General features: G+C 41.4%; 4 protein-coding genes across 13 annotated transcripts; 2 read left to right on the plus strand and 2 right to left on the minus strand.

The window, feature by feature from the left end:
* Positions 1-4939: 4939 nt before the first annotated feature.
* ASH2L (ASH2 like, histone lysine methyltransferase complex subunit) lies at positions 4940-33817 on the plus strand. Of its 10 annotated transcripts, XM_032837917.1 has the most exons (18): positions 4940-5161; positions 5824-5890; positions 5995-6149; positions 9911-9999; positions 10269-10363; positions 14148-14243; positions 14876-14971; positions 16346-16421; positions 17144-17161; positions 18627-18720; positions 19470-19687; positions 26092-26259; positions 26502-26695; positions 30965-31057; positions 32307-32405; positions 33159-33218; positions 33313-33424; positions 33527-33817. In XM_032837917.1, exons 1-17 carry the CDS (start codon positions 4974-4976, stop codon positions 33418-33420), a joined length of 1914 nt encoding a protein of 637 aa, XP_032693808.1. In that variant the 5' UTR covers positions 4940-4973; the 3' UTR covers positions 33421-33424; positions 33527-33817. The 10 variants fall into 10 exon arrangements, with proteins under 10 accessions (XP_032693808.1, XP_032693806.1, XP_032693809.1 ...); XM_032837915.1 differs by lacking the exon at positions 33527-33817 and having other exon boundaries at positions 33313-33514; XM_032837918.1 differs by lacking the exon at positions 33527-33817 and having other exon boundaries at positions 5998-6149; positions 33313-33514.
* A 4615-nt stretch (positions 33818-38432) lies between these two features.
* STAR (steroidogenic acute regulatory protein) lies at positions 38433-43406 on the minus strand. Its single transcript, XM_032838000.1, has 7 exons — positions 43289-43406; positions 42051-42164; positions 41626-41753; positions 40217-40375; positions 39888-40072; positions 39207-39300; positions 38433-38725 (listed from the first exon to the last, which is right to left on the minus strand). The coding sequence occupies exons 1-7, from the start codon at positions 43350-43352 to the stop codon at positions 38612-38614; spliced, it is 858 nt and encodes a 285-aa protein (XP_032693891.1). The 5' UTR covers positions 43353-43406; the 3' UTR covers positions 38433-38611.
* Positions 43407-55258: 11852 nt separating this feature from the next.
* On the minus strand, positions 55259-66015 carry LSM1 (LSM1 homolog, mRNA degradation associated). The gene is made up of 4 exons (XM_032838057.1): positions 65605-66015; positions 60961-61029; positions 59514-59629; positions 55259-55778 (listed from the first exon to the last, which is right to left on the minus strand). The coding sequence occupies exons 1-4, from the start codon at positions 65648-65650 to the stop codon at positions 55608-55610; spliced, it is 402 nt and encodes a 133-aa protein (XP_032693948.1). The 5' UTR covers positions 65651-66015; the 3' UTR covers positions 55259-55607.
* A 109-nt stretch (positions 66016-66124) lies between these two features.
* Positions 66125-91568, plus strand: BAG4 (BAG cochaperone 4). Its single transcript, XM_032838001.1, has 5 exons — positions 66125-66448; positions 83171-83278; positions 88344-88598; positions 89154-89408; positions 90145-91568. The coding sequence occupies exons 1-5, from the start codon at positions 66179-66181 to the stop codon at positions 90628-90630; spliced, it is 1374 nt and encodes a 457-aa protein (XP_032693892.1). The 5' UTR covers positions 66125-66178; the 3' UTR covers positions 90631-91568.
* The last annotated feature ends 12078 nt before the right edge of the window (positions 91569-103646 follow it).

Genomic DNA, 103646 nt, shown 5'->3' on the forward strand with positions numbered 1-103646 from the left:
CCTGTGGCTGACAGGGAGAACTTCTAAAAATGTGGCGTTTCTCCCATTTATCCATCTTAAACTTCTAACCCGGTGCTATTAGTGATTTTCGTTTACCTTTATCTTGAACAGCTGCCCAGTGTGGGGGATGCCTTGCTTTCCCGTTCTTGAAATTAGGTCTGGTTCCACCTGGGCCTTACCCATTTTTACCCACAGGTGAGCTGGCTGTGCAGTTCTCCTAAAATATTTTGTTAAGATCACTTATTTGCAGGAGAGGGAGAGTGAGTGAGTGAGCAAGCAAGCAAGAGAGAGAAAGCAAAAGCCAGGGGGAGGGCAGAGGGAGAGGGAGAAGCACACATCCCATTGAGCAGGGAGCCAGCCTGGAGCTCAATCCCAGGACCCTGAGATCATGACCTGAGGGAAAGGCAGACACTTAACTGAGCCACCCAGGCGCTCTGAATTCTTCTAAAATCTGGAAACTCAAATATTCTCTGACTTCAAACTCTCCCCATTCTAGTTCCTGCCTTCTCATCTGGACTTCTGGACGCTGGATTCCCCGTTTTCCCTGTCCTTCTGCTTTCTCCCAGGCCATGGTTAATCATCTGAACTGCTTTCTTGCTATCCTCTCTGGTTGCCTTTTCTCCTGGCCCTTCCTTTTATGTGCCTGGCAAAACTGTTTCACCTTCACTGTCCTATAGCCTAGTGTTGCTGCAGGAACTGAAAGATAGAAACTGGAACCACCATAGCTGTGTAGGCTCAGAGCTCAGGGAGGCCGTCACTATCAGCCACCTGTACTGTCTCGTGGTGTCCTGTTCCTAATTACAAGCCACATCCTTATTCCATCCTCCCAGTTTCTTCCTGTCTCAGAGGAATGGATTCTCTCCTTGCCATCAAACCGAACTTCTCCATCAGACAGCTGACTCAGTTCCTTGACCCAGTTTCTTTAGAAAGCTGCTCCATCAACCACCACTTCTCCTGTATTTTCAACCTTTGGCTCCCTAGTGATGAATAGAAGTGTGTCATTAGCTCTGTCCCCTCACCCTGCATTCCCTTCCAGCTATCATTCAATTGTTCTGTCACCTTCAGAGTCAAACATTTGTTTAGGGACTATTTCAAACCTGTTATATGATTCCCTGAGGTTATCAAATCAATCTAATGGGTCACTACTGGCATTTAAAAAAAAGCTCTAACACAGAGTGCAGATTGTTTCAGGAAACTTTTAGTTGTAAATAATATAATGTATATACTGGGTCACATTGCAAAATGTATCATGGGAATTGTGGTCAGACACTTGAGAGACCTTGTTCTAAATTGGTGGTCTGCAAAATTTTATTTGCATGAATTTATTATCGTAAGTTTAATTACCTGCAGAGGGTTTCAGGTGGATTGCAAACATTAGCATTGTTAAATAAAACTAAAAAGAAATTTCCACTGCAGTGATTTGACATCTTCCATAATCCATTCAAAAAATACACAATCAAAGGGCACCTGGCTGGCTCAGTAGGTTACGAGTCTGCCTTTGGCTCAGGTCATGATCTCAGGGTCCTGGAATTGGGCTCCACTTTGGGCTCCCTGCTCATCAGGGAGTCTGCTTCTCCCTCTGCCCCTCACCCTGGCTCATGCTATCTCTCTCGTGCTGTCTCTCAAGGTGAATACATAAAATCTTAAAAAAAAAAATTTTTTTTTAAAAGAATGAGGATGAAAATAAAAATAAACTTCAAAAAAATACGTGAACAAGTTTTGGGGCGCCTGGGTGGCTCAGTGGATTAAAGCCTCTGCCTTTGGCTCAGGTCATGATCCCAGAGTCCTGAGATTGAGCCCCACATCGGACTCTCTGCTCAGCAGGGAGTCTGCTTCCCCCATCCCCCGCCTCTGCCTCTCTTCCTACTTGTGATCTCTGTCAAACAAATAAATAAAATCTTTAAAAAAAAAAAAATGAGCAAGTTTTAATTGTTATAAATTTTACATCATCTCATTTTCTCTTTATTTTTTTAAGGCTTATTTATTTGAGAGAGCCCAAGTGGTGGAGATATATATATGTATAATAAGATAAATAAATAAAATTTTTAAAAGATTTATTTTATTTTTTAGAAGATTTTATTTATTTATTTGACAGACAGATCACAAGTAGGCAGAGAGAGAGGAGGAAGCAGGCTCCCCGCTGAGCAGAGAGCCCGATGTGGGGCTCGATCCTAGGACCCTGGGATCATGACCTGAGCCAAAGGCAGAGGCTTTAACCCACTGAGCCACCCAAGCGCCCCTAAAAAGATTTTTTTTAAAAAGATTTTATTTATTTATTTGACAGAGAGAGAGCACGCACAAGCAGGAGGAGTGGCAGGCAGAGGGAGAAGGAGAGGCAGGCTCCCTGCAGAGCAGGGGGAGCCCGAAGTGGGACTCAATCCCAGGATGTGGGACTCATGACCTGGGCTGAAGGCAGTTGCTTAACCAACTGAGCCACCCAGTGCCCTCTTTTTTTTAAAGATTTTATTTACTTATTTGACAGAGAGAGTGACACAGCACAAGGAGGGGGAGCACCAGAGACAGAAGCAGCTCCCCACTGAGCAGGGAGGCTGACGTGGGGCTTGATCCCAGGACCCCGGTATCATGACCTGAGCCGAAGGCAGATGCCAAATGGACTGAGCCACCCAAGAATTTATTTAATTCACATCCATGGATGAATATTACCATTGCTAGAATGAGACAGGTTTAGCATCAATATTATTCCTATTTTTCTTTTTTTATACATGTAAGAGCTGACAATCTTTGTTTACATAAATAAGCAGATTTCCATCTAGGATTTATTGAATCTACTGAATTCAATTCTTTGAACTCCTTCAAAGTTCTATGCCAGAGCATACTGTGATCTATCATCAATTCTTTTAATTTAAATTTTCAGTTACTTTTAGATTTAGAGAAGAATCACAAAGATAGTTCAAAGAGTTCCCCCATACAGCCTTGTTCCAGCTACCCCTAATGCTGACATCTTAAAGCATAGTATATTGATCAGAAATAAGAAATTAACATTGCTGAATACTATTAACTACAGACATTGTTGATTTCACCAGTTTCCCACTAATATACCTTTTCTGTTCCAGGATCTAATCCAGGACATCACACTGCTTTTAGTGGTCATCTCCTTGTCTCCCCCAGAGTTTCTCAGTCTTTTCTTGTCTTTCATGATGTTGACAGTTTTGGAAGTGTACTGATGAGTTAGAATGTCTCAATTTGGATTTGACTATTTCCTCTTTATTAGACTAGGATTATAGATTTTGGGGAAAGAATTCCAGAGATGAAGTCCTTCTCACTGCATCATATCAGGGGGCAAATGATTTGATTTACTAATGGGATGTTAACCTTGACCACTTAGCTAAGGTGGTGTCTGCCAGTTTCTCCATTGTAAAAATTACTATCTTCCTTTAAAATATTCTATTGTTGGGGCGCCTGGGTGGCTCAGTGGGTTAAAGCCTCTGCCTTTGTCTCAGGTCATGATCCCAGGGTCCTGGGATAGAGCCCCGTATCTTGCTCTCTGCTCCGTGGGAAGCCTGCTTCCTCCTCTCTCTCTGCCTGCCTCTCTGCCTACTTGTGATCTTTGTCTGTCAAATAAATAAATAAAATCTTAAAAAAATAATAAAATAAAATATTCTATTGTTTAGAAGCAAGTTAGACCAGCCCACACACTCAAGAGTTGGGATTCAAGCTCTACCTCCTGGAGGAAGCAGTACCACAGATTTTTAGCTGTATGTTAAAACCACCCCTATAACTATTAAATATTTTGGGGGGAAATACTTCGAGTCTGTGAAAATATTCTGTTTCTTCTTAAAGTTTCACCCACTACTTATAGCATTTATCACCAACAGTTTTTAAAATAATCTTATCAGCTGGTAACGCAATTAGGTCCTCCTTCAGTTTTGACGACAGCAAATATTTGGGAACCAATGGCGAAATCCAAGTATCTACATATTTCCAAGTGTTCTTGTGTCTGGAGTCCCATAGGTTTGTACACCTTCGGGCAGTACATCATAGATATGATTCAGGATTGGAGACAGGTATGCCTTCTTCTGTCAAGTGGGAGGAAAGAGTGTCCTTAGGCAACTTTGTAAAAATCAGGATGTACACACTGATTTCCTGAAAACGGTCCTAGCCTGAATACTTCATGATGTTAGTATTCTCGAGTTGGAAGACCACGGCGCTGAATGATTCTACTCCAGTGATTTCACCCACCAATACTGCCGTGGATTCCTCACGTTCTTACCTTTTGGTCGATACCCGTTCCTTTCTCCAAGGCCAGTCTTTCAACCAGTAAGTCCTTAAGCACCTGACTGCCTAATTTGGGCTTCATTTTCCTTCTCTTACAATATTAAGCGGCTGGCAGCTTCCAGAACACACACTGCTGCTTACCTCTACCGCCTGGATATTCCAACCACGTCCCCTTTCCGGTCCTCACCTGTACAGCGGGGGCTCTGCATTCACAGTCTAGGCTAGATGGCCAGTTGAAAACGTGCTCGAAGTGGCCGATCTCGAGGGCAGTTCAGCGAACTGCTTCTGGAGCGGGCCACTGAGTGCTAGCTAGCGGTTGCAGAAGACGTTTCCCACATTTCATGGTGAGGAATGTTTGCATACCACAACCTTCAGTTGTGGTATGCAAACTACCCAGCGCTCTCAAAGCGCCTAGTCTGCGCGGTGATTTCCAGTGCTGACTACGAAAACGCAGTGTCCAGTCCTGAAATGAAGTGAGTCCTAAAATAAATCCACTAGTACTCTCGCCTCCTACGCCTTCCCGCGGACAAGCCCAGAGCTGCCCCAAGCGATCCCAACCCCGAGACCCCGCCCGCCTCCGCCCGCCCGCCCCACCTTAAAGTGGGCCCGGAGTGCCAGTTCTTCAGACAAGCGGTGGACCCATCAAGGGCCTTTACTGTTTGAAGATTAGAAAGCCTGGCAGCAACTCACGCGAGACAGAGATAGTATTCTCGCGAGAACTCTGGGAGGCGGCAGTGATGGCGGCGGCGGGAACTGGACCCGGACCCGGAGTGGATGCAGGACCCGGCCCAGCAGCGGCCGCAAATGCGACAGCGGTGGAAGAAGGGGAGACAAAACCGGTGGTAGCGGTAGCAACTGCCCCGGCTGGAGAGGGGACATCTGTTGCTCCAGTAGCGGAACCCGGTTCTGGAGAGGCAGAAAGCGGGTAAGACATCCTGTGGCCCGAGGCAGACACAGGGCGGGAGGCCCTCCCCTCTTGGAATCCGGCGGCTCCCGAGAGCCCTCCTGCCCGCCCCCTCCGAACCTAGGCCCAGCTGCCAACGGCTCGCCCTGCCCCCTCCAGGACTGTAGTCCCGCCCGCCGCTTGGCTCGTCCCCTTGGCCCTCCCCTCTGAACTGTATCTGAAACTACGCCCCTTTCCGCACCTTTCGCGGTTTGTGAGAGTCAAGGTTCTTGTTCTCTCTCCTGCTCTTGCATCCTAACAGGGGGCTCGTAGCTCTGTCTTCTAGCAGGAACCCCTCAAATATCCCAGGGGAAAAACCACTTTGCATTGCCGGACTGGAAGAAGTAACGGTTCCTCTGAAAACAGTGGGAGAGCTGCATCCCTGCGAACCCTCCCCAGGACCAGTTCCATCCCATGTAGTTTTGTCTGTAAGGGCCGACCAGGCTTCCCTGTGCCCCATGGGCCTGCGTCTGTCTAGGCCGTGTTCTTCCTAACCCAGGGCAGCCAGGCTGAGAACAGGCTTAGTTGAAAAAGCTGTAGAAGTGTGAAGTTCAGCTGGACTTGGATCATTATCTTTGGGAATACGCGTTTTGAGGTTTGTTTCTCTTGAAAATTCTTACTTGAGTGCTTCCATTATCTCATAGGGATGCAAATTCAGTCGATGTAGGTGGTGGTTTGGAGACAGAATCCTCTAATGGGAAAGATACACTAGTAAGTATTTATTTTTGGATGTCTGCAAGGCAAAATAGGTTTTACATTTTTAAGTGAGTCAGAAATACAATTGGGTCAACTAACTTGATTTTCTGATTGCTCTGTGGACACAGGAAGGTGCTGGGGATACTTCAGAGGTGATGGATACCCAGGCGGGCTCGGTGGATGAAGAGAATGGCCGACAGCTGGGGGAGGTAGAGCTGCAGTGTGGAATATGTACAAAATGGTTCACAGCGGACACCTTTGGCATAGATACTTCGTGAGTATTTTTTGGTAATCTGTAAGAATCGCCCTGTAAAATAAATCTCAGCATGTTCAACACCCGAATCATAGTTTGTGAGCAAATATAAAAGCACATTATTTTCTATGTCTTCTAACCCCTGTTCAGTGAGTAGTAGGATTTGAATCAGAAATTGTTTTAGTAACCTGAGCGTGTTTTCTACCTGTTGAGGGCCCAGACCTAGTAGATGCAGTGATAGATATTGTCCTTGTTTTGAGTTTACAATCTGGTTAGGAGACAAAGCTGTGCAATTATGAAGCACTATATAAATATGGGACAGTGTCATTTAAATGTTGTATTGGGTATTATGGATTTTGGGGAAAGGGTTGGTGTCTATGGTAGACAAAGTCTGTGGTCAAAAATTTGAGATGACCAGTGCCTTTTCATGCTTGAGCCATTCTTTTTATCCTTTTGGCTTCTAACTCACTCTCTTTAAGTATCCGATGTTCACTCCTCAGCATACTTCCAATTTCCTCTTCTAATGAATCAAAATCTTTTATGATTGATTGAGAATAAAAGGCTTTTTGCTTTATTGTAGGGATTCAGTCAACAGCAAGTGCTCCATATTGACTTTGTCTATGGAAATAATTGTATTGCTGGCTCTCTGTTGTTCCTTATGATTCATGTTATGCAAGTAAATTTAGATTGTTTCAAGGCTGCATTATTAAGTCTGAAATTCTTCCTCAGTGGGTGGGTTTGCGAAGAAATACCATCCTTTAATAATTTATTTTATGTTTTCTAATTTAAAAAGTTATAGTGGATTTTGGAAATGCTAATGTTTAATTAACATGTGACTGGTGACCTAAGATAGAATGTTTAAAAAAGAAAAAATACTAAAGGATCTGGAGGAAAGAATTGATCTTGGTAGAAGGATCTGTAGGGAAAATATACAACATAAGCAAAGCTGGTCACTTAGACAAGACCTAAAATTGGGCCCCTTTGGCCAAGAAGAATTTACTTGGATAGACAAAGCCTAGGAAATTTGGGCGCCTGGGTGGCTTAGTGGGTTATGCCTCTGCCTTCAGCTCAGGTCATGATCTCAGGATCCTGGGATTGAGTCCTGTATTGGGCTCTCTGCTCAGCGGGGAACCTGTTTCCCCCTCTCTCTCTGCCTGCCTCTCTGCCTACTTGTGATCTCTCTCTGTGTGTCAAATAAATAAAAAACTTAAAAAAAAAAAAAAAGCCTTGGAAATTTACCAGAGAGAGAACTTGGGGTGCTCTAGGGAAGAATCAAAGCACAGTTTGGAGTTTTGGTAGGAACCAATTTGTACCTGAAATTGGAAGTTACACCTGAAGCCCAGTTAGGTGGGACAGATTATCTTTCACAGCTGAGATGGAGGAAGTGAGCTAGCAGGGTTGGAAAAAGGCAGCTGTAAACACCTGATTATATCTGAATTAAATAATGACTGCCTACATATCTCTAGTTTGAGGCTTTGCTCTCTGTAGGTGATTTTATCACAGGGGGCTGTTGAACAGAAAGGTTTCGAGAGCAAGGTAAAGGCAAGGGAACTCAATTTTACATTCACAATAACGTTTCTTAATTTCTTGAATGGTGGCAATAGACACACACTCGGGAAGCTTCTCTTTGAGCATAACTTAAGCAAGTTTCAGCTGAGTCCAAGATAAACCTGTGTTTGTTTTTAATAAACCTGCTTTTGATTTCTTCTCTTACAACTTGAACCAGTCTTGTATTTTTCGGTTACATTCTCCTTTTTAAGACTAATGTCTCCCTGTACTCTACTTCCAGTCATTGGATACAGTCACCACCACACCTCCTTCTCCAATGCATTGATTCCTCAGTTATATCCTCAGCATCCACCATTTTTCTTTTAAATGTTATTTATTTGACAGAGATCACAAGTAGGCAGAGAGGCAGGCAGAGGGCGGGGGTTGGGGGGGAAGCAGGCTCCCTGCTGAACAGAGAGCCCGATTCGGGGCTCAATCCCAGGACTCTGGGATCATGACCTGAGCCAAAGGCAGAGGCTTTAACCCACTGAGCCACTCAGGTGCCCCAGCATCCACCATTTTTTAACCCTCTCCCTCCACTGGCATCTTTCTCTCTGCCTCTAAACAGACGGTCTTCTCTTGTCCCCAAACTCTCCTTTAAGAAGATTTCATCTTTGTGATAGAAGCACCCTTAGTAATAAGAACTCCTTTCACTCCACAACCCCCCACCCCTGCTCAGTTAGTCACCAAGCTTTACCAGTTTTTTCTCTTATCAGCTTGTCCTTTCCGTTTTTATTAATTTCACCCTAGGTGAGGCCGAGGCCTTCTTTACCTTCTGCTGGAACAGACAAAAAAGCATCTTACATACATTTGCTTTTTCTAATCTCTTCCTTTGGACCCATCCTGTTATGAAACTTGGATTTTTAACCATGTCATTACCCCCTCAAGGAATTCCCATTACCCACAGAAAAAAATCCAAAAAAATCTACCTGACTCCTTGGCCTCCTTACCTTTTAAGCCTTACCTTTTTTTTTTTTTTTTTAAAACCATATCCCTGACAGATCCCCTCTCTAGGACAAATTTGTTTACAGCAATTTGCCCCTCTGCCCACTTGTTGGCCCTTTCTCATCTCTATACATAGTTCACCTAGAGAAAAGAAAACTGACTCATCTTCCCAAATCCAGTTCGTAACTTATATCCTCCAAAAATGTTTTCTAACTCTTAAATGTGAAGTTCCTCCCTGTATTCTTAAAACTCTTATAAGACTAATTATCATCTGTGGGATTTTTTTGGTGATGAGACAAGTAATGTTTTGTGACCTATGTGTTTTCCTGAATAATGATGTACATTTTAGAAAAGATTTTATATATTTATTGTAGGGAGAGAGCAGTGGGGAGGGGCTGAGGGAGAGGGTGGCGGGGGAGAGACTCTCAAGAAGATTGTGCACTCAGCGTGAAGCCCAATGCAGAGCTTGATCTCCTGACCCCCATGAGATCAGGACTTGAGCCAAAATTGAGAGTTGGACACCCAACCAGCTGAGCCACCCAGGCACCACCATTATTTGCATTTTTAATTAATCTTGTCATAATTTCTGTTTACCTTTTCCAATGGTGTTATTGGCACTTTAAGTAAATATTTAAGTGTTTAAACATAGTTTGTGTATAGACATTTATAAAGCTGTTTATATTTAAATATAATTTACATACAAATACTTAAATATAAATATATTTAAAGAGACTGCTTTGCCTTCTTCCACAACTGGCCTGACACACTCTTTTTAGGTACTCAAATTCTATAATAAACTAGCTTGGACAAGGTCCCAGAGAGAAACTTCCTGGTGCTGAATTATCTGCTATGGTAGATAATGTCTTATTAAATTTCTGTAACAGAAAAATCCAGGTAGGGACACCTGGAGTGGCTCAGTTGGTTAAGCATCTGCCTTCAGCTCAGGTCATGATCCCAGGGTCCTGGGTCCAAGCCCCATGTTGGGCTCCCTGCTCAGCGGGAAGCCTGCTTCTCCCTGGGCCTGCAGCTCCCCCTGCTTGTGCTTGTGCGTGTGCACACTCTCGATCACTCTGACAAATAAAACCTTTCTATAGAAAAAGAAAAAAATACAAGCCCTCTTTTGGCTTTGATGACCTTTTTAAGTTTTACTAGTACATTAATATATTAATGTTATTACCTTACTTTCACGGTGGGGAAAGGAGGATCCTTGTTGATTTTGTTGGTTTACTCCTCAAAAGGAAGTGTGTGTTGAGAAGTTCACTAATCTGTTTAATCTGGTTGTTCTGCAGATCCTGTCTACCTTTCATGACCAACTATAGTTTTCACTGCAATGTGTGCCATCATAGTGGGAATACCTATTTCCTCCGGAAACAAGCAAGTAAGAACAAACTATGGAGTGCGGCAAAATTGTCCTCTGGTTAGCTGCAAAAGAAAAGGGATTTGGATGTAGCAGAATCAGGAAACCTCTGCCTGGTAGCTAGTAGAAGTTCGGGTTTAGCTCCAAATATTGGCTATTGTCCATTTCAGATCAATGATGACTCTACTTTTTGCTGCTGTAATTGTTAATTTGTGGACCACCTAGTTGAATATTCTTTTGGTAATAGGGATATAATACTATAGATAACTTTTTGTTGTTGTTTTTGCTAGACTTGAAGGAAATGTGCCTTAGTGCTTTGGCCAACCTAACATGGCAGTCCCGAACACAGGATGAGCATCCGAAAACCATGTTCTCCAAAGATAAGGTAGAGAAGAAATTAATGTAATTGCAATTATGCCCAAGAATCTGGTGGAACTTCTAAATATACTTCTCAACAATAAGTACTTTCCCCACAATTTTTATGAATATATCACGGTAGATTCATTGGTTATGTGTTACTTATTTTATGTGATTTACTAACTTCTTAGTATGTGCACAGTACATCACTTGGCTTGGTGTGTCACTTGGCTTAGCTATTAGTTGGGTGAATCCTTAAATAGTTTTGGTTGGCTTTATAAGTAACAATTAATAATCAGAGCTTGAGGTGGACCTTCTCAGCAGCTCAGTTTATCTGTTTTTTAGATGGCTATTACAGATTTTGTCAGAGGGAAGGGGGTGAGTTTATTTAAATGAATTATCCTTTATTATTAAACTGCCAAAACACATGACCAAAGTCAGGAATCAAAATTAGATGATTAGCCCATCCATGAGTCTTTCCTACTGTGAGTCATGGTAAGAAAATAAGAAAATTAAGTAAATTTTAGAACAGTGGAGTTTACATTGTGCCTAGTGTACATTTATACCTACCTTTCATTTAAATCTGAAACAAAAATTTCACCAAACAGTGCTTACTCTCCGATTTTTCCCCTCTGCACTCTGTTATTTTCTATTCTAGTCCGTGCTAGTTTTGACCTACAGAATTGATTTTATAACCTACTAATTGATTGCAATCTACTGTTTGAAAGACACTGGTATGGGGTGTCTGGTGATACTAATATGGCTGAGATCAGACCTGAAAGGGATTTTCTCCTGAATAGAAGTGAGAACTTAGTCCTGTAGGCTGGAGTAGTCAGTAGACGGCCCCTTCACTTTCTTTTTATTCCTGCATTAGAGATGTGCTGTGATCAGGTTTGGTTTTTTTCTTATTTTTTCCCCCAAATTATTATTTAGGATTTTCAAACATTTAGAAAACTTCAGATAGTACAGAACATCTGTTTATTCTTTACCTAGATTTACGGGTTGTTAATACTTTATGGCATTTGCTTTATTGCCCAGTGTCTATGTTTTCTCTCTAAGCTATATGAGACTACATTGAACTCTATACCCAGTATTCTCTCATAACCACAATACAGTGATCATACTCAGAAAATTTTATGGTGATGTAATACTACCAATATATGCAGTTTTTATTTTTATATAGGTATATACTTTTATTTTTTCACTGTTATTCTTAAATCCCTCATAGTTTTTTCCTCCATCCAGGATCCAGGCATGGATCACACATTACATTTAGTTGTAATGTGTCTCTTTCTCGCTCTCTTTTTTCTTTTTTAAAGTAGGGCTGCACGCCCAACATGGGGCTGGAACTCAACAACCCTGAGATTGCATGCTCTCCCCACTGAGCCAGTCAGGTGTCCCTTAGTGTCTTTTTTGTCTTTAATCTAAAATAGTTCCCGAATTAATTTTGCTTTGTTTTTTTGGTCTGCTATGGTGTACAGTTATTTATTTATTTGCTTATTTACAAAGTTTATGTATTTATTTAAGTAGTTGCTACACCCAATGTAGGGCTCCAGTTTATGACCCTGAGATTAAGAGTTGCTCCTCCCACTGAGCCAGCCAGACGCCAAGGTCTGCTGTGACATGAAAATTTTGAGGAGCCTAGAAGGTTGTTTGGCATGATGCTTCTCAATTTGCATTTATCTGATTGTTTCCTCGTGGTTGAACTTTTTGTTTGTTTGTTTGTTTGTTTTAGAGACGGAGGGGAGGAGAGGGGCAGCGGGAGAAGGAGAGAAAGAATCTCAGGCAGACTCCACATCCAGTGCAGATCCCAGTGCCGGGCTCGATCTCACAACCCTGAGATCATGACCTAAGCCAAAATCAAGAGTCAGATGCTTAATCGACTGAGCCACCCAGGTGCCCCTCTGGTTAAACATTTTTGGCAAGAATATTATGTAGATAGTGTATATTTTTCCTTATGTCACATCAGGAGGCATAAAATATTAGTTTGTTTTATTAGAAGTAGTCCTAAATTTGATTACTTAGGTAGAGAGGAGGTATCACCAGATTTCTCCATTGTAAAGGGACATTTTCTGTTTGTAATTACTAAGCATTCTGTGTGTTGATGCAGTGAGATTGTGTTACTGTCTTGTTCAAACCCTTTCAAGCTGTGGTTTTAGCAACCACCGATTATCCTAGCCTGAATCAGGTTAATAGAGTGATCATTATGAAAAAGAATACATTTATTCATTTATTTCTTGCAGTTCTTTCTGTCCACCTTTTTTTTTTTTTAAGTATCACTGTGGATTTGTGGATTTTTATACTCTGTTATTAGATTTCTCATAAATGGTGCTCAAATTTGACCAGTGCAGCCCCATTTAGGCTGACTCCTGATACTTTGTGATATGTTCCTATCAGTTTTTGAACTCTTCCTTACTTTCTAGATTAGCAGAATATTCCAGACTTCCTTTCGACTTTCCCTGATTCAACCTGGGTTCCTTTTATTTTATTGTTTGTTTATTTTAAAGATACTATTTTTAAGTAATCTCTACACCCAACATATGGGGCTTGAATTTACAAACCCAAGCTAAAGAGCCACACACACTACCAGGCGAGCCAGCCAGGCACCCCAGTCCTGGTTTCTTTTGGTAAAGATTTGGTATTCATGGAACTGACTAGTGGAGGGTATTAGTGGTAGACTCTGACTCTGGTGGACTCCGGGAGAATGATGAGCATAGGGGAAGGTTCATGTCAGAAGAGCAAGCTCCGATATTTTTTCAGTCACACCAGCAAGAACTGGTGAGGACAACAATCAAAGCAGCAGGGATAGAAAGGAGGCCGGATTGGTGAGAAATTTCTGAAATCTGAACAGGCATTTGGTGTTGGTTTAGATGTGAAAGGCGTACACAAGAGAAGAATCCAAGATGGCTCCATGGTTTCTGGCTTGTGATTCTAGGTGATAGGTGATTCTGAGCATTAAGAGCAAGAACAGAAATCAACATGGGGTGCCTGGGTGGCTCAGTGGGTTAAGCCTCTGCCTTCAGCTCAGGTCATGATCTCAGGGTCCTAGGACTGAGTACGGCATAGGGCTCTCTGCTTGGCAGGGAGCCAGCTTCCCCTTCTCTCTCTCTCTGCCTGCCTCTCTGCCTACTTGTGATTTTTGTCAAATAAATAAATAAAATCTTTTAGAAAAAAAAAAAGGAATAGAAATCAGAGCAGATTTGCGAGGTAGGATACAAAGTTTAGAGTTTTTGTTTTGTTTTGTTTTAGAGGGTGGGAGTGAAGTGTAGAGGAAGAGACAGAGAATCTTAAGCAGCCTCCACACCCTGGAGCTGGATGCAAGGCTCCATCTCATGACCCTGAGATCATGACCTGAGCTGAAACCAAGAGTCGTCAGATAGATGCTTAACCATCTGAGCCACCCAGGCGCCTCCTGCCCCCGCCAAAGTTTAGTTTTCTTTACAAGAAGTTTGAAGTACCTGTGGGGTGTCCACATAGGGATGTCGGAAACAGGTAGGAATAGGAACTCGGGGGAGAGAATGATTTGGGAATCATTATCCAGATGGCACCCAAGAGAATGGAGTAGATCTTTCCTTCCAACTGGATTGTAAGCCCTATGTAGTTAAGGATTGTATATACTTACTGGAAATTCCTCACAATCTATGTGTTTGCATGCAATTATGTATTTATTTAATCATGAGAAGACTAAACATTGGATTTTTCTCTCAATTCTGACAAGGTCTTTGAAAAAGCTGCAGTTTTCTTTCCTTTTTTGTGAGTATTACTTTGAAAGCAACTATAGAAATCTTAATATATTCTGTTTTAAAAATTAGGATATCATACCATTTATTGATAAATACTGGGAGTGCATGACGACCAGACAGAGACCTGGGAAAATGACTTGGCCAAATAACATTGTTAAGACAATGGTGAGTAGACTAAAATGATTAGACTCGACATTTTGAAAGTCAGTGTTCTTTGAAAGAACTAAATTTGTTTTAGTCTCACTGAAATGTGATGACTAAGAAAATGAGAACAACTTAGTTTTAAATCTTGGAGACTAAGGTATCACTAATTGTAAATTTTAACAGGTTTCACACGTCACAAATTGTGTCTAAAGTGAATATCACCCTGGTTGTTTTATACATGACACTGAAACCTTTGTCCGCTGTACTTTTGCAAGTATAATTTTATATTGACATTGCAGACTATTTTTTCCTTTGCTTTAAAAACAAAAACAAATAACACTGTTCTAAACATTATTGTCCTTAGAATTAAAGAGAGCACCTGGGGAGAAGCCAACAGCAAGCTGTTAACAGTGCTTATCTCTGTGAGGTGGAGGGATAGGTGAGGATTCCGAAGGACTTTGGCTCTCATTTTTTCAAGTTTCTCTGTTTGAATTTTTGGATGGTCACGTATTAATTTTCTAATCAGAGGGAAAAGCAATACTATCATTTTGGGAGATTACACTTAGGAATTGGAGTTGCTGGTTGATCATCCATTCAGTACTACTTTGAAGAATAAAATTTTCCAGTAACACTAAAATACTGCTTCCTTTCAGAGTAAAGAAAGAGATGTATTCTTAGTAAAGGAACATCCTGATCCTGGGAGTAAGGACCCAGAAGAAGATTACCCCAAATTTGGACTTTTGGATCAGGTACTTTGTACTTCCCTTGTGATTTGGAGACCGAGAATTAGGTTCTGTTAACATTTGTCTGTTTGCCACTGCCATTAAAGGCCTCTAACATGGTGGGCTCCAAGTGAAGGGTCATTGCTGTGTGCAGAAAGAGCCCTCACCTTAAACCAGGGGAGTAGCGTTTTAGTTCTGGCTCTTCCCCTCAGTGTTACAACTTTATGCATATCCTTTTTATCTTTTTTAACGTTAATTTCCTCCCTTATAAATGGGCTGTGCCAAGTTGTTTCTAATTTTCTTTCCATCTCAAAGTTTACTCTTAAAAACATTTGTTATTATAAAGAAAAAATTTGTTGTGAATTAGAATTTGTGTTGTGTATCTAGCATAACATGAGGAAAAAGAAAATTTCCACTCTTTGTTCACTGGCAGGTAGGTCAGGAGGCCAAATCTTTCAGCTGTCCCTTAAAATGTTTGACCTGCCACCATTGAAAATTCAAGGTTTCACATAGAAATGTTACTGTACAAGGGTCCACTGCCCAGTGATGCACAGAAAGGCAAACACTGACGCCAGTTTTATAAAGAAAAAGTGTTTTATTGCAGGGTTCCAAGCAAGGAGATGGGAGAAAATTTCTCTGATCTGCCTTCTCGAAGGATGGGGGTTGGGTATATTTAACCATAAGGAGACAGGATGTCATGGGGTGGTATGTAGGTTGAATAGAATATGCTGATTGGATATAGGGACAAAAGGAGATGTCCTCCTTTCTGAGCATGAGCATTCAGGAATCAAGCCTCTTTATGGGACACGTGCTCAAAAAATGGCAGCATAAGGTTGGGGGGTTGGGGGGGTGTCCTTATAGAGGTTACTGTTGTTTACTCTTGGTCCCTTCTGCAAAGTTGCAGCAATTCCTTATTTGTTCCAGTCTTAGCTAGTCTTGACCTTGGTCAGTCACCTTCTGCAAAACGGGTTCATCAATCAATCAGGTTAGCCAGAGTTTTCTTAAGGTAAATGAGTCAAACATTTGCTAACTTACTGTGCTGGTTTTAGAAATTCAGATATCTGTCTTTTCTTCTAAAATGAGAAGATCTGATTACAGTGGGCCTGAATTCCCACAGCAGCTGAGAAAATGGGGCTTAGGCACTCCTGTGTGCCTTTGCCCCCTCCACCATACCACCCCCAATTCGTTCTTAACCACTTTGATCCTTACATTTGGCCCACCACATGTACGTTACTTGTTGATCTCTGAAGCATCCAAGTTTGGGACCATGTAAATTTCAGATGCCTTACGGTTGTCAGTTTTGATTCACATTCTTCAAGAATTTCTTGGTGTTTTTGAGCATTGCCAGTGTACGTTGATTATCTAGCCTTTCTTTATAATTGAATATATTTTTCCCTCTAGGATCTTAGTAACATTGGTCCTGCTTATGACAACCAAAAACAAAGCAGTGCTGTGTCTACAAGTGGGAATCTAAATGGTAAGTGTTTAAATGTCTTCTTGATGAAATAGTTGTAAGCTGTTGAATCCAAATATGCCTAGAATTGGGCATCCTTTGGGTTGGCTCTCAATCAGATATTTACAGAAGCTTTAAAGTCCAGTACCCAGTTTTTGGAAGCTAGCCAAAGATTCAACAAATGGTAGTGAAGAACATTTTGTCCCTTTACACCACAGTTTGGTCTTGAGTGAAATAGATTTAGCATAAAACAAGGTACAGGTTTAAGGTCAGATTTACTGTGTTCACCTTAGACTCCATGTCTGTATCCTCATCACTAACACCTACTATAGATTGAGTCGCTCTCTCCCCCTGCTCTTAATTCAGCTGCAATTTAACAGACTTCCTATGCTGGTCTTCTAATTTTTCTTGCCCTGAAACATTAGTCGCATGACAGCAATCTGTACTTATGACCTGCTATATGTGTTTTTCTATCAGTAACCCACCTAATGACTCTAATGGTCTTCAGTACTAATGGTAATCCAATGAAAGTTGGGGTAGCTGGAGGTAGCTAGCTATTCATCTAACATGTGGTGTCATGAACTTGTCCTTTGGAGTGGTAGTATCTTAAATATGTAATCGTGTCTCCTGTTACTAATATAAGATGGGTTGGAAATAGCTAAGTGTATTGTTATATTTTACACCATTTTTTCCCATTTTAATTGTTAAACTTTGACAAATACATGGTGCCACTTCTGTTCTTACAGGTGGAGCCTCTTTTGGAGGTGAATTCCTCCTCTGTCTTCTTTCAGCCTCTCAGACTTAAGTATTATGTGGTTTGGAAAATGCTTTTTGCTGAGTTGTGGTAGAAGCTAAAACTAAATTAAAATTTTAAAGCATTGTGAAAATGGTGGCAATAGCACTTGATATGAAACTGTAGTTCCAGTTGAATGTTAGCAATTAAAAGCTTATATGTTGTCATATTCTGCCTAACATGGCCAGCAGTCCCCTTAGTATTGCTTGTTTTATTCCAGGTAGATCTAAAACTTCTCTCTTAAATTAATTAAAATACAAATAACAATTAAAAATTAATAATTTCTCTAGGTAACTCAAACATGAGATAATGGATGTTGCAACAGTTTTAACATTAAACCTTCTTATGGGAAATGAGACTAATACCTGGTATGTTCATAAAAGGTAGTTCTGCATAAATCTGGTCCTGTATGTGCAGAATATGACCTGCTCTCAATGTCTTGATCCTTTTCATTGCAGCAGAACTGCTGATAATTTCCAAGCTTGCCCCAAATTAAGATTCGGTACTCTATGTAGTTGTTTCCATAAAGGTGTTTTCCTGCAGTTCAGGGACTATTCTGGCGGACAGAAAAACAAATTGAGAGGAAAGATGGAACTGGACAGAAATTTCCAAGTACCTATTTCAGAGATCACTGGGTAGCGTTCCTTTGGCTTAGTATGTAGCTAAATTATTTTTTGTGTAACATAAGTAAATTGTCGATTGATATTTGCTCTTAATTCCACAAGCTAAGGCAGTCTAAGTTAATTTTATGCATTGGCACAATCTTAAGAATTGTAAAAGTTGCCTACTAAATTTAAAGCCTTTCTACTTGTGTCATGCACACCCCAGAGTGGATACCAAGTAGCACTGGAGAGAAACACCTTTTTAGTATTTCCATTTCTGTTTTCTATGTTTTCTGTACCTTTGTCTTGTTGGATCTTCCAGTTAAGTGCTTTAGCAGAAATTGTGCCTTTATTATGTTTACGGACTGTATCATGCATAGTTCAAGCTAGTGAACATCTGCTTAGAGTGAGGATAGTCTTCGTGGATGTTCATATTGATTTGGATGGAAAAAACCTTTATCCTTGCGGTTGTTTTTTTAGATGTGGGTATTCGGAATCTGAATGAGTGAAAATGCATTTGTGTCACATCCTCAGAAAGTGTAGTTCAATAAGTCGTTGCAGTTCAATAAGAAAGGAAGGTTGAAAACGTTCTACAGTCGTTATTAGTGCTAGGTTCCTTTGAGCTTACTGCCAGAGCTCATTGTTCTGAGCAGTGAGATGCTCAGCAGACTCCTTTGGAAGCAGGGTGAAATCCATTATGCTCTCAGGAAGGAGGTCCTCCTGGGTGTGGTGTTACACAAATGCACGTCGGGAGTGTTAGTCGCCGTGGAATTTCCATATCCACGTCAAGCTTCTGTCACAACTCATTGAAAGTGATCTGCCTTGTCTTTGAAGGGGGAATTGCAGCAGGAAGCAGTGGAAAAGGAAGAGGAGCCAAGCGCAAGCAGCAGGACGGCGGGACCACAGGGACCACCAAGAAGGCCCGGAGGTGGGCAGAACACCCACTCCCACTCATCACTGCTAGACCGTTCTTTGGGGCTGGCACAGTCCATCAGTGGGCAAAGAGCAGTCCTCTTCACTAGCTCAGGTGTCTGAGATTCAAAAGCCTGTCCATTTTTCTCAAATCTTGAACACTTTGAGGGGTAAAATAATTCCGCGTGAGGAGCCCTGTTTTTCAGATTTGTGAAAACAGCCCCCGGGTCGGCAACCCAGTGGGAGTAAAGTTCTGTCAAGACATCTTGAGAAGGGTTAGGTGGAGGATAGGGAGAGTGGACCCAGTATTGAACTTAAGCACTTTTAAGTCGTCTTTGTGCCTCTCCCCTCAGGCCTCTTCTCTGTGCTTTGTTCAGTAAATCCTGGTTTTTTCTTATTTAGATTGGCAAGATAGTGCTCCCATCTCTGAGTTTTGTTTCATTAGTTTATAGTAATTAATATACTAAGGGAAATTGCCCTTGTTCCCCTTTTCCTCCCCTCTGACATACTGGCTCTGTTTCAAAGATAGTCCTATAGACTAGAGAGTAATTTGAAACCACTTTGCTAAATTTAAAAACAAATCTGTTTCATTTCCCTATTTTGCCTCCAGAGGGCAGGATCATCTACTTGAGCAATGAAAACCATTTGTGAAGTTGCATGTACTCCTGCTGAAATCTAGTAAATCAGGTGTCTTTCTTACAGATTTGAAGGCATTTGAGCTAGAGGGGGTTTTAGTTTCTTGATTTTATTTTTTCCTTTCTGCAGTGACCCTTTGTTTTCTGCTCAGCGCCTTCCCCCTCATGGCTACCCCTTGGAACACCCGTTTAACAAAGATGGCTATCGGTATATTCTAGCTGAGCCCGATCCCCATGCCCCTGACCCTGAGAAGCTTGAACTTGACTGCTGGGCAGGAAAGCCAATTCCTGGAGACCTCTACAGAGCCTGCTTGTATGAACGAGTTTTGTTAGCCCTACATGATCGAGGTATGTAAGGTGTTAATGTTCATGTTGGACCCAGGTGTTACTTTGAATACTGTCTTCAGCTTTGTCCAGTCCAGAATTAGATACACTTGTCAACATCGTTACCACACCCCCACCATCTGGTTTTAACTAGACTCAGTAGGAACACGTGACAAAGAATCTCCTTGTCTCTTCTGATAAGCTCTAAACATTTGTATAGAGATATGTGTGTGTGTGTTTAAAACTTTTTATTTTGAACTTATTTTTTGTTTTTTAAGTAAGCTCTACACCCATCGTGAGGCTCAGATTACAACCCCAAGATCAGAAGTTGCATGCTCCACCGACTAAGCCAGGCAGATGCCCCTATTTTGAACTAATTTTAAACTTAGAGTAAAAACAATAGTTTTAGCATATTCCCTCCCCAAGCTTCTAATGGTAACATCTTACACGACTGATTGTATAGTTACCAGACCAGGAAGTTAACATTGGATGATGCTATTAATGAAACAAAAGACTTGATGTACATTTCTCCAGTTCCCCCAGTAAGGCCTCTTCTCTAAGGTCGGTCGTACGTTGCATTTCATTATTTCTCCTCAGTTTCTTGCAGCCTTTAACAGTTCCTCAGTCCTTGCGTGTCTTTAATGACCAGACACTTATTTAAGTATTAATCAGGGATTCTGTTGAATATTCCTTAGTGAGTGTGTGACTTTTTCTCATGATTAGACTGATGTTATGCATATTTTGTCAGAATACCAAAGAAATGAGTCCTCATTGCATCATCTCATGGCAGTCATGATGTGGATGTCTTATGATTGATCATGTTGACCATGGTCATCTGGTTAAGGTGATTTCTGTGGCTTTCTCTGTCTTATCCTTTGTAGTTAATAAATAGCTCGAGGAAGGATGCTTTGAGCTTTGGAGATACCTTGTTTATAAAGTTTTGCTCTAATATCCTTCAGTGGATCTTTTCTTCAATGATTTTTTTTTTTTTTTAAGATTCTGTTTATTTGAGAGAGAGAGCACAAGCGATGGGGAGGGGGAGCAGAGGGAGAGGGAGAAGCAGACTCTGAGTTGAACAGGGAGCCTGACAAGGGACTCGATCCCAGGACCCCAAGATCATAACCTGAACCAAAGGCAGATGTCCAGCTGACTGAGCCCCCCAGATGCCCCTGCAACAATTATTAGTGTGTTGTGTTTGCCTGACGATTTTGTATTTCTTTCTTCCTGTCTCTACTTATTATTTAATCAATTTTTATTTATATCAGTGTGAACTCAGATATTTATTTTATTCCATTGGGATAGACTTTATCTAGTAGCTCAAATTATTCCTGCTTTGGCCATTGGGAGCTTCTTTAGGTTAGTTCCTGTGTTTTTTTGATAAGCCTCTTTTTTTTTTTTTTTTTTTTTTTGAATAATACTTCCTTTACTTTCCAACATCACAAAATGTTCCTGACTTACCTTGTCTTTTCCCTGCCCTATGCCAAATATATCAGCCACTTTCTCCAAAGAGCCCTGGTTCCTTTGATTGGAGAATGAGATTTAGAAATGAAGACCTGAGTGTTCAGTATGCTCAGTTTTAGACCCCACCCAGTGGACAGGAGGAGACCGTATGTGTAACAGCTGATACATAAATATACAGGGCTCTACTGCGTTTGCACTGACGGCTTGGATTCTAGTCAAACACTCCTGGTTTGTGCCAGCCCTCCGCCTATCCTTACTGGTCACTTCTTTCTCCAACAGTGAGAAACCTGGCTCTGACTGTCTACAGTGTTCATTTCTATTTGTTCATTTCTAGTGTGCACATAAAGTAGTTTCAGAATTGGTAACCTCTATGAGAAACATTGACTAGCTAGCTTAGAGCAGTTACGTCTGGCCCTTCGGCTTTTAGCCTTGCAGCATCCTTTTGGGTTACTGTTAGATTAATTCTCTTCTGCCCCACCTCCTTCAGGGTGATTGTGTGTCTCTTTTACAACCGTTAGGTTCATTTGTTAGTATTTTTGTGCTATTTTTAGGGTCTCCCACCTCTCGGAGAGAGAGTTTGTGTGTGTGTTTCAGGGGAGTGCATGGGTCTATGAAACATGACTGTGGTTCCAGGAGTTGTACAAAAAGGTTAACCCAGGGCGCCTGGGTGGCTCTGTTGGTTAAGCGTCTGCCTTCAGCTCATGTCATGATCCTGGGGTTCTAGGATCGAGCCCTGTGTTGGGCTCCCTGCTCAGTGGGGAGTCTGCTTGTCCCTCTCCTCTGTCACTGCTCGTGTTCTCTGACTCACTCTCTCAAATAAATGAAATTTTTAAAAATATGTATATATAACCATTATACCATTATTATTCCTAACTAAGATGAATAATAATTCCTTAATGATCTAATACCCGGTCCATACTTCTATTTCCATGGTTTAAAATATGCCTTTCAGTGGTCTCCTTGAATTAGATCTAAACAGGGCATATATTTACTGCATTTGAAAGCCCATTATTTCTTGGTTTTAATACTAAAAACTTAACACTTGTAGGGGTGCCTGCCTGGCTCAGTCGGTAGAGCCTGTGACTTTTGATCTTGAGGTTGTGAGTTCAAGTCCCGTGTTAGGTATTGAGATTACTTTAAAAAAATCAAATCAAATTAGTTTTTTGCTAACACTTATATTGATGGTGGTCATTTCAAAGTGAAGTAATGTAATCCCATGTTGTAATGTCCATTATATGTGGATTGTTTGACTTCTGATAGTGACAAGCATACTTTGAAAGTAGGGAAGGCCAAGTCAATGACTTCAGGGTTTTTAAGAAGTGAGGCTTGTCTTGTTTATATAACTATATAAATATCGTTATATATTTATATATGTGTGTATATATATATATATATATATAACTATATCTTGTTTATAACTATTATATATAATAGTTATAATTCCAGAAGGAGAAAAAAAAGTGAGAACACTGACCCATAATAGTTATTTGTTAGAATTTAATATATAAAATAGCAATGACTGCTTGCTCTCGATGCCATTTATGCTGAGCCTTACAAAAATTAATGATAAATCTGTATTGTATCTATTAAGGCTTTTACTTTGAAATAATTTCAGATGTATAAAATAATTGTGAAAATAGTAGTGAACTTTTTTTTTTTCTCCGAACCGTTTGAGAATAAGTTGCCATGATGCCCTCTCATTTTGAGAACTTGATGGTGTATTTCTTATAAGCAAGGACGTTCCCCTTATGTGTTAGTCATTTAGTGCTGCTTAGCAAATCACCATAAAACTTAGCAGTCTGAAACTTCAAATGTGCATTATCTCCCACAGATTGTGAAGGTTGGGAATCTGGGAGCACCTTAGCTATGTGAGTTGGCTCAGGAGAATTCACGCAGCTGCAGTCAAGCTCTTAGCTGGGCCTATCAACAGTGAGGACTTGACAGAGGCTGGGGGACTTACTTCCAAGATGACTTACTTGTGTTACTTTGACAGGATGCCCTCAGATCCTCACCGTGTGGGCCTCTCCATAGACCACTTATTTATCCTCATCATAGAAGCTAACTCCTCCCAATGCAAGTGATCCAAGAGAGCAGTAGAGTTCGAGTATCTTCTGTGACCCAACTTTGAAGCTGGATAGTTGCTTCAGCTTTGTTCTGTTAGGAATGAGTCACTACGTTCAGACCACACTCAGGTGGAGGGAAATTAGCCTCCACCTCTTCAAAGGAAGAATATCAAAGAGTTAGTAGATATTTTTTAAACTTTCACTTTCTTGCAGAACCAGTATATAAACGTCAAAGACAGGAAATTAACACTAATTGCTACCATCTGATGAATTTAAGATCCTATTCAGGTTTCTCCAGTTGGTGCAATAATGCCGTTGTAGCAGAGGATAGTTGAGAATCATTTGCTGCATTTAGCTGTCATATCTCCTAAGTCTTCTTCAATCTGTAACAGTTTTTCTATCTTTCTTAGACTTTGATGACCTGGAAGCTTTTGCAAATGAGAGGCCACTTGTTTTATAGAATATCCCGCAATTTGAGTTTGTCTGGCTGAAATCTCAGGATTTGATTCAGTTCTGCATCTTTGACAGAAATATCATTAAAATGATGCTATGTTCTTCATGTTGCATCCTGCCAGGTGGTGCCTGATTTTAATTTGCCTCATTACCGATGATGTCGCTTTGATCATTTGGCTAACATGGTATCTGCCAGGTTTATCCACTGAAAAGTTGCTTTTTTAACCCCGCGTGTAATTAGTAAGTGTTTTAGGAGGAGGTACATTATTTACTGTCCTATCCTGGACACTTGCCTTGCTCAGTCCCCACCTAATGGCTTTAGGGCTGAATTGCCTGGAAAGGGGTAAGGGAAGAAGTATTTGAGAAGGTAGAATTTGCCGAATACCTAAGAAAGTTCTGTTAAACAGGATGTATTTAATTTAAGGAAGTTCTCATTGTATTTGCCTGGGACAGGAGCCATTGTGGTCCATGTAACAGAAAGAGTGTGGGGCCAAGAATTTTCAGTCAGCCGTGCCACACTGAGCTCCATCTCAGAGTCTTGTCTACCTACCTACCTACCTACCTACCTGGGAAGGTACTTTGTAAATCGTAAAGACCTTTGTAAAAGCTATAGCTAATCTACATTTTGTGCTTCCTCCAATAGAACTCAGGCTTTTAGTGTCATAAACAGTTTCAAACGCTTTTTCCTCACTGACGTCTTCATTGGATCTGTGATGTTTCTACATTGATAAAATCAAACCTACATCACCTGGAAATACTCTTCTATCTTCTGTCATTTTTTTTCTTCATTTTCAAGTCATAATATCCCCTCCTGTTGATTTAGATTGTCCCCTTATCTTACATAAAGTTTACATAAAGTAAAGTTTCAAACCATACACAAAGGTGAAAAGATGAATATAATGAATCTTTGTATACTTTTTACCCAGATTTAACAGTTATCGAGTTTTTGCCGTATTTGTTTTATCTGCTTATTTTTGTGACTCTCTTTTTCTGAATTTTTAAGAAGTAAATCTCACCCTGTACACTCTAAAAAAATACGCATTTCTAAAAGATAGGGGTGTTTTCTTTCTCTCACAACCACAATGCTCTTACCACACTTAATAGATCATTCCTTGCCATCATCTGAATTCAGTCCATAATCAGATTTCCTTGATTGTGTCAGATACCTGTTTTCCTCCCCCACCAAAATGCTTATTAGTTAAAAGAAAATAGTGACTTCATAGTGGAGAAGCCAGTGAGGCACTCCGCTAGTTAGGTGATCAAAGTGTAACACAGGCATTTTGACATCTTGTGTTCCCTGATACTGTCCACTGAGAGACACAGCATTATTGACCTCACTGATATTCCTGACGAGAAAGCATAACCTGTGCTTCAGCAGGAGGATACATCAGACAGACCTAACCGAGGGGCATTCTACAAAGGAAAGTGACCAGTACTCTTCAAAATGTCATGGTCATGAAAGACTTGAACTGTCCCAGATTGGAGGAAACTAAGGACACGCGACAACCAAATGAAACGTGGGATGTTGGATTAGAGCCTGGAACAGAAAAAGGATATTATTTGGATAATTGGCTTAATTTGAAGATGATCTATAGATTACTTAATAGCATTCTATCAATGCCAATTTTCTGGTTTTGGTAATTGTGTTACAGCCATAGATGGTGTTAATATTCGGGGAAGCTGAATGGAGGACATAAGAGGAATGTATACTATTCTTTAAAATCTAAAATTGTTTCAAAATCAAATATCAAGTCTATTAAAGGATGGCTTATTCAGGGGCACCTGGCAGGCTCAGTAGGTAGAGCATGCAACTTGATTCCAGAGTTGTGAGTTCAAGCCCCACATTGGGTGGAAAACTTCATTTAAAAAGAAAAAAAAAGATGGTTTGGGGCGCCTGGGTGGCTCAGTGGGTTAAGTTTCCACCTTCAGCTCAGGTCATGATCCCAGGGTCCTGGGATCGAGCCCCACATCGGGCTCTCTGCTCAGCAGGGAGCCTGTTCTCCCCCGCCCCCCCTGCCGCCCACTCTCTGCCTACCTTTCTGCCTACTTTAGATCTATTTCTCTCTGTCAAAAAAATAAATAAAATCTTTTTTTAAAAGTTTAAAAAAAAAAAAAAGATGGTTTCTACAAATCAGGCTCCAGGCACATTATACTTGGTTTGTTATATTTTAGGGAATAGATAGCATTATTAATTTTAACCTGTTAACTTAAGTATCGTTTGATAGAAACTAAATTACCTGACCACTTTCTTCCCATTTTTTTCCTCTTGCTTTCAGCCATATCTTACATTGAGATTTTGAAACTCCTGAACTAATCCTTCAGATTCCTGACCTGTTATTTCCAGTTTTTTACTTTGTTCTACTAAAGTGTAGGAGACTCTGGTTTGGGGGGCAGTTGTCTCCAAGTGCTTCCAATAAGTTACAGACCTTTGTTTTCATCTTCACACTGCAGCTCCCCAGCTGAAGATCTCCGATGACCGGCTCACTGTGATTGGAGAGAAGGGTTACTCCATGGTCCGGGCTTCTCACGGGGTTCGGAAAGGTGCCTGGTACTTTGAAATCACAGTGGACGAGATGCCTCCAGACACTGCTGCCAGACTGGGTTGGTCCCAGCCCTTAGGTAAGTGGGAGCTGCTGTGTGGGCATCGCAGCAGGCAGAGACGGATACACCATCTGCATGAGCTTTGTGACTTTTCAGCTTGATGGATGAGGGGCATAAAATTCAATTCCTGAACGATGGGGTGGTTTGCAATTTTGTAACAAAAAACAAAAAATAAAATGAGAAGGAGTACAATTTTTTCTTCTAGCAAACCGGGGTTGATTCGCAATCTTTTGACTTCCTGTTTGTCTTTATTGGGACAGGTAACCTTCAAGCTCCCTTAGGTTATGATAAATTTAGCTATTCATGGCGGAGCAAAAAAGGAACCAAGTTCCACCAGTCAATTGGCAAACACTACTCTTCTGGCTATGGACAGGGAGACGTCCTAGGATTCTATATCAGTCTTCCGGAAGACACAGAAACAGCCAAGTCACTTCCTGATACTTATAAAGATAAGGTGAGTTTGTCCTCCTGAGAGATTCCCGGGTTTGAAGACCTGTGGCTGCCACTGAACGCTGCAGCAGTGGCCTGAGTGTTTTTTGTAATACTGACATACCATTCCCATGTTTTTCTCACATTTTGTTACAAAAATGTTTAGACAGAGTTGAAAGAGTTTTAAAGTCCGTGTCCAAATACCCATCACCTAGATTCTGCCATTGACCTGTTATTTGTTCATTCCTCTACCCACCCATCTGTCCGTCCATCTTGTTTTAATGCACTTCAGAGAATGCTAGCCATCGATATACCGCACTCCTGCCCATGTATTTCAGGATACGTGTTGTTAGCTAGAGTTCAGCCTTTATTTAGTTTTTTCTTTTGATATAAGACTTACACAAAATGATGGGGTGCCTGGGTGGCTCAGTGGGTTAAGCCGCTGCCTTCGGCTCGGGTCATGATCTCAGGGTCCTGGGATCGAGTCCCGCATCGGGCTCTCTGCTCGGCGGGGAGCCTGCTTCCCTCTCTCTCTCTCTCTCTGCCTGCCTCTCTGTCTACTTGTGATCTCTCTCTGTCAAATCAATAAATAAAAAAATCTTAAAAAAAAAAAAAAAGACTTACACAAAATGAAATGTACAAAAATAAGTGTATATTCACTGAGTTTTGAGTTTGGCCTAAAGGAGACCTTAGAATCTTACCACCCCAGGAAGTTCTCATGCTTTTTTCCAATCAGTCCCAACTCCCATCCCTATAGAGCCAACCACTGTCTTGAAATACTTATTCCCTGACATAATTTTATTCTGTTAGTTTTTTTTTTTTTTTTAAGATTTTATTTATTTATTTGACAGATCAGAAGTAGGCAGAGAGGCAGGCAGAGAGAGAGGAGGAAGCAGGCTCCCTGCCAAGCAGAGAGCCCGATATGGGACCCTGAGAACATGACCTGAGCCAAAGGCAGAGGCTTAACCCACTGAGCCACCCAGGCACCCCTATTCCATTAGTTTTGTTTGTTCTTAAACTTAAGTAAATGGAGGGGCGCCTGGGTGGCTCAGTGGTTAAGCCTCTGCCTTCAGCTCGGGTCATGGTCTCAGGGTCCTGGGATCAAGCCCTGAATCGGGCTCTCTACTCAGCAGGGAGCCTGCTTCCCTTCCTCTCTCTCTCTGCCTGCCTCTCTGCCTACTTGTGATCTCTGTCTGTCAAATAAATAAATAAAATCTTTAAAAAAAAAAAAAAAACTTAAGTAAATGGAACCATGCGCTATGTCGTCTTTTGTATCTGGCTTTTATTGTTTGACGTAATGCTTTTGAGATTCTTTAATGTTTTTGCATGTATCCATAGCTTGTTTCCTTTAATCAAGGGTAGTATTCCATTGTACGAATACACCACAGTGTGTTTATCCATTTTCCTGTTTTTTTAAAAATATTTTTAAATTCTAGTGTAAGAAACATACAGTGTTACATTTGTTTCAAGTGTATGATAGGGTTATTCAGCAATTCCTTATATTACTCGGTGTTCATCATGATAAGTGTACTTATAATCCCCTTCACATATTTTACACTTCCCCCCACCCACCTCCCCTATGGTAACTACCATTTTGTTCTCTACCATTGAGTCTGGTTTTTTGTCTTTTCTTTGTTGTGTTTCTTAAATTCCACATATGAGGGAAATCGTATGATATTTGTCTTTTTCTGACTTATTTCACTTAGCATTATGCTCTCTAGCTCCATCCATGTAAATGGCAATGGCTGAGTAATGTCCCACTGTGTATACACCATATCTTCTTTATCCATTCATTCATCTGTAGATGGAGACTTGGGTTACTTCCATAATTTGGCTATTATAAATAATGTAAATAAACATAGGGATGCATATATCTTTTTGAATTAGTGTTTTTTATTCTTTGGGTAAATGCCCAGTAATGGAATTACTAGATCAGATTATTCCATTTCCCTATGGATGGAGACTTGGGCTATTTCAAGTTTGGGGCTATTACGAATAAAGGTGATGTGAACTTCCTTGTACAAATGTTTTTCTGTTTTTGTTTTTTTAAAGATTTTATTTATTTATTTGACAGAGACACAGGGAGAGAGGAACACAAGCAGGGGGAGTGGGAGAGGGAGAAGTAGGCTTCCTGCTGAGCAGGGAGCCTGATGCAGGGCTCGATCCCAGGACCCTGGAATCATGACCTGAGCCAAAGGCAGACACTTAATGACTGAGCCACCCAGGCGCCCCTACAAATGCTTTTGTAAATGTGTTATTGTTTCTTTTGGGTCAGCACCTAGAATTGCAATCACTGTGTCATAAGGTAGTTACATATTTAGTTTTAGAAGCAATTGCTGGACTCTTTTCACTCCCAGCTACAATGTATAATTGTAGTTGCTTCACATCCTTGTCAGCATTTTTGTTGTCTGTCAGCTTAATTCTAGCCGTTTTGATGGGTGCATAGTAGGGTCCCCATGTGGTTTAAATTAGCATTTCTTTGATGACTAATGATATTCCGTAGGTTTTCATGTGCCGATTAGCCATTCATCTATTTTCTTTTGCAACATTTCTCTTCAAATCTTTCACCTTTAAAAAAAAAAAATATATATATATATATATATATATATATATATATATATATATATATCAGGTTATCCTTTTATTGAGTTATAGAGGGTTTTTTAATATATATATATTGGATTACAGTTCTTGGTTAGAAGTGGCTTTTTTTTTTTTTTAATTTTTAAGGTTTTATTTGAGAAAGAAGATAGAGAGTACAAGCTAGGGAAGAAAGGGAGAAGCAGGCTCCCTGCTCAGGTCTCAATCCCAGGACCCTGACTTGAGCCAGAAGTAGATGTTTAACCAGCTGAGCCACCCAGGCACCCCTAGAAGTGGCTTTTTAAAAAATATTTTTGGGGGCACTTGGGTGGCCCAGTTGGTTAAGCATCCAACTCTTAATCTCAGCCCAGGTCTTGATCTCAGGATTGTGAGTTCAAGCCATATATGCAGGGCGTGAAGCCTACTTAAAAAGTACATTTTTTTTCCTCCTAGTCTGTGACTAATTTATTTCTTAAAGGTGTCTTCTGATGAAATGAAATTTCTAATTTTTATGAAATCAAATTTTTCTTTTACAGTTATATTGCTTTCTATGAGTTAATAATTCTTTGCTTACCCTCCACTCAAGAAGATACTCTTCCATGTTTTCCTTTGAAAACATGGTTTAAGCTTTTGCTATTAGGTTTCTGATCCACCTTGAATTACTTTTTGTGTATGGTGTAAAGTAGGGATCAAAGTTAAATTTTTCTTCCGTACAGATGGGTGTCCAATTATTCTAGCACCCGTTTCTGAAAATTTTACCCTCATTTCTTTGGTGCCGTTTGTGAAAATCAGATGATTTTATAAGTAGAAAGTAGAGTTTATTTTGGGGCTCTCTGTTCCATTGATCTCTTTGTTCATTTTTATGCCATACCACACTGTCTTGATTATTGCAGCTTTAGAGTAAATTTTTAATTTGGGTTATTATCAGTCCTCTTGCTTCTTTTTGTTTTTGTCTGGGGTGGGTTTGTGTATGTGTGTGTGTGTGTTTAATTTTGAAGATACTAGTATATGCCTAGACTTTCTAGAAGGATATACAAGGACACTGAAACAGAGATTGCTTTTGGCAAAGGGAAACTTGAGTGTTGAGGGACATGGTTAGAGAGAGATACTCTTCATTTTACGTTCTGGTAGATCTCTTGAATTTTTTTTTTCTTATTGTGTTTAATGTATGTATGTGCTAAGAGATTCAAATTAAAAAAAAATTAATATCATCTATTTCCCTGGGAGTGAATAGTTGGGCTCTTGGGAACCGGCAGAGAATGGATGACCCAGAGACCACCTATAGGAGAAGCAGGTTGGGAGCTCGGATGAAAGGAAGTAGCCCTTGAAAAATGTTTTTATAGAATAGGAGATTTTAGGCTCAGTAAACTTATTTCTTTCACTGAGATTATTGAGGGGAAGAAACTATGAATTAGTTTTAGTTTAATGGGTATTTTTATTGTGGCGAAAGTGTGTATATGTATGTTTCCTCATAAATCTTAGTAAAGACCTTTTTTGAAATGTTTAACAACTATGTGCTATCTGGTACTTCTAAGAACAACATAGTTGTTTAAAATCTAGCAAAGCTAACCCTACATAGATTTTTAATTTCTGTTGCAGAACATAAGGACTCTGTGCTATTTGTGTGACTCTGGCTTTTTTTTTTTTAATTTCATAATGATGTAGCTGATGCTTCAATGTTCCTTTTTTTCCCCTTTCTTTCTTGGTTTTCAAGGCTTTGATAAAGTTCAAGAGTTATTTGTATTTTGAGGAAAAAGACTTTGTGGATAAAGCAGAGAAGAGCTTAAAGCAGACTCCCCATAGTGAGGTGAGTCATGGTCATAAAAATGTGAGAACTAGAAGACTTTGAAGATTGGGACCAACTTCCTAATTATAAAAGTGAGGAAAATGAGGCCCAAAAGGGCAGCAGAGTGCGCTCCCTCTCCTGCCTGCTGTGTTTATGCTCTTCCTGTGGTACCATGCTGCTGCTCTCATAGGCCTCATCAGGGTTCTTTTAGGGACAGTCTACAGAGAAAGGGGTAGAAACAGCAGCCTACTGAGGAAATCTACAAGCGATTGAGGAAGCAAGTCGGAGATATTTATTCTTCTCAGAGGAAGGATCAAGTACAGAGGGAGGAACACCGGAATAGGAGAGGATGTTGCTGTGTGACCCAGAGGCGGAGGAGCTGTCATGGTTCATTCAGGGTCCTCTAGAACTTTCCCTACTTCCTGTTCCAAGGTTGATGGAAACACGTCTGCCCAAAGTCCTAGCGTAAATAAAGGCAGGCATGACTGGACCAGCCATGGGGGACAAAAATAGGAAAAGGGCAGAAGAAAAGTTTGAATGGGAGACATTTTTCCATAAAAATGCTGCGAAACATCCTGGGATAGAAGGGAATGTAGGAGAAAATAAAGTAGGGCTCCAGTTGTCTTTAGGGAGAAAATGTAAAGGGAAACAGTTAATAGATCTAAGGATAATACAACCAGATAATCCAGCTTGGGAGACTATCACTCTTGCTGGGAAGAACAGGCAGAGAAAGTTACTTCAGAAAAAGCCTTTTCTGAAGTCCATAGACAGTGGTTGAGAGAGAATATTTAGAATAATTTCAAAAGCAAAAGGACAAAGAAAATGAGGATTCTGAAACTCAGAAGATCTGAAGAGATTTTCAAAGGAGAAATACAGAAGCGAGAGGGAAGGGGGCAAATGAATAAGCTCACAAGGGTATGGTTCCAAGGAATTGGTGGAAGACAAAATTCATTTTTATAAATACAGTGTAACGAATAATAGAGAGTCGAATAGTTTGGTATAAGTAGTAGTTTAGTATAAGTATAGGAATTCAGAAAGCAAATAAACCTGAAGACCAACTAGATTAGTGCATGTGAATATGCTCTGAAAAACCTGGAAGTCCTCTATAAGCGTAAGACACTGTTGTTGCTGCGCAAGGTACATGCTGTTCTTGGAAGACATTATTAGCAGCATGGTGACCGCACTGCTAAAAGGTTCTCCAAGTAAGTTCTTTTTCAGTTTGTTTGTTCCGTTGTTAAATTCTGAAGTAAAACCACGGTTTTTGTTTCAGATAATATTTTATAAAAACGGTGTCAATCAAGGTGTGGCCTACAAAGATATTTTTGAGGGGGTTTATTTTCCGGCCATCTCACTGTATAAGAGTTGCACGGTATGTATCCTCTGTTCATCCTGTGAACACTACTTGAAATAGGTGAATGGTTGTGTTGGAAGAGCCATTGATAGGAGTTCCAGAAAGAAGTCTAAATGAGAAGCCTGAATGAGATGGAAATACATTCCTGCTGTGACGGTTCCAAAAACAGTTGGGTGTCATAGGAAGTATTTGCTTGGATAGATACAAGATTGTGCAGTTAGTGTGCCCCATACTTTTCTTTTGAATGTACTGTGTGGCGAATGTTACTGTTCAGTGTAAGGCATATGCAGTATATACATAAATCCAGTCAGCTTGGTGTTACAGGTCTGGGTGACCCACCACCATTGGCTAGTAACTGTTGGTTACTTCATACACTGTGCTGTTGGTGTTTTGTTTTGTTTTGTTTTGTTTTGTTTTTAATATGATCCAGTATGAAGGGGACTCTCATCAGATCCTTTTAGGTTTTTGTGGTTAAGTGGTTTGAAAAGGTAGTATCTGGAAGTTTCCATGTATTTTTAGTCTCTCAGTAACCACCATTTAAGTAGAATAAGGAAATCTTTAGGTTATAAACAGAACTCAACAAAAGTCTATTTTAGTTATCTAATTTTCGATGCACATTAGGGTGTTGACCACTTTTAGCAATGGTAATGTTTCATTTGTTCCACTACACCCTGAATGTCATAGCTACATTTAAAAAGTTCCTGTGTCACGTTAAACTTTTTCACTCTTTTCTTCTGTGTTTTCATGTCTGTTTGAATTGAACTGTCACAGGTTTCCATTAACTTTGGACCATGCTTCAAGTATCCTCCAAAGGATCTCACTTACCGCCCTGTGAGTAACAGTCACGACACAAGCTCAGTATCTCTGTTACTTCTCGTTGTCACTGTTCTCATCACCTCATTTCTGTTTCTTGTTCTTCCCACAGATGAGTGACATGGGCTGGGGCGCTGTGGTAGAACATACTCTGGCTGATGTCTTATATCATGTGGAAACAGAGGTGGATGGGAGGCGCAGTCCGCCATGGGAACCCTGACCAGGTCCCTCTTTCTTTGCAGCTGTGGACTTTCTGGGGAATAAATTGGGGAGGGGGGGGAATCTGTTTTTTTGTTTTTTTAACTATTGCAAACATTCTCCCAAAGATACCGCAGCACAGAGCGTCTCCCATTAGCAAGTGAAAAGTGGGGGTGAGACTGGCAGAGACTGCCTGCCCTGCAACACTTTGCCCACTTCTGGTGACTGCTTCTATTTTGTGTGCCATATGCCAGCAGCTGCTGACCCTCGGATCCCATGCGCTCCCTGTGAAACTGGTGCTGTACAATGTATCCCACCAACTGGGACTTGATACCTTGCTGTATTTTCTACCGAATGAATAATCTTGTCCAAGTACCTAACTTATTTAAAGACATTTCTTTTTCTTTTTTTTTTTTTTTTTTTTTGTGATGTTGAGTTCATCCTCTCTGATTTCCAAGGAAGTAATTGGCTTGAATCTGAGAACACCTGAAATCTGTGGCTCTACATTCCAGATCTAAAAGGTCTTTCCTTTTGATGTGGGTTTTTATTCATTTTGAAATATTTTTGAACACTGGGGTCTCTGCAACTACTAGGTCTGTAGAACTGTAATTGTGGAAAAAAAAAAAAACTTGCTTGCAGCTTTAACGATTAGAAATTCTTCCCAAATAAAACTGGTCTTCAAGTGTGTGTGGCACTTTGCTTCCCTTTCACATTGGATTCCTCTTGGGACTGGGGTAGCAAGGTAGGCAGTCTGAGGAACGGTAGTCAGAACTGGGAAGACAGGCACATTTCTGACTCGATCCCAAGCCCTCTTCTTCCAGTCTTTCCAGCCAACCCAACTATGGTCTTTATCCTGTGAAATCGGAATCTCAAAGAGTTTAAAAGGGTTAATGGGGGGCTCCTGGGTGGCTCAGTGGGTTAAGCCGCTGCCTTTGGCTCAGGTCATGATCTCGGGGTCCTGGAATCGAGTCCCGCATCGGGTTCTCTGCCTACAGGGAGCCTGCTTCCCTCTCTCTCTCTCTGCCTGCCTCTCTGCCTACTTGTGATCTCTACCTGTCGAATAAATAAAAATCTTAAAAAATAATAATAAAATAAAAATAAAAGGGTTAATGGGGGAATGCCTGGGTGGCTCAGTGACTTAAGTGGCTGGCTCTTGATTTCAGCTCATGATCTCAGGGTCCCAGGATTGAGCCCCGCATCGGGCTCTGTGCTCAGTGGGGAGTCAGCTTGGGATATTCTCTCTCTCTCTCTCTCTCTCTCTATCAAATAAATAAATAAAATGTTGAAAGAAAGGAAGGGGAAGGGGGAAGAAAGAAAGAAATTTCCCAAATCTCAAGTGACTATTGGTGTCTTAACACAGTAGCTTTGAGCAATGTCCACAAAAGCCAAACTGGGTTTGGCTAAGTTTGGCAACGAGATGCCCTTCAGCAGAAGAAAGGATAAAAATTTGGTCCATATATACAATGGAATATTACTCAGCCATTAGAAAGGATGAATCCCCAACTTTTCCATTAACATGGTTGGGGCTGGAGGAGATTATGCTAAGAGAAAGTCAATTATCATATGGTTTCACTTATTTGTGGAACATAAGGAATAGCAAGAAGGATATTAGAAGATGGAAGGGAAAAATGAAGGGGGGGATATTGGCGTGGGAGGCAAACCATGAGAGACTATGGACTCCAAGAAATGGGATTTTCAAGGGGAGGGGGTGGAGGATGGGTTAGCCCGGTGATAGGTATTAAGGAGGGCATGGGTTGCATGGAGCACTGGGTGTTATGCACAAACAACGAATCATGGAACACTACATCAAAAATTAATATATGGTACTGTATGGTGACATAATGATTAGAAACCAAAAAAAACACAATAGCTTTGACTAATATATTTGTCTCCTAACGAATCATCCAGGCTGTTTTGGCCATTTTGCATTTTTTCACAGAAGACCTAACAGAGTCAGTATGATCATAGGCTAAAGACTCAGTCTGTCACCACTGGACACCTACCTATTCATTCCTGGCTGGTCTTAAAGGGCAGACTTGGTTATAAAGCTGGATAATCAGAGTTTGAAGAACTCAGAGAATGAGGGTAGTGTTCTTTTTTTTTTCTTAATCACTTTTTATTAACATAAAATGTATTAGTTGCCCCTGGGGTACAGGTCTGTGAATCGTCAGGCTTACATAATTCACAGCACTCACCATAGCACATACCCTCCCCAATGTCCATCACCCAGCCACCCTATTCCTAGCCCCCACCCCCACCTCCCAGCAACCCTCAGTTTGTTTTGTGAGATTGAGAGTCTCTTACAGGTCTGTCTCCCTCTCGAGCCCATCTTGTTTCGTTTTTCCCTCCCTACCCTCCACAGCCCCCAACCCTGCCTCTCAAATTCCTCATATCAGAGATCCTATGAAAAATGTCTTTCTCTGACTTATTTCACTCAGCATAATACCCTCTAGTTTCATCCATATCATTGCAAATGGCAAGATTTCATTTTTTTTTTAAAGATTTTATTTATTTGAAACAGATCACAAGTATGCAGAGAGGCAGGCATAGAGAGAGAGAGGAGAAAGCAGGCTCCCCGCCGAGCAGAGAGCCCGATGCGGGCCTCCATCCCAGGACCCTGAGATCATGACCTGAGCCGAAGGCAGAGGCTTAACCCACTGAGCCACCCAGGCGCCCGATTTCATTTCTTTTGATGGCTGCATAATACTCCATTGTATATATATACCATCTCTTCTTTATCCATTTATTTGTTGATGGACATCTAGGTTCTTTCCATAGTTTGGCTGTTGTGGACATTGCTGCTATGAGGTGCTGCTATAAGGTGCATGTGCCCCTTCAGAGCACTACATTTGTATCTTTAGAGTAACTACCCAGTAGTGTGATTCCTGGGTTGTATTGTAGCTCTAGTTTTCAACTGAGGGTAGTGTTCATTAGAGGAAGCTGGAGGTAAATTCTTTGTAATATAAATTACCACATGTTACTTGCACACCCACTCTCCATTTAAATGATAAAATTTTTGTACATTGGATTTTCATAAATCAGAGGTTGCAGAAGTAATGATTTTGCCCGTTTGTATTTAAAAGTACGTGTGTTTCGAGGTTCGTTTGGAGAGCTCATAGAATCCCCACTCTTCATGGAGACCTCTAAGCAGATCATCACTGACAACTTAATTTTATTCCAATGTAAAATTAAACAAGTGGGAAAATATCTCCCAGTCCCCTCAAAGACACCGTTGCTTGGTTTGAAGAAGGCAAATCATAATCAAGCTCAAAACTTCACTGGTATGTGGTAAAATGCCACTGTTTTGCTTTCAGCCTGTCCTTTTCTGAAACCAGAGTGTATATTGCTTCAGACATCTTTAAACAATCATTTTCTCTTAGCTGGGAGTGGATGATAATTCTGTTCTAGAAATACTTCTACAACTATGCCCCCTCATTCTGAAGCTCCCAGATAGATAAACAATAATTGTGTGTGTGAGTTTTATTTTTATTTATTTGACAGAGAGAGTGAGAGCAGGAACACAAGCAGAGGGAGAAGCAGGCTTCCCGCGGAGCGGGGGGCCCGATGTGGGACTTGATCCCAGGACCCTGGGAACATGACCTGAGCCAAAGGTAGACGCTTAACTGACTGAGCCACCCAGGCGCCCCAACAATAATGTGATCTATGCTAAAAATAGATCACTCTAGGAAATGATCAGAATAAATAATAAAAAAATGCTTTTCTGAGCTGTAAAATTTTAATAGCTCAATAAATATCAGCACTCCCACTCCTGCTAAACTCTTTAATAAATAAGCTAGGGCTCTATTTCCAAATGCTTTAAATCATCAATGCTATTAGAACCAGAATGGAAAAGCTTCAAGTGGTAAGGGTTGGTTTTGCACCTTCCCTACACACGTTAGCAAAATAATCCCATCCCAGTTTATATTTTTAAAGCATAAGTTCTCTGAATCTTGGAAGGGGAATTGGCTATCACCATAGCACCTCTTTTCAGCCATCTCCTCCGGAAATTGTAAAACACTGACCTGTTAATAGCAGAAAGTGGCAGCACTGAAACAGGCTGGAAGCTGATATAATTAGCTCTGAACTAAAGATTCAGTTCCCTTTTTAGATCTCAACATTCTCTTCAGGGAAAATAATAAGATTTGTTTCTAGTCAACTTCGTCATTCATTCTCTCATATTTGGTCCTGCCCTGTCGTTTTGTTTTGTTTTTTTAAGATTTTATTTATTTATGACAGAGAGATGGAGAGCACAGGTAGGCAGAGCAGCAGGCAGAGGAAGAAGCAGGCTCCCTGCTGAGCAGGGAGCCCGATGTGGGACTCCATCCCAGGACCCTGGGATCATGACCTGAGCCAAAGACAGACGCTTAACTGACTGAGCCACCCAGGTGTCCCTCTGTCCTTCCTTCTTCCTATGCCCCTCCCCCCGACTTGTGCTCTCTCTGTCTCTCTTTCAAATAAATAAATAACATCTTAAAAAAAAAAAAAAAAAAACCTTTGTCCAGGACTCCTTTATCAAAAAGTTGCAGTTTACTAGAATGATTTTTTTAAAGAGAATTTTTAAACAAATAGGTACAGACTGAAGTTTTTGTGTCAGTTATGATTGTTTATTCTGACTGGTGCTCATGGAAGAAGTAGGAGAATGGGATTAATTAGTTTTCTGCATTTTTTCAATCAAGAAAACTTAGACTACATTTCTCAAAGGCACCTGCTGTGGGGAATTGCTCTTCTTTGGTGCTGCTTGCTACTTATTTGGTAGAGGAGCAGAGGGTTGCTGGAGTCCCTTTTGTCAAACCCTGCTGCATCCACACACATGGCCTATGAGGAATGGAGCTCATGAGCCCATAAAACATAAGGTCCCAGTCCTTGTGTTTAGCACCCTCACACCCTGTATCAGTACCATTTTAAAGATGTTTTTAAATAGAAGTGTAAGGGCCCAGAAAGAAGTCTTACAAATATTTGGGGTCCCTTAACCTTCATTTCGCAGCTAATCACCGAATGAAGTTAGAAAGCTCTTTCTCTTAAAAGCCATGTCCCCATTTTCTTGGTTGTAAAATTTGACCAGAGTCCCAGTATCCTACTGTAAATACACTCCCACCCCATCCCACAGTCCCAGATGAAGATCTTAGACAGACTTGTAGGCTTCTAGCAGAGATCTTCCTGACGAGCATGCAAGCCAGTGCAGCTAGGGACAGTTGGAAGAAGCAGGCTGGTCCTTAACACCTGGCTTCAGGAGCAGGGCTGGACTCCAGGTGCTTGCGCAGGTGGTTGGCAAAATCCACCTGAGTCTGTGATAAGACCTGGTTGATGATGGTCTTTGGCAGCCATCCCTAGAGAAGAAGAAGAATTAGGCCATCTCATGGGTAATGTTCCACTGTAGAAACCTCTGTACCCTATCACAAACATGAGTTGCTTAGGGCTTGGTCTTCCAGCTCTGTTTATGGGTGTGACCTTGGAGTCGACCAGGAAGACTGCATTACTGCCCTGCTGTCCCGACAGTGTAAGAAGCACAGAACTGCTCTCATCCCAGCTGTGTGACCCTGAGCTAGTGACCGTATCTTGTGGGGCCTAAGTTTCTTCTTTCCAAATTGATAACTGCAGAGTTGAAATGTGACACAAGAGGTAAAAGGGAGGAGCTATTACAGGCTTTTGAGATGATGGAATAACAGGCCATTATTCAAGCTTCTTCCCTCCAACAGCCTATCTAAAAATGGAAGAGGGTTTTTCCCGTTCCTTTTGGGATAATCTGGGAGGGTGAGAGCCAGTTTTCCTCCCCACCATCTGCACACTGAGCCGTCTTGTGCCCCTCACCTTGAGGTCAATGCTGAGCAGCCAGGTGAGTTTGGTCTTGGAGGGGCTATCAGCCAGGGGGTGGAGCACCATGCACGTGGGACCATGCTCACCTCTGGCAAATGAAGAGAAGTCAAGTCAGGGGGACCGTGCAGAATTCTTTATGCTGACCAGTTATACTAGCCACACTTCCCTATTACCTTGCCTTTTCCCAATCTCAGAAATATTTTTTGCCAAGGGTGATATGTAATGGTTGGCATGGTTGCCAGATCATCAGAACACATGCTGGGTGGACGTGGAGCCTGGCAGCCTCCCGTGGTGCCTTTAAGATGCTGATGCCAGAGAAAGTGTCCAGGGCAGTGGCTGGGGCCCCTGGAAAATGGGGGTAGCAGCTGTGTTCTGAGTAGTATGGATTACATTTTGATCACCAGTAGGGTTGTACCTGAACACACCAGCTAAACCTCAACCCTATGTGTTCTAGAAAATTATTAAGGTGCTTAAATTTCCTGGGAAATTCAGGACAAAGTGGCTATGTGGGGCCAAACTTGTCTTCCTCCCCTGCTATGGAAAAATAATATTTCCATGTAACAGGAAGCTGAAGGTAGGGATCAAGGCCTGGTTTCTTGGAGCTGAGGATTCATCACACACTTGGCGGTGCATCACAACACAAGCCTATGTTCCGAGAGGGATTGCCAGTATTACCTGATGACACCTTTCTGCTCGGGCATCTCCCCAAAATGTGTGGCCATGCCAGCCAACACACAGGTGGACCCGCGGCGCTTGGCACAACGCACGCTCACGAAATCTCGGGGCCCCACCAGGTTTCCTGCTGCTTCTGCAGCCAACTCGTGGGTGATGACTGTGTCTTTTCCAATCTTCTGCAGGACCTAGCAGGCCACAGGGAGCCAGAGTTACCACTCAGCCAGTGCTGGGGCAAAGGCACCACTCACAGCTTGCAGCTTCTTTGCATACCTTTCTGACTGAGCTCCCAGGGTTCCTGCCCCACCTCCCCAAATCTGGACTCTCCTCACCTTGATCTCCTTGACATTCGGGTTCCATTCTCCCATTGCCTCCATGCGTTCCACGAGCTCTTCATAGAGTCTCTCCATGGGCTGGTCCACCACCACCTCCAGCCGGAACACCTTGCCCACATCTGGGACCACTTTACTCAGCACTTTGTCCCCATTCGTCTGTCAGGGACAAAAAGAGGAGGTTCAGGATAAAGGTCAGAGAAAAAGATCTCTCACTTAGGGCCCACAGATGGGCAAGGCAGGCAAGGCAGGAAAGAAGTCTGAGCTAAGCATGAAGAAGCCTAACAGCACTGCTGATTAAGACGGTAATCTTTCTTGCTGCGAGCCTTGAACATCTGCTGAAGCCTTGAGAGGTAACCTGCCTCCTCCTGGACCCTCTTTTCTTGGTGGTAAGTTTTGATGGGCGTGGGTAGGTCCAACTGAAAAGGCTCTGCTTGACTCAGAAGCACAAAGCTGCTGAGCGAGACAAACCTGGGAGTGGGAGAGTCTGCTCTACAACCAGCTAATCACACGTACCCAATGTCGGGTGGGAGCTTAAAAGAGGTTTTCAGGGGCACCTGGGTGGCTCAGTAGTGTTAAAGCCTTTGCCTTTGTCTCAGGTCATGATCCCAGGATTCTGGGATCGAGCCCCACATCGGACTCTGCTTGGCGAGGAGCTTGCTCCCCCTCTCTCTTTCTCTGCCTGCTTGTGATCTGTCAAATAAATAAAAATTAAAAAAAAAAAGAGATTTTCAGTCCAATAGCTCATTTTACAATGGAAGGCTGTAGGCCCAGAGACCCTTAGCCTCAGGCCATTGCGGGGCCTGCATCTCAGATTTCCTGACTCCCAAACCAGGGGTCTGCTAACTCAGAACTTGAAGAAGGAGTAGGTTTACCTGAACTTAGGGCAATAGGCAGCACAGAAGCTCTGGAGGAAGGCAGAGCCACCAGAGTCTCAGTAGAGCCCGTGGCCTTGAACACATGCCTATTACCGGTTCCCTGTCAGGATGCAGTACGCAGGAGCCCAGAAACCCAGAAGGCCTCGGGCCATCTGTATTGTCGTGCAGCTCCTTTGTGGCTGAACCCAGAGCAGCCCTGCAGGTTGATCAGCCGCAACAACATGTCCCGGCCCCAGCACTTCTGACCCGGGCTGGTGCAGGCCTCTAACGCACGCAGAACTCCCACTGCATGGTCTCTGCCAGATGGGGTGTACAATGTGTTTGGAGGGTAACGAAGGATCCCGGAACAGTGTTTCCCAAACTCGAGTCTCCAGGATGTCTCTGATGGGCCAAGGGAGTATCTGAGGATGTATTCTTGGGAAAGGAGAACTTTCAGATTAAAACCACCCGCTGCATGAGAAAGGAGTCCTGAGGCCTTCAGGATGGCAGTGGAACAGTGAGGAACGTGGGTTCCTCCAGGCCCACACTTACCTGCTGGTTCTCCTTCTTCCAGCCCTCCTGGTTGCTGAGGATGCCCAGGGCCTTCTGCATGGCCTCCTCGCCCTGCCGGATATAGGCCAGCTCCTGGTCGCTGTAGAGGGTGTCTTCCAGCCGTGAACCTATACACAGCCAAGGAGAGACCTAGCTTGCTCCCGCTTCCCTGGCCTCCCCCACCCACTGCTTCCATCCCTTCCATCTGGATCTGCTCATTCCTCTGAAGAGCCAAGGCCAAAGCCAGAAGGTGCAGCCTACAGGCGAAGTTAGACACAAAGCTGCAGCCAACAGGGGGTCTGGCCTTGAGGAACTCCAGGAACTCTCAAAGTGAGTGAGAAAGGCCAGCTTAGGGTTAGGGGAAAGTGGGGTTGCTGGAGGGAATTTGCCACTGGCTGGCACAAGCCCGAAGCCTCAGCACTTACCAAGCAGAGAGCTCCGGCGCCGAACCTGGCTGATCCATGCACCCGGGGTTGGGCCCCCCAGTGCCCTCCGGTTCAGCTCCTGGCCAATGGCCAGCACAGCTTGCTGCCTCAGCCCTGCAGAGAAGGGAGGAAATTGTTGCCTAGGATTGAGAAACGCCCTTAGAGAAGGACCACTGAGTCCCTTGCCACAGATGAGGAAACACTGGGAGAGGGAGGTGACTTGCTCAGGAACACAGATCTCTAGTGGGGACCTAAATTAGCGCCAGGTCATCTCCCTGTCCAGAGCCCTTACTCTGGCAGCCAGGCTGCGTCCTGGGGCCAGAGTCAATCTTCCCTCTGGGCTGGGCTGGCCAGGCCGCATCCTGCCTGGACGCAGGGTTTTACCGGAGCCGGCTGAAGTTTCCTTCTCTTCTCGAAAGAGAGAGAAGCTTCGTCTAACTAGAAAAAATCTGCTGCAGGAGGAGAATCAAAGATCCCCCATGCCCTGTAGTCTGTGTCGCTGTCAGCAGCTGGGGTCCTTTGCAGGAGTAACTGCTCAACCTGCCCTTCGGGGTTGAGCACGGTGAGCTGAGCGGTGAGTCTTGCTGGTCTAGGGCTGGTGCAGGGTTTCCAAGCACAGCTTCCATGGAAACAGAAGCCGGTTCCAACCGGTGTAATTGGGAAGCACTTGAGGTTGGTTTGTGCGCCCTTCAACAACTGCAGGGGACTGACTCAGATGACCCTAGGTCTTGATTAGCTCTATAAAATCGCACTTGGGTAACCAGTTCTGCCTCCTCGTTGTACAATCTAATCAGACTTCCAGCTTTCCACTTTCTCTCTTCACTTTGCTCTTCTCTGCACCCCCCACCCCCCTGCCCATGTCTCGGGCTTCCCAGCACTGCTCGCTGGACTCAAGGCTCACTCCCACCCCTGCACTGTGGCTCAGTCCTTCCCGGTACCCTTGGTGCCGATCCAGGCAAAGTCAGGAAGAGCTCAGGAAAGATTGGAGCCCTGGAGAGAAGGGCAGAAGTGACAGAATCCGGGAGGGACACAAGCGTCTTAGAATCCAGCCCAACTGTTCCTGGGAAACAGGGCGGTCCAGAAGGAAAGAGACCTGTGCAGGTTCCCCCAACAGGAGGCACAAGTGGGATCAGCGCCTGAGCAGCCGGCTCCCTCCCCCACTCCCAGTCTCGCACACCACCACACTGCCTGAGTGCTCTGGGTCAGCACGGGGCCACCCCAGAGGCCGGGGAGCTCACCCTTCATGTTGTGCAAGTGTCTGTAGGAGCTCCCAGCGCATAGCTTGAATGTGGCCAGAAGCATGGTGTCCACTCAGTGGGGAGAGGCAGGGGCGCGGTGCTGTGGCCACTGCTGCTATTGCCTGGGCTTCTTCTGCTTGTACCCTCCTTCCCCTCCGAGCCTGTCAAGGTCTGCCTCTAGGTCCTGCAGCTGTGGCTGGGGACCAGCCAAGGGTTCTGCGTCTTAAATGCCCGCCAGCTGAAGGCTGTACTTCATCATCCGGAGATAAAAAAAGCCACTGCTCGCTGTGCGAAGGAAGGGGTCAAGGGTAGAAGGATTGCCTCACACTGTGGTTTTGGCCACTTGCAGGGAGCCTGAAGGAGGGTGCAGAGACAGGAGCCCAGGAGGCGGGTGCCAGAGGAGCAGTGGATGGAGCGAGGAGAGAAAGCAGCCGCTGAGGTCAAGGCCCTTTGGAAGAAAGCATACACTATCCAACTGGTTTTCAAAGAGTATGTGGGTGTACTGTTTAAAATGCAGGTTTCTGGGGGCGCCTGGGGGGCTCAGTCAGTTAAGCATCTGCCCATGGCTCAGGTCAGGATTCTGGGGTCCTGTGCTTAGTGTGGAGTCTGCTTCTCCCTCTCCCTCTCCCGCTCTTACTCATGCTTTCTCGATCTCTGTCAAATAAATAAACAAAATATTTTTTAAAGATCTATTTATTTATGACAAAGAGCACAAATGGGGAGCAGCAGGCAGAGGGAGAGGGAGAAGCGGGCTCCCTGCTGAGCAGGGACCTTGATGTGAGGGGCTTGATCCCAGGACCCTGAGAGCCAAAGGCAGACGCTTAACTGACTGAGCCACCCAGCTGCCCCAATAAACAAAATATTTTTAAAAAATCAAAAAATAAAATGCAGATTTCTGGCCCTCAGCCTCAGAAACTCTTAAGTTTAACAGGTCTAGAATTGAGGCCCTAAAACTTGTATTTAAAAAAATTTCCCAGGTGGTTGCTACACAGGTACCCTGTGAACTGCATGGTACTCTTTGAGAAGCGTTGCCCTGGTCTCTAACAAACTCTTTTCCCTTTAATATTGAACTTGAGGGGCCACCTGGGTGTCTCTGTCAGTTGAGTCTTGAGTGTCTGCCTTTGGCTCGGGTCATGGTCTTGGGGTCCTGAGAAGGAGCCCCACATTGGGCTCCCTGCTCAGCGGAGAGCCTGCTTCTCCCTCTCCTGCCTGCTCATGCTCTCTGTAGCTATTTCTGTCTCTCTCATTCAAATAAATAAATAAGTAAAATCTTTAAAAAAGAAAAAAATATTGAACTTGAGGTTGCTTTTAAGCTAGATTCACCCAGCAAGAATATTGGGGGTCAAGAGAATCACACTATGTGGCCCCTGGCCCAGGGCCTGCCTTCTTTGTGAGAAAGTTCTGTGTCCTGTCACCACTGGATGGGAGGTGGCAGGGAGGGGAGGCCTACGAAGCGGGGAGCAGTAGCAGACCCCCACTGGCTCTTGCTGTCTCTTTCACTACAGGAAGGATGAAAGGGATAGGAGCTCAGAGCTGGCCGGTGCCCAGAGCCCACGCAGAACAGAGTCCCACGCCCCGCCCTCCATCAGCCCCTCATGAGCAGTGGAAAGGGTCCAGCAATCCAGGGGTCCTTGTCCTGGGCTCCTCTCTAAGCAGTGGCTGCCCAGAGGTCCCTTGGCCCATTTCTCAAGGCCCACTGTGGGCCCTCTTCCTCTGGGAAGCCTTCCTCGACCGCCCCAACCTTCTGGAATGGCTTGTTCCCCTGTCTCACATTCTTACTATCACTGCCACTGGCGGGGTACATCGTCTGGGGTCCCGATTTGTATAATGGTTTGTGTGTGTTTTCTTGTCTCTTCCATGGGACTGTTCCTCACTGAGGCAGGCGCCGTGTCCACTCCCCTCTCCCCCCTCCACACACTCAGCCTCAGGCAGGACATAGAGCAGGCTCATGCTCCTTCTCTATGAAGTGACCAACTGGGGAAGGTGGGGGGTGTAACTCTTTCTCTGGCTGAGGAAACTAGCTTGCAGGCTTTGTTTCCAGCCCCTGCAGAGTCCCAGAGAAGACAGCACCAAAGGGAGAGGCCCCTGCGGAGGCATGGGAGGCCTGAACGTTTCACGGCTGGAAGAGAAGGTACAGAGGGCAGGCTGGGAAGGCTGGGTAGCAGCTACCCCTGGCTTCTCCTCCTCACGGGGACACGTGAGCCCTCAAGCACATGTGCCCCTCAGTGGAGGTGGTGGGGAGTGGGAGGGGCTTATTATGGAACAGTCCACGCAGATAATGTTCAAGGCCCCACTGTTGCCATCCTGGGGAGAGTTATGGCCACCGTAAGCGGGGAGGAGTTGGGGTGGGGAGATGGCAGACTCGAGCATCAGCTGCTGCTGATGTCAGAGCTGCCACTGACTCAGGGAGGGGTGCTGGTGACCTCCCCCAAGGCCAAGGCCCTCATCTTCCCTTCTTCATCCTTTCCAGGACTAATGAGCAGTTAACTCTCACTGTCCCTCTGAGCAGTAAGGTGGGGAGTCAGGTTTGGAACTTCCTCTGGCTCTGGATGTCATTTGTATCTGGCTTTGCTTTTTGAGGAGGACAGAGGCCCCAGGGGAGGAGACTGGGTGGCCAAGGCAGGCCAGGGAGAAAGACGACCAGAGGTGGGGCTCAGACTGATGCAGAGTGGTGGGTGGGGGTGGGCGGGGGAGAGAGGCAGGGTTTGGGAGCCCTCATTCCTTCAACACCCCTTTGTTGAGTGTCCACTGTGTGGCTCTGCCCTTGAGAGGGAAAATGAACCATGTGGCCGAGGAGGAGAGCAGGGGAGCCCAGGAGAAGTACAGAGGGCCTCACCACACAGTGGGAGGGCAGAGTGGGAGGGAAGACTTCTAGGAAGAAGGGACATTTGAGCCGAGCATGGAAAGTGCAGTGAGGAGCTGCTGGGTTTGAGATGGAGGATGGGGTGTGTGTTCCGGGAAGAGCATCTGGCCAGCAGCCCAGAGAAAGGATCCAAGGGTTGCTCCATAGCACGTTGTAAGGAGTGGTGGGAGGTGGAGTACGGGGTGGGGGGGCACGGGAAGATTCCCCTGCAGTGCTGGGCTGAGCTGTCTGGGTCCCTGGCTCAGAGGAGGGGTGCGGCAGGGGTGGGGGCTGCGTCGCCACCCGAGAGGCTGGGCTGGCCGTGTGGGGAGGCTGGGGAGTGGAGGACACAGGTGTTACACTGCAGCGGGCTCCCAGGTCCCCCATCTGTCTCTTGCTTCACGATTCCCAGCCACTCACTGCTTCCATTTGAACTTCCTGATCTGTGAAACCGGGGTATATTGTCCTTTTCTTTTCCTTTGTGTGACCCTCTCAGGGTGGTGGGAAGGCTGCCATCAGGTGACAATACACCAGGAGCCCACAAGAGAAAGTCGACTTCTTAGCCCAATCTCTGGGTCCTCCGGTGTCTCCCACTCTGGCTGTCTTCTCTGGGGCCTGTGGGCTGTCTGCCCCGTGCACACCCTCTTCTAGTCCAGTTAACTCACAGCATCACCTGCCCTCAAGCCTTCCCCTTGGGCCCCACCTTGCTCTGCTCTTTAACTAGAATTCGGTAATTTTTCCTGTGGGCCCCCTTGATAAAAGTGTATCACAGTATCAGTAAGACCACTGTCCTTCCCGCCCCTCCCTCCCACACACCCCTTTTTAAAAAGACTACTATTTTTGGGTAGCTTTAGGTTCTCAGCAAAATTGGGAGAAAGATACAGAGGTTTTGTTTTTAAGATTTTCTTAAATTTAATTATTTGAGAGAGAGGGTATAAGCAGGGGGAGAAGCAGAGGGAGAGGGAGAAGCAGGGTCCCTGCAGAGTGGGAAGCCTGACTTCAGGCTTGATCCCAGGACCTCGGGATCACCACCTGAGGTGAAGGCAGATGTCTAACCTACTGAGCCACCCAAGTGCCCTGGGATAGAGGTTTTTTATATACTCCCTATCCCCACACATGCAGGTCCCCCTTTTTTGCATGTCCATAAGCTCCGTAAGGACCTGTAAACTCCATGAGAACTTGGATCCTTTGCAAGTTTTTAAACCCCTAGTGCTCAGCACAGTGCTAGATAATTCATAACCGCATCAATGTTTAATAAATGTTCAGAAAGTATAGAGGCTGGTACTTCACACATTCTCAATAAATACTGATTTTCTTCCATCTCTTAAGGGTGGTCAGCCTGGAGGGGAGGGCAAATCCTGGACTGCTTTCCATCCATTTAGGATGGAAAGAACGCAGTGTTTTCCTCCCAAGGCGGCATTGTGAGGAGGCAGCAGAAAGTTAAGGCAAGTTTGACTCATCGGACTTGAGGTGATTATGGATTACCTTGCTTTAGAGTACATTTTATGTTGTCAGTATCTTAATTCCATAACCTGAGTTGGTCACCATTATCTCACAAGGCGTCCTTATTTGTACAGTTCCTTGAGGGTATGGAGTCACTCCCAAGAGTCTGGCGCACACTGGCGATTTAGCAGATGATAGTAGCTGACACTGAGCATGCCGCCTGGGCCAGGCACTATTTATTGTAAGCTCTTCACATGTATTAACTCACTTTATCCTTACAACCATCACCCAAGGAGCTGGGACTATTCTTAGGCCAATTTTACAGATGAGGAAATTGAGGCAGTGAGGTAAGCAGCTTGACCAACCTCAGACAGCTATGAAGAAGCCAGGCAATCGGGTCTGTCTCTTGGTTACACAGCTAAACCTTTAAAAATCTCATGTTTCTGGTGGCACCTGGGTGGCTCAGTTGGTTGAGTGTCTGACTCCTGGTTTTGGCTCGGGTCATCATCTCAGGTCACAATCTCAAGGTTGTGAGATTGAGCCCCAGTCGGGCTCCATGCTCAGTGGGGAGTCTGCTTGAGAGTCTCTCTCCCTTTGCCCCTCCTGCTCATGCTCCCTCTCTCTCTCTCAAATGGATGAGCAAATCTTTTTTAAGAAGCATTTATTATTGGGCGCCTGGGTGGCTCAGTGGGTTAAAGCCTCTGCCTTCAGCTCAGGTCATGAATGATCTCAGGGTCCTGGAATTGAGCCCCGCATCGGGCTCTCTGCTCAGCAGGGAGCCTGCTTCCCGCCCCCCTCTCTGCCTGCCTCTCTGCCTACTTGTGATCTGTCTGTCAAATAAATAAAAATCTTAAAAAAAAATTATAAATAAATAAAATCTTTAAAAAAAAAGAAGCATTTATTATTACTATTTATTTGTTTTGCTTTCACACATACTTTTTTTAAAAATTCAATTAGCCGGGGCACCTGGGCATCTCAGTGGGTTAAGCCTCTGTCTTCAGCTCGGGTTGTGGTCTCAGGGTCCTGGGGTCGAGCCCCATGTCAGTCTCTCTGCTCAGCGGAGAGCCTGCTTCCCCCTCTCTGTCTGCCTGCCTCTCTGCCTACTTGTGACCTCTCTGTCAAATAAATAAAATCTTTAGAAAAAAATTTAAAATTTTTAAAAAATTGGGGCGCCTGGGTGGCTCAGTGGGTTAAAGCCTCTGCCTTCAGCTCAGGTCATGATCCCAGTGTCCTGGGATTGAGCCCCACATCGGGCTCTCTGCTCAGCAGGGAGCCTGCTTCCCTTCCTGCCTCTCTGCCTCTCTGCCTACTTGTGATCCCTGTCTGTCAAATAAATAAATAAAATCTTAAAAAAAATACAGACTGCTACACAATTTCTTTAAAAATAAAAATTCAATTAGCCAACTTATAGTACATCATTAGTTTCAATGTAATGTTCAATAATTCATTAATTGTGTGTAACTGGATAAATAAATCTTAAAAAAAAAAAAAAAACAACCCTCGTGTTTCTCTCTGGAGCTTGGACCAAGAGTTGCCTCTCATAGCCTGTCAATCCTGGCATATAGTAGTCATCAACAAACTTAGGGCGATGAATGACTTTCTCAGATTATATTTTGTTTCTTGTTCCCCATTCACTCTCCATCACTGCAGGTGAGCCGGGCTTTAGGTCTTCTTGCCCGGAGATTTGGGCAGGGTACACAAAATTTTCTGCCTTTTGGAATAGCCTAAACCAGAAGAATAAATGGAACACAGGTGGGCTGAATTTAACTTTCCAGAATTTTTTTTTTACCTGTACAGTATTTTAAGAAAATTTTGTATTAGTTGCAAACATACACTATAGCAACAGGAAACAGGTCAGTGGTTGCCAGGGGCCAGGAAGGAGGAAGAAGTTAAATTCAAAGGGGCAGGTGTGGTGGGCACATAACTATAGGCAGTTGTGAACTCATAGAGCTGTGCATTGAAAGAGGAGGTTTTACTGTGTATAAATTGTATGTCAATAAAATCTGGTCTTACAGATAAATTCCCAGGCCATCTGGATGCCTGACCTTGAGATACATTGAGTCCTTGCTCTTCCTTTTTGTCCTTGCTATGGGCTAGCTGGCTGCCCAGAGCAGCAGCATCTAAGGCCATTCCCAGCCAAGTGGTAGCAACCTCTGGATGGCTAGAGTTAGGAAAAACACGTTTTTAAAAAAAAGATTTTATTTGTTGATTTGAGAGAGAGAGAGCAAGCACAAGAAGGGGGAGGGTCAGAGGGAAAAGCAGACTCTCTGCTGAGCAGAGATTTTTTTTCCACCCCACCCCCAATGTGGGACTCCATCCTGGGACCATTACGTGAGCTGAAGGCAGACAATGCGGACTGAACCACCCATGCACCCCGAAAAACATCTTTTTAAAAAAGGAGAATGGGTACAGTATAGGCTGAGTAGGGAAAAGAGGCAGAGCAGTGAAATGAGGTAGGAGGAAAGAAAAGAACTTGATTTCATCCTCTGCTTCAAGGGAGCCCAGGCAGAACCCAGGAGGATACCGGTAGGGGCGTCCTGCCGAGGTGCACCCAGCCAGATGAACAACAAATACACTCCATTTCCTGAAGCCGGTTTTCTAATTCTTTCAGGCTAGAAGATGTTGGGAAGGGGATAGTAAAAGTTACTTTCGATCTTGGTTCACTTAACTGGATATAAGAGCTGCTTAGTTCTTAAAAGCCGGCTCTTGCTCTCCTTATTGGGGGGTGGTAGTGCTGGAAGGTGATCCGTAAGATGGGGGGCACTGCAGTTGGGAGAAAACAGGCTAAAGACTATGTTCTTTCCTTCCAGCACCGCTGACAAGTCCTCCCCCACCCCCAACCCCATGTTTCCCTGGGATGCTCTTCCAGACGTTTTTATACCAAGTATCTCCACTCTTCACACCTGGGCATCTGTCTGCAGCGAAGGACATCTCCACATTCAACCCAATGATCTCTACTAATTAATCCTGTTGGTTGCTCGGCGGGCCCAGTTATCTTCATGTTCAGTCTCACCAGCAAAAACCTGACCTCTCTTGGATTTAAGGTACAGTCGGTCCTTGAACAGCATGTGTTTGAACTGCGCAAGTACACTTACAGGTGCGTATTTTGATACAGTATTGTACTGTAAATGTATTTTCTCTTATGACTTTTTAAAAGATGATTTCAGAGAAGGGCAGAAAGGAGGGGCAGAGGGAGAGGGAGAGAGAATCCTCAAGCTGATTCCTTGCTGAGCATAGAGAGCCCCACGATGCAGGGCTCAATCCCAGTGCAGGGCTGGATTGCAGGACCCTGAGATCATGACCGGAGCAGAAACCAAGAGCCGGATGCCTAACTGACTGAGCCACACAGGCGCCCCCATGTTAATCAGTTGTTTGTTATTGGCAAGACTTTCAGTCAACAGTAGGCTCTTAGTTAAGATTTTGGGGAGTCAGGAGTTACATAGGAATTTCTGACTGTGTAGGGGGGCCAGCATCCCTAACCCCTATGTTGTCAAGGGTCACCTTTAGGAACCAATTGCCTTGGTAGAGCGTGTGGCACATGAGCTTTTTTTTTTTTTTTTAATATTTATTTATTTATTTGACACACAGAGATCACATAGGCAGAGAGGCAGACAGAGAGAGAGAGAGAGAGAGAGAGAGAGAGGAGGAAGCAGGCTCCCTGCTGAGCAGAGATCCTGATGTGGGGCTCGATCCCAGGACTCTGGGATCATGACCCGAGCCAAAGTCAGAGGCTTTAACCTACTGAGCCACCCAGGCGCCCCTGCACATGAGCTTGTATCACGGATGACATTCCTGCTCAGCTCACATTACCTCCAAGGCGACTGCTCAGACTACTCTCTGTTGCTCCTCTTCCCTTGATTACGAGCAGGCTCGGCCTTCGCTTAAAGCTGGAGGACTGTTTAGGCACTGGGCTCCGGCCTGCAGCATCTGCGGCCAGAATGCCTTCTGTGTACCTCACTGGGAATCCTGGCTCCTAATGGGAAAGGAAGTTGGATGGAGCTGCTCTCGTAGCAGGCCTTTTTTTTTTTTTTTAAATTTTATTTTTTATAAACATATATTTTTATCCCCAGGGGTACAGGTCTGTGAATCGCCAGGTTTACACACTTCACAGCATTCACCATAGCACATACCCTCCCCAATGTCCATAACCCCCCCCCCCCCCAACCCCCCTCCACCCAGCAACCCTCAGTTTGTTTTGTGAGATTAAGAGTCACTTATGGTTTATCTCCCTCCCAATCCCATCTTGCTTCATTTACTCTTCTCCTACCCCCTTAACCCCCCATGTTGCATCTCCTCTCTCTCATATCAGGGAGATCATATGATAGTTGTCTTTCTCTGATTGACTTATTTCGCTAAGCATGATACCCTCTAGTTCCATCCACGTTGTCGCAAATGGCAAAATTTCATTTCTTTTGATGGCTGCATAGTATTCCATTGTGTATATATACCACATCTTCTTTATCCATTCGTCTGTTGATGGACATCTAGGTTCTTTCCATAGTTTGGCTATTGTAGACATTGCTGCTATAAACATTCGGGTGCACGTGCCCCTTCGGATCACTACGTTTGTATCTTTAGGGTAAATACCCAGCAGTGCAATTGCTGGGTCATAGGGTAGTTCTATTTTCAACATTTTGAGGAACCTCCATGCTGTTTTCCAGAGTGGTTGCACCAGCTTGCATTCCCACCAACAGTGTAGGAGGGTTCCCCTTTCTCCGCATCCTCGCCAGCACCTGTCATTTCCGGACTTGTTAATTGTAGCCATTCTGACTGGTGTGAGGTGGTATCTCATTGTGGTTTTGATTTGTATTTCCCTGATGCCGAGTGATATGGAGCACTTTTTCATGTGTCTGTTGGCCATCTGGATGTCTTCTTTGCAGAAATGTCTGTTCATGTCTCCTGCGTAGCAGGCCTTTTGAAAGGTGAAAGATGCTCCACTGATCTGGAGATATGCCTAACTTGTTTTGGGGGAGAATGGAGGTGTGGAATTGTTCGTTAACTGCCTCTCCTCTAGTTTTTTCTCCCCGCTACAATTCCTGGGATTGGCTCTTGAGCTGGGCAGTGTCATCATGAGGCTCATGCATGGCTGCGACTAGAGGTGGCCCAGTGCGTCTACTATCTGTACTGTCTCTGCCTGAGCCTGCCAGCCCCTCCTCACATGAGCAAAACGAGACCACTTTCCAGCCATCTTCACCTCTGTGTAATACGTCTGGGATTCACATGGACGTGGCTCCCCTGAAAAGCCTTGCACAATGGACCTTGTGAGACTATCTGGCCCTACTGAGTATCCAGGGCCTGTTAGGAGCTTATCACAGCTGGGGAAGGCTGTGATTTGTTTATTTAAAGATACTTTATTTATTTGAGAGTGAGTGAGAGAGGAGGGGGGGAAGGGAGAAGCAGACTCCCCACTGAGCAGAGAGCCTGATGTGGGATCATGACCTGAGCCAAAGGCAGATGCTCAACTGAGCCCCCCAGGTGCTGCAAAGCTGTGGTTTAAATTAGCTAAGAGCATGTAATATAAGGTCACGAGCCAAGGAAAAGGAAAAAGAACATCTAGAGGAGAAAAAGATATCCTTTTGTACTCAATTTTATTAGAATAAAGATGGACAGGAAAGGGGCTTTGGTAGATCATACTTATGTCTCCCTAGAAAGCAGTCTATGGGAACTACTATTGGAAGAAACTGTTAAAGATAATAGAAAAGTGTGAACTGAGGAGTCTAAAATCTAATAATGGAAGAGAGTGCCAGCAATGGTCCAGGAGAAGCACCAGATATCAGTATCGGTAAAAAGGCTGGGCCGGGCAGAGCTGAGGGCAAGCCATTGTGCCAAGCAGCCTGGAGATGGTGGAAGGAAGCAAGCAGTCCAGTTTCACCTTTTGGGTCTAATTCTTAGCTGCTGCCTGGGTGACAAAGGTGAGAAAGCAAGGATCAAAACTTACTAAGGCTGGAATTTATTTTTTTTTGAAGATCATATATAAGCCTTTATTTTTTCTTTTACTGTGTTATGTTAGTCACCAAACAGTACATCATTAGTTTTTGATGTAGTGTTCCATGATGCATTGTTTGCGTATAACACCCCGTGCTCCATGCAATCTCTGCCCTCCTTAATACCCATCACCGGGCTCACCCATCCCCCCACCCCTCCCCCCTCTAAAACCCTGTTTGTTTCCCGGAGTCCTTGGTCTGTCATGGTTTGTCTCCCACTCCGATTTTCTCTGCTTCATTTTTCCCTTCCTTCTCCTAATGTCCTCCACGCTATTCCTTATGTTCCACAAACAAGTGAAACCATATGATAACTGACCTTCTCTATTTGACTTATTTCACTCAGCATAATCTCCTCCAGTCCCATCCATGTTGATGGAAAAGCTGGGTATCCATCCTTTCCGATGGCTGAGTACTATTCCATTGCATATATGGACCACATCTTCTGTATCTATTCGTCTGTTGAAGGGCATCTCAGCTCTTTTCACACTTTGGTTATTGTGGCCATTGGTGCTATGAACATTGGGTTACAGATGGCCCTTCTTTTCACTACATCTATACCTTTGGGGTAAATACCCAGTAGTGCAATTGCAGGGTCATAGGGAAGCTCTATTTTTAATTTTTTGAGGAAACTCCACACTGTTTTCCAAAGTGGCTGCACCAACTTGCATTCCCACCAACAGTGTAAGAGGGTTCGCTTTCTCCACAACTTCTCCAACATTCATTGTTTCTTGCCTTGTCCATTTTTGCCATCCCAATGATGTAAGGTTTCTCAATGTGATTTTGATTTGAATCTCCCTGATGGCTAATGATGATGAACATCTTTTCATGTGTCTGTTAGCCGTTTGTATGTCTTCTTTGGAGAAGTGTCTGCTCATGTCTTCTGCCCATTTTTTGACTTATGTATTTGGGTGTTGAGTTTGAGTTCTTTATAGATCTTGGATATCAGCCCTTTGTCTGTAGTGTTGTTTGTGAATACCTTCTCCCATTCTGTGGGTTGCCTCTCTTGTTTTGTTGACTGTTTCCTTTGCTGTGCAGCTCTTTATCTTGATGAAGTCCCAAAAGTTCATTTTTGCTTTTGTTTCCCTTGTAAGGCTGGGAAATTCTATTGTGAAAATTAGGTCCCTTTCCCTCACAAACCATAACTCTTGCTAATGCATTTGGAATTGTTTGAAGGAGGTTGGAAAAAACAAGATCCTACAGTGAACCAAATTCCTGGGAGGTGTCAGATGTTCTGAAAGAGTGCTGCTCAGGAAAACGAATGTAATTCTGATGACCTGCAGTATCTTCTTGTGATTAAAGAGACACATGCTTTTCAAAGGTGGGTGACGGGTCTTGTCCATCTGTGTTAAGTGCTGGATCTCATGCGGAGTTTGGAGTACCTGCTGGTGAAGCAGGACCAACCAATATAGCTGTGATGTGGATTCTCAAAATGGAGGCTTCTGGTGCCATTGGTAACTGCAAAACTTGACTGAAAGCTCCTTTCTCAAGCCTGAAAATGTGTTTTTCTTACCAGACCAAAACATGAAAAGGGGAGAGGGGGGAGCGCCTGCAAGATATTTAGGATGAAAATATTCCTTCCTAAGTAACTAGCAACTTGGAATTGTCACAGAAGGGAGCAATCCTGGTGTGTGGACAGCTTATACCTTTGGGAGCAGAAACTTAATTTTGTCTATTCACTGGAGACAACTCAAACTTAGGAAATAACACAAATTTTGAGACTTTTATTTTATTTACAAGTAAATGAAGACTGTCTTCTGTGAACGCTAATTTGGGGACACGAAGAGCAATATAAAGAAGTAGTTGCCTGCTCCACAGTGGTGTGTGAAAGGAGTCCTTGCCACTGATTTTTTTTTAAACAATGATTTTTGTCATTAAAAAGGAAAAAAAAAAAAGCCACGTGTTTTCTTCATGTTGCACATGTGAAAGAATTCAAAATAAAAAGGACTTTTCAAAACTCTAGTCTCTAGTCAAATGTGTGAGGTGACCAGATGTCACTTTCATTGGGTGACAGCCCCTGCTCCCCAAGAGCAACAGCCTCCCAGCAGGTGACTTAATACTCATCAAGAGTATCTGCCCGAGGAATGGAGAGACCCCGATCCTTCAGAGCTTGAACTTTTAGCTTCTCGGCTTCCAGCTTGGTCTGCTGTTCTACCCTTTGTTCTTCTAGGATTTCTTCAATAGACACTTGCTGGAGGGGTGTGTCACTCTCCTTTTCCAAGTCCTACAAAAAAAGCAGGGTTGAAAACCCTCAACTGACGACTGAGAATAGAAAACATTATAGACCTTTATGCAAATGGATTCCTGGGTCGGGCTTGGGTTATTATTTTTCATAATTGTGACAGGGCTGAAATAGCCTTCTCCTGGGGACAGAGTGGCTGCCAGGAGTGGCTGGCAACACCACCCAGAACATATACTTATGTGAATTTGGTAACAGGGAGAAGTATCAGTGTGTCTCATAAACTTTAAGTTACCTGAAGTCCTACATTACTCAAGGATTGTTTTTCTTAAACAATAATCATATATATATATATATATATATATATATATACATACACATACACACACACAGCTCTTTCCCCAACCCCAAAGGATCCAAGAGAGAAGTTACTGAGACCAAGATGGCTTTATGTAAGTTTTATATTTTTACGTTATCAAAGTCAGCTTAATTTCTGGCAGTTGTGGCTAAGGAGGTAGAGAACACTGATTCAAAGAAGCCCCCACCCAAAGACAAAAAACTGCCCCTCTGTTCCATTCACTAGGAGTCTTTAAATTATAATGCAAGATTCTTTGCCCCTCTAATGGTAGCAAATTTACTAGAGAAAACCTCAGTAAACCAATTAGGTTACTAAACCAGTTTGGCTCCAATATATGTCCTATATATTGGTTTGAAAAAAAATTTTTTTTCTCTTATTCTAACAATACATGCTCACTGCATGAAATTTAGAAAGTGGACAAACAGAAAAAAACATTTTTAATTACCCATAATCCAGTATGGAACAATATTTTGGTGAATAGCCTTCTAATTTTCCCATGTATATATTGACTTAAAAAAAATCCTACAATGCAAATATTAACTGTAATTTTTTCACATACTCTGGCATAATATGCTTTTTAATGTAGGCTCCACACCCAGTGTAGAGCCCAATGTGGGGCTCAAACTCACAACGCTGACATCAACAGCTGAGCTGAGATCAAGAGTTGGATGCTCAACCGACTAAGTCACCCAGGTGCCCCTATTCTTAATATTTTTAGATCTGAACACCTTACAAATATCTGGTAACTAATCTTAGAATGCAGAACCTTGCTATAAAAGGATCTCACTATCCAGATTCAACTTAATCTCCTTAAAATGAATATACCGGTACTCTTCTTGTTTCTGTAAAATGGAAAGATTATATATATAGGATATTCTTATTTATCTTCCTCTATGATTTTCAATTATAAAATTCTGGGAAGGCATCAACGTACACACAAACCTTCCAGGCGCTGCAGCCTACTGCTAGGTACTAACACGCCGTGTGCTGTCAAGGCCTCAGAACCCACAGGCAGGGACATCAGGGGGAAGATTTTCACCAGAGAGGTTGGAATGAAAGCCACACAAATTACATAAACAAATCCTGCCTTGGCTGAAATGTTAGCTGAACCAGGTGAAATATATCTAATCAAGAATAATCCACCCTCACAATCCATGGGTAGCAGCTGAAAGGAAGATAATGTTCTTAGCGTGGTGTACTGCCTAGTTTTCAATATGTTACTCATCAAACTAGTCATGTGGTTCTCATGATGCCAATTCCCAACACTCAGTCTTATTTCCAAGGCTGTGTGCATCACCATCCTTGAGGCAGAATCCAGGGACTTCCTAAACAACAGATGTTTACAGCCCTTAATTGGTTTCTGGGTATGAGTTTCTCTAGGGCTGATACTTAATTTCATCACACTGACCATTATTCATACAGCTGTATAAGCACTCCCGAACCACAATGCTTTAGTGATTCCACTGTAAAAATTCTGCAGTACCCAAACCATTAACAGAGACAAGTATTTTCTCCACAAACTTTTTCTTTCCCAAGACCAAGTGCAAGTTCCCTCCTTCTCCTCACCTACATGTGTACCATGTAGATTAGGGCCCATGTGTGTCGATGCAATGGCACACACAGCATTTTTGTGGTGTCCACAACTATAAAAGTGAAGCAGAGTATGTGTAAATGTTTTAATTTAAATCTTTTCTCCTGAGAGCAAAGTCATGTTTCCTCTTTGAAAATTAAATTGAGAAAAGCATAAACAAAGGAAAAAAAAAAATCACTCCTACTCTTACTATCCAGAGATGGATCAGCCCCTCTTCATATACTGGCAGGGCACTTTACACTCATTTGCTCACGGCGCTCCCTACACCTCATGGTACCACAGTGCTGTGTTTCAGCCTCTGTGTATTACAATGAGATGACAACTTCTACTGCTGAAACATGCAAAAAATGATCTACTGGAATCAAAAATATCCATCGCAAAAACACTTTAAAAATTAGAAAAAAGTATTTCCTCCATTTCATAGCAGCACGTAGCAATGCTGTTACTGACAGTATTGATTCATCATTGCTAGTGTTTCAGCTAGAGGTCTCCAGGCCAACCGGACCCTGGCAGATTATCTCATTTTCTCAAACAACTTAATGTTAAAGGTCACTACAGACCAAACAACTCCACTCCAAAGACTTCTGTAAACCTGACTTAAGATGCAGTTAGATATCAAGAAACTATACTGGAAACTTTACAAACAAGACAGAAAAGGATAAAAGCAAACACCAAAATTTTTTAGTTTGATACTCCTGGCAAACCCAATAATCAGAAGCAAAGCCAAAGGTTTTAATAAGGTATTTTTCTTTTTAAGTAAATATTTTATGTAAAACATGAAATCAAGTTTTATCTCCTTTTAAAAATGTCTGAGAATCATTATACTGTACACCTGAAACTAACATAACACTGTATGCTGGGGCGCCTGGCTGACTCAGCTGGAGGAGCATGAGATTCTTGATCTTGGGGTTGAGTCTGAGCCCCACGTTGGGTATAGAAATTACTTGAAAATAAAATCTTAAACAACAAAAAAACTATTGTATATTAACTAACTGGAACTAAAATAAAAACCTAAAAAGCCCCCCGCCCCAAAAAAGTCAGAGCACTTCTATTAGCTATATAGTTTTCTAATTGTGTGTGTGTGTATAACTAAATAAATGTATATGTTTACATGCATGGTTATGTATGTACACACACACACACACACACACACACACACACCCCTAAACACTTTAGAAGACTTAACTTTTCACCTGCCAACTGGTCTCCCTGGCATACTGAGGTATCCTCTTTGGTTGTGAGCTAAGGATCCAAGTGAGGCTGAGCTCCATTCTCAGGAGTTAACAGAAAGCTTTCTCCTACAGCCCCCTTCTTTCCTTTCCCTTTCCTCTTTAAAAAACAGGACATCAAGATGTATATCCAATGTGTCTTTCCTCCAAGCATTGCTCATTAGCTCTATGTCATGAAAACCTACTTATAACCAATTGTTTAAATGACTGCAAAATATTCCAGTGTGTATAAATCATACTTTATTGAATTATTCATCTCTTGTTTGGTATTAAGTTTTTCAACTTTCTACTACTAAAGACAGAAGAAATAATATATTGATGAACATGTTTGTACAGTATGCTACTTCTATATCAGGTAAAATCAATGATACTTTGCTGCTAATGGGATCAAAATGTTTAAAATGCCAAGAGGCACTGAAACAAAGTTAATTATTCTCTGTAGTTTTCCTTTTATACCTGTAGCTTTCCTAAACTGATGTGGTGGTTTCTGTGAGAAGCTGGGTGCCATGTGGAAAATATATTTTTTCCTTCTTGAAAAGACAAAAAGAAACCTGACTAATATGATTATCAAGACCCACAGCAGCTTAACGGTTTTCACTTACTATTTCTCCTAGTAGGACAACATTTTCTCCTCTGACCACAAAAATCCCTCGAGGAATATCACCGTATTTTTTGCCCACATGAATACGCTCCACAGTCTGATGTAGCACTAAATTAGCTATAAGTGCACAGGGAAGAAACAAAGATATTTAGTTCAAATTATCGGGTAAAGGTCCATAACTCAAATAATCAGTTATTTTGAGTAGAAAAGATTTTGCTGAACATGATTTCCAAACTTTCTAATTCTGGGAAAAGCTAAAATTTTAAATAGTCTTCCCCTGTTTTATTAAGACACACCACTTGTGAGACTTCCAAACAACTGTAAAAAGAGAATATTGGGGATTATGCTTCACTAATGCATGAATGATGGTGGGAATCAGTTACAAAAATTAAATTCCTTTACATCAGTGAGATTGTGAATACTGACATGACTAGAAGAAAATATAAAAGGGCAGGGCACTTGGAAGACTCTAGAACCTAAATAACTGCAGAGATGGAAACTTTTTTTTTTTAAACAAAAAGCAGTTTTTCTATGTTGCGTGGGTATGTATATATGATGATTTACCAAAGATTTAACTTTGTTTCAGTACTTAGGATTCACATAATCCAGTGCAGGTATCCAGCGATTACGATACACAAAAACCTCTTTTTTTACCTTGTCAGATAACAATACCTGGTAATCTGACAATAAAGTCAGGATTTGCTACTTTTCCCCCAAAGGACAAACTTGACTTAAGATTCAGAACCCCAGTCTTTTAAGAATAATTATTTTTCTTTTATAAATTGGTACCATTTGTCTTGTTTGAAGAAAACCAAGTATCTATGCTATCTTCTCTAATTCCTCTAGGCATTTCAATTATGTTGAAATCCACTAGCAGATGTCCAACAAATGTTGATATGAACTGAGAAGTTCCTTGAAACAAGCAAATATAGATCTCTATATAGAAAAATGCAAGATGCAAAACAAAGACTGAGATTCTCTGAGTCTGATGTATCCCTAAAGTGTAAAATCTTGAGCTTAAAGTTGGGACCCCAAAAATGCTTCAGGAAATGCCTTCTACCCAACTTTCATTGGAAAGGGAGGGATTACCTTCAGTGCAGGAACTGCTTTCAAAAGTAGTCGCACCCCAGCCAATGTATAAAAGAGCAGCTTTTTCAGTGGGCTGAGTTTATGTCTATCATTTGGCTCCCTCTACTGGGGAAAATTAAAAAAGTCCAAAAAACTAATCATATGTTCTAGTGAAAACCAGTTTTAGAAATACAAGCTTGTAAATATTAGCTTTTGAATCACCTAATCATAAAACAAAAAACAATGATGTAATGACTCCAAACAGTATTCCATTATGCCAGACACTTGAAAAATTTGCAGATAAATAAATTTCAACATGACATAACACAAACATACAACAGCAGCTCTTCACTACAGAGAGGTCTGTAACTAGTACATACCAAATTGATCAATGCTTCTTAAAAAACCTATAAGCGTCCTTCCATCTCGAAGCAGGACCAAATGCTTTTCTGGGGAGAGGAAAAAAAATATTTAAGAAGTGAGAACTGTTAGCTTCAGTGAGTTTACAGGATTAACAATAAAACAAAGTTAATAGCAGGTTAAGCTCTACCACTTCTTCCAAAGTATTTAAGGCACAGTTTACTGGGAAATTAGAGGGAGGACCAAGGCATCCTGTGGTTTAGATGGTAAGATTCCCGTGGTGGCAGAGTGGGCAAAGGACTGGGTGAGCAGCCTGGAAGCCTGATGTTGATGTTGGCAGTTAAACCCTCCCAGTGTCATGTCAGTTTCTATATACACAAATTGAGAACTTTAGTCTAGATGACCTATATGATCTTAATATTAGAATTATTTTCCTCTCAACTTATAGAAGAGCTTCTATTTCACACTTTGGGAGCAGGGAAGGTTTTAAATAAAAACAATGCCTCCAACAGGTAAATGAGGATGCTGATAGTAGGTTAGAGCAAAAATTCAATTAATATTTATTGAGAGCAATGTGCTGGTCTGGGGCTTAGATATACAGTAGAGAAGAAGGCTCAGAAAGTTACCAACCATATCAACTTACATTCCTGGTGGAGAAAGGTGAACAAGTAAACACACACACACACAAATACAAACACACAAGAACAACCTACTGTGATTAGTACAATGGAATAATAAACAAGATAGCAGGATAACATGATGAAGAGAGAGGGAAGGTAGCTACAGAAGAGAGGGTGACTAGAGGAAAACTCTCCGTAGAGGTGTCTTTGAGCTGACACTGAAGAATGACAATAAGCCAGTTGCAAGAATAGCTAGCAAATTCATTCATTAATTTCTTTAATGCTATGCATAAAGTACTTTCTAGAAACATAACAGAGAAATAAGACAGTGATTCTTCCCTGAAGGAATTTATAATCTTCTTTGCACTATAATTAAATACAACAAGAAAGCAAATCTTAATTATATGTGAGGGAAATTATCTAGCTGGTGGAGGTATCTGAGCTGAGCCTTAAAAGACAATTTTTGGCTCTGGGATGAATGACGGGGAAGGAGAAAGGGGAATCTGTAATTTAGGAAGCAGAGGGAAAAAAGGCAGGTATGTATCCATATGTTTGGCTAAAAGGTGGGGGTGTAAAGGGAAGTCACAGGATATGAAGTCCCCAAAGTACCAGAAGCAGGTTCAATTTGGATTATACTTCACAAGAAAACACTGAAGACTGAACTGGCAGAAAAGGGAGAGCAGAATGTGAGACATGAAGAGGAAACCTACACTAAGGCCAATGAGAAGGGAGAGTTGAGAGAACTAAGACTGTGTAGTTCTACTGTTTTTAGAAAATATATTTATCTTAGAGAGAAAAAGAGAGGACATGCACACTCACAGGGGGAGGGGCAGAGAGAGAGGGAGAGAGAGAATCCTCAAGCAGACCACACCGAATGCAGACAATGGGATTTCATCCTAGGACCCTGAGATCATGACCTGAGCTGAAACCAAGAGTTGGACTTTAAACGACTAAGTCACCCAGATGACCTAAGACTGTGTAGTTCTAAGTGATGGGAATCTGCAAAGGTGGGGTGTGACTGTGTGTGTGTGTGGGGGGGTGCTGAAGAAATGGGTAAAGGACATGCAGGAATTTTTTTAAAGATTTCTTATTTATTGGAGAGAGAGCAAGACCTTGTGCCAGTGCGCAAATGTGGGGGCGTGTACTGTAGAAGGAGAGAGAAATTCTAAGCAGACTCTGCATGGAGCCCAATATGGCTCTATCTCGTGACCCTGAGATCATGATCTGAGCTGAAACCAAGAGTCAGATGCTTAACTGACTGCATGACCTAGGCGCCCCCACATGTAGGAATTTTGAGTCATCATGTCAGGGTGGATGATGTACCAGAAGTTGGCAATAAAAGAAGCTTAAGGTGGAAGATATTAGCTATTTGTGATTCTGAAGTGCTGATCAGGTCACTGCCAACAAGCAGTTGGAAATATAAGACTGGAATGTCAAAGAGGTCAGAATGAAAGCAATTTTGGATAAGTCCACGAACAGGTGATATAATTATTAAATTCCATGAAGCTCTCCTAGAGATTTAAAGAAAGAAGCATGGAGTACCTGGGTGGCTCAGCTGGTTGAGTGGCCGGCTCTTGATTTTACCCCACATCATGATCTCGGGGTCCTGGGATTGAGCTTCGTGCTCAGACGGGAGTCTGCTTGGGATTCTCTCTCTCCCTCTGCCCCCACCCCATACATGCTCTCTTAAATAAATATATCTTAAAAAAAGAGGCAGACCAAAGTTAGGACCCAAGGAGCCACCTATTTTAGGGAACAGTGAGCAGGATAGGTGAGAAAATCAGCAAGTCCAGTGCTGCAGAAGTCAAGAAAGCAGAATTACGAATCCAGTGTTACTAGTATCGCAATATTGCAGAGGACAGGGAAGAACCCAGAAGAATGCATCAAACTTCTGCGTTTTAAGAATGCAGCTTCAGCAGTGTGATGACAACAAAACTCAGACTGCGGGAGTAACAGAGGAGGTCTACTATAGATGGTCAGGAAGTAGAGTCAAAATGGAGAGGATTCAAAAGGTTTGGTAGTGAATATATGAAAACGGGATAGGAGTTTGATGAGGAGACATAACTGAAAAAAGTACGAGAAGGATGGACAAGAATGAAGGGAAGGATCCAGGGAGAGAGAGACGATATGAGAGAAAAAGGGCATTAATGGAAGAAATAGTGGGAAGAAAGAGTAATAAAGGACACAGACTGAAAGGGAGGAATACTTCCTACTCAGATGAGAGGATGGGTGAATATGCAAAAAGACTGAAAAGAGGAAATAGTTTGTGTGGCTGGGGGGACCGCGAAGGGTGCATAAGAAATGGTTTCAAACTTTTCAGTAAAGGAGTCTTGGAGTCTACAAAGAAGTGGTTAGAGGGTTTGAGAATAAAAATTATTTTTAGTAGACTGGCAGAATGTATTAGGGGCCTCACATAGTTCAGATACATAAAATGAGAGGTGGGGGCAAAAATGGCATCCATAGATGACTAAAAGTGAAGATTTCATAACATATTACAGATGGGGCGCCTGGTTGGCTCAATGGGTTAAAGCCTCTGCCTTTGGCTCAGGTCATGATCTCAGGGTCCTGGGATGGAGCCCCGCATTGGGCTCTCTGCTCAGCAGGGAGCCTGCTTCCTCCTCTCTCTCTGCTTGTCTCTCTGCCTACTTGTGATCTCTGCCGGTCAAATAAATAAATAAATAAATAAAATCTTAAAAAAAAAAAACAAAAAACAAACCATATTACAGATGGGCTTGTGCAACTGTTATTCATATACAAATATAGTCCAATTCACACTACATTTTCTTTCAATAGCAAAATAATTAATTTGGATTTAAAGAATGATTTCAGACAATGAGAAAAAGAATATGATCACAGACTCGCTTTTTATTATTACTATTATTTTTAAAGATTTTATGTATTTGACACAGAGACAGGCTGTACAAGCAGGGGGAGCAGCAGGGAGAGGGGAAAGCAGACTTCCTGCATAGCAGGGCACCAGATGTGGGACTTGATCCCAAGACCCTGAGATCATAACCGGAGCCAAAGGCAGCCGCTTAACCAACTGGGCCACCCAGGTGCCCGCTTTTTATTATTTTTTAGAGGATTTTATTTTTAAGTAATCCCTACACCCAAGGGCTGAACTCACAATGCAGAGATCAAGAGTCCTGCATGCCCTGTGTGATCCAGCCAGGTGCCCCACGGGACTCACTTTTTAAATTTGTAGACATAGTAACTGTGATTGTTGTAACTTGTTTGGAACTGTGTAAACCATTCTACAGCAATTAGAAGTTAATGAGACAGACCACAGGATTAAAAGGATTAGAAAATGTTGCTTGAGGAATAATTCACAGATGAGAGTTTAGAAAAAGGAAAGACAGGAGTCTTTCTTTTGTACAGGACTGAACGCTTCTTCAGGACAATGACCAGGAAAAAGGGAGGTCTTCTTAGTACAAGTAAAAGAAAACTGTCGAACAGAAAAATAGGTTTGAAGTGATTCAGCCTTTCCAGAAAAGTCAGTATCTTTGTCTGGCAGTGATCTCTATCATCATAACCTAAAAGTGCTAAAGACTGCATCGCAAATGGCTACATGGCATAAAACCTATGTTTACTGCCAATTAAGTCCAAAAGCTGTTATCTGAAAATTTTCGTTCCTTAATGAACCATTTCTTTAAGTATTCTCATTCATCCACGAGTAACAACCAGGCGTCGATATACTGCAGGTGGGAGATAGTGGACGTGGGGAGGGGCAACTCTCAAGTTTGAGTATTAGCAGCCGCGTCCCTCCAAAGCAGGAATGAATTCTACAGCTTGTGGCTTATCGGCCCGGGGACCAGTGGAGGCTGCGAGACGCAGGATAGAGGTAGTCGGCTAAAAGGTAGGCAAACGGAGTGTCTTGTGGCTCTTCACTCACGTGGAGGATGTCAAAGCCGAACACCCTTAAGTGTGCTAAAAACAGCCCCCCGCCCGCCCCAGACTCAATTCTACAAGCTCCTCTTGAACAGGTACCCGCCCAGGAGGAAGGATCTCACCCCAGACTTCATCCAGAGGAGATGAGCTACTCACTGTCGATGTCCTCTATGAGGCTGGCGGTGCCAGGCATATAGTTCATTTTGAGCTGAGATAAGGCTGCAGTGTACAGCGGCGGTGGGCCAGCGCGTCCGACACCTCCTTTCTCAGACCACAGTCGCCGCCTGGGCGGGACGGGGACAGGAACCCGGACCGGGAGCAGCACGTCTGCCCCGGCTTTCAGCAGCCGGGGCCTGCCGGAAACGCCTCCATATTATTCCCACCCACTTCCGGTATCACGTGCCCATCCTCAGGAAGAGGCGGGGCTGTCGTGCGGTCCCGGGACACCCATTCCCCATCCCTGATAAAAGGGGAAGAGGAATCTAGATTGACTAGATGGTAAGGAAAATGTGTTCTCCCTTTTAAGAAACACGGTGCTCCCGCGCGTCTTCTTGTTTCCCAGACCTCCGAGTCACGGAACTCCGTCCTTCAGCCGAAGGGGCGGGACCGGGCTTGGGATTGGCTGTTGTCGTCCGACCCCTTTCGCTGCTGCCCAGTTCCTTTCCTTGGCTGGCGCCTGCGCTGAGGACTGGCCGTGGGGGGCGGGAAGCGCTACGGGGCAGTAGAGCCCATGTCGGCCTTGAGGCGCTCGGGCTACGGCCCCAGTGACGGTCCTTCGTATGGCCGCTTCTACGGGCCGGGAGGTGGAGATGTGCCCATGCACCCACCTCCGCCCTTGTATCCTCCTCGCCCCGAACCTCCCCAGCCTCCCATTTCCTGGCGGGTGCGCGGGGGCGGCCCTGCTGAGACCACCTGGCCGGGAGAAGGCGCAGGAGGCGATGGCTACTATGCCTCTGCGGGCGCCTGGTCAGAAACGGGTCGAGCTGGAGGAAACCACCAGGTAAGCTTTGCGCTGTCTATCCCGGGGGGTTCCGATAAGGGGAGTGTTTGGAGGGTGAGGGCCATGGGGATTGATAAACCTCCAGAGTTCGTAATGGATCGGGTTTCATATTTGTTTTCCTTATGCGAGGTTGGAGAGACGGACTGGATTTGTGGCTGGAGGGGATATGCTTGTGTTCTCTTCGTGCCTCCTTTTCTGCTTCGACCCTAATAAATGGGTCTGTTACTATTAGAAAAGGAAGAAAGATCCTGCGCTGACTTGCTAAGCTAAGTAGCAAGCTGCGGAATCTCTCGCCTTGGATTGAGGTTGGGCTGGAGTGACCCGGCCAAGCTTTTTGAGCTCTAACAATTTATCCTGCGTGGCTCATATGGCCGGCTCTCCCCGAGAAGGGAGGTGGCTGCAGCCCCCGCTGTCACTCAGCAACCCCTCCCTACGGGAAGGAACCGAGAAGGAAGAGGAGGGCATTTAGCCCTTTGCCCCTAATGCTCTGCCCAGGATTGAATCACCAATGCTCACCTTTACTTGGATTGTTAAATTACGTTGCGGCTGCAACGTAATTGTCATTACAGCCTCCCTATTTTATGATTTAATAGTTGGCTCTGAGAGGTTAACTCACTTGGTCAGCAGAGATACCCCTGGCTTTTTGAAGGTCCACCTTTATTGCCACTTCGTTTTTTTAGGAAAGACCTACATTAGTGTCTCTTTTTGCTAAATGAAAGAAATCTGAAGAGGAGTTTTTCTTTTAGTAAAAAGGTGAAAAGCGAAAATAGCTTCAGCGTTTGCTTTGCAGCAAGCAGTTGTAGAGGCGGTGCGCAGCTGGGCAGTGAGAGTGGCGCCGCCACGCTCCTTCCCTGGGTACTGCACTCAGCATCTCAGCATCACAGTGCTTTGAACTGTGTTTGTGAGCCTCGGCGCTTTATTTCTATTTATTTTGTGCATCCATTGGCAAGATATGTCCTAAGGTAGCAGAAAAGTGTAAGGAAGATTATTTTGGAGGCCTGGGAATGCTAAAACATTTTACATGAAAAGTAATGGTAATTGCTTTTTTCCTTTTATGCCATTTTGGCTTGCAAAAGATTTCATAGGGGAATGTTTTGCTTTCAGATTGCAGGGGAAACCTGTACACTTGGACTTATAACATTTTATTTCTTGACTTCCTGCCAGAACTGTACTTTTCTTTTGTTAATTCAGTATTCCGAGTAGTGAATTATTATACAATCGAAGTGGGGGGGGGCATACCTCTCTTTCCGTTCAGCGATTTTAATATCCTCATGGGTTGAAAATGTAGTAGGGAGATACCCATATACATTGCTGGTGGGGATGTAAAATGGTTCAGTGCTTTGGAAGATAGTTTGGCAGTTCCTTAGAACGTTACACACACACAAATATAACCCTTCTTCATAATTAATCTCTAACTACATGTAATATACTAGCTCTGTGTTGAGTTAGTATATTACTCAGCAAGTTTGCTTTTAGATATGTACCCAAGACAACCAAAACATGTCTACATAAAAACTTGCATGTTTTTATGAACAAGCATGTTCATGGCAACATTGTTCAAAGTAGCCAAAAAGTGGAAATAACCCAAATGGCCATCAGTTGATGAATAGATAAAATATGGTACATTGATGCAATGAAATTATTTAGCTGTAGGAAGGAAATGAAGTATTGAAACATTCTACAAAATGGATGAACCTTGAAAACATCATGCTACATGAACAAAGATAGAAAGATCCCATATTGTATGAGTCTATTTATGTGAAATGTCCAGAATAGTGGTTGCCAGGGGCTGGGGGACTGGGGACTTTGAGATGATGGTAAAGTGTATGGGGTTTATTTTTGGGGTGATGAGAATATTCTGGAATTAGTGATGATGATTGCACAACTTTGAATGTATTGAAAACCTTTGAATTGTACACTTTAAAGGGGTGGTTTTGGGGCACCTGGGTTGCTCAGTTAAGGTGTCTGACTCTTGATTTCAGCTCAGGTTCTGTTCTCAGGATCCTGAGATCGAGCCCCACCTCAGACTCTGCTCTCAGTGTGGAGTCTGCATGTCCCTCTCCCTCTGCTCCTCCCCCTGCTCGCACTCTCGTCTCTCTCTTTCAAATGAATAAATAAAAATAAAATCTAAAAAAAAAAAAGGGATGGGTTTTATGCTAAGATAGTCTTTTAAACTATCTTTAAACATATCTTTTAAACAATTATATGAGAAACAACATGTATTGAGAGATTAATTGTGAAGAAGGGTTATATTTGTGTATATAAATCTGGAATAACTGGGCTGTGGAACTTTTATTCCATGGTAGATTAGAGTGACAAAATGCTTGGCCTATAAGTAGGCAAACTATACCAAAGATCAATGGGAGGGAAAGAGGAAAGGAATGATAAACTGATGTCTTCTACTTGGACTTGCAGTATTCTTAAAACGAGAGTGTGTTTTCTGGGCAAGATTAGAGAAGTTAAGATTTTAGACTCGTGTAGGGTGTTGTAAGATATGGTTAGAGTATAGGTGTGCACATTGTGTAGGTGGGTGGTGGTGCTGGAGTAGGAGTGATTGGAGATAAAGCTGGAATGTGTTACGAGCATTTGTAAACCATTTCAAGATTTTATCTTTCAGGTTAGTGTTTCTGAAACTTGAAAGGTATAGGATGGCAATTTCTTATGCAGCAATAGAAAATTAATACAAAACGTATGCATGTCACAAATGTGTTTTCCAAATTCGTTGTCTTCTAGCTTCATATGGTTTTGACATATAATAGATTTGACATTTTAATATAATCAAATGTGTCAAACTAAAAAAAAAAAAAAAAAAAGGCATAGGAGATGTTTAGAACCTTACTACCCAAAAAGTGTGGTCCTTGGACCAGAAACTTCAGTGTGCCCTGGAAGTTGTTTGAAATGCAGAATCTCTCCTGCTCAGACTTAATGCTTCAGTTTAGTAAGATCCCAGGTGACTCATCTGCATGTTCATGTTTGAGAAACACTGCTCTGTAGAACTGAATTGATTAAGGTGAAATTGCTCTGAACCACTACGAAGACTTAACTCTATGTTAACATATTTAAACATGGCAGGGGAAGAAAATGGAAATCTAACTCTCCCTGTTTTCTTTCTTTTCTTACTCTGTTAGCTCTACTCACAGCACCATACTTTGGTCCCTCAATTAGCAGCATCTGCATCACTTAGGAGCTTGTTGGAGACCATGTGTATCAGGCTCTGTTCCTGCTCTCCAAAATCAGAATGTATATTTTAACAAGATTTAACAGTGCATGTTTAACAAGATCCCTAAGTGATCTACATGTTACCACAAAAGTGCAAATAATAGCCGGCAGGGCTCATTGGGGGCCATCTTGGATGATTACAGTGGGAAGGACTGGGGAAAAAGAGAGCTCAGTTATGCTCAGAATAGTTCAGAAGAGAGGTAAAGGCAAGCATTTGAACAATGTCTGAATATATACAGGTTTTTTTTTCAACATTTTACTATAAAAATTTTCAAGCATATAGAACAGTTGAAAGAACTACACAGTGAATACCTGTATAGCTACCACCTAAATTGTGTAATTAGCATTTATTATATTTGCTTCATCACATCTGTCTTACTTTTTTTTTTTTTTACATCTATCTTTTTTAAGTTAATTTTTTTTTTTTACATTAATCTCTATACCCAATGTGGGGCTGAAACTCACAACACCAAGATCAAGAAGTCACATGCTCTTCCAACTGAACCAGCCTACCCTTATCTATCTTACTTTCTGAATGCATTTCAAAACAAGCTGCTTAGATTTGAAAGACATTTTTAAAGGTATATATCAGTTGGAAGTGAGGGAAGCCAGAGAAACATAAGGTGATTCTGAGGTTTTAGTATTTCCTAGGAATAAATGTTTCATAATAATAAAAAGGAAGAGGAACAGGTTTTTATGGGAAGATGTAATTTAGTTTTGTACCAGAAGAACTAGTGATTGGTTAATAGAGGAACTTAAAAAGATAGAAATACTTGGTAAGGGTTTATATACTACCTTTATTTCATTTCTGTTAGAAGGCAGTTACTCACTGTGGTCACTATGTGCCATTCTCTGGATGGAATGTATGTGATTGATTAGAGAGAAGTTTGTGATTTTTCTCTTTTTGTTTTTTGATGCCAAATTTTAGTCTGTGGTATCTGGGAGTTGTCGTCTATAGGAACAAAACAAGAGATTGGGGTCAGATGGGTGATGGGGGATGGAGATAGTGATTTGAGAGTCATCAAATATAAGTGTATGTGAATTATCAAACTGGGTAATGTTCCCACAGGAGATCTTTGAGAGTCTATCAGAGGTGACAAAGAAAGAGGATTCAGAAGGAGACAATAAGAGAGAATACTTGGAAAGATAGTAGGGAAATCAGGAAAGTCATGCAATACAAACCAACCAAGGACACAGTTATTTTGAACGTAAGTGATACGAGAACTGAAAAGATGCTGTTGGATTTGGCAGTTGAAAGGGTCTTGTTGATTTTCGTTTTGGGAGTTTAAAATAGTGGGAGGTTTGGGTGCCAAGACAACCAGTATAAACCATACTTCCAGAAGTTAGTAAATGAGAAATTGGTTACTTGACTGTGAATCAGGATTGGGGGAAGAATTTTTTGGGTTAGATGATTTGAATATGTTTGTAAGCAGAAGAGAGTAAGAAGAAAGATGGGAACAAAATGATGGAATGTTGCTTGTGGAGAGAGGGACGAAGTGAGGAAGAGCTGGCAAACCTTTTTCCAAGTTAGAGCTGGGGGAATCATTTTGGAGGTGGAGGGGAGGGACATTGAAGGAGTTTATAACTCTTGGTGTCCTTGGCAAAGTAGGAGGCTAGGTCATCTGAGAGGAGAGGAAGTGGAATAGCGTAAACTGGGAACTTGATATGATAAATGTTTGAAACTAGTGCTGGGGGAAGTGGGAAATTGTAAAGAAGCATGGGAAAGACCCAAATGAGACTGAAAATAAAAACTTGGGCTGGGGGCACTTGGGTGACTCAGTGGGTTAAGCCTCTGCCTTCAGCTCAGGTTATTCTCTTAGGGTCCTGGGATCGATCCCCAAATCGGGTTCTCTGCTCAGCAGGGAGCCTGCTTCCCCTTCTCTCTCTCTGCCTGCCTCTCTGCCTACTTGTGATCTCTCACTCTGTCAAATAAATAAGATCTTTAAAAAAACAAAACAAAACAAAACAAAAAACTTGGGCTGATGATCAACCTAGGACATAAAGTGCTTTTGTAGTGATTTGGGCATTATAGCTAAAAATAATTTTTAATGTATTTTCTAATAATTTTTGTCTAATTCTTATGAACAAGGTAAACAAATTTGTAAATGGAATTTAGTAGCAGCACTAGTCAGATTCCTCTGCTGTTAGATTTATTTGGGTTAGGGTTATTCTTTGGAGTTATGTTCGTGAGTTACTTTGTAAACTTAATCATGTATGTACTTCCACAAAACTAGTTCTAAGGTATACATGAGAGAAGTTGACTCCAGCCTTCATTTGAGATTTAGGTATTTCTTCTCAAAAAGGAAGTAAATGAATTTGTTATCTTCTTGCATAATTTTGATCAAATTTCCAGTGCAACAAGAACTTAAATTCACATTAATTACTGCTTCTTGTGAAAACCTTTTCTCATCTTTGTCTGCTTTACATCACCTTTTAGCACCTTTGTCTAGTTTCAGACAACAAATAAAAAGTTTGGAAAGAGTTCAGCACGTGATAACATTGGCAACTTGGTTTATAAAACAGAGTCGACTTCAGATAGCTTCCTGTGAAACCAAATGCTGTTTCATAGAATTATGTCATTCATGTTAGGAGAGCCTTGAGCTGTAGACTTTCATTGTACTGGGGATATTTTTAGATTTGTTCCATTTTGTCCAAAGGAGAGGAAAAAAAGAATCGAAGACAATCTTTTTATTAAGACTTAATAAAATTAATAATTACTGCCACTTCATTGAAGACATTCTCCCACCCAAGTACTAAGCAGTCCCAGCCCTGCTTACCTTCTGAGATCAGATGAGATCTGGCGTGTTCAGGGTGGTATGGCTGTAGACAACAATCTGTTTTTCATTTTTAAAAATTATGATATATTTACATTCTGTAAATTGTATCTTTTTAAAGGTATAGTTCTTCTGAGTTTTGACAAATGCATATAGTCATTAACCACTACCATAATCAAGGTATAAATAATGACCCATCTTTTAAAAAAAAGATTCCTAGGATAAGATGGAAGATACCATTTTCATTCATTTCTAAACTCTATTAAAATTACAGAAAAGTAACTGTCATTTGTTGTTTAAAGTATCATTTCATTTGCATAATGTGTATATATGTATGTATACACATATAAATTGTATTCTGTTTTTGAATGAATTTCAATCAGTAACAGTCATTTTTATTGCTTAAATGATTTCATATAATGTGAATGGGCGTTCCTTCTTGGCTTCTGAGTCCTTTTGACATAACCCATTGATTTTTGACAGCTTCCTTGATTTCTGGTACAAGATGTGCCAGGCTTATTTTGTGTATATTCTGTCCCAGACATATAATCACCCATTCCTTTAAGAAAACCTTTTTTTTTTTTTTTTTTAAATGGAAGATTATATTTAGAAGCATATGTCAGGATCCAGACAGGAAAACAGAGCCTATTCTAGTTCTTTTAAAAGAGAGATTCGGGGGTACCTGGGAGGCTCAGTCAGTTAAGCATCTGACTCTTGATTTTAGCTCAGGTCATGATCTCAGGGTCCTGAGATCGAACACACATCAAGCTCTGTGCTCAATGGGGAGCCTGCTTCTCCCCCACCCCCCAACCCCCGGCCCGCCAAAATAAATAAATAAATAAATCCCTTAAGAAATAAATAAAAGAGAGAATTTGTTTTAGGAAATTAGTGACATGAACAATGGAGATCTCAAAAGGCAAAAAGAGAAAGTGGAAGTACCACAGAAAGAGGATAACTAGGAAACATCTATAGTTCCTAGGGCTGGGAAGTAAAGAGAAGAGGTTGGGCTATTAAAACCTGCAAACTTGGGAGAATGGCCTGGTGGAGCTTGAACCGAGGAGAAAGTGCTTTCTAGCTGGCACAGGTCTCTCTGAGGGAATTCCAGAAAACCAGAAGAATCTGGTGATTGCCACTAACTGCCACCCCCAGGTTGAAGGGTGTTGTTAGTCTGACAATGACAGAAATAGCAAATAAGCAAACTGGAAGGAGTCTGGAAGTCCCTTCTCTCCTCCTCTAACCTAGTGCCTCCGATTGGCAGAACTGAAGAGGAAGCAAGCCTCAAAGGAGAAATGTTTGGACTGCCAATCCTGCATGACAGAGCGAGTTATGAAATGCTGTGTTTAGAGTTGAGAGACAGTAGTTTCATAAGTCATAGAGAAGTTAAATTTGAGTGCTAGATATACTGATTGATGTTGTGTTACCACTGCTTCTAGACCTTTCAATGGACAGTTAATGAAATGGTTTTTTTAAAATTAAAAACATTTTCTTAAGATTTTATTTTTAAGTAATTTCTACTCAGTTTGGGGCTTGAGCTTACAACCCCGAGATCAAGAGTTGCATGCTCAGTGCACTTGGGTGGCTCAATAGTTAGGCGTCTGCCTTTGGCTCAGGTCATGATCCCAGGGTCCTGGGATCGAGCCCCACATCGGGCTCCCCGCTCTGCGGGAAGCCTGCTTCTCCCTTTCCCCCACTCCCTGCTTGTGTTCCCTCTCTCGCTGTGTCTCTCTCTGTCAAATAAATAAATAAAATCTTTAAAAAAAAGTTGCATGCTCTGCTGACTGAGCCAGCCAGGTGCCCTGAAATAGGTTTTTGTTTGTTTGTTTGTTTGTTTGTTTTCAGATAGAAAAAGAAATGAGTTCATATTTATATTAATTCAAATTTAACATTACAGATTATTTTTACTTCTTTGATTGTATCTATTACTTTTCTCTTGTATAGACTATCTTGGTTACTAACAGTGTTAGGATAATTACAAATACTTGCACAATCCTACAATAATATATACAACAAGGCCAAAATAATGCCAGGTTCTAGTTCTGGCATGACAGCATAAGGAGCTCTGTGGACCCAGTCCCCAGTGAAACTGGTGAAAATTATTTTTAAAAAACAACCAGTTGAAGTCTCTGTAAATGGTTTTAGGGTATATAGCAAATTAATAAATATTTATTCTATAAAGTTACTCAAACTCAGTGAGAACAGTGAGAGTCTGTGCCAAGACCTGCTCCATTTCTGCCTTCTCTCAGAGCAGTGAGACAAACTCCATTCCAGACTGCTGTAGCCAAGAAAACAGGGCTCCCTCTTCTCCCAGCTCCCAGTCAGAGGGTTATCATCCTGGGAGAGGCAGCACCTCAACATTTCTCATCTTGCCCCCAGCTATTGTTGATGAGATCAAATTCCAGGCAAGAGTGGTTAAGTAATGCTGGTTCCCTTCTCTGCCCAGTACATACTTGGGAATGGAGGCTTTACTTTGGGCAGGGCACTGTGGAGAATACTAGAGTTCTGATCACCCTTACTCTGGCTTATTAGGCAAGCTGAGAAGCCCTGAGGCTACTGCCCTTTCCTCCACAGGTGCTCAGCTCTTAGAGCAGGCTGTATCTTAGAGAAGCATACTATTGTCCCCAACACGGCTGCAGAGGGTGGCTCAGACATTTTATCTGGAGGCAGAAGCAGGTGGTAAAACATGTAGCTCCTGATCTTTTCCCAAAGGAGTTGTCTTTATTTGCAACAGAGTGTGGTGTGGAGAAGTTGAAGCCTAAGGATGTTCTCAAACTGTGGCGATGGTTGTGAAAGGCAACTGGGAGGAGATTAATAGATTCATTAGACATCTGGTCTAAACTGTAGACCGCCTAGTTTGCTAGAGAGAACCAGGGAAAGAGATAGCTGGGAGAAACCCTTTGGGGCTAGAACAATTCTTAAACACTGCCTTTGAGACCTGTCTCTTTCCAAATTTTGGTTGGATCAGTTTGTGGAACAATTTTTATCCCAGGGTGTGGAGCTTTAACAGCTAGGTGTGGTAAAGGAAAGAAATACACACACATACATATACTCATTAAAGAAATTAAAATGTTACCGTAGAAAATGTCCACTTAAGGCAAAAGAAAGCGGTAAAAGGAGAATAGAGGAACAAAAACGGATAAGAGATAAAGAAAACAAAAAAGATCCAACTATATGCTGTTGCGAGATAATAGAAAAAATATACGTATTGGTCTCTGTCCTGGGCTTCAGGCACATAGCTCCTGAAACCCTTGTAAATTCTAAATGAAAAGAGCACTAGGAGTATTTTTGTTCTAATATTTGGTCTGTGACCCCAGTTCCTGACACGGGACTCCTAAACCCATTGGAATTTCCTGGGTGATACAACTATTTTTTGTTCTAATGAGGTATCTCTGTGTGTTCTCTTGGATGGCTCCTGGATGGGGCTGGTCACCAGAAAGGCCAGCCCATGATTAGATGTTTGGAGTTTTCAGTCTTGGTCCTCATTTTCCAGAGAAGGATTTTCCATAAAAATCCAAACACAGTGGTGTTCAGAGAGCTTCCAGTTTGGTGAACATATCCACGTTCTGGAAGGGTGGTGCACCTTGACTCAATGGGGACAGAAGCTTCTGCACTTGGGGTTCTCCCAGACCTTGCCTGCCCTATGTATCTCTTTCATCTGGCTGTTCATCTGTATCTTTTATCATATCCTTTAATAAACTGGTAATCGTAAATATTTGCCTGAGCTGTGTGAGATGTACTAGCAAATAATCAAGGGGAAAGAGGCATGGAACCCTACGCTTTGTAGCCTAGTGAGACATAAATTGTGGGTAACCTGGAGACCACGGGAACTGTTCCTTGCAGTTGGCGTCTGAAGTGGTGGGGGGCACTCTCATGGGACTGAGCCACTAACTTGTGGGATCTGATGCTATTTACAGGTAGATAGTTTAATTGTAGGACAGCCAGCTGGTGTTGCAGAATTGCTTGGCATGGGGAAAAAAATCTCACATCTGGTATCAGAAGTGTTGTGAATGTGGTAATAGCAGGGGAGTAAAGGAAAAACATAGGAGCAGTAGGTTTTTCTTTCTCAGCTGTCTGTGGGAATTACACTTCAGATTTAAAGATACAAATGGCTTAAAAGTAAAAAGAGGAAAAAGAAATATGCAAACAGTAACTAGAAGAAAACTGTAGTGGCTATACAGTATCCAACAAGTAAACTTTAAAACAAAAGGTGTTACTTGGGATAAAGTGGGACATGATAAAAAGGGTGATCTATTAGGAAGATGTAATAACTATAAAAATATCTACCTAATAATAAAATACCAAAATAAATTAAGGAAAAACTTAAATAAAAGGAGAAAATAGACAGTTCAATAATAATAAAGACTTCAATACTTCATTTTCAGTAGTGGGTAGAACAACTAGGTATAAGATCAACAAGGAAAGAGAATATGTGAATAACCCTGTGAACCAGTTAGACCTAACAGACATCTACAGAACACTCCACCCAACAATAGACTCTACATTCTTCTCAAGTACCCATGGAACAGTCTCAAGATAAACCATATGCTAGCTATAAAACAAATATTAATATGCAAAGACAGAAATAATACAAAGTATGTTCTCCAACCATAATGTAAAGACATTGGATTTTAATAGCAGGAAAGACTTTGGGAAATTCACGTCTATGTGGAATTAAGTAAAACACTTTTAATATTTTATAAAGATTTTATTTTTAAGTAATCTCTATATGCAACATGGGGCTCAAACTTACAACCCCAAGATCAAGAGTTGCACGCTCTGCCAAAGAAGCCAGTCAGGTGTCCCTTTAATAAAACACTCCTAAATAACCAGCAGGTCAAAGGGGTACCTGGGTGGCTCAGTGGGTTAAAACCTCTGCTTTTGGCTCAGGTCATGATCCCAGCATCCTGGGATCGAGTCCCACATCAGGCTCTCTGCTCAGCAGGGAGCCTGCTTCCTCCTCTCTGCCTGTCTCTCTGCCTACTTGTGATCTCTGTCTGTCAAATAAATAAATAAAATCTTTTTTTAAAAAAGAAGGAATCAAAAGGGAAACTAAAAAATACTTTGAGATAAAGGAAAATGAAGATACAGTATGCCAAAACTCTTAAGATATAGCTAGTACTGCTTGGAAGGAAACTTATAGCTATAAATGCCTATATTAAGAAAGAATAATGATTTCAGGGCCCCCGGGTAGCTCAATTGGTTAAGTGCCTGACCCTTAGTTTTGACTCATGATCTCAGGGTGGTGAGATTGAGCCCCACTCATGTGGGCACAGTGTGGAGTCTGCTAGTCCTTCTCCCTCTGCTCCCCCCACCCCAATAAAGAAATAAAATCTTAAAAAAAAAAGGAAAAAGAATAATGATTTCAAATCCATAGCCTAAGCTTCCATCTTGACACTGAAAAAAGAAGAGCAAAGGAAAACTCAAGCAAGCAGAAGGGAGGAAATAGTAAAAATAAGAGTGGTGGGTCACCTGGCTGGCATCTGGAAGGGTAGAAATTAATGTAGGAGAGAACAGAAAAACAGTAGAGGAAATCAATGCAAGGAAAGGCTGGTTCTTTGAAAAGATCAACACAATTGAAGACTATTTAGCTAGATGTACCCTGGAGAAAAGAGGGAGTGATTACTAGAATCAGAAATGAAAGAGGGAACATTACTATGGATCTTATAGAAATAAGATCATAATGGAATACTGTGGATGATTATATGCTAATAAATTAGATAACTTAGGAGAAGTTGGACATATTTCTAGAAAGATACAAAATACCAAAACTAACTCAAGAAAGAAATAGGAGATCTGAATAGACCTATAACAAATAAAGCAATTGAATTGATAATAAACAAAACAAAACCAAAACCACCTACAAAGAAAGTCTGAGCGCAGGTGGGCTACTGAATTCTACCAAACATTTAAAGAACTGATACACCAATTCTTCACAAATACTTCTTTAAAAAAATAAAAGGTTTTATTTATTCATTTGACAGAGAGCACAAAGAAGGGGAGCAGCGGAGGGAGAAGGAGAGGCAGGCGCTCTGCGCAGAGCCCAATGTGGGGCTTGATCCCAGGACTCTGGGATCATTACCTGAGCTGAAGGCAGACACCCAACTGACTGAGCCACCCAGGCATTCCCCCCCACCTTTTTTTTTTTTTTTTTTAAGATTTTTATTTATTTATTTGTCAGAGAGAGGCCAGAAGCATAGAGAGCTTCAGGCAGAGCAGGCAGAGAGAGAAGCAGGCTCCCTGCTGATCAAGGAGCCCGATGTGGGATTCAATCCCAGGACCCTGGGATCATGATCTGGGCGGAAGGCAGATGCTTAACCAACTGAGCCAGCCACACAGGCGGTTTCCTCCCCCACCACGTTTTTTTTTTTTTTTAATAGGATTTTGTTTTTATTTGTTTGAGAGAGATAGATAGAAGATGAGAGACCATGAGCAGGGAAGAGAGGGAGAAGCAGACTCCCTGCTGAGCAGGAAACTGATGCCAGACTTGATCCCAGAACTCTGGGATCATGATATGAGCTATAGGCAGATGCTTAACGGACTGAGCCACCCAGGTGCAGCCTAGAGTAGCCTTTTTTTTTTTTTTTTTAAGATTTTATTTATTTATTTGAGAGAGAGCACAGAGGGAGCATGAGAGGGAAAAGCAGCCTCCACACTGAGCGGAGAGACTGATGTGGGGTTTGATCTCAGGGCTTTGACACCAGTACCTGGGCTGAAGGCAGACACTTAACCTACTGAGCCATCCAGGTGCCCCACAAGTATTTCCAAGAAATAGAGAACAGTTCTAAACTCATTCTGTGAAGCCATTTATTACCCTGATACCAAAACCAGACAAAGACCTCACAAAAAAAGAAAATGGGCCAATATCTCTCATGAATATGGATGCACATGTCCTCAAAACAAAAACAAAAACAAAAAAAAGTAAACTAAATCCAGCAACATATAAAAAGAATTATATACCATGACCAAGTGGGATTGATCCCAAGAATGCAAAGTTGGTTTAACATCTAAAAATCAATGTAATATACCATAGAAGTCAAAAAATAAAACCTCTATGATTATTTCAGTAGATGTAGAAAAAGCATTTGACAAAATCCAACACTCTTTCTTGATAAAATCACTCTAGGAATGCAAGGAAATTTCTCCAATCTGATAAAGGGCATCTATAAAACACACGCAGCCAGCCACATATTTATGTGATGTAAGACCGGATGCTTTTCCCTAAGATCAGGAAAAAGACCAGGATATCTTCCCTTGCCACTGCTAGTCAACATTGTCTGGAAGTTCTTGCTAGGGCAATTGGGCAAGAAAAAGACATATGTAACCTATGTCTATATGGAATAGAATTGAGAGTCCAGAAATAAATTCATGTGTCTGTGGTCAAGTGATTTTTGGTAAAGATGCCAAGACCATATAATAAAGGGACAGAATAGTCTACAGCACAAAATACAATACCATGACAACTAGATAGCCGTATACAATCGATAAAGTTGAACTCTCACACCATATGTAAGAGTTAGCTCAAAACGGCTCATAGACATAAGTTGAAGAGCTAAAACTATGAAACTCTTAGAAGAAACAAGGAGTATATCTTCATTACTTTGGATTTGGCAGTGGTTATGTTATGTTTTTAGGGATTTTAAAATATGTCATTATTTTCTCTAATTATGCAAAATATTTACAAGGCATGTTTAAGGGAAATCTACCTTGAGTCCCTGTCCCACAGTGTTGTTTTTAACTTTTTTTTTTTAAGATTTTATTTATTTATTTGAGAGAGAGTGAGAGAGCACAAGCAGGGGAAGCTGCAGGCAAAGGGAGAGAGAGAAGCAGGCTTCCTGCTGAGCAAGGAGAATGATGTGGGCTCGATCCCAGGACCATAGGATCATGACCTGAGCCGAAGGCAGATGCTTAACCAACTGAGCCACCCAAGCACCCCATTTTTTAACTTTTTAAAAAAGAACTTTTTATATTATAAACTTTTAATTCTATGTAAAAGTAGGGAGACTAGTACAATAAAACTCCCAGATAACTATCACTCACCTTCAGCAATTACTGGGTAGGTTATTGTTAATCTTATTGATTTATATGGTAGTATTTAAATATTTATTTAGGAGAGTCTTAAGGGCAGGTTTGTGTTGTAATGGGGATTATCTACTTGTCTAGGAGAAGTAGTAGAAGGTAAGAGGTCCTGTTGTCCGCAGCTATGTGGAGGGATTGGTCATTATTAATAGGGCCAAAGGCACTTCATGCTTTCTGGGAAGACAATGGCAGATAGGGTGCATTTGATTCAGTAAGTTGGAAGATGGAGTTTCTGTCTGATTGCTTCTCCTTTTTTTTTCCCCCTAAGTGAAATATGTGATAAAGTTGTCAGTTGAAAAATGAGGGGTAGACTAAACGAATATTGGAGATCTGGGGTAGGGGTGAGAGTGAAATAGTTGTTCTGGAGAGAGAGATGGCCGTCCGTCCTAAGGAGTGTTACAGTTGCTAGGCGGTGCTGTGTCTGCTTGAGATTTTTGGTCTCTACTTGAGGAAGAAACCAGAGGGCTCTAGTGTTTCTCTCCACCAGTATTTAGAGGAAGTGCAGATGGGAAGTCAGTGGGCAGTTGGGTTTAAATTGGGTTGGGGTTTTGCAGGGTGAGTGAATCGGAGGGAAGCAGTGGCAAGGGATTAGGTGTTGGAAAGCGGAGTTAAGGAAGGAAGTGAGAACATGGGTGGGGTGAGGGATAGTAGGGTGAAGAAGTAGTGAAATGTGGAGTACCAGGGAGAGTCCGTCAGTAGCAGAGAACAGAAACCAGGGTGGTTCTAGGAGATTTAGGTATTCGTTCACCACGGCTGGGCGGAGTCAGCTCTTCATTTTTCATGTCTTCAACTCTTGTCTTTTCATTTCTACTACTCAAGATTCAGATTCTTGGTAGGGAGAAATCAGTTAGTCAAATGTTTACCCTTTAACCAGGGAAAGGCAGGGAGGTCATTAACTGGGGGCATCTACCTGCTTGAGAAATTTAATGAAGATCTGAAGTTCGCCTGTAAAATTTTTTAAAACTTACTATTCTTTAGTTTCTATATTATGTAAAGGAGATGTTACTTGCCCAACTTGTATAATATTATATGGAATAATTATGTGCTTTGAAAACAAAGCAGTATGAAACTGATAAGTAGTCCAATTAAGCTAAAATGGTGATAATTAAACTCTCAGTGATTACAACTGCCAATGAATTTCTTTATGAAACAGTTTGAAGGTTTTGTTTAAGCTTAAAACTAAAACTAAAAGTTCAAAGCAAAATAACTTACAGGATAACAAATGTATACATTAAACTAGACTCTAAAAAGTTTTGAGTAGGGGCACTTGGGTGGCTCAGTCATTAAGCGTCTGCCTTCTGCTCAGGTCATGATCCCAGGGTCCTGGGATCAAGTACCGCATCCGGCTCCCTGCTCAGCAGGAAGCCTGCTTCTCCCCCTTCCACTCTCCCTGCTTGTATTCCCTCTCTCACTGTCTCTCTCTCTCTGTGTCAAATAAATAAAAAAATCTTAAAAAAAAAAAAGTTTTGAGTTGATCTATTCTATTGGGAGTTTATTGGCTTATTGCAAATCATTGCATTAACTCTTGAGTTGCAGTGCAAACCTATAGAGATTAGCGTTATAGCGAGATTTTCTTCTTGGAGTGGTAATTGTTCTTTATCAATTCCTGATACTTGGGTTAGTTGTAGGCTGCCAGCAGAAACATAGCCATAAACAGAAAGTAAAGGAATATGAAAAAACTAGTGTGACATGGGGCGCCTGAATGGCTTAGTTGCTTGAGCAGCTGACTGCTTTTGGCTCAGGTCATGATCCCAGGGTCCTGGGATTGAGCCCAGTGTTGGGCTCCCTGCTCAGTGGGGAGCCTGCTTCTCCCTCTCCCTTTGTCTCCTGGCTCATGCTCTCACTCTCTATCTCAAATAAATAAATAAAATCTTTAAAAAAAAAACAAAACCCAAAACTAGTATGACAGGTAAAAGCATATTGGAGATTTATGAGTTTGAAGTAAAGTTTAGTAGTGATATTTTCAAGCTCCCAAGTTGTTGAGATAGGCAAGTATTGCTCTTAACAGTGGCAAAGAACTATAATCTTGTTGCACGAATTAAATTGGTAGTGATGGGGTTGGTGATTGGAGAGAGATAAAGAAATCCAGGTATCGGGGCGCCTGGGTGGTGCAGTGGGTTAAGCCTCTGCCTTTGGCTCAGGTCAGGATCAAGCCCCGCATCGAGCTCTCTGCTCGGCGGGGAGCCTGCTTCCCCCTCTCTTCCTGCCTGCCTCTCTGCCTATTTGTGATCTCTCTCTCTCTCTGTCAAATAAATAAATAAAATCTTAAAAAAAAAAAAAGAAAAGAAAAGAACGTTGTTGTGTTTCTAAGTATATTCTACTGTATCTCCTTAAAAAAAAAAAAAAAAAAGAAATCCAGGTATCTGGTTTTGCTAATTATGTTGGCATAGTAGAATTTTATATGTCATTTGGTATCATGATGCATAAGAACAGGCTTTTAGTACATAGTCAATAATTGCTTTTTTCTAGGGCATGTGATTTACCATATAGTATTTCTGGGTCAATTTGTTAATGAGAATTTAATAATGAGTGATTTTTATAGTAGGGTTCTATTGCTTTTTGTCTCTTGCTTTTTTTTTTTAATAATTATAACTGCCTCTATCAACTTTTCTTTATGATACAAAAAATTATTAAAAGTGATTTTTTTCCCCCTTAGGACCAACCACCGTATTCTAACTACAATTCTAATTATTGGAATTCTCCTGCACGACCTAGGGCTCCATACCCAAGTACATATCCTGTAAGACCGGAAATGCAAGGCCAGGTATGATCTAAAATTGACAGACTTCCTGAATTTTTTCTTTAAAGATTTAATTTGTTTTAGAGAGTGAGCAAGCACAAGCAGGGGGAGGAGTAGAAGGGAAGGGAGAGGGAGGGAGAAAGATTCTCAAGTAGGCTCAGGGTTGAGCTCAGAGCCTGACGTGGGGCTCGATCTCAGGACCCTGAGATCATGACCTGAGCTGAAACCAAGAGTTGGGCATTCAATCTACTGAGCCACCCAGGTGCCCCCTGAATTTTTTCTTAATGTATTGATTTATTTTCAATAATCTGTGAAAGATTATTTCAATAATCTGAGAATCTCTGAGGAGATTTCATAGTAGTAGTGTGTGGAATTTTGTTATTTAATAGACTCTCTTAATATCTTTGGCTCAGAAGTAAGGAAATATCTAGGCAAATATATCTATAGCAAAGGTAGCTTGAGGAATAATTATTTCTTAGGACCTGGAAACAATAAGCATACAATGTACTTACGTTTTTGAGTTTGACTTTTTTTTTGGAAATATAATTGACATGTAACATTATATTAGTTTCAGGTATATAATGTAATGATTTGATATTTGTATATATTGTGAGATCATAATTAAGTCTATTTAATATCTATCACCACATATAGTTACGATTTTTTTCTTCTGATGAGAACTTTTATGATTTATCTTGTTAGGAACTTTCAAATATGCAATACAGTATTAACTATAGTCACTATGCTGTATATTACATCCTCTTGACTTACTTATTTTATAGCTAGAAGTTTGTACCTGCCTCTAGCAACCATTAGTCTATTCTCTGAATGTAGGATTTTTTTTTAAGATTCCACATGTAAGTGAGATTGTATGAGATTTGTCTTTCTCTGTCTGACTTATTTCCCTCTATGTTGTCGCAACTGCAAGAATTGTTTTTTTATGGCTGAATAATAGTAAATTGTTTATGTATATACAACATTTTATTTATTCATCTATCGATAGGCACTTAGGTTGCTTCCATGTCTTGGCTATTGTAAATAATGCTGCAGTGAACATGGGGATGCAGATGGATACCTTTTCGAGTTAGCATTTTTGTTTTCTTTGGACGTATTTTAAGTAGTCGCATTGCTGGACCATTCTGTTTTTAATTTTTTGAGGAACCTCCAAACTGTTTTCTTTCCATAGTGGCTGTACCAATTTACATTACCACCAGCAGTGCAGAAGGGATTTTCTTCATATCCTCACCAACACTTGTTATTTCTTGTCTTTTCGATACGAGCCATCTTTACAAGTATGCGGTGATATCTTGATGTGGTTTGACTTACATTTCCCTGATGATAAGTGCTGTTAAGCACCTTTCATGTATCTGTTGGCCATCTGTATATCTTTGGAAAAGTGTCTATTCAGGTTGTCTGCCTATGTTCTAGTAAGATTGTTTCTTTTTTCTTTTCTTTTTTTTTTTTTTTGCTATTGAGTTTTTTGAGTTCTTTATATATTTTAGATACTAGCTCCTTATCAAATATATGATTTGGAAATATTTTCTTCCATTTAGTAGGTTGCCTTTTCATTCTGTTGGTGGTTTCTTTTGCTGTGCAGAAGTTTTTAGTTTGATGTGGTTTTCCTTGTTATTTTTATTTTTGTTCCTTCCCTTTTAGTGTCAAATAAATTGTACTCTTACGACAAATACTTAATTTAAAATACTACAAGTATACTGAAACAGTACAGAAAATTTGTCTTTTTATCCACTACCTAGCTTTGTCAGTTTTTCAGTTTGCTACATTTGTTTCAGATTTTTTTTTTTTTTGAGATTTTATTTATTTCTTTGACAGAGAGACACAGTGAGAGAAGGAACACGAGCAGGGGGAGTGGGAGAGGGAGAAGCAGGCTTCTCCCTGAGCTGGGAGCCCGAGGAGGAGCTTGATCCCAGGACCCTGGGATCATGACCTGAGCTAAAGGCAGGTGATTAAGTAACTGAGCCACCAAAGAACCTGTGGTTTCAGATTTTTAAAAATAAGCAAAAACAAAAACAAAAACAAAACAGTTGAAGCCACATATAACACTTCTTTTATATTAATTTTCTCCTATGTGTTTGTATGCTGGTACTCCTTGTATGTGCATTTACATAATATTATTTACCATGTTTTTAAACTTGGTATGAGTGGTTTCATACTAGCATTTTCCTGCAGCTTGCTTTTTTACTCAACATTGTTTTTCACTTTTTTTGTTGTATACATTTGAGGCAAGAACTTCCCTGGGGTATGGAATTTTGGGGTTTTTGTATGTATGCTTATCAAATATAGCCAAATTATTTTTCCACAATACCATTGTGGAAGTGAGGAATGTTTACAAAGTGACCCATAATCTGGCAACCTTAGTAAGGCAATAATTGTCAGAATTGCATATTTCCTTCCATTTTTTTCTGTCTAGAGTCTGTATTTCTATATGCAAATATTTTTTTTTTTTATTTTATTTTTAAAGATTTTATTTTTAAGTGATCTCTCCACCCCATTTGGGGCACCAACTCACAACCCCAAGATCAAGAGTTGTACACTCTTCTGACTGAGCCAGCCAGGTGCCCCTGAAAATAATTTTTAAGAACATGATTGTAGTATATTCACATTTTTAAAAAAGTAAACTTTTGGGGTGCCTGGGTGGCTCAGTGGGTTAAAGCCTCTGCCTTCGGCTCGGATCAAGGTCTCAGGGTCCTGGATCAAGCCCCACATCAGGCTCTCCACTCAGCGGGGAGCATGCTTTCCCCCTCTTTCTCTGCCTGCCTCTCTGCTTACTTGTGATCTCTGTCAAATAAATAAATAAAATCTTCAAAAAAAATAAAAATAAAAAAGTAAACTTTTTACCCAATGTGGGGCTTGAACTTAAAACCCTATGATCAACAGTCGCATGCTCCACTGACTGAGCCAGCCAGGTGCCCCTGTAATATATACAATTTTAAAGCAGCTTTCAAAGATCTTGAATTTTATATACAGGTCAATTTCCTGTAAACTGACGTTCTCTGCAGAATTAAATTTTCAGATCACCATAAAGTATACTAATGTAATTCTCCTGATAGTTTTCAGGTAGTAAATACTATATTCAAATTCTGTTCTAATTTTCTGGTGGTATGGAGCCTGAAATGATGAAAATAAGTTTCTTGATGGGGCTGAATAATTAATTCATTAAAAAAATCATGTTCCCGGGGCACCTGGGTGGCTCAGTGGGTTAAAGCCTCTGCTTTCGGCTCAGGTCATGATCCCAGGGTCCTGGGATCGAGCCCCACATCAGGCTCTCTGCTCCGCGGAGAGCCTGCTTCCTCCTCTCTCTCCCTGCCTGCCTCTCTTGCCTACTTGTAACCTCTGTCTGTCAAATAAATAAATAAAATCCTTAAAAAAAAAAATCGTGTTCCCTTTTTTCGCATTAATTTGGTGATACATTCCTTTAAGACTGATTTTGAACTAGAGGAGTTTATTAAAGTTAGAGCAAGCTTTACTTATGTGCTTAAAGAAAACATAAAAACCGTTGAATTTTCATAATGACTCTGGGTACTTGAACTTTAGGATAAGGTTGATAGGAGATTGTGGAATGCAAAATAAAGAAAAAAACCATGTCACCGTGTAACACAAACTTCCATTTTACTTGTGTCATTTGCATTCCTGTGACTGAAATTGAGAAGCAGGCATTATTATTAATGTGATATGCTTGTGGTTTGGCCATATTTAATAAAATTCATCCTTTAAATGTACAGTTCCGTTGTTTTTAGTCTATTCACAAGGTTGTGCAGCTATCATCACTGTCTATTCCAGAACATTTTCTTCACCCCAATTAGAAACTATATACCTATCACACCATTTTTCTTTGCCCCTAGCCCCTGGCAACCTTTAATATACTTGTTATCTCTACGGATTTGCCTATTCTGGTCATGCCACATAGAATCATATAATATTTGAAATCTATGACTGGCTTCTTTCTTGAAGCATAATGTTCATCCATATTGTGGCAATGTATTGATATTTCCTTCCTTTCTGTGGCCAGAGACTATCCATTCTGTGGATCTACCACATTTATTTTATCCATTCATCAGTTGATCGAAATTTGAGGGGTTTTTTTTTTCCCACTTTTTGGCTGTTATGAATAATGCTGTTATAAACATTTGTGTGCTCATTTTTATGTAGACATAAGTTTTTTCAGATCTCTTTGTTATATATGTAGGAGTAGAGATGCTGGGTCATATGGTAGCTCTGCTGTGTTTAACAATTTGAGGAACTGGCAAAGTTCTCATAGAGAACTGAAGTGGGTTTTTTTTTTAAGATTTTTATTTATTTGAAAGAGAGCAAGGGAGAGACAGAGCACAAGCATGGGAAGGGATGGAGGGTGAGAGAGAAGCAGGCTCCCTGGGGAGCCTGATGTGGGGCTTGATCCTAGGACCCTGGGATCATGATCTGAGCTGAAGGCAGAGGTTTAGCCAACTGAGCCACCCAGCTGCCCTGAAAACTGAAGATAGCATTCTGAATTGAGAAACCATGACACAAAAAGCCATTGGTCAGAACCTTTGACACTTTTTTCATTTAATTTGAAGGGGAACTGAGTTGTAAAGTACAGCCTCTTAAGAACTGTGGTCAGGAATTTCAGTGAGACAAAAATTGGAGTAGTTCTCTAAGTAGAGGTACAGCATGAAGAAGCAACTTATGGGTGATCATAGATTTAGCAATTTCAAAAATGAGTATTAGAGAAATTCGAGTTAATATCAACTGCTTATAATTTTGAACTCTTGGAGTACTTACTTGGTGAGACTTTCCATGTTTTTCATGAGAAGCATAATAGCAGGGAGAGTGGCAGGCAGAGGGAGAGGGAGAAACAGACTCCCTGCTGAGCAGGGAGCCCGATGGGGGCTCCATCCCAGGACCCTGGTTATCATAACCTGAGCCAAAGGCAGATGCTCAACTGGCTGAGCCACCCAGATGTCCCAGGAGTTCACATTTTCATTAGTTACTGATCTTTTTCCTTCCCAAAGTTTTCAAAATTGCATATTAAGTCAGGGCATTTCAGTTCTTCTATTCAGTCATCTTTTTTCTTTTCAATTTTGCTTTTTAATAGAGTTTGAATTCTTATACAAACGGAGTATATGGCTCACCATACCCCCCCGGTCCTGCACCAAATACTGCCTCATACTCTGGGGCTTATTACACACCGGCATATACTCAGACCAGTTACTCCCCGGAGGTTCCAAGCACTTACCGTTCACCTGGCAACAGCCCGGCACCAGTCTCTCGTTGGCTCTATCCTCAGCAGGACTGCCAGACTGAAGCAGCCCCTCTCAGGGGGCAGGTTCCAGGATATCCTGCTTCACAGGTGAGCAGTTTTCTGTTGGGTTTTTATTTTTAATATTCTGTGAGTGAGGGGCACCTGGGTGGCTCAGTCGGTTAAGTGTCCGACTCTTGGTCATGAGTTCGAGCCCTGCATTGGGCTCCACACCAAGCGTGGTGAAAAAAAAAATTTTTTTTTTGGAAAAAAATTCTGTGAGGGATACCCATATTTATTTTTCTCTCTGCTTTAAGGGGAGTCCTAATACATCTTTATTTGTGCTTCCTTATAGTGTATGGGTCCACTTAGTTGTAATGTCATGGGACAGACTTTATGCTGTGCTTTAACCTTTGAATTTTAAGCTTTCTCTTTATGAGTTTGATGGTCACTAAATCTGCCCCATGTATCTTTGGAACCGAGTTTTTTTGGGGGGTTGGAGAAGTGACTACAACTGATTAGAGATGCTACAACTTAGCTTAGTAGCAGCTAAAGTATACTCGGTTAAGCAGAGAGGAGGCATCGAAGTCTGTTTATACTAGAATATCTTCATTACTTTTAAGTGTTTTTGGCAGTGACCAGCATATTTCCTTCCTCTCAATCTAGAACCCTGGAATGACCCTGCCTCATTATCCTTATGGGGATGGTAATCGTAGTGTTGCACAACCAGGACCAACTGTACGGCCACAGGAGGACTCATGGGCTTCTCCTGGTGCTTATGGAATGGGAACCCGTTACCCCTGGCCTTCAGCTGCTCCCTCAGCACCACCTGGGAATCTCTATATGAGTGAGAGTCCTTCACCATGGCCTAGCAACAGCTCTCCGCAGTCACCTCCTTCACCATCACCCCATCAGCCCAAGGTAGGAGACCTTCTAAACATTCTTTTGACGTTTGGGTAATTGAGAGAACACAGCATGGAAATTTTCCACACTGGTGTGTGTTAAATGGGGACTAGTTGCAAAAAGTTGGTGCTTAATACCTATAACTTTATGTAGCCCAGTTTCTTCTTTCCTTTTAATAAACTTTATTTTTTAGAGCAGTTTTAGGTTCACCTCTTTTTTGTAAAAGCCAGAAAAATGCTCATTTATTGTTTGTTGTTGTACTGTTAGCTGAATATTAAACAAAATTAAAAATGTATTTTATTACCTCAGTCTGTAGACAGAAGACGATACCAGTGTGAAATTGTATAAACCATAGACTTGAACATCATTTGCCTGTGGCTAGGTTCCATTTTAAAATCTGTCTTAAGGTTTTAACTCTTTAGGGGAAAAACGATCTAACTCCTCCTTATTAAGTCACTGTGGATTGTGAGGTGGGAAGGATAGATTATGAGGTATTCATAATGATGGGTGCTTCAGGGTAGATTCCAGCCATTGCACTCAGGAATGCCCTGCCTTTTACTGGACAAAGCACTCCTTTTATCTTTGTAGGGTTGTGTTTTTTTCTCAAATGATTTAAGAGGGGGGTCCAGTTTTATTAGTGGGGAATCTTTTCATGTACCTTCATGGTCAGGTGAAAGATGTGGGCTAACAAATCTGATGTTGATGGATTCCCATTAAAACAGCTCTTTTCCCCTCTTTGCTCTCCCACTCTAAGGATTCCTCATACCCCTATAGCCAATCAGATCAAGGCATGAACCGGCACAACTTTCCTTGCAATGTCCATCAGTATGAGTCCTCGGGAACAATGAACAATGATAATTCAGATCTTTTGGATTCCCAAGTCCAGTATAGTGCTGAGCCTCAGCGGTATGGTAATGCCGTCAGTGAACACCCCGGCAATCAAGATGAAAGTGATAATCTTCCTGAAGAGTGTTTATCTTCAGATGAAGGTACTCCGCCAAGTATTAAAAAAATTATACATGTGCTGGAGAAGGTCCAATATCTTGAGCAAGAAGTAGAAGAGTTCGTAGGGAAAAAGACAGACAAAGCATACTGGCTTCTGGAAGAAATGCTAACCAAGGAACTTTTGGAACTGGATTCAGTTGAAACTGGTGGCCAGGACTCTGTCCGGCAGGCCAGGAAAGAGGCTGTTTGTAAAATCCAGGCCATACTGGAAAAACTGGAAAAAAAAGGATTATGAAGGATTTAGAACAAAGGGGAAGCCTGTTACTAACTTGACCAAAGAACTCTTGATTTTGGTTAAAACCCTCTTTTTGAGATGATTGTTGGTGACAAGAAGCAATACATTCCAACTTTCCTTTGATTAAAACTTGAAAAACTGGTAAAGGACTTGAAAGAACATTTTAGTTATGAGTTGTTTTCAGTTTTCAGACCAATGAATGTAATAGGAAACTGTGGAGTTACCATTATTGCCAAGTAGACTCACTCCTTAAGAAATTTGTGGATATCTACAAGCTGCTTCTTATCAGCAGGAGGGAAACATGCTTTATGTAACAGGCTTATCAAAAATCTACCAGATGAGACTGGATATAATCTGAGGCCAACAGGCTCTGTTTTTTTTTTAACCACCTGGATTACTTGTCACATTTTTGTACATTGTGACTGCTTTCAGCATACACTTCATGTGTAAATTACAGCTTGGGACTTTAGCCTTCTTGGACTTCTGTTTTGTTTTGTTATTTGCAGTTCACAAATATAGTATTATTCTCTACTTCTTGGTACGTTTTGTAGTAATATGTTTAATTATTCAAGAGACTATATTGACAGCCAGATAGTATGGCAGTTCTGAATGAATTTTTATCTTTTCACCACTTGAACATATTGCTGTGTGTAGTGAGTTCTTGAGGTAAATTGTTTCCTTTTTTGTATAGATCGTTAAGGTGGAGTTTTTACCACTTCTACTTTTCATGTTAATAGTGGAAGGCGAATTGGGAGATGGCAAGGGCAAAGGAATGAAATGCTTATGGCCATTTTCTTTTTTGCTTTTTTATTGTTTTTGGATAAAGATCCACCTTTATCTCGAGATTTCCTTCCCCCACCCCTTAATTATCTTTTCACTGCTGCTGCTTCCATGTAAAGCATTACGATAGATACAGATGAAAAATTAAAGCCACAGTGAGAAAAAATAACTGCAAAAGTAATAAATTTGACCATTTGCAAATGTGCTTCTCTATCTAAAATAATTAGCTTCACCATCAAGACCCCTACGAGCAGACTTCAGCTCAGTTTATATTCAGAAACAATGAGGGTAATAAAGGATTCATGCTCAGGGAATGAAAATCAGCCATAGAGTGGGAAATTTTCTTCTTTTAAAGGTAGATTTGATGTTTACCTTTATTTCCCTAGGATAAATTGTTTTATAAAAAAGATATTTATTACCATTAATAATGGTCATTTCAGAGCCAGATTTAAGAAACGGATATTGAAAGGGTCTTAGGTGGGCTTGCTTGGGTAGCTCTTTGCTGTGGTGTGGAAGAGATGAGGTAAATGACTTACTTTTTCTATCTTAAGTGAGTTCTAGTATACAGTATCTGTTATTGGGAAAACAGCTGTTTCTTAATAAGATGTCCAAGTGATAACTGTTTTTTCTAGACTGCCAGGCCTATTAGTGATAATAAATCTATCAGCCATCTTTTTTTTTTTTTTTTTTGGTTCAGTAGGCGCCATGTCCAGCATGGAAGCCCAAGATGGAGCTTGAGCTTCCAGCCCTGAGATCAAGACCTGAGCTAAAATCCAGGAGTCGGCCGCCCAACCAGCCGAGCCACCCAAGGCGCCCCCATCCCCTCTCCTTTTAAACAAAACCAGACAAACACATGATGAGAAAAAATGGAGTAAAAATATTGGCTGGGTCTTATGGGTGGGATGAGTGACTTTATGAGATAATATGGTGACAGTTTTATTCTAAGATTTTTATTTTTGGCCTAATACAGGAATGTTAAAAAAAGGCTTTCCATGAAAATTAGAAAATTGTACTTGAAACTAAAAATTTAGAAGGGGGGAGAATCTTAAAGCCAGCTTAAGGAAACCTGTGAGACAGTGACTCAGTGACTAATTCAGGAGAGAACACTATTATTTAACTGAGGGCCCAAGCTACCAATTTCCACAAAGTCTTGATTTTCACACACACACGCACATGCAAACACACACACTGCAAATAAATGTGTATGTTTGCTAGCAGCTTTTTTTCTTGAATTTTTGAGATTTTAGACCTCCCGAAGAGTTATAAAATTAGTAGTTTCTGTATGCTCTTCACTGAACTTCCCCTTATGTTAACATCTTCTAGAACCATAGAACAATTGTCAAATTAAGAAATTAGCCTTGATACAATACTGTTAACTAGAAAATTTAAAAAGTAGAGATTTTCTTGGTTTTTTCACTGATGTCATTTTACTGTTTCAAGATCCCATGCAGAATTCTACTTTGCATTTAGTTGTCATGTCTCCATAATGTCCTCCCAGTCTGTGACAGTGTATCATGACACCTGATGTCATAATGTGTTTCTGGTGTTGTTAACCTTAATTGCTATCTAAGGTGGTATCTGCTAGGATTCTCTACTGTAAAATTCCTACATTTTTCTTCGTAATGACTAAATATTCGCTGAAGATACTTTGAGACTATGCAAATGTTTCTGCTTAAACTACTGCCCACTTATTTTCATGTCCACTGCCAGATCTTGCTTGTGTCAGTTACTGCTGTGGTGTTTTAATGGTGATTTTCTGTTTCTCTCATTTCTTCTACATTTACTAGTTGGAATTCTTCTGTAAAGAAGAGTTAACACATTTGGATTTATATTTTTAATAAGATATTCAGGTTAAGTACAAACTTAGAACTTAAAGATGTAAACCATGTTAAAATGATTCCGTATACCAATATCAAAGAAAGGAATGCTTTGGTAACCTGTTTCAGAAAATATAATGAGCTTAAGAAGGAGAATAGTATTTATCATTTGGGAGTTTGGTTCATTATTTGACCTGGTGTTGACTCCAGACTGAATTCAAAATTTTCTTGGAGTTTCACATCTGGACTTTCTAAAAGTATCTAAATTTATATTACTTTGAGGATAGTTTTTGTCAAAGTCTTGAATAAAGTTACCCAGACCCAGCATGTTAAATACAGCTATGGCTTCTTTATAATAAACCATTGTTGTTTCACATATAAATGCCAGCATAAATGTTTAGACAAATATGCCCTAATGAAGTATATGGATGGTGGGTTATACTTGTCTCTACACTGTTGGTATGGAATTCTTCTAAATGCTTTCAAAAATAGGGTTTTGAAAACTGTTCTTTAGTGGTTAATGTAATACCGTTAAAGGTAGACAGACTTAAATTTGAGGACTGTAGATTAAATTGTCATTTACAAAAAAAGTTTTGGGGAGATGTATAGTTGATGACTGGGATTTTTCTTTTTCATCCTTTTTTTTTTTTTTCTACTTAAGTTATAAGCTTAAAAACTGAAATAATTCTATGGAAGTTATAAGGGTAAAGAGTCAATTCTGTGACGAAGGCCATGCTCCTGCTCCCAGTCCCTTGTTTTCTTCTAAAAAAGCAAGCGCTTTCAATGGAGTTTTTAACAAATTCTCTCCATATTTTTGTGTTGTCCTATTGGTTTTTTAGTTGCTATATCACTTATTTCTGCTCTAATCTTTATTATTTGCTTCCTTGTGCTGCTTTTAGGTTTTGTTTGTTGTTTTTTTCCTTAGCTTCTTTAGGTGTTATCTCCATATTTACAATTTTTATTTTTGTTTTAAACTTTTTTTTTTTTTTTTTTTTTTAAGTAATCTCTACACCCAGTGTGCGGCTTGAACTTACAACTCCAAGATCGAGAGTTGCACACTCTACCAACTGAGCCAGCCAGGCACCTTTCCATATTTTTTAATGACACAATGGTATTGCTTCTTTTATTTATCCGTTTTTAGGTCATTTCTACTAATTTTCTATTATAGAAGCTGAAGGTTTAGGTTTATCTCTCTGCTCTTACCATACAAACATCAGTCCCCATCCCCCAAAACTCAAAATCCCCACCCCCAAATGTAGTTATATGATGATTTTGTTTTATGTTTGTTTTATATGATGATGTTTTATGGCCACGTAAATGCTAACATGAGCTGTCATGTTGTAAACTGTGATTACTTTTCCTTTCCTGAACAACTCCTTTTTTTCCCTGCGTTAATCATTTGTATTATTTATTGAGTTTGCTCATGAGTACTTATAGCTAATTTGACCTCAAACCCTCCATCATTTGTGTAAATCATACAAGATGTTCAGACAGACATTTTACCAATTTCACACTCCTGGAGAAGTCTACCCTGGAGCGTTCTGACCGGATAACTGGTATGTTCTGATTGCTTATTATCATTCTGGGATCTTCTACTTATCTTGGGGATTCTTTTTGCTTCTCCTTTTGGTTTCCTGTTTTCTGTACTTTATGTAAACCCTCTCTTAATTTATTCCCTCAGTTTGGTGGAATGTGTTCTCCAGTAGCTTCCTGCAAAAGGGTGCAGGAGAAATAGTTTTTTTTATATCTTACATATTTGAAAATGTGTTTTCATGATCCTTTGTATAAAACCCTTCCCTGTGGAAGTTTGTATGATATTTTTGTCCCCGGTGTTCTGAAATTTTCTAACAGTGTAGCTTTGGTGTGGGTCTGTTTTTGTGCATTTTACTGGGAACATTTCATTCTGGAAACTCGTACCCCAAGTCCTATGACATTGTCTTGATTTTGTTAATTTTCCACGTCCATCACCCTCATCTGTTAACTCTTTCTAGAATTTCTGCTGTTTCTGTTATAGACCTCTTAGACTGGTTCCTTTTTTTTTTTTTTTTTTTTTAAGGGAGAGAGGGAGAGAGCCCGGGGTGAGACAGAGGGAGAGAGAGAAGCTTAAGCAGGCTCCATGCTCAGTGCAGAGCCGGGCACAGGGCTCAGTCTCAAGATTCTGAGATCATGACCTGAGCCAAAATCAAGAGTCAGATCCTTAATCCAGTAAGCCATCCAGGCACCCCCAGACTGGTTCTTTGATTCACTTTTCTTTTTTACTTTTTGCCTTTCTGCTGTACTTTGTGGGAGGTTTATTCACCTTTATCTTCTAAATCTTCATTAAATTTTACATTTCTACTATATATTTTTAAATTTTAAGAATTTTTTTGTTCTCTGTTTTCCTTTTGTGGTTATAGCGTCTTCCATCTCTGAGGACTATTAATGATAATTTCTTGGTGTTTCCTTTTTATGGAATAATGGATTCCCTCCATAATTGCTTTTCGCTTTCTTTGTAGATCTCCATCTCTATCAGGTTAGAGATATTTTCTCAGATGTCTGTTAGTTCTTGGTTGTGTTTTCCAGTATTTTACTAGAGACCCAAAATTGTTTCTAGAAAATACTTCCTCACTATTTCGTTTTTATTTTTTCATAATCTTTGTCAGAAGGGAATAATAGCTCTTTTAAATCTGAAATTAGGAAGGGAGGATTATCTGAATAATTTTCATTCGTGTGTAAACGGGAGGTTTTATACTCCATGTAGCTTTTCTCACCAGGAATAGTGGGCACATTTGTTGTCATGAAATGTGAGGCAGAGGAGGTACCAGCTCTGAGAGGGAGGGTAGGGGTTTCTGGGATCAGCGCACATTTTCTGTCCGCCAACTCTTAAATATCCTTTTTTTGCAATATATACTTTGTCTTCATTGGCTAATGTTAAGAGTAATATTGGCTGATAGATTATAGGACTCCTAGTTACATTTGGATTTCAGATAAATAACAAATCATTTTTTGAATGATTATGTTCCAAATATTGTATGGGCCATACCAATGTTAAAAATAACTGTTTTCCTGAAATTCAGATTTACTGGAGGTACTGTATTTTTTGAAGTTCTGAGATACTGGTAGATTCCCATGTAGTTTTAAGAAAATGCCCAGCTTTCATGTACTCTTCACCTGCTTTCCGGCAATGGTAATATTTTGAAAAACTTAACTGCAGTGTCACAGCCAGCATATTGACACTGTTAAAGTCATGAAACAGAACGGTTCCACCACCACATTTATTCTTACTATTGACTTTCCACAGGCGCACCTAATTCTCCTTTCCTGTAACATTAACCCTGTGGCAATCACTGATCTGTTTTCCATTTCCAAATTTTGCCATTTTGAGAATGTTATATAAGTAGAATTGTGCAGTATTGTAACCATTAGAGATTGGCCTTTTTTCCCTCAGGATACTTCTCTTGAGATTCATTCAAGTGGTTTCCCTCAGTAGTTCTTTTTTGTTGCTAAGTAGTAGTCTGTGATATAGATGTATCACAGTTTAACCTCACCTACTGAAGACATCTGAGTTGTTTCCCGTTTGGGGCTATTATGAATAAAGCTGCTATGTACAGTCATGTACAGGTTTTTGTGTGGACGTGGTTTTCCTTTCTTTGGGGAAACATACCCAGGAATGCAGCTCTGGGCCATAGTGTAGTTGCATGTTTAATCTTGTAGGAAATTACCAAACTTTTCTAGAGTGGCTGTACCATTTTACATTCGCACCAGCATGGATGAATTTCTCTGCATCCTTGCCAGTATTTGATGGTGTCACTATTTTTTATTTTAGGCATTCTGATAGATGTGTAGTGATACCTCATTGTGGTTTAGTTTGCATTTCCTTAATAGTTAATTTTTATGTTGAACATCTTTGCATGTGCTTATTTGCCACCTGTGTATTCTCTCCCATGAAATGGCTGTGTGTCTCTTTGCTCATTTTAGGGGGATTTATTTTAATAAGCTTCTTATTTGAGAATAGATTTACAGAAAACTTAGGATGCTAGCGTTCCTTGATACTCTACGTTCTGTTAAAACTTGACACAATTAATGGACCGATAAACATAGATTCTCATTAACTAAAATGCATACTTTTTTCAGATTTCCTTAGTTTTTACCTAACATCCTTTCCCTTTTCCAGGATCCCATTCAGAATACCACATTACATTTAGTCATCATATCTTTTTAGGAGCCTCTTGGCTGTGACCGTTTCTCAGGCTTTCCTTGTTTTCGATGACCATGACCATCTTGAGGAGCACGGTCAGGTATTTTGTAGACTGCCCCTCAACTGGGATTTGTCTCACGTTTTTCTCATATACATTGGGGCTCTGGGTCTTTGGGAGGAAGACCGCAGAGGTTAAGTGTCCGTCTCATCATATATCAAATAACTTATACTGTTGATGTTAACCTTAATCACCTGGCTGAGGTAGGGTTTGTTAGGTTTCTCCACCATAAAATTAACATTCTTTTCCCCTTTTTCATACTGTTCTCTTTTGGAAGGAAGTCCTTATACATAGCACCATGCTTAAGGACTAGGGAGTTACCCTCCACCTCTTCTCAATTTATCTACATAAATTATTTGGAATTTCCTTGCAAGGGGTATTTTGTCTGTTCTCCCATTTGTTTGTTTAATCAATTTCTATCAGTATGGATTTATAGATATTTATTTTATACTTTGTGTTATGATCTAATACTGCCTTAATTATTTTGTTGCTCAGATTGTCTTGCTTTGGCCATTTGGGACCTCTCTCAGTTGTGTCCTTTTAACATACCTCCATCATTGTGTGTGACTTTTTTTTTTTTTTTAACCCCCTTCCCTTTCTGGCACTAGAAGAATCTCCAGGCTCATCTTGTATATTTCCTGTTCTAGTCTTAGAATCAGTTATTTCTCCAAGAAACCCTGGTTCCTGTTACTGAAAAATGGTATTGAAACCAAACTTGGGCTCCATCATCTTCACTGCTGAGTTTTCAGAATTCTTTTTTTTGGCTAGAGACAAGTCCCTTGTCGGATGTGTGGTTTGCAGATATCTTATCCTGGTCTGCAACTTGGCTGTTCATCCTCTTAACCAGAGTCTTTCCCAGAGCAAAACTTTTTAATTTTGTAGCAATCCTGTTTATCATTTTTTTCCTTTTAAGGAGTGGACTTTTGGTGTCAAGTCTCTTAAGAACTCCTGGTTTATTTAACTGTAGTTCCTGAAGATGTTCTGTTTTTTTCTAAAAGTGGTAAATTTTACATTTGCGTTTGCTACATTTACATTGGCTCTAAAGGGAAGGAAAAAGTCTTCCTCAACTCTCAAGGTCTTCCAGCTGGACTAAGAATTAAATTTACGGGGACAGATTAATAGGAGAGAAACACCAAAGTATTATTACGTGTGCATGGAGGCCCCATAATGAAACTGAGGCCTCAAGAAGTGACCAAGGCAGGCAGTATTTATACTTTTTAGACAGACACAAATTTGTGAGGAACTGACAGGACAAAGAAAACTTAACTTTAGGAGGTTCAGTTAGTGAGGAATTCTGAACAGAATTTGGGCTGTGGTAGTCAATTAGTAAAAAGTAACAAGGGTTGTTTACCCAGCCTTCTTGGCTGTAAATTTCCCATCTTTGGGTGATAAGGATGTCTCTTGTACGTCCTGGTGCAGGGAGGGTCCCTTTCACATGGAAGACTTATTTCCTGCTTTCAGGGGGCAGAGGAAGGTCTGAATGTCCTTGCACAGCCTGTCTCTTAAGTAACTTTTATTTTAAAGATTTTATTTGAGAGCACAAGCAGGCAGAGAGGGGCAGAGAGAGAGGCAGAAACACAGGGAGCCCGATGCAGGGCTTGATCCCAAGGGATGAAGACCTGAGCGGAAGGCAGACACTTAACCAACTGAGCCACCCAGGCTCCCTTAAGTAACTTTTATTTTTAAATAATCAGTATGCCAACATGGCCTATGGTAGGGCTGCTTGCTTTTGGCCTCTGCAGCTCAGTCTGACAATCCTAGCCAACAGGAAGCTTTTTGGCTTGATGGAAACCTCCAAGAGCTAGAGGAGAGCCAGCCTGGCATACAGCTTAAAGTGAAGTTCTCAGGTTATCAGTCTCCAAAACAGCCCTCCTTGCAAGAAGACAGAAAAATCACAAGGGATGCATAAATCACTTTCCTCAAAGTAAAAACATTCTAAGATTATTAAAACTGAAGGCAGGAACTATTCAGTTGTGTCTGTAAAGTAATACAATGCATTTTCATGAATGATATGTGGACTTAACAAAAATCACTAACTTTGGGTTGGAGGAGAACATCACATTATTAATCACTAAGGTTTCTTCTACTTCTAACATTCTTATTTTATAAACAAAGTGGTATAGCCAAAATTATACCTCGGGTCTTCTGTTTCTTGATTTAAACACCTTGCCTCAGCAGCAGCCTGTATATTCTAGATTAAAATGTAGATTCATGACCCCTCTGATTAAACTCTTCTAGTCAATCAGAATCTCTGGCTGTTGGATCTAAAAATCTACATTTTAAAGAATCTACTTAGTGAGGCACCTGGGTGGCTCGGTTGGTTAAGCATCTGACTTCAGCTCGGGTCATGATCCCAGGGTCCTGGGATGGAGTGCCTTATTGGGCTCCTTGCTCTGCTGGGGAGCTTGCTTCTCCCTCTGCCTACTGATCCCCCTACTTGTGCTCTCTCTCTCTGTTAAATAAATAAGTAAAATAAAAATAATCTATTTAGCATATTCTTCCATTCATTGAAGTTTGAGAATCACTGTCACAGCCTGAAGTCCTGTTGTTCTTTTATAGTCAGAGTATCCAAGACAACTGTGCCGTGTTCTCAAACTCGGGATGCCTAGCTGTCCACTAGGGATTGAGGGCTTCTGCCTCCAAAAACTACCTTATCCTTATACCTAATGCCTTGATAGGCACTCAACACATACAATTTGAATACTGAAATATGGTTTATTTTGGAAAGAAATGGGAATTCAAAATTGAGGCCTCACAATTTCTCCTACTTTGGATATGAAATCCAGTTGTTTTATGACCTCATCAGACTCTGCTTTTTGTTCTTTAGACACCTTACTGTCAATTAGCATTATCTTTTGTATTAGAGCATGGAGTCAGCAAACTGCTTAGCACGAGAGACCAAATGTAACCCATTGCCTGCTTCTGTAAACAAAGACACAGCCACACTCATCGCTTTACCTATTGTCTCTGTCTCCTTTGTGCTACAGTGGGAGACCTGTTCAGTTGTGACAGAAACCTTATGCCCCACAGAGCCGAAACAGTTATCCGGCTCTTTACAGAAAAAAGTTCGCTGCCCACCTCCACTAAAGGGAAAAAAGAAAAAAGGAATTTGTTTCAGATTTTGCCTTTTTAAGGTTTTTTTTCCCTCCCCTGGTAAAAGATCTGATGTACAACTGCCAACAACAGCCAGTGAAAATTAACTGGGATTTTTTTGAGCACTTTACAATAAAATATTCTCTTTTTCTGAACCTATCTACCTACTGAGCCTTCTTGGGAACCTAAAATTTATACTAGTTAAGGGAGTGTTTCTCAAAGATCTCAAGTAGATCCCGTACTCTCTGTCTCTAAATCATCTGGAGTGCTTATTTAAAATGCAGATTCCCACCAAAGACCTAGTATGTGAGAATTTCTGGGGGGTATACCTGGACATTGGATAACTCCTTCTTTTGTAGCTATCAATGTATCTGGCTCCTGTCTCTCTTATGACACTCAAGATATATTTATTTGTTTACCTGCTTGTCTCAGGACTGTGAACTCCTTCAGGGTAGGTATTGTGTTATTCATTACTTTTATATTCAGGGCTGCAGGCTGGGCACATTTAATTGCTATAGTTCTCAAAAGGTAGTCCACGCATGCTGGGGCTCCTTTCAAGGATCATGAGATCAAAACTATTAAGACATGATTTGCTTTTTTTGCTGTGTTTCTGACATTTGCACTGTTGATGCAAAAGCAATGGTGGGTAAAACTGCTGGCAGCTTAGCAAGAATTAAGGCAGTGGAAATAAATTGTACTGTCAGTCATTGTATTGTGCACTGCCATGCGTTCATAATAAAAATAGTGCCCATTTCACTTAAGAATACCATTCATGAAGTAAAAATTACTAATTTTATTAAATATTAACCCTTGGGGCACCTGGGTGGCTCAGTTGGTTAAGTGTCTGCTTTTGGCTCTGGTTGTGATCCCAGGGTCCTGGGATCGAGCCCCACATCAGGCTCCCTGCGGGAAGTCTGTTTCTCCCTCTCCCTTCCCCGGTTCATGCTCTCTCTCGCTTGTTCTCTCTCTCAAATAAATAAATAAAATCTTAAAAAAAAAAAATTAACCCTCGCATTCACACCTTTTTCATATTCTGTGTGACAAAATAGTATGCATAAAACAGTTCTGGGGGGCACCTGGGTGGCTCAGTGGGTTAAAGCCTCTGCCTTCGGCCCAGGTCATGATCCCAGGGTCCTGGGATCGAGCCCCACATCGGGCTCTCTGCTCAGTGGGGAGCCTGCTTCCCTTCCTCTCTCTCTGCCTGCCTCTTTGCCTACTTGTGATCTCTGTCTGTCAAATAAATAAATAAAATCTTAAAAAAAAAACAGTTCTGCATACTGAAGTATGCTGGTAGGTTGAGGAAAAAGCACTTAACGGGTGATTTGAATTGGTAACTGAACTAGCTACTCTGTTTTTCGTGGATCTTCATTTTTAAAAGTACAAAAGAGGGGGCACCTGCGTGGCTCAGTTGGTTAAGCATCTGCCTTCAGCTCAGGTCGTGATCCCAGGATCCTGGGATCAAGCCCGCATCAGGCTCCCTGCTCAGTGAGGAACCTGTTTCTCCCTCTCCCTCTGCTTGCTCTTCTACTACTTGTGCTCTCTTTCTCTGTCAAATAAATAAAGAAAATCTTAAAAAAAGAAAAAGTACAACGGAGAATTAGGGCTAGTCAGATTTAGCTATTTGACAGAGCATCTCTTGAAAATAAAGTGAGCTTGTTACTTCAAGGAAAACAACTGATAGTATTTGTTGCCAATGATAAAATATGACCTTTCAAGACAAAGCAGACTTTAGAGAACTTTCATTTGCTTAGAGCTTGACAGCTTCCCAATACTTAAAGGCTCTTCTAATGAGACTGGTGATAATAAAAATATATATATTATATAATGAAATGTGTTAACATTTGGGGGACTGAATAGAATAGTGAACTGATATTTTCCAAATAACCAATGCTTGATGTCCGAAATCATGTATAGGTAAAAGATCCATTCAAAGTGCAAGATAGACCAATGGATTTTAATGTTTTGGAGTACAAAATATTCACTGATAGGTTTTCAGATTCCATATTGCAACTAACCTTTAAGAAGCTACCATTTGTTGAACTTTAGTGTAGCATTAAAAAGAACAGCCATAATCGTCTGAAGAGGCTATTAAAATACTTCTTCCTTCTCCAACTACATAGTTGAAGGAGGCTGGGTTTTCTTCATATAGTTCAACCAAAACTAAAGTTGTAATTTGAATGCAGAAGAAAATACGAGAATCTAACAATTTTCTATTAAACCAGACATTAAAGAAATTTATAAAAATGTAAAGCAATGTTCTCCTTTCCCCTGATTTTTTTCATTTTGGAAAGTTACTTTTCTATTAAAAAATTCATTTACAAGAAATGGGTTTTTTATGTTATTTTAAATGAATTAGTAAACATTTAAATTTGTTTTAATTTCTAGTAAACAGTAATAGATACAACCTAAATAACAATACACTTTAGGGTCCTCAACAAAGGAAAAACCACTGATATCGAGGATACAGAGATTTGGAGACAGAAGACCTAAATTCAAGGTCTGATTATGTCACTTAAACGAGTTTAGGTAATTACTTAGGTCCAGCCTCTGAAGACAAACACCATGTTTGCTATTTTGGCTCCATCACGTACCAATAGTATGACTTTGGATAAGTCATTTTACCTCTGTAAATAGGGAGGACTATAGTCTGTACTTAAAGTTGCGGTGAGGACTAAATGGATTACACTTGTAAAATGCTTACAAGCCTACCTAGAAACAGTAAGAGCTCAGTAAATGCTAGCTCTTACTATTAGCCTATGATATTAGCTAGTCATCTGACAAGATCCTAGAGAATGGGACAACTCTGGCATTCCTTTCCCTCTCCCTGGAAAGCAGAAGTTTTTTAGGTGTTTTGAGAACGTTTAAGTAAACTTGTGGATATCGGTGTGTGGCTGTTAACCTGTAAGAGAATTCATGTGTTATAAAAATTCGTTTTTTCTTGGTTTCCGAAGAATTAACAAAACTCAAAACATCCCTGAATCCTTGCCCTATAGTTAGAAAATAGACAAGCGTCTTACTGAATACTCAAAGGAGCTGAGGTCTTCCAGAGAATTAAATACGCAGGACAGCAGGGCAGGGCCATTAACTTCAC

The sequence above is a fragment of the Lontra canadensis genome, unplaced genomic scaffold (assembly GCF_010015895.1).
Source record: "Lontra canadensis isolate GAN:19392208 unplaced genomic scaffold, GSC_riverotter_1.0 scaffold101, whole genome shotgun sequence".
Taxonomy (NCBI): domain Eukaryota; kingdom Metazoa; phylum Chordata; class Mammalia; order Carnivora; family Mustelidae; genus Lontra; species Lontra canadensis.

Coding starts and splice junctions, on each gene's coding strand:
- ASH2L (XM_032837917.1), top strand. CDS start 4,974: ATGGCGGCGGCGGGAACTGGACCCGGACCCGGAGTGGATGCAGGACCC. Junction 18,721..19,469: donor ACCACCAAGAAGGCCCGGAG/GTGGGCAGAACA, acceptor TCCTTTCTGCAG/TGACCCTTTGTTTTCTGCTC. Junction 26,260..26,501: donor GGGTTGGTCCCAGCCCTTAG/GTAAGTGGGAGC, acceptor TTATTGGGACAG/GTAACCTTCAAGCTCCCTTA.
- STAR (XM_032838000.1), bottom strand. CDS start 43,352: ATGCTTCTGGCCACATTCAAGCTATGCGCTGGGAGCTCCTACAGACAC. Junction 42,165..43,288: donor ACACTTGCACAACATGAAGG/GTGAGCTCCCCG, acceptor CCTTCTCTGCAG/GGCTGAGGCAGCAAGCTGTG. Junction 40,376..41,625: donor GGAAGAAGGAGAACCAGCAG/GTAAGTGTGGGC, acceptor TGTCCCTGACAG/ACGAATGGGGACAAAGTGCT.
- LSM1 (XM_032838057.1), bottom strand. CDS start 65,650: ATGAACTATATGCCTGGCACCGCCAGCCTCATAGAGGACATCGACA. Junction 61,030..65,604: donor CCTCATAGAGGACATCGACA/GTGAGTAGCTCA, acceptor TCCTCTCCCCAG/AAAAGCATTTGGTCCTGCTT. Junction 59,630..60,960: donor AAGAAGCATTGATCAATTTG/GTATGTACTAGT, acceptor GTGCACTTATAG/CTAATTTAGTGCTACATCAG.
- BAG4 (XM_032838001.1), top strand. CDS start 66,179: ATGTCGGCCTTGAGGCGCTCGGGCTACGGCCCCAGTGACGGTCCTTCG. Junction 66,449..83,170: donor GAGCTGGAGGAAACCACCAG/GTAAGCTTTGCG, acceptor TTTCCCCCTTAG/GACCAACCACCGTATTCTAA. Junction 88,599..89,153: donor CAGGATATCCTGCTTCACAG/GTGAGCAGTTTT, acceptor CTCTCAATCTAG/AACCCTGGAATGACCCTGCC.